The following is a 121,896-nucleotide window of genomic DNA, read 5'->3' on the forward strand; positions in this document are numbered from 1 at the left end:
CAAGGATGCGGTTTCTTTCTCCTTCCTCTTGCTCATTCATCTTGTCCGCGAAGGGCAAACTCAAATATTTTTAGGATATGTGTCGAATTCGATGCCGGCATGAAACTGATAACAAATAAACAGCACAAATAAGAAATGAGTCTAATCAGAGTAAAAAAGAGTCGTTTCAGGCGTGATGTGGTGAAATAAAATAATTAAATAATACTGGCAATTTGCCACAAATAAATCTTTCCTGATGACGAAGTATCACTTCGAAATCGGTCGTGGTAATGATTTCTTTGTGGAAATTGCCAATATTATTTAATCTTATCAAGAGTACCATAAATGAACAAGCGCTTCATATACATACCCTGGATAGAAGAAGAAAAATCAGCGGGTTCCCGAGTTACTCCGAGGAAGCTTCAACTACAGTCACAGTTTTCTTGTTCACTCAAGAAGTGTTTCCCCTGCAAAGCACCGTTCTCTTCACGGTAAAAGAGGAAGTAGTTATGGGTACGAGCATAAACTACCTTACTAAATCAGAGGAGGAGGGGGTCATCTAAAAGCCTACGGTTGGTTAGGAGGGAATGATGGGGTGAGGGGATTCTTTCAAAGTAAAGCACCTATTTTCTACAATGTGTCGGTTTGATTTTATCCCTCCTCGCTTTTGAATCTTCCATGAATAAATTGTAATACACGAGAAAGAGCGCGCGGTGTTCCTCTGACTCCGCAAGATTCTACTTGATCTGGATATAACTTAACCATTCCATCTTCAATGTTGCAGGCCTTCGTAGCGTCACATTGCTTACATTTTAATTAAATTTGAACCCACTATTAGGTTAAGTAAGGATCTCATGACCAGCACTTAAGTTAGAAATGAGAGGAGGGTAGCGTACAAGGAAGACGAACGCACCACCTGGCGTCCCTGGTACACTACATTTGTAACGTTGGTAGGCGCGTGGGGTCTAAAAAGACCCGAATGCTTAAAAATATTATTTTGCGTGAAATTGATCCATTAAAAAATAGAGGTTTTTTATTTATCAGCTGTATGTAGGTGTCCTAGGAAGGTACTGAAAAGGTCAACTTCGAAAGCAATTTTTGTTTTAAAATATTGCGTTTGCTACACCCATGGGGTCTTTAAAGACCCCACGCGCCTACTTAAGGGTTAATCAAATAATCTTTGAATTAGGAGGGGCATTTGCTAAACCTAATCTAAACCTGACCTAGATGAATATAATTCATGAGATCAAACAATTTATGTAGTAAAAAAGAAATAAGTTCATTTGTCAATATTTTCTGGTGCAATTTCCATTGCAGATACCCCACCAGACCAGTACGAGGAAAGACTGGTAAAAGCAGCGGAAGAGAGGGCTGCCACTGCAATATCCATGGCTGAAACCTTGAGGGAAACAGCACAATTTTTTTGTGAAACTTTGAGGGAAGTGAAGACAGAGTAAGTTAGTGGCAAAAACAAGCACATTATTTTGAAACACATACCCATAATTTATCTTTGCAAACGGAGAATAATGGACTCCCTCACATATGGCAATATGCTTCTCGTCAATAGCACCAACGCAATTGGGGAGGTTCCATTTTGAATTAAAGCCGTCTGCAATGCGTCGCCAGTCTTCCTCCTGAGGTCTCTTCAAATACTTTGGAGAGAGAGCTCTCCTCTAATCTCCACTGGAGCAGGCGTTAAGGCGTATAGTTAGCTGTGCCCACAGCTGCTGCTTCTGGGCAGCAGCTTGTGGGCCAACTATTCTATTAGTGGCTAACCCCGGGTGGTCCACCATGAAATTCAGGAGCTCCTCCTTCTGCTCCTGTGACACCCTGGGTGTCACCCGCACAGCACTACGGCTTACGCTAGTATCTATTGTGAATTTTGATAACTTCAGTTATTGAAAAAATATGATATTACAAATATACAGAATTTTAATTAGCTTAGATCACCAGAAAATATCCATCTTACAAAATATGATATTACAAATATGCAGCATTTAAATTAGCTTAGATTACCAGGAAATATCCATCGAAATATTAACCTCTTCCCTACGCAGGGCTCGATTTCACGGCCTGAATTTTCTGATGCTAAAGAAGGAAGGCCGGCTTTTCACGGCTTGAATTTTTCGAAGCAAAAGTCCAAAAGGCCGTGTTTTCGCGGTTTCGCGGTCAAGAATGCCAAGTGGGTCCCAACCGCGATTAGGGTCCCTCGGCGCGAGAGGCCCGACCCTTTCCTATTGTCCGTGTGGGGATTACCTCGGCCCATTCCGGCTCTCAGTGTCCCACTCAAGGAAGGTGCTCATTAGGGTGGTGCGAAAAAAGTCAAATTCCAAATTCAGTGTCATAATAGCGCGGAAAAGTTGCGATACGTTAGTACAAGAAAAACAAAAAAAGAATTATTAAAATCGGACGTCATCTTCCGATCCCGCAAAGCACCTGAAAAACTTACAAAAATGAAAACAATTGTTTTTTTTTGGTTGCACAAAAAATTAAATAAACTTTATATTTTTTAACGCTATTGCTAAAAATGATTACAAATAGTATAGGTTTTTAGTAATATATACATATTCATGCTTTTAAACAAATATATCCGGTCGCAAAAAATCATTAAAAATGTATAAAAATTACAAATTAGGCGATTTTTCAGGATTGTGTAATATTTACTTGAGGTAATATTTTATGCTCAAACTTTTAGTCTAATATACATTTTGATTATGCAGCTCTTCCTTTATTAAGATATGATTTAATAATATTTTAATATCCCAGAACTCTCCGGGGGAGGTGGCCTTACTTCGGGTTCAACCCTTTCCCTTCCCTCAATCCAACCAATGAGGGTTAGTGCTACTTACAATATTTACGTTTTTGTCCTACTTTTAGCTTTTAGTTTTTGAACGCTACTTTATACTACGATTTGGTGGTGAAGTCTGACATAATGGACCTTGATTTGAATATAGCCCTAATAAATCCATCTCTGGATAGATAACCACAAAGCTTAAGGGATGCCTCTGTTACCAGCGGGTTACTCACGGCTCCACTGCTTGCGTGTGACATGGGAATAATTAATATCCCAATCTGTTTTATCGCCTGATTCAATGAAGGAAGCTATTTCTTCATTGGTCATTCTCCGAAGAAGAGGTGGAGTAGGTAGTTTTACTATACTCCGGTCAATCAATTCTATATATTCAGTTGCTTTGAAGTCCATGGTAGGAGTAATTAAGTTTCCGATGGGTTTCCCTCTTGGTTAAGCCTGTGGCTTTTAATACTCTTTTTAGCCGTTGCTCTCTAATGTGCCTCCTATAATGAAAAAACATCGCCATCAATACGTTCTCTGGGTGAGCAAAGTAAGAGTTCCGTTCAATAACCGGGAAAACTACTTTATTTTAATCTTAAGTCAAGAATCAAGAGGTTTCTATTGCTCTGTACACACTAACAGGCATGTAAAATTTAAAATAGAAGTAACTACGTCTTCAAAAGCATCTGAGGGATTTTCGGTACTTACTTCGTAAAGTCGGAGAACTCAATTTGGATAGGTAAGCCATCTAGCATGTGAAAATGATCCTGGATCACGGTTTGCTAAGTCATTTGGAAAGTCACCACAAATAATTGCTTGACTTATGTTAATAAGGTACCTTTGGCCCTTGCTCAAAATTTATCCATCCACTTGTAGAATTTCATATTCAATTGTTTGGAAATGCAGTGTTGGAAGCTTTCCACAATCATTAAGTTTTAGAATTCCCACTTAAAGATTTTTGGCCAGTTAATTCACAATCCAAATACTGAAAAAGATGGCGGAAAAGTAATTCAATGAAATGAAGCAAACAAACTGCCCACTGCAGCGGAGGTCCAATGTGTTCTTCGATCTCTCTCATAGTGCCACCTTTATATCCAATGTTGGTGTTGTGCCATCACGGCAAACTAAATCTAAGTACTTCAACGATACTCCTTGATCAGAGAAATGGGATAATATGAAGGCCAAAAGTCTTTAGCAGACCTGGAGCTTGGATAAACATGACTTACATACACAGAGGACGGTTCTTTTATTAGGGAATGGTGTTCCTCTTTAACTGTCCAGCGGTACTCCTTCGAATCAATAATTTCTATTACTAGGGTATCGTCTATCCTTCCCTCCAAGTATTACCCGTGTAGTTCACCTAAATCAATTTGCAATCACAATGCAAAGCTATAGTTTGTCATTTTACCCTTCTGGATTTACTGTAAATCGCTTTTAGTATTTCTCCTTTCCCTTCTAATATCACATCATTCAATGAACTTGAAGTATCTCCTTCAGTTATAACACCATTGTCTTCAAGTGCACTTGATTCTATCACAAATGCTGCACGGTCACAATCACAATGCAAAGCTGTAGTTTGTAATTTTACCCTCATTTGCCGTGGTGATAAATTTTTCTTGGATGTACTACACATTTAATCTTCAAAGTCATCAAATTGCTCCTTGATTGTTAAATTTTGCGTGGCATCATTTAAAACCTTAACATTCACTCTCGATTTCAACAGGGTTAACATGCTGCCTTTTTAAAGCACAATTTTGCCTCTCAAGTCTAGTGGTCGGCTATATTGTCTCTTTATGATCTACTGGATTAACTAAAACTTCTCTAAAATTTGTCATAAGTAATTATTACATAACTCTGAATAATCGTCTAATTTGCAATTTTTATACATTTTTAATGATCTTGCGCGATCGGATATAACTGTTTAAAGCCATATATATGTATGTATTACTAATAATCTACACTATTTGTAATCATTTTTAGCTATAGCGTTAAAAAATATAAAGTTTATTTAATTTTTTTACAACAAAAAAAATTTTTTTTCATTTTTGTATTTTTTCAGGTGCTTTGCGGGATCGGAAGATGACGTCCGATATTAATAATTCTTTTTTTGTTTTTCTTGTACTAACGTATCGCAACTTTTCCGCGCTATTACGATACTGAATTTGTAACTTGATTTTTTTCGCACCACCCTAGTCAATATTCCAAAAATATAATATTTTATGGTCATTCCCTATAGATGTGGCCAAGTTACTGCCCTGTGAGACAAAAATTTCGTGCATTTTGACGTATCTGCCATCGTTTAGCCACAAAATGCCTAATTTGAGTCCGCGTCCGCGAAGAAAATATTCCAACGCCCACGCAGCGTCACGGATACAAGAGCAGCAAGCCGATTCCGTCCCCTCCCCGCTCGCTTCTCCCCCTCCCACGCCTTGAATGCAGCAAAATTCATCCCGCGTGTGCTGTTAGGAGGGCGCTCATCTTTGATAATATTAATCGGAAGATGGTAGAAGGTAAAAAAGGATGCATAGTGAGACGACTTGTCCCTTATTTGGCGCCTCGTCGGCGTTAAACAAATCGAGGGTTAGTAACTCGGCCAAATCTATGGGAAATGACCACTAAATATTATATTTTTCGAATTTTGACCCTCCCCCTCTAAATTGCATTTGAGCGAGGGTCAGGGGTTCACGTAGAGGTCTCAAATTTTTCAGGCCTTATTTTTTATCGGTCCCACAACTTTTTTCATTGGGCCAGATGGATTTGAAAAAAAATCGATTTTTACGATCCGCCGTAATGTGCAGTTACAACAAACCTCCATCGTAAGAATTATTAGCTAATCCCATAGAGAACTCCCCTGCTGCTCCCACTACTGCACTATCATCCAAATGGTTCCACACATAATTTTTATGCTCAAATAGGGCAGGGTTTGAAAACAATAACAGTTGAATAGCCAATGCTATTGGACAAGACAAGATTAGGGGTCAACAGTGGAAAAAAATCATCTTTTCTGAGGGCCCATCACCTTTATTTTCAAGGAAACAACATTTCATCAGCATCTATCAGTTGTAGATTTATTTGTCGAACTAATTAATTTTTCTGTATTAAAATATGGTATTTATAAAAATTGACCTTCTTTATATGGCAACATAACACTTGGAAAATGTCTGGATGGATTGCACATTACACCCAGGGACTATGTTTTTCACTAAAAATATACCAGTACTCTAAATATTCCCAGGAATTTCTCCATACACTGTCTCAAAATGATAAATCCAAGTTTTCAATATAGGCACTATCACAAACAGGCGGGGATGGGCAAAGCAACAGACTTATTTTCAAATTTGATTAGAGAAGTTGCAATCGCTCGAGAACAGCCATTTTTGGCTCATGCTTGCTTTTGCACTTCATTCAAGTTTTCCCCCTTTTCTGTAGAAGTAGAGGTCTCATTTGTGTTGGAATGAATGCGGTCCTCTTGCATAAATCGATTCGAATTATGTATCTTCATCAGCCTCCTCGTTACCGTTTCCGGGGATAGCATGCTCCATTTGCACGTCCTCGGGCTACATTCTTCATTCTCCTTCAGGAGCTCCAGAATTTTCCTCTTCCTAATCACGCGGCGATTTGGAGATAATGTGATCTCCTGATCCGTGGATTCTATTACCATTATTCTCAAAGGGTCGTGCTTCATTTTCCAGCTCATGTACTGTCTGTAAAAAAGCAAGATACCCGAGTTTGAGGAGCTCTAGCGTCTAAACGAATCAATCAATTTCAATGCAACAAAGATCATACACAAGAGAATTCATTTCTGTGTCGTCGTGTTACAAAAAATCTTCGGCGTCATAGTATTTCCAGTTCTTAATATTTTTTCCCCAAAAGTACCCGTTTTATGCGCGTAAAATCAAGTTTCCCTAATTTGAGCGCTTGGTATTACCGTAGTTTTCGTTCCTATAACTACAATCTTGATATGAAGAAGCCACATCTATCACTAGTAGTTAGCCGAAAACAAGCCGTTTTTACCACTAAAATTAACGGATGTGTTGTATACAACGCAAACCTCTGCTAACTTTCAAACCAGGGGGTAAATTAAAAATTGATATGTACTGTTGTATTCCGTAGAATGTTAGCAATACATATACGTAGATCATACACGTTCAATGTCAGCAGTAAAACAAAAGTAATGAACAGGCAGCGAACCGAGAGCGCAGTCCCCCACCTGTCTACTGGCTGTGGTCCAACAAGTAAGGAGCAGAAAAAGCCGCTTCCGTAACAGGGAGAGAACCGTCCAAGTAATATTAGCCTCTTGGTGCAGCTTGGCTTCCTAGTTACCCTCAGCGCCGATTCCCCGTTCAACGACAGTTTCGCCAGCGTTGCTGCAGGCGTCTTTAGGTTTGAAATGTCGGATGCAGATGTTTTGCAGTCTTATATAAGGCTTGATTATGGTAAGGTGCGGAAAGGTATGGCAATTCGCTGGTTTGGGAAAGAGTTTCTTCGAGGCGTTGGAGAGCGAGTGGCTGTCCTCCCTGTTGAAGCTTGGTGTTTTGGCTATTTCGATAGCCTCTTTAATCAGCCGGGGAAATTATTGCTTCTGTATGGTGATGAGTTTCCGAAGTACACCTTGTGCATTGGCCTTCCTCATACATGCTCGGCGATGGCGGATAAAGAAAATTATCTATTCTTGGTAGCTCTTTGGTGTTCTTTTATTCTGCATTTCAAGTCTCGTGATGTTTGGCACATGCACGAGTCTCCGCAAGAGCACTCGACTCGGTATATTCGTCTTTATATCTGAATGGCACTAGGCCTTTCATGTGGGGTCGTCTGTCTCCTTGCCACAGGATTCTTGTAGAACACGACATAGTCACAAAAGTGTCACTATGCCGTGTTTTGCCAGAACCCTCGCACCTTTTTTTCGATGTCTCGGAAAATATATGCTTGAAATGCACAATGGAAACGAACTAAAGGCCCACCAAAATAGACAATTTCGTATATTCGCCATCGCGAAGCAGGCCCAAGATTGACTTTGGAAACGCTAGGAAATTTTGGAAGACAAATGGTTCCCGAACTGGCCGCTTTCAGACGTTGATGAGCTGTGCGTTAATTTTTACGCCACTATACCTATCTTCAAAACTTCATTGCAGGTGGCCATTAAAATCTCTCGGGCAGTCTCCTCCCGGACATCGCAATGGGGACTACTTTAACCTCCGGAATGTTTTACCCAAGGGAATTCCATCGTGAGTGATAATTTGACGTTGGAGAGACGGCGACTCCTCGGGATAATAACGTGGTTGTTTCCCCTTGCCTTCCTCATCGCAGTATTACAGCCGTTCACGTGAATGTTCTCACGCCTGCAGTGAAATGAGTGTCGCTGTACTGACCGCCGTGGCCTCTATCTTTACTCATTTGAAGATGACCCGCTGCCTTCTCCTCCAGATGATGCGAGGCATATTTAGAAGCCTCCCATCGCCAAATCGCGGCATTTCCAAAGGCTTTGTGTGTTATTTAGTTGGCCTATCTTTCCCAGGGATAGGCTCATATCTGCTCGAATTACTGCTGCCTTTTCTCCATGACTGCTTATTCGACATATAAACTTGCTTATGTCGCAGCTTAACTTAATGATTAAATGTTGACACAACATCTTCATCTTCGGCGGACGCAGCCGGTAGCTTTAAACCTGAAACTGCGGGAGCGTCAAAATTTTTCTGCCACTGTGTGCGGGACCTGAGCGGGAAAGATATTTATTCGTTGACCCCGGGTGTGTCTGGCAGGTGATAAACCCTCTTAATTCGGGACTGCCCACCCTACCCCCTGACGACAGATCGTAAATGTAGTATGTCCTTGGTTATTACGCGGGGACGAAAGACCCACCGCCGATAGTACAAGAAGGAGAGACCAATGCATTCAAATAAGTTTCCCTGGCTAATGTACAACAGCAACATAAATATATTCCTAGGAAATGCTAGGATTCGTTGGAATTGTTTTCATCGTGAATGCGCCGCGGAAAGTAGGGAGCTCTTTCCCTCTCGGAGAAGGGGAAATCCGGGCAGCGCTCCCCGTGATGAGGGTATCCAGTCCCCGAAAGACACCTATGTGCTCTCTGCCACTATACCCTTTTTCCGAACTGATGGCGGCTGGGTGGAAAATAGACCATCAGAAGCGCTGCCCCTTCCACTTCTCCTTTCTCCTCCATCCCCTTCCCTTTTACCCTCCATCCGGTCGACCGGCGTTGCCAGCCTTGGGAATAGCGGTACTTTCGGGAGCGGCGGAAGGTTCTAGGACGAACGCTGTGCGGTTCCAACGGATTAGATTTGGCAACACTGCGAGCTGGAGAGGGATCAGCACTGCACGGAGCTCGGAGAGAGACTGCGGGCTCCTCCACACTTTCTTCTGTCATTGGCTAGAAGAGTGGGTGGGTTTCGAGCAAGCTCACGGTCAGCCGCCGTCAGTTCAGAAAAAAGGGTATAGGTTTGGCCGAGTTCAAGCGACCGCGGGAAGCACGGCGTTGATATCTTAAGATATGGCTGCCAGTGGCGAGAAAATTGGTCAAATGTTGACACACGTTCTCCCCGCTATCACAATGCAGACCATTTAAAAACGTTTCCGCAGCCTAAGGTATAACCCATTAGTGCATAGCGTCCGATTCGTCGAACCTCCGTATATAATTTCTTTCTGGGCTCCAATTGACATGCACTACATAGTGATACTATATTAAGTTGACATGTCTTTACTGCGCTGCTAATATTTCAGCTGACTACTTGTATGTATCGACTTAAGAAGGATTTATGTAAGATATGGCATTCAAAGAACTTTCAGTCGCCCCACAGGGTAATTATTTTTTATTAATTTTTTCTCAATATGTTAATAACTTTTACCTTATCCGATATATCAGACGCCATGCACGGGGGTCAGTTCTCGTTGCTTATCTAAAGATCGCTGATCTAATATTTTGGCCAAAAACTTTTATGTTAGTATAGTACATTTAATTTTAAAATTACGTTAATTTTATTTTACAGTGGAATGTAAGCATAATGTAAGTAACTATCCATAAAAAGATTGTTGGCCTTGGCAATAAATAAATACAAACACCCAATAGCATCTGTGGAGGTGACAAATTATGCAAGGTCACCCTCTAATGTAACATCATGTAATCTTTGTGAGTGGAGAAAGGGGAAACCTCTAGTTAACCTAAAATGCATATCTTCATTCTGAAAAGGTATTGAAATTTGAAAATAGACTGGACGTTTTCTTTATTTTCCTCAGATAAATTGTTAAACCACAATTGTATTCAAAGGAGCATAAATTCTAACTATAAAAATGTCAACCTAACTTTTGAGGAGGAGGAACGTGTGGTATTCCTCGGCGATAAGATAATGTAAGGATACGCTTAATCTTTTTTATAAGTAATCTTTAATACATGTTTATCTGTCCGCTATGTGTTTCCAGACGGCTGAACGGATTGCGGCCAAAGTTTGTACATATATGAATCCCTTGCTCACTCACTCCGTAGTACTACTTCAGGCTGCGTCCGACGTGTCCTCTGAATCATTTTCTCATTACCAAACCCTGCAAGTGCGCTCAGCGCCACCTAGCATCCACTCCCCACCCTCCGATAACATCCCCATGCATTCTGCCAATGTTTGTACATCTTCCACCTCCATTGCTGCCTTAACTCGCCACTTCACCGTTCTAAGGTTAATGGCCCGCGATTATCCTTGCTGTCCTATTGACAGTGCATTCCGACAAAACGTGTCGAATCGCTCAGCCGCGAGTGAAAACAGAGAAATAGGAATAAAATTGCATATATTTTAACAATGAAAATAAATAACATGCTGAATTCATTAAATTAACAAACTCGGCCATAAGCCTTTTATTGTGCACTGATATCACATTATTCACAAAATGTGGACAAGAATAATTATTTATACAAAGAATATTCAAAGAACAAATGATTAATTCTAAGAAAATTAGGAACCAATTAGAAGATGACAAGTAAGACTGGACTTAAGGCCAGAAACATTGGAGTGAATACTGTGGACGTGTTTAAACAAAAATGTGTAGTGTAGGCTGCTTCATCCTAATCTGATAGCCTGGGTGTGCCCTTTTCTGCAACTACTCTCTTTCAATATTCATTACGAAAATCCAGAAAAACATTACTGGGCACGCATTTCATAGAAACATGTAGATGGCCCATTGACACAATATCATCATTCATTTCTCGTTGTGCAGGCGAAAATTAACGATTACACTCCGTGCAGCTTTGCATGTGGTTTATTTGGAACATTTGTAACATTTATTTAAATTATCCTGTCCGCAAGAAAATGTTGCATGCGTAAACGTGACTTATCAGAGTGAAACCACGCAACATATACAACATGAATAGTCTCTCAATTTAGAGCGCCTGTGGAGGTTGGGATTGGAACTAACAGTGGAAGACTTGGTGCAAAATACGCAATAATAATAATACATCACAATTGTACGTTTACACATGTGGTAGTCAGGGCCACTGTTTGCAGTGATGGACGTGATGGGGACTATGCATAAACAAGGCTGCGCTCACACGAGTGAGCATGCATGTATATCTGTCAAGGTAACCACTCACTGCAAAACACTTCCAACAAATGTTACACTGACAAGGTTTATCTACTGTGTGTACGAATGGGTTACTAGGTGGCATCTTGCTGCAGACGTCGCAGAAATAAAGCAACTCTCGGGTTTTTAGTAAAAATGTCTGTATCAAAGAGGCTCTTTGTCGAGAGGGACACTCAAATTCGCCGAACGAGAAGGGTTTCTCCTACGCGTTGTTTCGCATGTGACTCTTAAGTGAACGACTCTGGGTGAAAAATTATTTTTGTGGATTCTGCGTGAAAAAGGCGTGCGTTTGCATGTTTCCCACCACATTGCTTCTTCTGTGAAAAGAATTTTCGCACATTCTGCACGACTAAGGCTTCTCTCTCGAGTGCATACGAAAATGTGTCACTAAATGGTTCTTATTCGAGAAAGAATTTTCACACTCGTGTCATGATTTAATGCCTCTCTCTGTCGTATGCAAACGCATGTGAGTGTCGAGAGAACATCTATTTGTGCAATGCTTGCAGCAAATGCTACAAGAGTAAGGTTTCTCTCCCGTGTGTGTTCGAATGTGTGAGGTGAGATGACTTTGCTGAATGAAGGACTTGCCGCATACCTTACATGTAAATGGCTTCTCTCCCGTGTGCGTTCGCAAGTGATTATCGAGAGTACTCTTCTGAGTGAAACACTTGCCGCAAATGCTACAAGAATACGGTTTATCCCCCGTGTGCGTACGAATATGTCTAACTAAGGTACCCTTATCCGAGAAAGACTTTTCACACTCGCTGCATGAAAAAGGCTTCTCTCCCGTGTGTGTTCGCACGTGACTTTTGAGAGTACTCTTCTGAGTGAAAGATGTTTTGCAGATACTGCATGGAAAATTTTTCTCTCCCGTGTGCGTATGTACATGTCTAACTAAGTCGCTCTTCAACAAGAAAGACTTTTCACACCCGTAACAAGAAAACGGTTTCACTCCCGTATGCGTGTGTACATGTCTAACTAAGTCGCTCTTCAACAAGAAAGACTTTTCACACCCGTTGCAAGAAAACGGTTTCTCTCCCGCGTGCCTACGTACGTGTGTATTTAAGTTGCTCTTAATCGAAAAAGACTTTTCACACACGTTGCATGAATAAAGCCTTTCTCCTGTGTGAGTACGTGCGTGAACGTCGAGATTGTTTTTCCTAGAGAAGGACTTGCTGCAGACCTTACATATAAAAGGCTTCTCTCCCGTGTGTGTTCGCGAGTGAATGTCGAGATGACCTCTCTGAGTGAAAGACTTGCTGCAAGTGCTACAAGAATACCTTTTCCCTCCTGTGTGTGTAAGTTTGTGTGCGGTGAGGTCCCTTTTCTGAGTGAAGGACTCAGTGCACTCGCTGCATGAATGGGGTCTCTCTTCCTCTCTCGGACCCACGTGATTGCGCAGATTGCTAGGTGACTCTGAAGATAAACTTTGTGAAGTTGATTTCTCTACTAGAGTGAAACTTCTCGTCAATAGTCTTGTATTTGTCTCATCCCCTTTTCCTCCGCTGGTTTCCTTGTTGAGCACATTTTCTTTTTGCATGGGCTCTAGCATTTTCCTATCCAGCTCTTCTAAACCCTTTGAGGTGGTAGGCTCGCATAAACTGCTGTGTCCGCTTGATGGATGTGCTTTCAGAGACACATCTACGATTGATGATTCTGCTGCAGCATCAAAATTACGAGCAACAAAATGAATTTTCATGTGTTTGATTAGCTCCTTTTTGTTGTTGAACACATCTCTGCAGTTGAAGCAATTATATGAATCTTCGTTTGAACTGCAACTGTTCTCTGGATTTTTGTTGAAGCGATTTAGTATCTCCTCATTGCCTCCGATGATGGTCTCACAGCCACTTCTGTCATTCCCACTTATTCTGATAAATCTAAGGCTATGCGGGGTATTTGGTGCATCACAACCACTTTTCTCCGCTACAACAGCCATTGCAGCTCCACCTCTGCTGTTTTTAAGTGATTCAATATTTTTGCAATTAAATTGCCTATCATCTGAAATCGAAGAACTTGATATCTCATCAGTTTCAGAAGCACCACATTTTTCCAAGTCTTTACCCATAAGATTTCTTCCTATCCCTACATGGGATGCTCCAGCCTTGTTTGCTTGTGTCACCAAATATGTCGGACCAATGCATTCATCGATTGAATGATTAAATACATTTCCTTTCGCAAGCAGATATGGAGTTGACGTTTTAATGGGCATTTCTTTAGGAGCAGGGAGCCCTGGAAACATAATTAAAACTATCTCAGTCAAATAAGAAGTTTTCCACTCCTAAACCTACCATTTAAAATCAATTGAATGGATTCAAGAAGCCAGAAATCAGGTGGCTTAAATGCTAAAAGACATGAACTTGAACCCAGAAACTCTCGGTATAAGTTAATAGAAGGAAAAAAGAGGGAAAGGATCACATAACATAAAATCTATGAGGATAACAGGGTTGTGGTGGAATGAAAAAAACAGTAAACACAAGGCATTATGATGTATATATAACTACGTAAACACACATACATACTCTTCTCAGATCTGGCTTACAATTGAGGCAGAAAGAAATCAGGCCCCTTTTAGAATTGGTCCTTTGCATGACAGTTTGTGATTTAATCAATTGTGTTTTATATTTGTTCGTCCCAAAGAAGATATTTAAAAATTGGCAAATAATTTTTTTGCCATTGAATACCTTATGTATTGTCCAATATTTTATTAATTAAAAATGTTCCTTACAATGACAATTGTAAATTTTGTGGCACTACGTATGAGTACATACAAAAATATCTTGATATTTTCCTGAATTATTTTTATTTTAACCCTTGAAAGCACTCACCCACAATTTCCATTGTGGATTCATTGGCTACTGTAAAATTCTCAATCAGTGATCTAGTGAAAGTAAAAGTTGCTACAAATAAAGCATCAACAAATACATCATCCACAATTAGTAACATCAATTCCTCCACTTGTACAGTAATTTGCAAGCCTTTTAGAGTACTCACAAAATGACTCTGTTGTAGTCTTCTGGGGCAAAGTCAAACTCTCAATTGGCTCCCCATCCACACGTCCGGTAGGCTAAAAGTAAGCATCCAAGTAAGAATAATGTATTAACAGCAGATTTAGAACTTTTATGGATAGGATTTACTAAAGCTTATTTTACACATTCATTTCCTATGGATATGTTCTTCAGGCTATCCTGTAAGCTGCCTCAAGGAAATTAACAATAGAGAAATAACTTAAGCATATTTTAGATTACTATTCAGTTTAATAACACCAAACATTTTGACAAGTATATATAAATTAAGCAGACAATACATAATGGAATGCCATTCTGATTTAGGTAATGAAAATCAGAAATATGTAGATGACGACCTCATGGGACAAAAGGTGCATAACTCCAAAGAGGAAATGTGATGGTTCAATTTACTCTGCAATGACATTTGATATTTGGTGCTTACTTTAGCTGCTCTTACATCTACGGACTGCATACAAATTTTATTATGTATATATTAAGTACAACGTCATTAGTATGGTGCTTACTTTAGGTGATGTTACATCTATGGACTGAATACAATTTCTATTATGTATATTTCAGTACAACGTCATTAGTATGGTGCTTACTTTAGGTGCTGTTATATCTATGGACTGAATACAAATTTTATTATGTTTATTTTAGTAGAACGTCATTAGTTTTTCTGGAAATAGATCAACCATTCACAATTTATTTGCAAAAATGGTATAAGACAGTGCTTTCCTGCATATAACATTGTTTCATAAGTAATTGCAATATATCTGTGATAAAATATGAACAACAAATGAATATTTCCACACTTGAATATGTAACTCCATCACTGACCAAGGTTATAAAAAACTACATCATTTTCAATGTCTCATATCCTCACAGTCAGTTGGATATGTTAAGCAATGGGAAGCCAAGTTACAACTGATGGATCAAACAAGCAAAAATAAAGTGAGTTGACTAGTGCAGGTACAGAGTGCATTCCACAAAAAAAGAATCTGATCACAGGTGAGAATACTGATTATAAAATGAGGAAACAATACATCTGGCATTACATTTGAAGCATATTTAAAAATGGTAGCAGAGTTTCCAAATGGAAACATGCAGAAAAGTCAAAGCTTTGAATGGATTGCTCCCAAAGAATGTTAAGGATAAAAAGGATTGAACAAGGAAGTACAGAGAGGAGCGGAAAATAAGAAGAGTATTGGGTAAATCTTAACTTAAAAGGTCAGGTGGAATGTGAGAGGGGAACGTTATGCTTTTGAGTGTGATTCAGAGGTCAGATTATTAAGGGTTAAAAAGAGATAAATACCATAAATATTAATAGGTACGCAGATAGAAGAGAGGAATGGGAGGACTGAATGAAACCTATTCTAGGGTTGACGACTTATAATGGCAATACTGTTCATAAGCTAATTAAGGTCAACGTTCAATAAATAATTCATAAATAGTATTACCTGATTAGAAGAGTCTCGATGCATCAGGTTGCTTGTGGTGACATCAGTGCAATCGTTAAGCACACATCCTTCGTCATAATCGCTACTCCTATCTTCTTTCACACAAGAGCACTTGTATGTTACTGGATCACTCTATTGGAAAGAGGAAAACCCATTGATACACTTCCTAATGAATTGATACAAGAAGCAAAAGTAATCGTGAACAAAGCTTGAATTACAGGGTGCCCATACAAAATATATGGTCCCTGATGAAAGACTTGCCTCTTGACCAATGGGCATAAAAACAATTGATAAGGAAAGTCACGTGAAAAAGTATGATTGAAAACCTCTGGTGGAAAAAGTTCTGGAATTTCCAATATTCACACAGAGCTTACAAAAATTGCAAAGGAAAAGATAGTAGCTCCACTCTTGTCTTGCAGCTCTTGTCAAGTTGATGCAATGCAGAGCTAAGATGGCACTCTTTCTCTCATTTTTTCTTCAGGTTGTCAACAAAAATTGTTAGTAAGTATAAGTCTATTTCATTTAACCTAATGTAAAAAGTTAGTAACAGGAATAAATTTGGAGTTCATTTTTTCATCGTGCATCAAAATACTACACCACAAGCTGCCTTTGCCTTTTCCGGCCTATGAGATGAAACGTTTTCTGTGCTAAGAGTGGCATAAAAATATTTGGAACCTCTTTGCGCAGAGCTCTTTTTTGGGTATTCTCCTTTGATGAGGGTCCCTCCTTTAACGAGGCACCCGGCCCTCACCACCACAACTGGACCTGATCCTCTAACCCTATCTCAGCACGAATCTATGGTCAACTTATTGCAATACTAGCGTTTTTCAAACAAATATTGCATTTGATATTCAATAATCACCGTATTTAGTTCTGTAAGCCAAGCCCTCGTGTCTCCCACGCTTTCACATTTTTAGGCTGGCTCGTGAGGAAAAACTTATCAGTAGTTTTGGGGTACGGTTTTATATTGTAACCGTTGCGTTTGGCTCGGTTCATGGGTGATTAAATCGGCGCTTACGAGGTAGGGAAGGCTTGTGCAAATTTTGTAAAGGCTTGAGTTAATTTTGTAAATGCTTATGTAATTTTCTGTGAGTGTGTGCGTGTGAATGAGAAGTGAAGCGTAAATGACTAGGTCTTGTATTTTTCCATTCCCCTCCCCCGATTCTTATGCCTACGAAGAGTGGAAAGTTCCGATGTGATTCGTAGCAAGTTTCCCACCACCCCACTGCGAAGCCGGAACACCTGCACATGGCAAGTTGAAGGTGATGTAACCCTCCAACCCCACCTTCCACAGACTCTTCGAAACACTCCCCCTTCCCTACTGAAGAATAGCCGAAAACCCGTTCTGGGTTTTCCCCTCCTGCTACCCCCACACCCCCAAAAAGTGACCCATGGGGCTATAAAAGCGGAGTCCGGACGAAAACTACGGTTCTATTTTGCCTGTGAAGTCAGCCGGAGGCTCTTAATCTCGACCGATCCAGTCCTGTGGGGAGAGAGAGAGAGGAGCAGCAAGGCGTGGAAGTCGGCGTAATATTTAAATACGGCAGTAACTAAGAAAGAGGAGACGACAGGGAAGTTTTCTAGTACGCACGGTAAAAATCGTCACTCCACGGCGCCCAATGAAGAAGTTCTCTCATCCCACAGCAAGAGGAAACGCAAATGCAATTATTCGGAGCCAGCCAAGGAATCCTTCTACATCCACAATTTAGAGAGAGCGATAAGTACTCTAGCCACCTATTAACCCCCCAAAAAATTTCAGCAGAATCAGAAGAGGCCCATTTCCCCCCCCCCCCCTCCACCATTCAAGATAAGAAGAATTGTGATATATTTCCGTGCATTTTTTAAATATTTTTTTATGCCCTCCCTTTTTCCCGTGTGTGTGAATGGTTAATTGTAGTTATTAGGACAGTAAGTGATAATATGGAATTGGCGTTTGTCATTATTCAATCATTTTGTAATATTTTATGCCACAAATTGTTAAATCGAGTTTATTTTCTTTTGTGATTCATTAATTTTTGTAACAGGGTATTTAACCTCCCAGTAGCAATAGTTTAATCTTTGTTATACAGAGAATTATTCATTTATGTATTTTGTAGATCATTTCCAAAACGAAATGCATATTTAAAGTGTTGTTGTAATTTTAAACTGTTACGTAATCCTTCATTATTCGGTATGTGCCAGCCTCTATTCAGCAAGTGAACCTACCCCAACTCACTTTTCCATTTCCATTTTCCCCCCTCCTCCCCTTGTCCCCGAACAACGACCCGCTCACCTTGGGCGAACCCTCTCAATTATCCTCCCCCACCCCCCGAATCCGAAGCCCGGACGGATGGACGGAATGGGTTACAATGTAGAAACTTCGAATTCATTGGTCAATCAATAAATATGAGTTATGAAACCATGACTATTAAAGTTAAAAAATGTCAGAATTCTAATTGTAATTCTGACATTATTTACCAATGCTAAACTCTGGAGAAAAACGATGGGATTTGATCTAAGAGTTTAAAGAAAAGGATAGTGAGGATTTTGATTTTGAGCTCTCTATGGTGAGGAAACGTGGACACTGTGGAAAGGGGGATCGGGTTGGTGTGGTGGCTAGAGTGTTGGCTTCCCACCCGGCGGGCTCGGGTTCAAATCCCGGCAGTGGCAGAGAATTTTCAGAGACAGCCCGATCCCTGCTTGGATGTTGTGTGGAGGACATTTCAAGCGCAACACTCCGTCTGTCGGATGGGACGTTAAGCCGTGGTCCCCTTGGCACCTTTCGTTAAGAGCAGGCTAACGCCGACGCCGGGTTTCTCTCCACCCTTCCTTCCACACCCTTCCCTCATGGCGCAAATGACCTCAGCTGTCGGTCGCCTCCTCCAAATACCATACCACTGTGGAAAGATGACGAGAGAAGATTGGAGGCATTTGGAATGTGGGTATGGAGAAGAATGGAGAAGGTGAAATGGACAGAGGAAAAGGAACAACTAAGGGCTGGATATGGTTGGCGAGGAGAGGCAGCTTTTAAATGAGATACCGAGGAGACAGAAGGTGTGGATGGGAGGAGCACTTGGCGGTGAGGGGATGTTGAGAATGGAGTTAGAGGGTAGAAAGTTAGGGAAACGAGGGTGGGGAAGGAAAAGAATAGGATTTTTAGATAGATTGAAAGGGAGTAGGGCTTACAATGAATTGGAGAAGGCAGTGCTAGAACTAAAAGGAGGCTCCCAATGTGGAAAAATGGTGCGCAGCTTACATTAAAATTTGGAGGATTCCTGTAATCTGCACACACCCTTTTTTCAATAGCATTTATGGAAAAAAAGGTGTGCGGTTTCACTGAGTAAATATGGTAACTCTTCTAAAAGAATAACATATTTTGAACACTGGAATTTTACGCTGATTTCTAGCGTTGATAACAACAAAGATAGTTAACACAAGGCACTAAGACTATAAGCCCTGCAGTCTGTTATTTTTAACACTAAAATTTTGTTTCAAAGTTGCTTATGCACACAACAAAGTGAAGAATTCATTTATTGTATGGAGTAAATTGCAGTATGCAACAAAATATATCACTGCAAAAACTAATGGCAATATAACCACTTCACAATGGATTATTGCAGTGAGGATGATCATTAATGATAGGGAGGATCAGACTTAACTGCCGAAGAGTGGCCCTAAGGTCTCGCTTAGCTGGGTCTCAGGCCGTAACTGAATACAAACGACAATTGCTTCCCCAGCGGTTCCCTCGCATTGGCTATAGCCGACATCTGCTCGTTTTCCATTGGAAAATCCATGACAACTATACCTAACAACAGGTATTCTGCATATGAAAATGCCCGTCAGCTCCACCCACCATTTGGTGCAAAAGGATTAAGGAAAGTAGTGCAAGGAATTTTATTTTCCTGCAATTCGGTTTGCAAGTTTGACACTAGGGCATCTTGGCTACATACTTAATACACGACTTAAGTGATACAAAATCTCTCAGATGATCCCCAGAGAAAAAGACCCTGGTGTTTTCAACCTCCAGATACCATGTTCTTTGTCATGACAAAATGTGTATGGGTATTTGCTTTGCTTACATCAGTGCTGCCCTCATACTGGAATTTTGTCATTTAACAACTGACGAAATGGTGAGTGAATGCATGTGAAATCCAGGAAATTAGACAAGGAAGGGATATTTAAGATTTCAAGCATTAAAACTGCTTTTTTGTATTACTTCCGCTATTATTTCCAAAACGATATGCCTGTGTTGAATACTAATAAATGAGTTTCACATAAACATACTTAAGTTCTACCTCCAAAGAAAACTTCCCAACTAGAAAACATTTTAACTTAATAAACAAACAATATTCCACCATTAAAGGCCTTATTTGTTCTCATATAATCTAATGAAATCCTTCGTAACAATCCTTAGTCACCACACAAACAACAGCACACACATGAAATACTATGGGCCACCGAGGTGCCCCTCGTGCCCACTGAAGGACTAATATGACATAATTTAATGGTCCCATGATTTATTAACTTAAATATAAGGGAAGTTAACTTTAACACAAATGTAGAACATAAAAAGGAAAAAAGCTTATTTTGAGATATTAAAAACATGTTTGAGTTATTAGTAACTTAGAATCCAATGAGTTACCTTTAAACTTGGGAAGAAGGTACAACGTCCTACAATGATAATAATTTATTTTACAACCTATTATTAGATTCGTTCATGAATTTAAGTCCATAACAAGGATTCTGTACATACCTGGGCATTCTCCTCGGGAGATGTTTCCTCCTTTGTCCCAACCAGCGTCAAGTCCATGTCTGCAAAATTTGCTCCTGCGCCCAGAGCTTCCAACTTTTCGCCTTGGGAAGCAGTTAAGGTATTGGGCTGCAACTTAATCCACAATCATCATCATTCATGATTGAAATAAAGTAATATAGAAAAACTTTTGAGAATTCCTCACACGAATAAAATTAAAGTTCGTTTCACATGGATATTTTTTTCATACTTTCCTACAAGCTCCCTTACCGTAATTAATGTCAGGAGTTCATAATTTCTGTAATTATGTTTTTAAATTTACCACTTTATACCTCTTTTTTTCACTGCAAAATCCCTGCAAAAGCCACGTGATGGCTCTCAGGGCAATGGTTTCTGGAGATATAAAACTCCAGTTATAATCTTATTCCTAACAGACACTTATTTTATGGGAGAACTCTGTATGAGAATCCAGGGCCCATAGTAATAACACACACTCATGGAAAATAAATAGGGTCAATAACGCAGGATAAATTTAGTGTATATTGGTTTATTATGCAGTTTAGAGACTAATATATAACTGTTTCAAAATAGTTTAAAAATCTTCTTATAGGTCAAATGTTGCATTACTTCAACTGGAAAATATGACTAACAAGTGATGTCTTTTGGCAATCGACTTGCACTGCCAATGACCAACACCCCATTCAATAATGGTGAAAAGGACAAATCCCTAGACCCCATCATAAATGCCTGCTCACTTTCATCACAAAATCCCAATATGCACAACCTGATTTCTGTGAATATCAAATCTCTCATAAGGGACTCATTTTATCATCAGATCTGAATAGCAGCTGCATCATGATGTCATGGTCATTCTGTCAGAGTACCAAATTCAACAGAACTCAGTAATACTCTCAATTCCCTAGCCCCCTTCTGCTTCGTGGTGAACGGAAAAGAAAATTGTGTTCGTATGTTCACAAAAAATATAACTGCTCAGTGCCCTGATGATACAGAGCTGATACAAGAACCTTAATTTAATCGCCAGAAGATAAATGATGCTACTTGCACATGAGCAAAGTTAACTGTCAGTTTGGTAAAATAAACCAAATCCATTCCTTACAATGAATCACTTATTTTAAACAATTATTCATTAAGTCTCCTCTGTATTTGTAAATGACTGTTCAGGTGAGGAACATGCTGTAGGTTTCTGCTAAGAGGTTTTGTGAATATTCCACTACGAATGATATTTTGCCCTAAAAAAAAGGAACTATACAAGGCAAAAGTTAACTCACCAAGTCAGATGCCAATGGTTCTGAGTCATAATTTGTTATTCCAGCTGGATCTGATGTGTACGGCTGAGGATTATTCCCTTCACTGAGAGGGTCTTGGTTCTCCTCTTTCACATGAAACTAGGAGAGAAAAATGGGCGTCACTTCAAAGCAAATCCACAATAACCTCCTTTGATAACAAAAGCTTCTCTTTTACTTGCAGCCATCCAAGCTGGCCAATATCATTATAATTAATTCCAAAATGATTTGACATATAACAGTATAATGGCTAATCTTCTAAAAGAATTACTGACTTATTTTTAAGCATTGTGGAATTTTAAATGGGATTCTGGTGTTAATAACAACCAAGTTAGTAAATATAAGGTAATAAGACTATAAGTCCGTTATTTTGAACACTAAAATTCCATTTAAAAATTGCTTGGGCACAAAACCCAACAAAGACTTTATTTCAGAGTATAAAAACATAGTAATATGCAATAAAACATATCACTAAAAAACTATTGAAAACGTAACTACTATGCAACGGATTCCTGCAGTGACGACGGTGATTAATGAGTGGGAGGGTCAGGCTATATTCCGTAGGAGTGGCCCTAAGGACTCGCTCATCTGGGTCTCAGGCCAGGCCTGAATGTATGAGACAATTGCTGCCTCAGTGGTCACTACCCTCCCATTGCGTCGGCCAAAGCAGACGTCCTGTCATCTGCATTGAAAAATCTGCAATAGCTATACCCGACGTCAGGTATTCTGCATATGAAAATGCCCGTTGGCTCCACTCGAAATCCGGCATGAAAGGGTTAAAAAAAACTTGAAATCTTCTAGAAAAATATTTCCTAAAATCTAAGAATAATATTATCTCACAATAAAAAATTGCTGAAATGTTTCAAAACTTTGAATAACAGCAGCAGAAAATTGAGTGAAATTAATCAAAATCACTTCATGCCACCAACAATTGAAATATTTTGCAATCGACCTTAATTGCGCAGCCCTGGTTATAAATTCCTGCTCACTTTCATCACAAAATCCAAATCTGTGGCAATCCAATTCCTGTGAATATCAATCTCTCATAAGGAACGAGTTCAGTTGTCAGATATGGCTAGCAGCTACATAATAAAGTCATTGTCAATCTATAAGAGAGTACCAAATTCAACAGTACTAAGTATAATTCTCAATTCATTTCCTCCCTTCTGCTCCAAGATGATAGGAAGTGAAAACTGTGTTTGTATGATAACAAAATTAAAGACTGCTGATGACAGAGAGCACACTTGCTCAATAAACTAAGTTGAGCTGTCAGTTTGGCAAAATACACCAAATCTGTTCATTACAATGAATCAATCATTTTCAATAATACATTCATGAAAGCCCTTCCACGGTTCCCCATGACCTGGCAAGAAAAAAATGCTGTTGGTTTCTGCTGAGGTGTTGCGAATATTCCACTTCAAAAAGACATTGCCATGGCAAAACAGTACTATATCAGGCAATGGTGCACACATACAAAGCCATCAGTGGCCAGCGGGTCTGAGGCATCACTCGTTATTCCAGCTGGATCTGATGGGTCATGATGATCACATGAAACTAGAAGAGAATAATGGGCGTCACTCAATAAAAGCAAAACAATAATAATCTTTTTGATTATGAAAACTCCTCTTTTACTTGAGACCTCTCCAGCTGGCCAAAATAATTGTGGGATTCTTGCAACTCACAGATCTAATTCTAGAATATTTATGTCCTAATAAGGAGGGGGAGCTGCATCACCAAGAGCAGTTTAATGACAGTTTCGGAGGTTTGAATGAGAGTTTTGGCCACTTACACCAGTGGCAAAACAACAGAAACGATAGATCAAAGTTTCACTGTGCATTGATTTTCCTTCATCTTTTCTTCACCTAGACTTATAAAAAGGTGCCACAACAATCTATGCTAATTCCTTAGTAGAATTTAAGCAGGAAGATGGGTTGAACAGAGATTTGACAAGGGTATCCAAAAGTCTACTCCATGGGAAAAGAGACATTTTTGTTGACAGATTAGAAGTGTTGTACAACTGATATTGACTTGCATGAAAAAAGATTTGTGTGGCATGGCTTTTTGCCTCATAGATTACTACTGGACCAGTCCAACAACTGAAGGTTGCATAATGGTGAGTGACTTCCCATAAAAATACTTATATTCATGACAGACACACCCTCTTTCTTGAAAAAACCAAGAAATTTGTACAACTGAAGGTGGTTCACTGAGTATAAGAATAAAACTCACCAACTTGTCATCCCTGGGCAGTAGGCAGTCTGGAACTGGAATATATATTTCAGTTGTTTGGGCTGAGCATGTGGGCTGTGAATTGATTTCAATCGCATCTTGAATGCAGTCCTCAGTCTCCAAAGACTCCTCATCAGCTGCCCCTCCTCCTTCAAAACTCTGCAGACAAAGTAACACTGACAAAACTCTTATCTCCCTAAAAACACATACATGGGATGCACTTAATCATTACAAAAAAAAGGATGGTGAAAAAATTGTATCTGCTTTCATTTAAAAATGGAGAAGTGCCTGCATGCCGCATTAATCAATTACTGAAAAGCTACAGCACCGACTGAAACGAAATTTAACAAGGCGGTCCATGGTATTGTGAGTCCATGCAGCGTCTTTTTAACATTCATGAGGGGCCATGTTAGCTGGCCCTTCACTGCAAACTTTACGGTAGACACTGTAGATCATACAGATGTAACATTTTTCAAATTATAAGAAATCAAACTAAAGATTAAGGATTCAAATGTTGGCAGTAAAAACGAAATAATCGACTTTCCTACTGCTACACACAATTTGCTTCTGCAATTATATTTTTTGGAGCAGTGGCTTTTGTTAGGCCAAAATCACTGTATAGAACAACAGTATATCACAATATATCTCAACAGTAGAATTGAGGAAAAACCATGTGGAAGATGTTATCAATGTATTTATTATGTTCTATGCCTTCTGCTAATATTTAAATATAAACTCTGGAGGAGAATACTGGGTGTAATATTTATGCAAAAAGAAAAGAAACCTCAAAGTCATCTTGTTTTCCAAATCCTTTTTATGAAACTGTTTTTTAAATAACACAGATACTATTATCCTTAAAACTTGCAAAACCAATCATACAACAATTATGCATTATGCACTATGCAAAGTTCTTGCTGTCTGTCAATAGATAGCTATAGAACTGATTGCTCGTCGTTTTTGAAATACCAGAAACATCATGACTCAAGCTAAGACATTTGGTAGACAAACAGCTCGATGACCATGATGAATACACCTTGGTAATATATAATTAGTGTTGTGAGAAAATGCCTAATATTGAGCCAATTAACCATCAATTGAGACAGGAAATGATTTCCTTCTTTCACTCAAAGAAAACAGGGGATGGAGTTCATCAAGAGTCCCATTAAGTTAACTGAGATGCTGCTGCACAAGAAGCAACGTAAAAGAATTAGTAACATTGCTTCAAACACAGTAATTCTAATGATGATGACGGTCCATTTAAAGGAAGACCAAAAGCCTTCAACGAAAATTAATTGGAGGTATTGCTTGAAGAAGAGGAATGGGAAACTCAAAAAGAGTTTGCTTTGTATTTGGAGTTACTTAACAAGCCATTTCCAAACCATTGCATGCGTTGGTAATTTAGTTTAAGCAAGGAACTTGAGTTCCCAACGATTCAACAGTAATTCTAAAGCATATAAATGATCCACCTCACATTAAAAAATCCATTAAAACCTATCTGTAAATAATCAAATGTAAAGGCCAAACATTACCTGCAGATTCTCCAGGCATTGCACTGTCTGATTATTACTTGTCCCATTCGATGGTACATGGTCTGACAGGTCCACACTTGCACCCACATGAATACATTGAAAAATGCCTTCATGCATGCATAACCTCAAAAGATGAACACTTTAACCATTACGGAATTCAAGCTCTGCCACAATGATGCAGAAAAATTGCATCTGACAATGGAAAACTTCCTTCCTTTTATATGTAACCCATTAGAAATTCGGATATATAGCTCCGTTTTTCTCATAGGGTGGACAGAACCTCATTAATCACCCAGATTTTTAAATTATTAATCAAATTGTAATGTATGTAAATGGATGCCGGTTACTTAGTAGCGGGAAGTTTGTTTTTCTTTTAAAAATGTGATTGTCACCAATTTTGATGCAGTTGTAATGATGAATTAACTGTGCCTGTGAGAGATATTGTACATTGGCGATGAGGAAAATTAATTAAATCATATACGGAGTAAAACTTTGGTTAAGAAAATGACTTCACCAGCTGGAGATGATGGAGGCCTTACTAATCCACAAACAGGAACTATGAGTATTGTCCATTTTTCTGCTAGCAGCATCGGTTCCCTGAATGAATACGGAAATGGAGATGATTGAGAGACATACCAAGAGAGATTAGAACAGTACTTTGTAGCAAACTATATAGATACTGAAAGAAGAGTGGCAGTTTTACTGACTCTGGTTGGTAAAGAGGCATAAAAGACACTGAAAGACCTGTACAACCCGGTACTTCCTAGGGAGATATCTTATGACCAGCTGCGTCTCATTTTAAAGCAGCATTGCTCAAAGAGGATATCAGTATTCAGACAAACAATTGAATTTTATGAGGAGCGGCAATCAGTGCAGGAGACTGTTCGGGAATGGTATGCACGGATGATGAAGAAGGCCGGTGACTGCAAATTTGGAACTATGCTTGACGAGATGCTAAAGGATAAATATATTTGTGGACTATCAAGAGGACCGAATCTGGATAAGCTGTGTGAAGAAGACCACACTACACCACGGCAGAACATCTTGGAAATGGCCATTAAGAGGGAAGCAGCAATTTCTATCATGACAGCAGCATGTGGGGAAATGGATTATAATTATGGCAAGAGGAAGCAGTGTCACAACCCAGACCGGGCATTTCAAGTGGCCATGAATATACGAAGCAGGGCCTAAAGAGAACTGACCTTCAGACCCACCCTTCATAAGTTATGGGAGAAATGAACAGGTGCAGAAGTTGTGGTGAATGTAACCACAATTTTTCGAGTTGTAAGTTTAAGAAATATAGGTACCGAAATTGTCAGCAGATAGGACATTTAGCCAAGGCATGTAAAATTTTGGGTAACCATTCTGTTGATATTAGCGACAAGTTGGAGTCTCGTTTGAATTTTGTTCAGATGAATTATTGTGAAAACAGTAAGGTAATAAGGCCTTCGACTGCCAGTGTAGTCATTAATAATAAGCCTTTGTGTATGAAGCTAGACTCGGTTGCAGGGATTTCGGTAATTCCAAATTCGGTATATGATGAGCATTTCTCCATGTATGGGCTTAAAGAAACTGATATTCGATTAAGAATGTATGACAATCATGTTGCAGTTCCTGCTGGTGAGATCAATGTTCAAATATGCTATAATGGCATACGCAAAGTTTGTAGGCTTATTGTGGTTGATGGTGGTACCCGCTCCATGTTTGGGAGGGATTTGATGGATGTGTTTGAAATATTTAAAGGTAATTTATTAAACTATTCTGTGAATGCCATGAATTGCAATAGAGATTTAGTGATACTAATTAAGAAACATGGGGATTCGTTTAAATCCGAGCTGGGTAGGTTTAAATTTGAAAAGGCTTCTCTAAACACTAATGGGTCAGTCATGCCAATATTTTTTAAACCTCCTCATGTACCATTTGATTTTAAAGCAAAAATGGATGAGGAACTGGACAGATTGGAGAAGGAAGGTGTTATTTCCTTGGTCACTAATTCAGAATGGGGAACACCCTTGGTCCCTGTGATGCAGCCAGATGGCCGATTGAGACTGTGTGTTGATTACAAGGTAACAATAAATAGGCACTTGGATGATATTAAACATCCTTTGCCTCGCATCAAGGAACTCTTTGCTGCTCTGCAGGGTGGGGAGTACTCCACCAAGTTGGATTTTTACCAGGCCTATAATCAATTAGAATTAACAGACGAAACTAAAAAGTTGTTGACTTGGAGCACTCATAGGGGAATATTTGTTCCTAATAGGCTCCCATTTGGTACAAAACCAGCATGTGCACTCTTCCAGAAAAGTGTGAAAATTTTTTACAAGGGTTGACAGGTGTTATAATTTTTTTGGATGATATAGTGGTTATTGGAAAAACTACAGAAGAACATTTTAACAATCTGGATATGGGTCATTCCATGTCAACTCAACCTGGAATTAATCTCACGCTGGAAAATTCACATTTTTTTTTAATTAAGAGTAAATCCTGCCTTAGTTAGCCTCTCGCAAACTACCTGGGTCATTCCATGTCAACTCAACCAATTTTTGGGGGGTCCCACCCCCACCATCTTGATTTGATCATTTTTCCCTGTTGTTAGTTTCAACCTTAGTTAAGAAAAATCCAAAATATCAAAGACCCATTGCAAGTATTTTCCAATATATGAGTGTTTGAAGTCAATAAGGCACACAAAAAAATTGTGTGCACCGATCAAATCATTCATAACTATCATATTTGTGCCCCTGTAAAACCTAAACCAAACTAGTGAAGCTAGTAAAAATTTTAGAGGCTATAAAAACGCTGCTATAGTTTTCAAAAATGTGATCAAAACGATTTTCACTTCACAACTTTTTTTTCTATAAATGTTCAAAACTTGCACTTTTGACAAATTTCGACAAAAAAGTGACATTTTCAAATACCTGTAAGAATCACATATATCAAATGAAAGCCATTAAAATCTCTGTGAGCATGGTAAATACCACCAACTTTAATGTAGGGTGAGGTTTTGGGCAATTTTGGATTTATTTTTTAATAAATCTTATGAAAATCATCATTCTGCTAATGTTTTTTGTTGAAAAATGCCACTTTTTCAACTTCTAATAACAAAAAAGGGACACCAATTAGGTGACTGAGTTTTTTAATATAACTTGCTATATACTTCCTCTTTCAGGAAAATTAAACCTAAGTTGCTCGCATGATGGATAGTACTTATATGATTTATGTTATTGATGGTTGTAAAATGGTGGGCTACAGCACTTATGTTTCAGGACTTCTCTCAAAAGGGGAGTTGTATTTGAGTGTCAAAGTTCCTGTAAACCCCTATCATTCTTTAACTTTAGCAGGCAATCTATTGTTAATTACCAAATAGTAGAAAATGGAAACATTTTCGTAAATATATGGATTTACTAAACATTTTTAATTGGGCAAAAACTGGTTGAATGTGTACATACTACCTAGTACCTATTTGAAGGATAAGTACATACCTCTGACCTCTAAGCCTGATGGTAAGCATCCCAGGCCTTCTCAATTGCAGTGAATGTGGAATCTGGCAAGGTACACTGCCTTCCTGTGATGGTCTTACGCTCTGGTGCATGCATTAACACATCTGTCAACATTATCCGGCACTAATCCAAATGTTTTGGCAAAATGTTTGACCTAGCCTTACCATCTGGTGTCATGAAATTCACAAGAATTTCACCATCCTCAACTGTTTGAACAACACAGCCAATGTACCATCTGTTTTCATGCACAGCAGCAACATAATATCCAGGTGTACGATGAAAATATGAATTTAAATAAAAAATGGGATCCCTGAGGCAACCTGTTATCACCATGAAGTATCTCTTACAGTATCATGGAGACTTTGTGCAAGAGATGTCAAGAAAGAAGATGACACCTTTTTTACTTGAAAGTAGACAATTAGATAGGAATACTGTTGAAGGGTTTTGCCCAATCACACCCGGGTTTGAGGGAAAAAAGCATTTAAAATTTAAAAATACGATCACATTCAATTTAATTAAACAATTTGGCTCATTGTTTCAATGCCAGGTTGGCCTAGTGGTAACGCACTTCACTTTCATTTTGAAAGACCAGGGTTTGAGACTCCGAGAGAGTAAATTTTTTCCAGTCAGCCACCTCCATTTTTGTTATGTTCAATCTTCTTCAGATTAGTTGATTTCAGACGTTTTACATTATTTTACTTGACTGCTTCTTGAGAATAAGCCTTATATTGACACTGATATTGCTAAGATTCATCCAAGCATGAGTGGTAAAACTGTGTTACTGGCATCAAATTGAAGGGAACTTATTTTCAGAGCAAAAGATTTTCAACATGCGATCTTTGAAGAGTTGCCCAGGTCCCGTGTGGGAGAAAGATATAAAACCAGGGAGAATGAAAATTGACAAGCTTGAAATGATCGACAGATGGGTATACGATCGCTTTGTGGAAGGCAGGAACAGGAATGAACAGGTGATGATGCGGACTTTACAAGAATAGGCTATTTCAGGGTGATTTCAGCACACATCTCCAGGATTTGAATTCTAAGCCAGTGCTTCATGGGTTGCATCTTACAAGAAGAGACACCGAACCGTGCAATGCAAAAATACATGTCAACGAGCGAGCGTCTGCTGAAGAAATATTGCACAAAGCATAGTAACACACTCATATACAACAGAGTATGAGTAGTATTATGGCCTCAGGAAAGCTGCTTCCTAAAGTTTTTTGTGCATGCCATAATCTGGTGGTGATTTTGGAAAGACAGCCATTATAATTAAGATGCTAGATATCCCAAAAATATACAAGAAAAGAATATCTTCCCATTCATGTAGTTCATTCTAATCTCTACTCCAACAATGTTTCCATGCACTTCAAATTCATTAAACAAAATAGATCTATAAAATTAAATACATCATATTCCCTATGCCATGAAGCTATTTGCAAAAACCTTATCTGTACAAATAATAAGCATTTTCAAAAAAGTTGACCGAAAAAATATATCATGAGAATCAAAATCATCACCTCATATTTTTAAGGCTTGTTTACACCACAAAATAACACATGCAAGTTAATGTGTGAATGCATGAACAATGAATGCAAGAACCAAATCAGACAGGTTCTATTTTCTATTCATGCATTCACACAAGTTGAGTGTGTTACACAATGCATTCTTTTCTACATTTCTGGATTAATTTATGTAGACAATAATTAGCACAGGTGAATTCATGGAGTAAACAGACCTTTAACCATGAACCATAGTGCATCAAACCCTACCGATTTAAAAAGCAATACAGTGTTTAATATCCCAAGCCACAATTATGGTGATTCTTACGTGCAACAAACATCTCAATACATAAAAAATAGTATTTCACAACAAAAAACATCTCTTAATATTAGGATACCTATAGAAATGTACCCATTTTTACAGAGTAATTACTAAAAACCAAACTCTCAATAAATAAAAACCACACTCTCAATAAATAAAGAACACACTTTTGTGTGCATGATTTTCACAGCACCGAAATCATGTACACAAAATATTATTATCGAAGAAATGTTTGAAATAACGATTTATATAAACAAAGTAATAAAACATTTGATAAACCACTACCAAAGATAATTTTAGCAAATAATATTGTTATCAAATCAATCGGATATGTGACAAATATAAAAAATGCAAACACTTAGTATTGTAACATTGCAACGAACAAGCACATGAAATAGCCAGGCATGTACAATAAATTCTCTTAACCTGTTCTAAACATTTTAGATCGATTTGTTGAAATATTTCATTGGATATGTCTTCGTGCATTTCAACTTCAAAATGGTAAATAAACTTCTTTAAGTCCGCAACTACGGTTCTATAAATTATCAAAACTGTAAGTGCTGGAATTTAAAACCGAACAGGAGGTAAAAAGCAAAAGAAATACATCGAAAACATATTCCACAAAAATGTTCACGTTAATTGATATCTTTTTTGAGTTGGTCATTCATGAATTCGAAGGATTCACTTTTTCGGCTATGATTGAATTGTAAACACTTAATTATACCAAAATAAAAAAGCGACTTCGCTCGTCACCATTGAGTAAACTAATTACTAGCGAGTTAACTAATGCCTCGTCAGGATCGACTAATTCGGAAGCATTAGGTGGGACATTGGAGTCGTTTCACTGCCCTGTCGATCATTGCACAAGGGCCTTTAGTACCATCTAATGTTGTTCATTAACAAATTTAATACCCCATTAACTTTTGATGCCTAATCAAAGCGATTTTTAGCAAACGTTACATGCACCAGTTTGGTACAGTCATGAAGCATTATCATTTGCCCGTCATGGCAAGTGATTCATGAAATACACAATTAAGTTACTTTTTTAAAGTTACTGTTATAACCAGTTCAACCAACAAATGCAAATATCTAGCTAAATTTTCCATTCTCGTTGATATAAACTGAAAACTACTAATACCGGACTACACGGCACATAATCACGAACAAGTTAATATCTGTTTGTCATGTGGAAGTTACATGAGGCTTCTAATGAAAAAAAATAAGAGGCACTCACCCTGAAGTAATTTCTGGACGAAAATCTTCTCAGTTCTGCGTCCGATTCATGACAAATATTTCTGAAATCGTAGAATTCGATGAGCTTTTTTAAGCACAGTGAACATAAAGTGGCAGGCAGGCCATCTCCCACAGCAATCTAAGAAAGGAATAAAAATATTTTCAAGAGATATCAGACGTACCGTGGAAAACATGTACTCATAGAATGGAATAAAACAAGAGGCAAGGAAATCGATAACATGTAACCCGCCACTTACTTTTAAGTCGACTAAATCATATAAGGCATTCTCTACAGTTATCTGGCTTGCCAAAATTGAAGTGAATATGTTGTAATAATAATCATTTTTCTTCATGCAAAGTCTGCACGGGGTGCCCTCGGAATTCCTGTATAGAGACTCTGAGTAATTCCCGGTGGTAGCACTCATGGGTTCACAGCAATAACTAATTCAGTCTCTAAACCAGTTGTCTCCTCAACCAAAGCATCCACACAGCACTCAGTGATTACTAAATTCGTAATAAATTACGATCATTTCCATGACGTACACCAATGTAAAAACATTTGTATTACTAAGATAAAGGGCGTATTAAGCTCACATTTAAATATGACCTCAAAAAGAAATCACATCGCAGCAGAGCAATCAGTAAATATTTCAACGAATTCCATGTTTACTGACGCACTAAATTATAATAGATCAGATAAGAAAGGTTTAGCTCAGAAGCCGAACTTTAGTTGCTATTTTTAGCACTAGAGGATAACGTACGCAGTAGGCCTACAATCGATAAATGAGGTATTTGCAACGTCGAGTGATAAATTATTGAGCTCTATTGCATTATTTTAAACAAGACTATTTTATTAATGTTTATAATTAAACGTTCAAGATATTCTGTACCCTTTTTCCTATTTAAAGACCGTAAATTAACTATGACCGTGTGGAAGCTGAAGTCGGGCTAAAATTCAGCTTCTGGCCTAAGCATGGAATATTAATGAAACATAAATTATAATTCTACCATAAATTGAAAGAAAATTGATGAATATGTATTGATTGTCCCCTTATTTTTTCAAATGGAAAGAAAATTATCTTGAAACGCGGATGTTTGGCCTGTTCTATAGGTGTGCTGTTTGCGGATAAAATGGCAACTAGATATCATCGATTCTGAGGCTTGATTGCATGTTCTTGTACTAACAAATAAACGTTGCTAATGGATCTTTGTCGTGCATGTTGTGTTCGTAAGATTTACAATCATGTCATAAATTGTTAAAAATATTCTCAGCCCATGCTATTGAGCGGTGAAATGTCTCTCAGGCGATTGTTGTTTGTTGTTGGCGTCGTTGGTTCTTTCGTTGAGCATAATAATCATAAGCATTTTCATTTTCAAACATCATCGAAGTGAATGTAGTTTCCTTGTGAGATTTTGAGATCTTTGTCGGTGAGTAGATGATGTCTTTGGCGATATACCTGATTTAAACAGTGAATGAGATTTTGAATTGAAGACATGAGTCGCACCAGCGGGATTTTGACGGAATGTTCAGGAAGGAATTGCAGACTTTGTAGGAAGAATCATGATTATTATTATAACATATTCACTTCGAATGTGGCATGCAATATAGCTGTAAAGGATACCATACATGAGTTAGTCGGCTTACATGTGAGTGGCATATCAAATGCAATCGATCTTCTTTGGTGCTTACTTCATTTTGTTTTTTTCCAAGATAATTACGACTTCTGTTGACGTATAATTTGTTTATTAATATCTCAGATTGCTGTGGGAGATGGCCTGCCCACTACCATGTGTCCACTGTGTTTCAAGAAACTTACTGAATTCAGCGTCTTCAAAAAGATTTGTTTAGAATCAGACGCCGTTCTTAGAAAAAGTTTGCAGAGTAATTGTTGCAGGGTGAGTACTTTTCCTTTTTTCTTATTTGATGACTGGCGTAGTATAGGCATGGTAGAGTTAGAGGTGACACTCTTCGGTATTTGTCGACTACAGTAGGAATGTAGAAAGATAAATTTGGCGGACTGAAATAGTTATGGTATGAAGTTTTGAGGAGTTTCTTGGTGGCACAATTGGAGAAATATAATGTTGTAGAACTACCGGTGGCCATTTAATCGAACACTAACTAAAAAGGTACTTCGATTAACGGTCGAAAGATAATTTAGCATACATTTTGTTAATCTACAATAAAAGGTTACATGAAAGGCCCTCGTCCATGGTACACGGAAAAGTGTAATAAGTCCAACATCCCATAAACGGTTTCTCCCTACATGTGAGCCCTTGGCAAGATGCTATTTATGTTGCAGTTGGTTTTTCAGTGTCAATGACTGAAGAAAATATCGTCTTCTGGCAAAACTTTGTGTTTACCATATATACAATAATATTCGGGAAGAATGGGATTTAAATTTACCATTTATCAACGTAGAAAGGCAATCCACACACTTGGCTCTGGGTGATTCCATTTCAAATCTACCAGGCCATGACACCCACCGATTCGGATTTTCTTGAAACTTGCCATGGCCATACATTCTGGTTGATATAATTAGAAATTGTGTACAATTTTATCCTCCAGTTGTCTATTGTTGATGAAATATTCACTGCATGTATGACTTCATGTTTTGAATATATAACGATTATCGTGGGATCAATATGGAACACTTAGCTTTAGAAAAAATAATCATGGCTTTTCATCTCACAGGAATGGAGTTATGGATGAAAATAAAAATCACCATGTGTTGCACGTTGCGGCACTCAAGGGGTCACTCCCAAATTGGGATTGCTCATATTTCATTAATATTTGAAAATTGGAGGCAAATATTGTACACAATTTCTAATTATACCAGGATGTATGACCATGGAAAGTATCTGGAAAATCTGAGTCATTGGGTGTCATTTGGTCAAAATATTGGTTGATTTGACATGGAATGTCTCCTCTACCATACTCCTTGTTTTAAGAACAAAGAATTCCCTGACCTATGCTGCTAAATAATAAAATGTGAGAGAACTTGAAAATAGTTTGTTGATCGGTTGCTAAACACAGTCCCGAGTGAATGCAAACATTTAATATTTCTTTTTGCTGACCTCTCCTTTAGGTTTAACTATGATCTTATGAGGCTAAGGTTATGTTCAACTAAAAACATATTAGCAAAATTTGATAAATTGGTTGTTTATTTTCAAGTCATCTTGCATGAATAGATGGTAGGTACAATGAAGGGGTAGCGATTTACTACACTGAATAATACTTTCATACGGTAAGTGACGAACTTGTGTCGTTTCTATTATGAAGCGATTATTCTCACTTCATAGTACACACTCAAATGACTGAATCATTGTTGGTTGAGATTGCATGATTATATATTGCGGCAAATGCGGAACGCTGCTTTGGGAGTTCCTGGAATATTCCCAATTTTCTCTATTGCCTGTTGTGGCAGATATTGCGCCACAAAGGCAAGATTTGGCAAAGTATTAGAAATTTATTTTAGTGCACAAAAATTATCCATGAAAATATTTTCATCAAAAATGTAAAATTAGAAAGAAATCAGGAATTTTGATGTGATGTATCTTTTCTATAGCTGATTAGTTAATTTGTAAATACTATTTTCCAATATTTGAATATAATTTTAATATTCACATCAATTTTGATTGATTACATCACAAAATATATGGCTAAATATATAGATAAGATTCATTCCTGCTCATGCCTTTTATGAAATTATTTGTTTCTTTAAATAATTTAATAGATGAACACTATTCTGTTTTAAAAGTGCATCATAATTTGTGAAAGTATTCTATTAATATTATTGTTAACAAGTTTATTTTATATATTATGTTAAATTATATTGTGGTTTAAGTTTAAATATGACCTTAGTATTAATAAGTTACCTGTACCTTAGTTGTTACCATTGTGGGGAAATACATTTTTTTAGGTACTGAGATGCTTATCCTACATAACAGCCTTAAAAATCTTGACTAAGGATATGGTGTGCAGAGGGTTACCCAGGAATTATCCAATAATTTTTCTTTGAAGGTATTTGGTCTTCCTTCACATGGACAGTTGTCATCATTGAAATGACCGTCGTTGAAGCAGTGATACCAATCATGTCATATTGTCTCTTTTAGATCAGCATCTTGGTTAAAGTAATAGGGCTCTTGATGCACTATATCCCGTTTTATGTTAATGAGAGAAAAAAATCAACTGCTCATGCTAATGATGGTTAATTAGCTCAAACCCAGAAATTTTCGCACAACACTAGTAATGATGCTACTAATATTTCAAAATCGACATCTGTCAGTACTATATCCATCTATTGACTAACAGCAAGAACTTTGTTTAGAGGGTAATACATAATTGTTGCATGATTGTTTTTGCAAAATTTTAAGGATAATAATATCAGGGTTATTTAATAACAGTTTTATGAACTGGTTTTGTAAGAGAAGATGATTATGAGGTATCTTTTCTTTCTACATAACCCAGTATTGCAATGAGTATTCTCTTCCAGAGTTAATATTTAAATGTTAGCAGAAGGCCTAGAACGTAATAAATACATTGACATTATGTTCACCATGTTTATTCCTCTACTTATCTTTCAAGAAAAGAATAAATGGACATTTCAGCCTATTAGAAGCCACTTATACAAAAATGATGACTTCAGAAGAAAGAATCAGAAGTATAAGAATCAGAAACTGTCATTTTATTATCTGAACGGCAAAAATTTTAAATCCTCATTCTCTACTTTGATTTCGTGTAATTTGAAAAAAAAAACTGAAAATGATACCGCTGGATGATCCCCATTCTCTATCGTATATTTTGCTGTGAAGGACCAGCTACTATGGTCCCAAATAAATTTTAAAAAGGCACTGCAGTAACTCAGAATATTAGGGATCTACCTGCGAGAATTTGTTTCATTCAGAAAGATAGATTTTCAGTGATTGATTAACAGGTATGCAGACACCACTCTATTTTTATATGAAAGCATGGACAGTATGTTGAACATCCTTCTTCATATTGCTTAAGAGCATCCCATATATGTATTTTTAAGGAGATAATTGTTTTTTCTATTACTTTTTCTGCAGAGTTTTAAAGAACGAGGGGCAGGTGATGAAAATTTGGGGCCTTCTGTGGAGACTAAGGGCTGCATTCAAGATGTGATTGAAAACAATTCACAGCTCACTTGCTCATCCCAAACCACTGAAATATACCTTCCTGTGCCAGACTTGGTACTGCCCAGGGACAATGAGTTGGTATGTTATGTTCTCGTACACAGTGAAACCTGATTTGAACCACATTCATTTGTACAAATTTCTTGGTTCTATAAGGAAGAGAGGATGCCTGTTATAAAAATGAGGAAATTTATGGGAAGTTACAGTAATGCCATTGTCAGTTGAGGTATTTTCCGGTTGTAATGTATGAGGCAGAAAGCTGAACCACACTAATATTTTCCTGTCAATATCACTTGTACAACACCGGAAATCCTCTGATAGAAATTTCTTGTATCTGATGGAGTAGTTTTGTTGATAACAGTGTGAAATGTCTGTTCAAGCCATTTGTCTTTGCTATAACTGGGCTGTGTCTCATTATTGCCCTCTCTTTGTTTTAAGCCACCTTCCTCCTTAATTTCAATGAAGGATCCAGCGATAACTGTTGTGGCACCTCTTTATAAGCCTGTGTAAGAAAAAATAAAGACAATTCAATGTACAGTGGAACCTCGATCTATCATTCCAGCTGTTTTACCTCTGCTCTAAGTGACCAAAACTCTCATTCGAACCGCATGCCCTTTGTGAAATAACTCCCCCTCCCTAGATGAACGTTGATATTCTGGAGTTTGATCTGTGAGTGGCAAGAATCTCATGATTACATTGGCCAGCTGGAGTGGTCTCAAGCAAAAGAGGATTTTTTATTATCAAATTAGGCTCTTAATGTTTTCCTTGTATTGAGTGAAGCCCATTATTCTCTCCTAGTTTCATGTGAAAGACAATGACGAAGGTAACCTTAGTGAAGGGAATTATCCTGTGCTGTACACATCAGATCCAGCAGGAATTTCAACTGATGTGTCAGATCCATTAGCCACTGATGAATTGGTGAGTTTACTTGTGCCTTGTACTTTTCTATTTTTCTACTGCACAATATCATTCCTTTGTGGAATATTCCCAGCACCTCTCAGCAGAAACGTAAAGCATTCTCCCTCACCTGATCAATGATGACCAACTACAGAATAGATTTCATGAGTGAGTCATTAAAAATTAATTATTCGTAATAATGAACGGTGTTTTTTGCTAAAGTGACACTTTAAATTAGTTTACTAAGCAAGTGAGCACACTGTCTTCACATTGGTGAGCAGTTGTTGTTCTTCTGATAATATAACACAGTTTTCACTTCTGTTCATGACAGAGTAGATGCGTGATTAGGAATTGAGAGTTAAGCGGAGTACTGTTGAGTTTGGAACAGTTTAATAGCAAGACCATGACATCATGATGCAGCTGCTAGCCCGGTCTGACAACATAGCTCGTTCCTTATGAGAGATTGATATTCACAGGAATCAGATCAGATTTGGATATTTTGATGAAAGTCAACAGGATTTTATGACAAGGACTAGGGATTTGTCCTTCTTTACCACTTTTGTATGGGGTGTTGTACGTTTTGCAATTCAAATGGATTACCAAAAGACATCAAAAGTTAGTTACATGAACTAATTTTTGTATACCTTCACTCAATTTTCTGCTGCTGTTGTTCATAGTCTTGAGAACCTTCCACTATGAATTTAATATTTTGCTTATTGTTAGATATTTATTAGGCATTTTTGGACACACTCATCTTATCTTTCATTCCTGGCATAAGGCAGGAATACCCATCATTTTGATAAAATGACTGAACTGAGTCCACAGTAGTTTGTTCTATGTTTTTGCCCCTCCTTGGATATGGTATAGCATTCCATATTCACTAACATTAATTATGGTGGCTACTTTTTTCATGCTCCATGACTCCGCCCAATCTAACAGAGATCTATATGAGTGGGCTTACGGTATACCCGGCGGTCCAGTCATCAGCCATCTTGATGTATTAGAATTTCAGGGAACGGCAGACATCCATTTTTCTTTTTCTCCATTGTGAACTCGATTTTGTGGTTTTTTCTATTCATGTAATGGAGGTTTACTGTTGGGCCTTCGGCCCATCTGGCCAAACAATGAATGTGTCATTCATGTAGCGGTTTCAGTACGTAGGCTGTTGCTGGTCACTGGGTTGTCTTCTCCTCAAAATCCTCCATTAAAAATGTGCTATGGATGCAGTGATGTTTAGACTATATCCAATGTGGATGCCTTCCAGCTGCTCAAAGAATTTTCCATCTTTTGTGAAGTATGTTGTTATCAATACCGGAAGAAATAGTTCTACAATATTGATTTAGAAGGGCATGCTCAGGAGCTGAAGCATGTGTCCAAAGGAAATCCTTTGTTGGGATAGGTACAGAGGGTCAAAGCTCATCATGATGTCACTCTTTTGTTGACCATGCAGATGAATTGTTGGTCCATCACTCAATGCCCTGAGGACGATGGCAGAGCTAGCCATTGAAACGTTGACTCTGGCTGAACAGCTCACCTGATGACAAGGCCGTAGCCAGAAAATATTTTTGGGGAGGTTTATGGAATAATATACAAACATAAAATATACATATTTGTTGTAAACCCTTAAAGGAAAATATAAAAATATTATTATAAAATTGAATTTAGCCTTTCAGCTTTTTTTTGCAGCGACCAAATGAATTAACTCCTTGGTGTCGATGTCAATTCTGCGGTCCCTCAGGAGGCCCATAAGTCACCTACCTATCTTCTAATTCACAGCACTATTATTTCACACACTGCACTACAACCACGCACACTGCACCTACAAATTCGCTTAGACAATTATTAACTTAAGTCGCATTGGACTTCTAGATGTCCCTGCGCAGCTATGTAATATCGTCATGTGAGCACCAAGCGAGCATAAAGTATCTATTTAATTTTTTTCATTTTGGGGGGGATAAATTCCCCTTGATCCCCGCCCTGGCTACGGCCTTGCCTGATGAGAATGAATTATTTGTTAATTTTGATGTAGATGCCTTGTTTACCACTTTTACTTTCTGCACAGATCATCAAAGAAGAGGAGGCAGCCAATGACAATGCGGGATCTTCCGCTAGCGCAAAAGAATGTATTCGAGATACGATTGAAGAAACTTCACAGTTTGCATGCTCCGTTCAAATGACTGAAATATACATTCCCATGCAAGACGGCCAATTACCCAGAGCCAATATTGTGGTAAGTTTTATTCTCATCAAGGAGTAGCATGGCCTTTATTTGAGTAAAATTCCTAGTTGTATGACAAAATTAGGATTGCGTTGAGTATATGTATGCATTTGTATGGGAAGTCACCCTCAAATGTGAGAGATTCTGTTGTGCAACTTTTCCAGTTGTAAAATATATTGCGAAACCATTGAGTTCTTTATCTATTTTCATGTAAGTCAATCTTTTTTGTACAACATCACTATTCTTCCGACAGAAAAGTGTTTCATTCCATTGAGTACTCGAGTGGTGAACTTTATTTTGTCTACTTTCAAGGTAAAAGTCTTGGTATGTCAGGAAGCCTAAACACGAATCTTTTTCACCCGATTAGATCCTTGTAGTACAATCCTGCTAATCTTCTCATAGAAAGGTGGTGCTTCCCATTCCTTAAATAATATTTTGCTCTGGTTGAAACCTTGCATCTCTATTAATTCTATTGTTTGAGAGTCCTATTCCAATCACCTCTTTGTTAAGCAGATTCCAATACCCATCTGCATAGATGAAAAATATGGCTTCGTTAATCAGAATGGCATAATTGTGTGCGATACAGTGGCTGGCTACTGTAGATCCCTCAAGGTATCGAAGTCTTGTGCAACGTTTGTGCTCTGATATATTGGTTTCAATAGTTCTCTCAGTTTCACCAATCTGTATGTCTCCACACTCATGAGGCATGTGAAAGTAGTCGCCAGAGGTCTTTAACCTTCATATGGATTCGCTGCACCTTAGCGGTGCTTGTGGTTTTAAAAGTGGTGTAAAAATTTTCCATTCCGATGGATCATTTTGAAATTTTCAGTAGTCTATTTTTTATTCTTCATCTAGATATATAATTTTGTTTGCAAAGTGTTGACAGTTTACATTTTATTTGCTTCTAATGAAAAAGATGCGTCATTGGATTTAAGGCACCGAGGCAGCACCGAGAATTTCATGGTTGCTACATTGGGAATTGCACTCATAATGTTAATGCCAAAGCAAATATGTTCCATAGGAAATGCTATAATATATTTATAATCATATTATTTAATTTTTTAAACCTTATAGACAAAATGAGATTGTTTAACAAAAGGAAAATATTACAATACAAATTTTGCTTTCTCTTTTATCTAAGAATCATAATGTTCGCCTCATTATAATGTTCATTGAAAGAACTTTATCTTTTCATAAGAATTATTCATAGAAACTCTTGGCTTGCCAAAGTTGTTTTTTCCATGGCATCCGACTTAGTTTTGCTTGGGCACCTTTTCCGCTCCGCATCTACTTACCTGCCATGGTGATAGTCACCTTTTGGCAAATCCTGTGGTTACTATGTTTAGAATTATGCCAAGCAGCAATTCAGCAAGCAGAGAGTAGGCACCTATTCCTTCTCCCCTTCCACCTGTAACCCATATTTCAAAGAAGTTATTTTGTTGGATTTCCTACCAATCCAGGAGTAAAACCTCATCTGGTGCACTCCCACGCATCAAATTTACCCGTCCATCACTAAAGAAACGTCCTCAGTGAGGGAATGTGGCTCCGCATTATAAAATAAAACACCGGCTCTTCTAGTTCCACCTCCAAAGCAGCATTGGGTTCTTTCACACGTCTCGTATTATCCCATATTCTTTATATTTCAAAACCCATAAGACGATACTTTTTTGAAATGCAGGATGTTAGCTCCCAGAATATTCATAATATTTGACTTGATTGCCGTAATCCTGTAAAAATCACGAAAGTAACACTCGTCTCTTCTCACTTCACCTACACCAGTCCAATTATTAATGTTTAATAACTTAGCCTTCAGTATATGCTGCAAAGATATTATATATGGGTGGACGCAGTGAAGCAAAATAATATCACATGGGCATAAACGAATTCTATGAGATCCTAATATTTAGTATTTAGATACATAAAAATATAAACATTAAAAAGCGGATTTTTCCTGCATTGCATATCATAAAAAATATATAATATACCATTGCACAAAAATTTTAAACTTTCATTTGAAAATAACAGACACAGGGAACAGAAATAGATAGCATTACGGTAAAAAATGGAAAAGAATGCAGCGTTCAAGTTTTTTGCTATAACTTCCACAATAATGGGTTAAATCTGGCAAAACACTGTGAGAAATAAAGATAATAGATGTACAGTAGACTCTCGTTAATACGAACAACGTTATTACGAAGTACTCGTTTTTACAAAGAAAATCGTTGGTCTCAACGACAAAGGCCTATCCTGGCTATAGGAAAAGAAACGTTATTGCGAAATTTTCGTTTTTACGATATTACGAACCTCAGTCCCGGTCCTGGCGGTTACAAAATGAACTTTATTACGAAGTTCCACGCATAAGCTACGGCATTTAGATCGATATTCACTACGATAAGTTTTAATAATCATGCAACGTTTAAGTTGTCCTCGTGTACTGTGACCAAGAGCGTCATTTATGGTTATTTCTTCACCATTCGCGAAACGTTATACAATAAGCTTCATTCCTGGGGAATCATGGTGACAGACTCATTACAGCTCGTCAGTTCGATCTACAGTTAGTTCTCTTCCTACGCACATTCGATTTACGAACTTTCAGGTATGACAACATTCAAAAATTTCAAATTTGGAATTTGGCGCCTTTTGATTTGGCCGTTGATACGCCATGCGGCGTAGAGGAAATCGTACTCTGGGCATAATCTGAACAAAGTATCATTCATTCCGGTATGAAGTTAGGAACTGGTTTTTCCGACGATTCCTGAAAGAATCGTTCATGCAAACTTCGTTATTACGAACCTCTGGATTTTTGGTCCTGTAAACTTCGTAATAACGATAGTCTACTGTATTTACCATTATCAATAGAAAACTTGTAAATAAACGCTAACATTGAAAGAGATTTACAAAAAATGAAACTCCATCTCTGCAGCACCGTAAATCCAGTGACGTAGCTAAATTCGTAAATCCATATGAGGGTTAAACTCTGCACTTTGGCCCCATAGATTTTCAGGATGCATGTGGATTGTCTCAATGTTTCCATTTTTACGAAATGCATGACAATTTTCCTGAAATAGTGGAAAGAAATGAAAGAGCGAAAAGAGAATTGGTGTCAAGACCACCAGCATCTTTCGCCAACATTGAGAATGTTGAAACATCTAGGTTGGTGAAGCTGGAAGAACAAAATATGCAACCCCTGGGTTGCCAGGCGACGATGTTTGCTTGCTGTTGCTGAGTCAGCAAGTGTATTAACCCTTTCTCTGCCATGGGGCCAATATATCTGCCCTCGCTGGTTGAGCGAAAAATGTCAGGGGCCAATTTATCGGCCCTAATGGGGAGCATGCACAATTTTTTTTAAGTACTAGAATAAGAAGGCCTCTACCTCAAATGTACTTGCCGAAATTTCGCCTATGAATAATGCTTCTCAGCTGAGTTATGAGTCTTTAAAAATTGATCTTCATTGGCTGCTTGAAAACACAACGTCATCGGAGTGTGACGTCATGGCACGGTATCCACTTATGACACACTGAGGAAGTGGATAGAAAATCGATCTACGAGGGTTCAAATGCAAATTTGGCGAAAATAATTGCTGTTGTAATGACAAAATGCAGACTGTGAATATTTTGGGTTGCCAAGGCGTTGTTGAAATAAATAAAGGGGATTGTTTGGGGAGATTTGGAATGAAAAAAAATTAGCCACCATAAAGAAATCGAGCGAAAGTAAACTGAGGTATTTTGCTTTCTTAAATCCCTATTGAGTCAATTTGTCCTTTTAGGAACTACTACACAGCTCGATGAAGATATTTACTTCGATATCTTGCATTCAAGGCTCTACCACTCTACTCTTTTAGCGAAGTGAAATGTGTACCGTGCGATGATGTAAGTAGGCGTTTCAGGCCACGTGACTTCAAGCGATGTTCGAGCATTTTTAATTAGCAATTATTGACGTTAGCAGAGTACTAGGAGAGTTTTGACTCATATATTTGGACTCGTGAGAAAATTTTCTATTCAATGAGACTAACTAGCATGATGAACAAATTTCATGCATGTTCCCTATTATTTCACTTTTTTCCTGATTGTGGCCTTTTCAATGGCTGTAATTTATGTAAACCCCCATAATCTATCTATGGCTATAAGATGTAAATATATCTTAAGAATTGGGAAAAAAATCTATAGGCATTAAATAAAATTGAGTAGCTGTAATTTTTTTTTAAATCTGAAATGATGCTAATTTCAGAAAATAGCCTTGGCAGTCTTCGTACATCCCACTTGAAATTGGCTGGCAGTGAAAGGGTTAAGTTTGGTCATAAGAATCTCATGCATCCACAGTTTCGACCAGCATGAGTGGTCTCTGGAATTTGACATGGTTCTATTATTATGGATTAGAGATGTTATAATTATTATATAGCTTTTATTGAGTGACACTCAACATTCCCTTTTAGTTTAATGAGAAAGAGGAGAAGGAAGAGCTCCTCAATGAGGAGAATTATCCTGCATTTATCTCACCGAATGCGGTTGGCACCTCAAGTGATGCTGTAGACCCCCTGGAAGTTGATGACGAGGTAAGTGCACTTTTACCATGTTAAGTTTTTCTGTCTCAAAAATTCATTCCTCTCTGGAACTTTCCTGACATCATTTAGTAGAAGCACTCATTTTTTGTCTCACATGGTAATGTAATCTGTCCCTTTTGTTCATTACCTACATGTTTGAATTTTGCTCCTTAAAAAAGCAATGAAATGCATTTATTTGCTGATGATAATGTCATAAATATATCAAACTAGTGTTTGCTCTGACTTTTAAATTCTGCGTTTGGAGTTGAATAATGTTTATCTGGGGAGAAAAGAGTGGGGCATGGGAGTGTTAAAGTGACCTTGGGTTACTCTGGAAACGATCCTCGCTCCCTTTTACTTCTATGACACTTTATTCTTCGCACTTATGCAAACGGGACTCTCCAGCCCGAACACTCTCCATGTCTCTCGGCTCACTCGACTCAACCGTCCTTACGGCTTCTCGACGCGTCCCCTCGAGCCACCTCAGTTGGTTCACGGTCACCTCTTCAGGTGGCAGCATCTCCCGGGGGGGGCACGCTGCCTGGCGGCGTAACAGGATTTAATCTGAGTAAATCCCACTTAACTCATGGGGCTGGGTCTGTGAAAACTTTGCATGGTTGGCACTTGAAGGAACATGCATCCTTTGGAAAAATGGGGATTGAGCTTCTACGGTCTCAATGGATTAAGGAAGAAAAGGAATTTCTCAAATGGCCGTATAATTCTCCCTGCTCGTCCACCTTGCAAGTCGCAAAATTTTGCTGCGTTGGTGTGCGGGAAGGGGGAGAAATTCCCTGCAGGGACCAAACACCAGCCTCTCAACCGGAAATCCCAAACTACACACACACTCAAACAACACGTGTGTTTTCCTCGTCCCCTTGCCGAAATCCCCCCGACGACGCTCTTTTGGAGCAAACCTTTTCTCCCGGAACATTGAAGCCATCCACAGGTGAGTGACTGCTTATTGAGTGAATGTGTTTCCACAGATCACTGGCTGTCTTTAACAGGCCCATCCTGTGAAGATTCCCGGTTTTCTGTGGAGCAAGAATCCTTAGCGGAGGTCCCTACAGCCCCCACAAAGGATCTTGTTGTGTATGTTTGAGTGAGTGATTGTGTGAGAGTGTGTTGTTTGGGCTTTCCGGTTGAGAGGCTGGTGTTTGGTCCCTGCGGGGAATTTCTCCCCCTTCCCGCACACCAACGCAGCAAAATTTTTCGACTTGCAAGGTGGACGAGCAGGGAGAATTATACGGCCATTTGAGAAATTCCTTTTCTTCCTTAATGCATCCTTTGCATTCACAGTACCAAGAGCTGACTAGGACAGGTGTGAACAGAATAGAGTTTTGAAGCAGTAGTTCCACTCCAGTGGCCATTCAATCCCAAGGAAAAACTTCATTACTCTACCAATAACTTAACTTTTCCTCCTTCAAAATCTCCTCCTTTCTGCTGAAGCTTCGTTGGTGTGCATTATCACTCTTATTGTTTCAAAATGATAATTTCATTTTTCTCTTCATACCTTCAGCTATTAATGGCCACACCAACATTGCCTACCATAATCTGGTAGTAGCATAAAAAATACTGTTATATGTATAGGTAACCAATCGGGTAGTTTCCTTCATCGTAGAAAAGGAAAGGCATTGGTGAAATTCATTACCCACCATTAGTGAATTCATAATATACTAATTATTTTGTTATAGAAATTCCAATTTAGACGTATGGAAATGGTCCATTTTAACCTGATTTGAAAAAGGCTAGATTGGCACCCATGCGATGCCAATCCATGTGAAATCACTGGGACCTAGTTTTTATATGAGTAGGTAGGAGTTTTACAATGTCTGAGATTACCAATGCATGCACGAGGCACAGAGCTCAGGAAAACATGTCTTAATGATCACCAATAAAACTGCCTATGGTTGTAAAGTTTCCTTCGTTTGATAAGGTACTAATAATCCTTATTCAAGCCAAGCACTATCTGCTAGCAGGGTACTCTGCTACCTGCGAGCAGCCTGCATCACCACAGCTCACATATCATCGCCGCAAGGCCACCTCACACGATGGCAGTGGGAACCAGAATGAATTCATGTGGGTTTTTCCCATCATTCATACTTAGCTGTCACATTTTTGCGCACTTGAAAATTTTCACTTCATTTAATCCCGAAAAATAGATATTGTCATATAAAAATATAAAGTGTTAAATGCGTACTCTAGAGGTAATAATCTTTCGATTCAGGCAATAAAAAAATAATAGGAAACCACCCTATTCCTGGTCAGATGATGGTGTAGGTCTAAGGTGGTACTGACCATGGTTAAGACCGCGGTTGGGTGAACAATTAAGTGAATGATTTTCTTAAATAAATATAGCGTCTCCTAGTTGTATCAAGGACCAAAACAAGAATTGTTGCTTCGTTTACACAGATATTTACTTTGCAAAAGGATTGCCCTGTGCCAAAATATAGCCTTTATTCTTTGCAGCACAGGAATTTTTACTGTTGAATAAAAATTTTTGGGCTATGTCACGCATCAATTACTGGGATGGCCCAACATAACCGACCGATTCTGGTCGCTTTCTCAAGGGTGACGTGTACCCACAGAAGTAATGAAGAATCAGGAATTATAACCTTTGTAGGGTTGGTAATGTTATTAATGTGTATCGCTTCCATGGAGAGTGGCTAGTTTTCCATTGGGTAATGGAATTACTATGTGCTATAAAAGTAGCTCTACATTCGGTATGTATCATCAGAAAATGAAGTCAACGATAAAAATTTTATAAATGATTGCATGAATGGCATTGTATTTAAGGCACAGTTATTTAATTTAGAATGAACATTATTCAAAAACTGTCTCATTGTTGAAAGGAATTTCAAATTGTTCATTGCTGTATATGTATGGATGATAGTTCTATATTGTAAAAAAATCGTTTATTAAAATAATACTGATTCTTATGTGCATTCATGATTAATGATTTGATTCCTACTTTCAGCCTATGTTTACAGAGGACGAAAAAGTGATTGGTAATTCTGAAATGACCAATGACTCTATGACTGAGGCTATAGGTGAGTAAACTCTAGGTCTTGCAAATATATGTGCGTGGAGAGGGTGTTGTAACTTTTTTGAAGCATGAAGAACCTAAGTTAGTCATCCATGTGTAACTTTTGTTTTATTTAGTTTACAGGTCACTTAAATATGAGATAATGTTTATCTTTACATTTGTGTGGTCTGGATTTCTAATAATATGAAATGTAATGTATTATATTTGTAAATGTAATGCATTAAATGTAATGAATTATCACAATTTTCTTTAACATTTGTGTATAGTAGAAGTCCTTTTAATGTAAAATATTTTGTTCTGCTGAAGTCTATCAATATTTAACTTGTGCGACCATTGACTAGTAAAATTTCATATTTTAGTGACATATTGCATTAATGGCAGTGAAAGATTCGTATAAGATCTGATCACTAGTCCAGTCAATGAAATTTAACAAATGAGTTCTTTATGACTGGTGTTATAGACAAAAATTTCTAATTATAAATGATCCATTACGAGTGCTTAGCATGAGAAACCAGTGCCTGTGCAACTAATGGTGGTATTTGCATAAAACATGTTGGTGGAATTCAGTGAAATGACTGAATGAAATTGTTTCCGACTTCTTTTGGCAGAAATGCGATACATCCATGTTGAAATACATAACACCGGTAGTACTTTCCACCCATTTAAGCACTACTCCACCGCCTACTGTTTGCCTAGTTTTGACACGCAAATGTCATTCTGAATTCTTTCTGGCCTGTGTCTATGAAAGGAAAACGTTTTCTATGCTATGGGTAGCATGATAATATTTGAAACCTCTTCGCATGGAGTTCTTTGTTTTTGGGGTTGAGTTACCCTGGTATCCTTTTCCTTGTTATTTGGGACCCAGCCGGTTCCTTACTCCAACCACTGTAGTGGACCGTAGAACCCTTTCTTAGCACGAATCCACATTCAACTCATTGCATTGCTAGTGCATTTTTTACCAAATATTGCAAATGATTTTCAAAAATTTACTCTTCTGTAAGAAATACTAAAATTATTTAGGCATTGTTGAATTATAAATGGATGTCTAGCATTAATTACAGCCAAATTAGTGAACACAAGGTACTGAGAGTGTAAGCCCAGAAGTGGTATTAGCATGTTGAATTTATAAAATTAGCTTGAAGTTTGTAATGCACAGTCTTATTGAATTATTTTTGTAGGCATGGCAACTGCTTGGTTAGGTGTAACAGTGAATCATGTCAGAAAATACTTTGTAACAGAAAGTAAGTAGATATATTATGGATTTCAGAAATAAATACAAGAAGACAAATCAATACTGCTAAGTTGTAGCACAACTCAATTTTAATAAATAGTGTGTTACAGTTTGCTGCTATTGATTAAAAAATGATAATCCCTAATATTTCAATATACTTATGTGGATCTCATCAGGAGGTTGATCAGGAAATGATTTAGATGGATACCATATTCAACCTGGAAAAATGTAATTGCTCCCCTTATGACTTATTAACTGTTATCCTCAAGCGGACAAAAGGAGGAAATTATTTAATTTTTAAGAAATTTTATTTTTTTAATCAAATTTACCTCTGATTGTTAATTACGCTTGATTCATGGTTGATGCATTCCTTTTTCGACAAAAATGTGGTGTGAATTTTTAAATAGAAATGCATGAATTGTGGCCTCTTCCATAGCACACATGATTTCAATTGCTAAGTACTTTATGAAAAATGTTTACTTATTGGTGTGAAAAGTAATATATGTAGCTGCTAAAAGTAAACTCATATTTAAAATCTGGAGCATTTTAACATTAAAGGAATTATATTTCTTAAATATTTTGATAATTGTTGTTCTCTCACGTAGAAGGATTAGGACAGCATTATATTCTCCTCAAGTATTCTCAAAAGAAAAATCTATACCATTTTAAATATTAACTTAAGGAACATTACGATGTGTATAATCCATAACCACTGAACACATGTTTTTGTATTTTAAATGGATATTGTTTAAAAGGGCATGATTTCATTTTTCTTCAGCAATCTCAAGCTTGATCTGAGATAATTCTTGATGCCTGACTTTTCTTTTTGGACAAAATTGTAGTTTATTGAAATTGCCAAAAAAGACTGACTTCTGATCTACTTGCAAAGGAATGAAAGGAAAACATTATTCTCTCCTTAAGTATTCCTAAATGAAAAATTATTTGTCATTTAAAATATCAGCTTCAAGAAAATTACAATTTACATAATACAAAATTACTGAGCACACATTTGTCTTTTGAATGAACAAATTTTTATAGGGGATGATTTCATTTTTCATCAACAATTTCAATATAGTGATTATTATGATGCCTTCCTTCCCTTTTCAGACATAATCGAACCAATATTGAAATTGCCAAAAGAGAATGACACCTTATTTGTGTTTAGCAACCAGCGAAAATATTTACTAAAGGGAATAGGTTTCAATCTATCAAATGGTTTTTAAAAATTAGATCTGTGAGTCCTAGATTGTAATATGATTTTCTTTTCTAGGGCTGTCAACTCCTGACCAAGTGCTGGTTGAAACAACACCAACTTTACACCTGCTGGCAGAAAGAAATATATGGATTGACCTTAACGATGATTGTATTGGTTCATCAGCCTCAGTGACACACATTCAATCCAAGACTGTGGCATCCCCCTGTTGGGATGGAACAAATTCGAAGGATAAAGATTTGAAAGAAGGCATTGCTCATCATGCTGACAAGGTAGTGTCTAACTCAATTCCTGATGATGGACACAGTTATATGAAACTTATTCCAGCATCTAGAAACAGTGGAAAGGGAGCCACAATGACTGTTGTAGGGGAAAGAAGGGATGCACCAAATATCACAGGTAGCCTTAGGTTGATCAGAGTCAGTGAAAACAGAAGAAGTGGCATTGAGGCAGAAATGGAAAACAAAAAAGAGATGAGTTATTGCTTCATCAAAAGTCCTAGAAATGGTAAAAATTCAAACGAAAAGTTATATTATTGCTCCCACTGCAGATATGGATTCAACACCAATGATGATCTGATCAAACACATGGAAATTCATTCTGCTACCAGCAATTTGGATCTTAGTGATGAATCATCAATAGAAAAAGATGAGTCTTTCACAGTCCCCGCATCAAGAGAAGAAAGTAATAATTCTTTTGAGTCATCCACCTCTGAGACATTGATGGGATTGAAAAGGAAAAGACGAGGGGCGATGCAAAAAGTACAGGCGCCTGTGTTAGAACTCTGTGGTGGAATTGGAGAGAGGAAAACTGCGGAACGAGTGGGAAGTTCTGATGGGGATGGGAAACCATACACGCAGAAAATGTCCTCAGAGTCCACGACCTCTTGCGCGAGAAACCTCAGAAATGACGCGGTAGGAGGCGCAAAAGGAGGGCCTTTCAATTGCAGCGTCTGCAACAAGTCGTTCACTCGGAGAGGCATTCTTGGCAATCACATGCGTTCGCACAAAGAAAGAAAACGTTATCCGTGTACGATCTGCAGAAAGTCTTTCGCTTGGAAGTCTCACATAACTCAACACATGCGCACACACACGGAAGAGAAACCATTTTCATGCAGTGATTGCGCAAAGTCTTTCTCTGTTAAAGGCAACCTTATGACGCATATGCGCACCCACACGGGGGAGAAGCCCTTTTCGTGCAATTATTGCACAAAGGCTTTCGCTAGTAAGACGAAACTCATACAACATTTGCACACCCACACAGGGGAGAAGCCTTTTTCTTGCAATTATTGCGCAAAGGCTTTCAGCGCAAAGGAGAAACTCATCCTACACTTGCGTGTACACACAGGGGAGAAGCCGTTTTCCTGCAATTACTGCTCAAAGGCTTACACTGCAAAAAATGCACTCGTCCAACACATGCGTACGCACACAGGGGAGAAGCCTTTTTCGTGCAATTATTGTGCAAAGGCTTTCAGTATAAAGGAGCAACTCATCCTACACTTGCGTCTACACACAGGGGAGAAGCCCTTTTCGTGCAATTATTGCTCAAAGGCTTACACTAGAAAAAATACACTCGTCCAACACATGTATACGCACACAGGGGAGAAGCCTTTTTCGTGCAATTATTGCGCAAAGACTTTTGGTAGAAAGAACAAACTTGTTGAACACTCGCGTGTACACACAGGAGAGAAGCCTTTTTCGTGCAATCATTGCGCAAAGACTTTTGCTAGAAAGGACAAACTCGTCCAACACTCGCGTGTACACACAGGAGAGAAGTCTTTTTCGTGCAATTATTGCGCAAAGACTTTCAGCATAAAGGAGAAACTCATCCTACACACGCATACGCACACAGGATAGAAATTTTTTTCATGTTGTCACTGCACTAAATCTTTCAATAGAAAATAAAGTCTCATCGGACACTTGCGTACATACACTGGCAAGAGATCGTTTACACGCAAGATTTGCAGCAAGTCTTTCACTTCCAGTTCTTCCCTCACCAATCACATGCAAAAACACTCAGGAGAGAAACCTTTTTTTGCAGAAATGCGTTAATAGTATTCGCGAATGCTTAAATACTAGAAAGTATTTGAGATCTCGAATAATTATGCTACAGGTAAAATCTTTAATGCTTTGAATTTTGTGCCATACACTGTCGCACGCACATCGTTGGTAGTTTACTCGGAAAATTGTAGAGAACTCTAGTCGTTTAGTGCATGCAGTGCCATTTACAGGCAAGTTGACGAAATACATCAAATTCGCGGATTAGAGTGGTGTAAAGAGTTCGACATGGGAACCGAAAATGATCGGGTGAAAAAATCGGAAAATCTCCACCAGGAGAACCTCAATGCGATAGTGAGATAGTAACTACATAGCACAATTCCCAAAATCCGCTACCTCCTCCATCCATCAGCCATCGGCCCCTTCTCCGATGCTTTCCTCCTCTCCAAAATCGAACAAAAGGCCCCAGCTCGCGCAGGGTTCATATTACAAAGACCATAAATGAAAAGCTTCAAAAGAAAATATCAAGTTGAAGGAGAATAATAAAATCATGCTTCACCCTTCCCTCTTTCTCCCCACTGACCTTTTTCTGCTCACCTGCTTCAAAGTTCCCCATTTCTGGAGGTCAGCTGCTGCGTGAGTTATCTTCTAACCCAAAAGGTGCCTAACAATGACTTTCGGTAATTGATATTACACCTTTATTGGATTGAAATATTAGTAATGTATGCATAATGTAAAAACAGAATAAGACCAAACACGACATATTTCTGACTTTATTTAAGCATTTACGTAAGGAAATAAATGCCAAATACGACGGAGACTTTGCATTCTCGCAAAACTCGATATCCTCGCAGCCGAGCTTCTGGGAAGTTGATGGGGTATTTTTTTGCAAATATATATCAAGTTACAATTTATGAGTTATGCTATAAATGTATTGTAACAGCTACAGATGAAGGGATATTTTTCTCAGGATATTTGGTTTCTCTCTGCTAGCAATTCGAATTCATCTGCTAATCTTGTGAGAACTTCCAAAGATTGACTGAAAATAACTGATGAAGAAAGTCTGGTGGAGAAGTACGTGTGTGATTTCAAATTGCCTCTGCTTGTCCGCTAGCACTTGACAGTAGGAGTCAGGGCAAAGTGATCTACCTGTTGAAAATAAGAAGTTGGATGAGGCCCAGTGTCAGATGGGCGAGCCACTGAAATGGCGATTGGTAGATAAGAATACATCAGACAGAAATCCATGGTAGCATTTTAATGCCGAGATGGCATGCAATCATTTTTTGCGAGGTGGTGTCCCCTTTGCATATTTGAAAGAGATGTTAGTCAAATCAACTATATGCCCAAATTGTTTCCATCGTATTAAAATATGCCATTATTCAACTAAATTCCTGTTTGAATCCTGTAACGGAAATCACAATTAATTGCCAAAATCTTGCGTTTCCTGCTGCATAGGCCACCTAGTCAAACATTCACGCATTCATCGTTTTTTCATCCATCCCCTTGAAAAACAATTGATCGAGGTTCCCTTGTATACCTTTATATTTATACATTCATCAAGGGAAATAAGAAGTACGTTCAATATGCCTTATGCAATTCTAGTATTTGTGGTATTCGAATATTCGAGCAATGATTTGCTATTTGAATTCAATATTCCAGATTGAGAAATCTGATATTCGACCAATCTCTACTTTTATGTGTAATAATTGCCAAAAATCTTTCACTAGTAGAAAATACAAACTAATGCTTCACTTGCGTACACATGCAGAAGAGAAATCTTTTTCATTAATTATTGTGCAAAGTCGTTCTCTCGTGAGAGAAACCTCACTGTACTCATGCGAACACAAAGACCTTATCACTGCAAAATTCGATCCGAACACTAAATGCACACATGCAGAAGTAAAACCTTTTTCGTGAAATGATTTTGCAAAGTCTTTCTCTAGTACGATCAACCAACTGATGCACTTGCATACAAAGACACAGGAGAAACCACTCTCATGCAAGATATTTTGTGAATATTTCATTCAAGGTTCTCTCCCTCAGCAATCACATGGTATACTATTGGGATAGCAAGCCTATTCCTGATATTATTGTGCAGTCTTTTGCGTGCAGCTTTGTCTCGCATTTGCTTACACACAATGGAGAGAAATTTCATTCATGATTAATTTGCTCAGATCCTTCTCTACAAGGAGTCATACACTGGCTTGCACACACAGGTATGAAACCTTTATCCTACAGATTCAGGCTCCAGGTGCTTCACTATTTTTACCAGCTGGGTGACTTATCCATAAGGATGGTACATATAATTTTTGACACATCTGACACCTTTGGGGTATAGTGCTGATGTGAAGTTAAAATAAACATATCAGTAGTATTGATCTTTCGCATTGTGTATTTTAGCCTCACTAATGCTACTCCAACATAAGAAACTATGTTAATGAATGTAGTCTTATGACAAACTTACTCAGTGTATTTAAGAAAATTATCATTGTGCATGTTTGCTTTACCTAAGTTAATTGGCATTCAGGGAGTTAATAATATGAGTAATCTTGGTAACTCTTACTTCTATGTGCATGGTCATTTATTTATAAAATAACTGAAAACAGAAGTAAAATAATTTAAATTAAAATATGACATATTGGAAATTAATTCACTTGAAGTTTGCAATTCCATGGACATGTGACATGCACATGCATCAAATATCAGTGACAACAGTTCGTTGCAAAGAGATATAGATAGTTGGTGGAATGCAATCATCACAGAAAATTTCAAAAATAACTGTTGTGACTCAAATGAACAACCTCCACATGATAGGAGACCAATGCGATCACTAAGAAAACATGCCACAGGACAGACAGGGTTACAGGATATAAGGTGATATATGTCTCACTACAGCTATGGGACAGGAAATTGAAGCAATGTTGGAGCAATAAACCATTTAGTAGAAATGAGCATGAAGTTTGGGCATTAAATCATAGAAGGAAAAAATCTGGAAGATATCAAATAATATGGAGAAGGACTACATGTATGAGGAAGTACTTCATGATGAGCCGCATGAAATGCACATACTAGGTAAACTGACTTTAACTGAATGGTACTTAGTAGTTACTATCTCTACCTCATAAGTAAGATAGTATGTGAGCGAAAACACAATACAGAGAGAAAACTAATGAATTTTGATGCAACTGTAGTTGAATTTAAATCCTAACTTCCCAATAGGAGAGGTTCCTTGAGACGACCAAAATAATCTTGTGATCCAATATCTGACAAGAGGCGACACAGGCTACAGCAGTGCCACTTTGTGGGGTTTGCCATCAGGACATTTGAGAGCTTAACAAAAGTTTTTCTAAAACATTTCACATACGATATATCACAGTAAATAATAATTAGGTAACAGCAACATAATTAGAAATAGGTGAAATGAGTTTTGGCTATTTATTTAGTTGATTTAAGGAAGGAATATTGCAGAAACAAATGCATAGTTATTTAGCTATCTTGAGATTCAGTCCATTTGAAGCCATAATCATGTTTAGGGAATGTGGAATGTGTCAAGCATGGGATATCTCAATGGTGAACTTTAAATTAGAAAGATTTATCTGCTGAAGTGTAGGATATTTTTTACCATCATCATGGAACCAAATCGTCCTTTCATGTCAACCAAAAGCAATATAAGACTTTATTCTGTGTTGGAACTGTCAGTAACATTAGGTTTTGGCAAGAGACTAATATGTATGTAGGAAAAAGTGATTAAGTTTGTGAAAGAGTGCAAGTGTTTCATTATGCAGTGGTGAGGTGAGTGTCACGTGTTCCTCTTGTGTGGACTGCAAAGGGTAAAGACAACTTGGGAATGCTTAACATTATTTGCTTGACAGAATATGGAGAAACACATTTCATATTCCATGAGTAAGCAGATGATTTTATTGCAGAGAATTTCTGATGCTGCAGGGAAATTCTCCCTTTAGTGAATATACCCAAAAGTATTTGTACCCTAATGAGATAAAGTATTATTCAAATTTCACTGTTTCATTCCGAGATCGTTCTTTTTTTTCTTTTCTAATGATTTAGTGCATTCCTTCAAGGAGGATACGTTGGAATCTGAGAAAGCTGAAATACCTTTACATGGTGAACTGGTAATTGAAAAGGAAGGGAATGAGGTGAGTTTTCCTCTTGCATTCACAATCTGTTGTAAAGATTAATGCAATGGTTTTGGTGGTTGAGTACTTGAAACCATACTATTGATTTCTCTCACACCCTTGTGTGACCCATCCTCGCTTGTCAAAGATACACTTTCATCAGAATAACTTGCAAATAATTAATTCTTCAATATTTTGTTGACACCTAAAAATTCTAATCTTTTTGTACCTGTTGAAGTCTTCGTAGCGATCCCCAAGCATAAAAATAACCCCAAAGAGAGAGTACACCCAAGGAGAATTACATCACAACCTGAAAGAACACTACTCAGCATGAATGATTATGGTGTACTGAAATGCATTTCTTCGAATCCCCATCAACGGAGACCTGGGTAAATGGTGATGTTTCCAATTAGCAGAAGACTGCAAAGTTATTTTTAGTGAAGCAATCATTAACTTACATCCATTCTGAAGGGAGTTACAAGGTTTTGATCTTAAGGAAAAATGGTTTGGCTCCGCTGGGATGAGAAGAAAATTTCAATAGTTAAAATTGTTGCATCTTTGAATCCAGTGAATCGAGATGTGTTGTAGAGTTGTTTCAAAAAGGAAAAAAAAATTAATGAGATTTATGGGATCGAAAGAACTACTTAATAATGCCATAGGACAATCTAAAAGATATTTATAGATTATATTTTATGTATGTTATTTATATAGCTTCCTTTGTAAACATTGTGAATAATTTATAGTGTGTGTATGATTGCCTACATAATAAGTTAATAAGTGCAGATTCCCTGTGTTCTTACCCCCTGCTACCTTATTTGCAAGGTTCTTAGAGTAAAGGTTGCCTCATTCGCGACTCGGGCTCCCATTGGCTTGACGTCACTGTAGACCCAACTTCCAGCGCCATTTCAAATTCTAGCCTTTCCGCGGGCGTAACTGCTTACCATAGCTAGTTTTTGAAGTTACCCTCTATCGATCGCTATAAGCCGAATTTTAAATTGAATGCCGATTAATGAAAATAATGATGTTAAGATTTAAAAAAAGATAAATTCGTGTATTCAGACGCTATGATGTCCTGATTAAGTGATGAAATGGGAAGGTGTGCGAGTTAGTTCCGTGTCCCCACTTCATTCCTATTGCTCTCAAAACACTGTTTTCCTTTCTACTTCCGCAATATAATTTAAACTTACATTAATATGGCTGGGAGGAATATACGCAAAAAAAGAATTAGGTAGTTGCTTCAAAAAATTACAGTTCCGCCACTTTTTAAATAGAAATTATGCTCGTTTTCATTCCTCGTCGGGCTTTGAAAATAAACATAAGATAAAGAAAATTATGCAAGAGGACATTGAAATCCTTTACTTCAATGGGAAGAAAAAAATAAGCATATAGAGTGAAAAGAGTTGTAAATTTACCGTTATTACCATTTTCAAATCATTCGTATTAGGAATTCAAAGTAATCATACGTTAAGCGAAAAATCATACAGATGAAACGGAACTAACTTCAATATTATGCTGAGAGAAATAAGAATTCCCCCGTAAAATAATTTCTAGAAATGGAAAGTGAACCACCAACAATTGCCGTTATCAAAACAGCACCATAGTGGCCCGCTTGAGTGGAGAACAGCCTTCGAATCAGAAGACTCTTCTCTATCTTAAATCCCACAGAAAGTTTCCACTGTAGCCTTTGGTCAAAAAAACAAAAAGAAAAATGTTTCATGGCACCAAAAAGCACTGCAGGAAACAAATCCGATAATTTTCAGTGACAATTGCTGAAACAAAAACTTAAGACAAATGTATATCAGCTATTTGGTCGATCATAAGTCTTTAGTAGAAATTTAGCTCCACCGTAAAGGTTCATTTTGAAGAGGGTATAAATAATGAGACTCAAGAATTTATGTAAAAGAATTTACGGAACAATTTTTTAAATCTTTGTAGTGGCACTACCAAAGTTGCTCTTCGTTGTTCCATTTTTTTGTTCAAACATTTTATTCTTGTGAGGACCCTCTGCTTGGCGTAACATTTAACAATTGCTTTGTCCAAGTTGGAGACACAGCACAGAACCTAGGTAATTTGTCGAATTAGTCCTAATTAGAGGGTAGAGTCTACTTCATTACATTTTGCAGGTAAATATAAACGCGAAAGAGTACATAAAAATATTAAATGGTTTGACTCAAGTCAACATTTATAAGTTTATAAAGGGTATTCTTAACCAATTTACTAGTTCGAGATAAAATATTATGATTAAAATAACGTAAGTTTCTTTTATGTGAACTACGATTTAACACTTGATTCCTGATAAATATTTTTATACACGCTAAAACTTTTCTGTCCCTAAAATAATAAACAAATTTGCGCAACCGTGGCCTCGAAAATTTCTCAATAGCTCTCAAAGGCATACGAAAGGACTCAAATTTACAGACTTGGTACTAGAAATTTGTTTACCTGATATCTTACCATTGGCACACGATGTTACTCAATGCATACGAGGTAAACGATGAATATGCAAAACAGTCCTTGCATGAATGAGTGCGCAAAATATTGAGTTCAATTTGCCTTAATAGGGAAGAATTCCTGATTTTCCAATGCAATAGGGGCATCTAAGGTCTTGATTACGAAATTTTTAGCATATCCACTTAGTTTGTCTGACTGATTCACTTTCACCACTTTTTTCACAGGTGTGGGGGCGAGACACGGTCAATGATTCGATTAGTTAATATATACAATAAAAGATTTTTCAATTTAAGCATCCGCCTGTGATATGAAGGCCTGTTTACACGGTACATTAACACGAACGGGTTAATGTCTAAGTGTATGAACGCGAGAATGAACGCCAAAATGCACCGTGTAACCACCCAACTTGTGCGAATGCATGCACAGAAAATAGAACCTGTTCTAATTTGGTTCATGCATTCGTACATGTTCCGTTCCGGTCCACAAAAATCATTCACGCAAATGTACATTAACTCGTACGTGTTAATGTATCGTGTAAACAGGCCTTAAGACATTCCGTCCAGCTTTCTTCGTTTTCGACAAGCTGTTGGAGCTCGTTGCCACAGTACAATGGGAGACTGGCATATCCGACGATTAAAGGCGCTCTTCACCCACAAAAAGTTCGTCTTATCAGTAGTGGATTACAAAGACGATTTCCAGAGAAATTGCAGGAAATGTGTTCAGATTCGCGTTAAACACAAGGCGGCGCAAGGTCTCAGGAACTTATTCTCTCTCAATTTCTAGCGTGCAAACAATGAAATGGCTAGGATCAGCGGGCATACAGGGTCTACAGTGACGTAACAGGACTTCTGCTGGCGCATGCGCAGTTACGAATGAGGCAACCTTACAGTCTAAGAACCTTGCCTTATTTGTACCTCTGTAAATTAGAGGTGTCTCATCAAAACCTTTTTATAAACCTCCAGAAGTGATAATTTAAGGCCGATCCTTTGAACTCCTATTTATCAACGACTGTTTGTTTTCGACTGTACTCACCTGTTTTCGACTGTACTCACATTTTTCTCTTTATGACTGTAAAAAATAAACCACTGATTTTCTGCACACTACAAAAACCCATGACAAAATACCTAACATATCCTGAATGCTATGCAGTCCAGTCTGGCCTACGAATTTAACAGTGTTGCATGTTATAAGGATGACCACTCGTGGCTGGAAATTGCAGGCCCGATTGTAGATGTATTTTTTTCAACTAAATGTTACACATACGGCATATTTAACCCCTCAACACTGTGATGTGTACCCAGTACGCTTACTAATCTTCTCCATGCAAAAATTTTTCTCATTGAGATATTTTACTTTGAATTTAAACAAAATCCTGTTTTTTGAAGGTATTTAAATAGTAATTCGTACTTTGTTTTTCTGACTCCCAAGACAAAATTATTCGTTATTTTCCATTTAAAATACATTTGGAGCGGTATCTTGTATTTTAGTAGCATTTTTCTTTTTATGCCTGTAAAAAATAAACCACTGATGTGCTACACATTACAAAAGCCCTTGATGAAACGTCAAGCATACCCTGAATCTTATGAACTCGAGCCTTTCCTACGAATATAGGAGTGTTGCATATTATAAGGATGACAACTAGTGGCTGGAAAATGCAGACCTGTTTCTTCATTTATTTTTCTTCAATTAGAATGTTACACTTAAGGCATATTTGACCCCTCAAAACTGTGATGTGTACCCAGTACCCTTTCTGATCTTCTTCATGCAAAAATTTTTCTCATTGAGATATTTTATTTTGAATTTTAACAAATTACTGTTTTTTAGGAACGTTTTTTTCTTTCCAATAAATTTTCATTGTGATTTTATTTATAAAAATTTTATTTTGTAATTTTCCATGATTTACGGTTTCACACTGGTGAGTTGGCAAATTTGGTCTAAAAAGTAAACGCCTTCCTTCAACTGTAGTATTTTGAAAACTGCTGCCTACTCTGCCATAGAGACATAAAAAGGTGTCAACTCTTTAAGCATGAGATAAGACATCTTTCTTATTAGCTCACTGCCCTGTCTTTGTATTTCCCTTGTGTCATTACCTTGAGACCCAATATATACATGCAGCTAATAAACAACATGCACCAATACCACTATTTCTAAGACCGCGGCCAACACAGAAGAATATAAAACAAGTGAACACATTCAATTGAAAAGCAAATTGTTGCATGGTGATAGTTAGACATATTAAACTACAACACAATGATAGAATTATTAGAAACATATGAGTGAAGCAAGATTGAAGCAGATCAGTAATTGGTGGCTGAAGTGAAGGCCCGTCTATGTAAACCATTCACAATAGTTCAATTAATAAATACGAGAAAAGAACGTCTATGACACAATGCTTGAATTTGAAAGAAAGTCATAGAAATCGTTGTTTTTATTACAACTTATGTAATGATCTTTGAACAAAAACTTTTGAAAATAGAGAAGTGGGAATAAAATTTCAAATACTTAGAATTAAAAAAAAACACTAAATTTATTTATTGACAAACTAAGTATATTTTTATTATGCAAAATAATACATATCACCAACAAACACAAATATTTTGTTTATTTCAACCAAGTATGCTGCAAGCAAACATTATTAATTTTAGAAAAATTCAGAACCATTACGGACATTACAATTTAGAATGGACTCCGAGGAAGAGAACTTTGACAGAAAATTATGGTCATGCCTGCAACCAAAAATTGGTATGCACACTTTACGATCCCGATCTGCTAGCCAGGGCGTGTCCTTTTATGCTACCGCACTCCTTCAATATTCATTATGAAAATCGAAAAAAATATGACTTGATATGTACCTCATGAAAATATAAAGATGGCCCATCATCCCTATTGGCACTAAACTATCATTCATTCCTCGTTGTGAAGGCGAGAATCAACAATATACCTCCTCAGTACAGACATGCATGAGGCTGAATTAGAAATTTTGTAACATATATATAAATTATCCTGTCTGTGAGCAAACATGTTGCATGCGCAAAGGTGATTTATCTGAGCGAAATATTACAACTTACTTTACATGAATAGTGCCTCTAACTGTGTGTGTGGAAGTGGCAGTTGAGGTTAGAACTAACAGAGATCGGCATAAAATCAGCATAGAAAATATTTCTTAACTGCACGTGCACACATGTAGAAGTCAGAGCTGTTCCTTGGAGTGACGGACTTGCTGCAGACTATGCATGAATAGTTTTTGCTCACATGTAAATGTTAAATTGATATGATTCATCTCCTATGTGTGTAGGAATGTTTCTAGGTCGCAATAATAAGTTAGAGACTTGCTGCAGACGTACCAGAAATAAGGCTCCTCCAGCGTTAGTGTACTTATGTCTATACTAAGAGGCTCTTTGTCGAGAAAGAATTTCAAATTTGCCACACTAATGAAGTTTTTTTCCACTGTGCGTATGCATATGTGTCACTAAGATGCCCTTTGTCCAGAAAGACTTCCCACACTTGTAGCACGTATAACGTTTTCCTCGACTGTGCGTACGCAAATGTGTCACTAAGATGCCCTTTGTGGAGAACGACCTTTTGCATTTCTTGCACGAATAACGTTTTTCTCGACTGTGCGTACGCAAATGTGTCACTAAGATGCCCTTTGTCGAGAAAGACTTTCCACACTCGAAGCATGAAAAAGGCTTTTCTCCCGTGTGTGTTCGTAGATGACTAGCTAAGTGGCTCTTATACGAGAAAGACTTTTCACATTCGTTGCATGAATGACGTTTTTCTCCTGTGTGCGTATGCATATGTGTCACTAAGATGCCCTTTGTCGAGAAAGACCTTCCACACTCGAAGCATGAAAAAGGCTTTTCTCCCGTGTGCTTACGTAGATGACTAACTAAGTGGCTCTTATACGAGAAATTCTTTTGGCACTCATTACATGAATATGGTTTTTCTTTCGCATGCGTACGCAAATGTGTCACTAAGATGCCCTTTGTCAAGAACGACCTTCCACACTCATTGCATGAATAAAGTTTTTCTCCCGCCTCTGTTCGCATGTGTCTGTCGAGATTACCTCTCTGAGTGAAAGACTTGCTACCACATGAATAAGTTTTAATTCCTGCGTGTGTAAGACTGTGTAAGGTGAGGTAACTTTTCTGAGTGAAGCACTTGGTACACTCACTGCGTGAAAATGGTCTCTCTTTCTCCCTCGCACCCATATGATCGCATACGTTTCTATTACATGATGACTTTGAGGATGAACTTTGAGAAGTCGATTTCTCTTCAACATCGACGCTTCTCGTCACTTGTCTTATATTTTTCTCATCGCCTTTCCCCCCACTGGTTTTCCTGGGAAGCCCACTTTCCTTTTGCCTCGGCTCTAGTCTTTTTCTCACCACTCCACTTATGGTCTTGGAGGAGATAGGCTCGCAAGAACTGCCATTTACGCTTGAAAATACATCTTGGTTTGATGATTCTGCTACAGCAATAAAATTACGAGCATCAAAATGAGTTTTCGTGTGATCGATTAGATCATTTTTTTTCTTGAATCCATCTCTCCATTGAAAGCAATGATATGAATTTTCATTTGATCTGTGTTTGTTCCCAGGATTTTTGTTTGGGCAATCAAGTACCTCTTCTTTGTCTCCCATGACTGCCTCACAGCCACTCCTGTCATTTCCACAGATTCCGATACACCTAAGGCTATCCGTAGTATTTGGTGCAACAAAACCAGCTTCGTCCACTGCAACAGTCATTGTGGCTCTGCCTACGCTGCTTTTAAGTGATTCAATTTCTTTTGTATTACATAGTATATCATCAGGAATTGAGCAACATGATATCTCATCAGTATCAAGAGCGCCAAAATTTTCCAACTCTTTATCCCTAACGTTTCTTCCTATCCTTACTCGGGCTGCTCCAGTCTTGGAATCAATTTGTGCCACCAAAGATTTGGGACCAATACATTCATCATGGAGATACGAAGCTGATGATATTTGCGTGGGCATTTCTTCAGGAGCTGGGAGCCCTGTAAAAGAATTTCAAAATATAACTATAACATTCAAACACGAAAAACACTCATAGGAAAAAAATCGGAGCTTTCGAAGTGGTTACCTTTCTTCTCAACCAAAGAAACATTCTTCTGTTAAGAAAGCTTCTCATTTTTTGGTTGAGAAAGAAGGTTACCACTTTGAAATCTCCAAGTTTTATTTTTCTTGTGACAGTTCCTTTTTGTGTCTATGTTGTATATTTGTGGCATGAACATTGAATATATATGTCACATAAAAATATCCCAGGTTGGGCACATACAAAAGAAACAATAAAGATAAAAGCGTTCACAGAATTAAATTTTTGGTAGGACACATCCACCTTCCTCAGAGGTAGGTAGAAGACTAGGTTAAGGATGGGAGAGCTGAGGGAGAGGGAAGGGGAAATGGAGGGTAGGTAGGGTCCAAGGGGGGAAAGAGTGTGCTGAGGCAATTAAAGGGATTATCTGTCAACATTTAAGCCGGGAGGAAGTAATGCTTACAAAAAGCTATATGTAGGTTAAATCGGTGGAATGAAATTTAAGTGGGTGGTCTATGGGGGAAGGGAGGCCAAAACTGAAACATTGTAACAATCATTGAATTGACATTTATGGGTGGCTGTATGTTTTGCCACAGGGATGGATACAAAGTAGGAGGGAGTGTATGATGCCCTGAGTTTGTTGATCCTTAGGTTAGATTAAGGATTTACCTATGTAAAAGGAGGGAGAGTGATGACATTGAATAAGATAAATTACGCGAAAAATACGCAGAGGAAGAAGCATTCGCCTTGACCGGGATTCGAACCCGGATTTCACCTTCAGTGGATTTTTCGCACAATTTTTGCATTGCGGGTGACTCCGTAAAAGTTATCACCGTGGCTAGTCCCGGTATAATTAAATAAGTCTAGAGCAAACACCTCTCGTGTTCAAAGTTCGGGCTTTGCTCTCCGGCTGTGGCGCCATGCGCAAGACCAGTGCACCATGCGCATGTCACATAATCCAGTCCATACCACCTTGTCCGGAATAGTCCACAAATTTCCACAAGGGAGAATGATGCCTCGGTAGCTTAACTGGCTAAAGCACTCGGCCGGAAATCCAGGGATCTGGGCTGGAATCCCAGTCAAGGCGAATGATTTTTCCTCTGGTGATTTTTTGCTCAATTTGTGCAATGCGGGTGACTCCATAAAAGATATCACCGTGGCTGTTCCCGGTATAATTAAATAAGATAAATTACATATTTGGAAGTATAATAGGCCGCAGGAGGGTCGTAGACAAGGGGCGAGAAGACTGGGGACAGAGAGAGGGGTAAAAACTGGACAGGTTCTACTTTTAGGATGACCACAAGGCGAAGGTATACTATTGGGAGTAGTGGGTGACTTCTGTAAGGGTTTTGTCAAGCGAAATAAATCAGAAAGGTTTTCTGGTCACCTACAGGTGATAGTAGGGGGCTTGACGAAAAGATTGGCTGTAGACTTATTACTTTTTAAGATTGGGAAAAGGTCCTTAAGATGACTGCAAGGATTGTATTCCAGGGGAGTAAGTACAGTAAGAGATTAAGTACAGTAGTAATTCCACTCTTTTTCATTATTTCAGTTTAACCATTTCCCAAGCTATATTCAACAAAAAAATCATTTCTTATAGCTAGAGAAGTTATTCAATGAACCATGAAAACACATATAATAGCAAATACTTTAAATAAATTATAAAAAATTACCATTGGCCACCATCTTGTATTTCATACCACATTATAATTTGCACAGAGTTGGTCTGGTAGATAGTCGACCATTTTAGTTATGTTGTAGAATGTAACTATATTTTAGCATCAATGGCAGAATCGTGATGCATTGGGGAAAGAACAATAACTGATTTCTTTTTTTGGGGCAGTATAAAATGAACATACATTTCCTCTGGAAACCAAAAAGGAATGCATTCACTGCTCTGCTCTTGCAGGATAAAAATTCTTTCTCAATTTACCTACTACTTGTTATCAAACCAACGATTGTAAGCCTATTTCCACCAGCAAAGTTTTTGGTCAGGTCACAATGAACCAGTTTCACCAATAATATTCCTGTTAGCACCCACAACTGCTTCAACTAATCAAAAACCAGCTGAATTACTACTTCAGTACGGTCCTTTGGGCCATAAAAATAGATAAAATAAGTTCTATTAAAATATTAACTACCATGAAAAATGTCACACAAACAGGACCGCTTATTCCCATACTTATCATAGAAAATGATCACGGAACGCTTCCAATTCCAATGACTATTTTGCAATTCTTCTAATAGGACGATTCGCACACATCAAAACTCTACAGGCGAGCAACACACACTGTAAACACTCATGCATCGGCGAAGTTAAGAGAAAATGAATCCAGAAGAAGGATAATTTCAATATACTGTACTCATGGGAATCACCGCTCCTGAATTTTATGAGTGCGGCTCTTTGGCACTCACTGTGGGGAATAGGGTTGAGCTTTATCACTGGTAAAGCTAGAGCTTTAGGTTGCTTGCAGCCCCACTTAATCCCCTACGGAGGATGAAAGAAAGTAGGGCACTTATCGACGTACCCATAATAGTAAGATAAATGTGTCAAACATTGTTTCCCCATCAAAGTAGAAAAATATCATACAAATGCCCAACACACCCACTCATTTATATCCTCACCCAAGTCTCTGTCGTGAAGTGGTTATATTATCAATGAATTTGGTATTATGGGTACCTGGATAAGTGCCCTGCTTTCTGGCCTCCTCTGTAGAAGATGGTGTGGGGCTGCAAGGTGGGTGGGACCCTTTCGTGCCGGACATTGGGTGGAGGCGACGGACATTTTCATACGTAGAAGACCTGACAAAGAGGTATATTAGTGACAGATTTCGCAAGGCACACGACTGGACATCAGCTCTTACCGGCACGAGGGAAGAGGAGTGACAGCTGAGGCAGCAATACTCTGATGCATTCAGGCCCAGCCACAGACCCAGCTTAGCCAGTCCTTAGGGCTACCTTTCGGCAATTAAGCCTGACCCTCCCACTCATTTATGACCATCTTCACCGAAGGCATTATTTTAAAAGAGTGAACTATTCAAAATAAAATGCAATGTTTGGTTGAAAGAACAATGGTAATGCTATGAGTTGACTGTGGATGAATTCTATGACAGGGTCAGTGGCCTGGGTAAGGGACAGATGCTAGTTTAGCTAGGTCCCAAATCTGAGGGACGAAAATACCTTTGCAACTTGCCCCCAATGAAAAGCTCCATTAAAAGGTTAAAAACATTCTCATGGCTCTCATAGCACGAAAGCGTTTTCCAATTGTAGATGTCGGCAGGAAAGAATGAACTGCCTGAGAGTGGCCCTAAGGGTGAGAGCCAACGTCCCGTTATTTGGCTTGAAAAATCCACAACAGCTATAGTCGATGTTATGTGTTCTGCACATGAAAATGCCCGTCGGCTCCACCTGATGATGGCACTAAAGGGTTTAAAGGGAAAATGTGACTGCCCCAGAATTCAATATGGCGGCAATACGGATAAAACAAATAGTTAGAAACATTATCTAACTCAGAAAAATTACCATGAGACCCCTCTATCATTACTATGCGGAACTAGCATACCAAACTCCTAAAATTATGGGATGGAAATCAAGTTCGCCTGTTTCTCAGCCATACTGATTTCATTTCCGGGGCATTTATCCCAATTCTATATCGTGTCAATGATATTTTCTACCCCAAGGAGGCTTCAAACTTGATTCTCTGTTAAACCTAACAAAGGACCAACGCCAACCTCAGGAAAAAAGGGTGAATAGAAATGCACTCATTTAAAATATATTCACTAATTAAACTTAGCAATAAAAGCTTAGCTTAAACTAAGCAATAAAATTGACGTTGCAACATTTTATTAATTTTTGATTTATTGCGGTCTCCCAGACCGCACGTCACTGGTAGTGTAACAAGAATTGCACGTCACTGGTAAAGGGACAAAGGAAATTTTCCTAGCCATTGGTTCAAGTAGTTAAATATTCAAAATTTTCAGTACAACAAAAATTTTTGTTATGGAACACCATTAAAATACATACAGATGACTAAAACAGGTCCTTCATCCTTCACAATTGGTTACAATAGGGCCACCTTCAGACAAGACGAATTTTTGCCATCCTATGTTCTCGGTATGGTGCCCTTAAATCCATAGATTCATGTCGTCAGAAAGCCTCAATATAGAATTGCACATATTTCACTCTGTTTATGGTACTGTGCCGGGCCAGATTAAAATGGGTGCCGTGGAGACCATGGCAAGATTTGACTCCTTTGAAGCCATCCATACACAAATATGGTAATTTGAAAGCATGGTGCGGTGCCGTGAACATTGTCGTCCCATCTGAAAGCAGCCTAAGCTCTAACTATATACAGCTATTTTTATTTCTTGAGAGCAGTTACCCACTGCTTCCATTGTGGTCTCATGGCCCACTGCCTAACAAAATAACTAAAAAAATAGAAAATGTGGATAGATGACTAATCCAAGTTCTTCATCCTTTGCAATCAGTTACAGTTATGCCACTTTCAGAAGAGAAGTCATTTCGCTTTCCGTCCCCCATGGCATGGCACTGTGGAATCCAGCGTTGTCTCCTCTGAAAGCGGCCAGAATTTCATGGCCCGTCGAGGGCACAGCACCCAGCCAGATTGAAATGGGTGCTGTGGAGACCGTGGCATGCTCTTACTCATTTGAAGCCATCCGTAGAGACATATGATCATAGAAAGTGCGGTGCTGTGCCGTCTGATGGTAGTCTAACAAGGGGAGACCACGAAACTTGCTCTGCCTTTTTCAATGCCGTATTTTTTATGGCCTTTGGAATGGTGAACACATCCCTGAGCTAGTAGTGGTTCCGTTGAATGGGCCTTAATTTGGCCGTAATTAATTAATTTTCATGCGCTACTTTTCTTAAGCCGCGTATAGTTTCATAATCACCCAGGGGACCAGGGTTCGGAGCTTTGTGCTGGCTATATATTTTGTTGACTTCATTGTGATCATACGGTGTCAACTTTTTCGTTTATTTTAATTGCGACAAGCATAGACGTGAGACTATTTTTTATCATCATAATGGCGTTTAGGTATTTAAGCAGTGTCATTTCCAGCGCAGAGAAGTGAAGGCTCCACTTTCTACTCTCCTCAAAAACATACTGAAAGATTAGCGGGGGGCTAAAACAGTGGCTTTTTTTCTCGAAGAAATGACATTTGTTGGTGGGCATCTTGTTATTAATTGGAAGGGCTACGGAAGATTTTGGGAAGCGGCGAGCACAAGACACATTTGGTGTAATTGTTGCTTTTAACCCTCTAACAGGCACGACTTTTATTTCTACATAACCGGGCGAATGGCATACTTTGCCCATGTCATGTGCATATATGATAACACTCGATTTTTGTTAAAATTAATCTTTATTTGTAGAAATTAGTAAAATCTTGTACATTTATAGGTGAAACAGATATAAAAGTACACAGGTGGTAGAAGGCCGGTCGCGCGGCGTAATTTATACGCCACGTGTGACGGGTTCCTCTTGCTGATCTAAAAACATTAGCTACAATACCTCGAACTTTGAAAATTTGCAATATAGACAATCAAAGTACATTGTAGGAATACACGAGGCCATTATAGCCCAGAATATACGTATGATGTTGCAATCCTTGGTTTTTGAAGATTGACATATTTTATACGCCAGCACGCCCGGTCCAGGGTCATCAACTTTTATTTCATCCTATTTATTAATGGAAATTATATGGTGGGATAGGATGGTTGTTTTAGCACGTAGGTACTGTGTTAGTAAACTCCGTTTGGAGTAAAGTGAATTACAAGTGTTCCAGAAATATGGCATTTTGTAATCGTTTTGTGTTCTTATTAATTATGTCCGTACGTACGTTGCTGATCGCCGCCAGCCTTTAATGGCATGTGCTCTCGCAAGAGTGGTTTTCATTTTTAATGTAGAAGTTGATCAGTATAAGAAATGAAAAAATTAACATTTTGGCGAACACCAACCCTTGCTATTGTAGTCGTCGTATCTCCGTACTTGAAATGACACTGCTTAAATACCTATACGCCATTATGATGATAAAAAATAGTCTAACGTCTACACATGTCACAAATAACCTTTTCCCTACCGTACACGTATATACGTGTGGACGTTTCCTGACCCGGGAGACCACGGGCGTATATGTACGTGTGAGATTTTCCCGGTCAAGAAAATGAAACCCGTATACATATGTTTTCTAGCTCTCCCCCTTTCAGGATGGTCGTGGGTTTAGGTCGCCTTTGTCTTCGGACCCAACGCTTTGGGGTTTAGGATTAACCCTCCGAATCCGGGAGCAGGTACCCGGACCCTTCGTCTTTTAAAACCCCTCTCAGCGGTAAGGGACAGCAGTCATACAATTGTTTATAGAGTCAATTTTCGAAATAAATATTTGTTCATTTCTCAAGAAATATAAACTAAGAATTGAATTGTTTGTCTTTTGAGCAGTGTTTACAATTTTTAAACGAAATTCTACGACAAATATTAACTTATATCTCGAGTTATGTATAAACATCAACATGGAAATTGTTGCTGCGTCAAATGCTTTGATAATGGTCTTAGAACTTCGTTTAAAATTTGACAATGCTCAGATAAAAATGAGCAATTATATTCAATGTCTGTAACTTACGTGCAAGCAACAATTATCCATTTGCTAAATACATATAAGCAACACATAAGTTGACAGCGAATCAATGCCGCAGGTATGGTCGTAAACCCGGAAAGGAGGGAGCACAACTACTCTCGGAGTCCGAGATAATGTGGAGTCCCACCATGGAGGGGTCGAAAAAGGTTCAACGAGACCGTTCTTAACGAATGCCCTCCAAAACTGCTCCATACCACGAGAAAGAAAAGTCTCTTGGGGCTAGGTACAGCAGTCAAGCTAAGACGAAAACTCTGCGGTCTCGAAAAGGTTAAAATAAACGAAAAAGTTGATGCTGTATGATCACAAGGAAGTAAACAAAATATACGGAGCCCCGAACCCTAGTCCCCTGGGTGGTAGCCGTAAATGCTAACCACTACCCCACCTGACCCCCCTGCAGAATCACGCGACATTATGAAACTATACGCGGCTTAAGAAAAGTACCGCATGAAAATTAATTAATTACGGCCAAACTAAGGCCCATTCAACGGAACCACTACTAGTTCAGGGATGTGTTCACCATTCCAAAGGCCATAAAAAATACGGCACTGAAAAAGGAGGAGCAAGTTTCGTGGCCTCCCCTTGTAAGCCTTATCTGTATACAGCTATTTGCAGCCATTGAGATCACTTCGTGTCCACTGTGAATTCATGGGCCACTGTCAAATTCTCAATTCTTTCTAAGTCATAGTTAAAGTTGGCTAATTAAAGGATTAACAAGTACATTTTCCATTATTCTTGACATCAATTCCTCCATGCATGAAGTTATTTGTTTGCAACCCATAATAGTACTCACCGAATGCCTCTGTAGTAGAGTGCTGGGCCATAGTCAAGCTCTCAATTGGGTCCCCATCCTCGCCTGAATTAGGCTGGAAGCAATCATCAAGATACAAATCATGCATTAACAGTGGATTCAGGATATTTTTATAAATGATTGACTAAAAATAATTTATAAGACATGTAACATAAAAATTTGGTATTCCTAAGGAATATTTTCTGCACAATATAAATGTTTTTTCAACACTCAGAAAATTAAATATTTCACGCATTTCTTTCATCATGAAAGCAGTCTATGATTTATGTTACGGCTACTTTGCAATATTATCTTCATTAGATACCTCTGCAATTTATGTCTTTCTATTCAAACGATATCGTAAAAGAATTAAGTTTTCTTTGATAATGAAAGAACCGAAATAACATAATTGGAACTAAGTATCTGTGTGAAAAAAATATGATGTTGCCACATTTCAGAAAAAGATGTCCAAAACCAAATTTTTCGGTAAAATTGTCGAGATAATGATGAACAGCTCACATTCGTTAAGTGAAAAGTAGAAACGAATTATGATTTAAGTGCTCAATGTGAAAAAATATGACCTGTGAATGTTGAACTGCACTTTTAGTATAAAGCATTGGTCATATATGCCCATATAGTGGGTCATTTGTAGACAGCCCCTGATGGACTACATCACTAAAAAGTTTGATTGCAATCTGAGACCTTGTGTTTCTTAATGAGCTATGATTTATCAGCCTAGGATTTTATATCGTAAAATAAGCATCTTCATGAGATACGATTTATTGGTTCCAGGATTTTTCATAATAAAATAGTTATCATATTGAGATGTGATTTATCAATAGCAGAATTTAACTAGCTAAAATTAAAAGCAAGTACACTGCAACACTTGCAGACAACATAAAAAGGAAAAAAATGGCTTCTTTTTAGATAAGAATGCCTGTTTTCAGTTCTTAGAAACTTGGAGCAAAATGGGTTACACTGTCTGTAAATACTCCAGCATCATCGTAATTATTAGAAAAGGAATCTTGAAGAACGCTCACTGTACTTCCAACGAACAGTACCTATCACTGGGGATCCACACTCCTTTATTGCAGGAGCACAGCCTTTTGTTACCCACTGCAAGGAAAGAGGTGAGATTCTTCAATTGTATAGAGCTTTAATTCGCTTGCACCCTCAACCCCTTCCCTTGCAGTGGAGGCAAGAAGGCCACTTGCCAAAGTGTCAATAAAAGTACGTTGGAATAATAACATTTATGACAGACACACCCTCTTTCTTCATACAACCTTTGTACAGCTGAAGGTGGTCCAACTCACGGTTCACTGCATATGATAATAAAACTTACCAGCTTATCGTTCCTGGGCAGTAGGCAGTCTTGCACAGGAATGCATATTTCAGTGGTTTGGTCTTCTGTCTCCACAGAAGGCCCAGACTTGTTATCAGCTAATCCATCTCCTTCAATACTCTACAAAGAAGGTAAGAGTTATAACCAAACATCTTTTTAAAATCAAAATTTCCTTTTTTAACCCGGTAACGTATGAATTAAAAAGTTCATGCCATACTTAAGGCAATCATTTATGTAAATGTCAATGAAACTCTGAGTCATTAGGTGACAAATTTATTCTTTTACCACTAAGGGTTACGCCTGGCGGTACCATATGGTACCACCAACATACTTGGCACCATAATATCCGAATATATTAGGCTCACCTCAAATTATAATTATACTTTATACGAGATGTACAGGCTAAAAAAATCGTAATTACATAAAAAACCTTTGTACATATTAGCAATACATGGGGCGTAAGTAAAGAAAATGAAATGCTTGCTCTAAAATATTCCGTTTATTTTTTGGGCTAGTCGATAATTCCCAAATTTCAAACGGTTCTAAATGCCTTAAAAACAGCTTTAAAACACCTAAAGTTTTGGAAAATGTAATTAAGATGTTCTCCGCAATTTATATTTCTCATAAGTCCTGATAAATTACGATAAATAATTAAAAAAAGTTACGTTTAACATGGCACTACCAGCTGGTACCATTTGGTACCGCTAGGCGTTAACGGGTTAAATTAGGGCTCCTTATAATAAGGAATGAGGATTGGGATTGTCAGTTAAGGGAATGGGAAAAATAGATTCTCATTCCAACTCTTAATTTGCTTCTGCAAATATAATTTTCAGAGTTGTTCCTTATGAAAGGCCAAAATAACTATTTATTCTTATCTTAACTGTGGAGCCTTAGAATAGGAACCATTGATGTAGAACATATTTTCAATATATTTATTCTGTTCTGGATCTCTTTTAATATTCAAATATGAACTCCAAAAGAGAATATGTGGTGTTATATTTATGCAGAAAGAAAAGACACCTGAAAGTAACCTTCAATACTAAAATTATTTCATTCAACTGTTTTTTTAACTATCCCTAATATTATTATCCTTAAACCTATCATGTAGAAAATTATGTATCAGGTATGAAACCAAGTTCCTGCTGTCTATCAATAGGTGGCTGTGGGATCGATCACTGCTGGATTTCGACATACTTGAAACACCATGACTGAAGCTTAGACACATGGTGCACAAACTACTCAACAACTATGATGAGTTTGTCTCCGCAATATATACTTATTCTTGGGTGATAATTTCTAAGTTTGCGCCAATTAACCAGTGATCGCGGGAAGAGTTGAATATCTTCTTTCAATCAATGAAAATAGTAGCTGAAATGCATGGCAGCTCCAAAAATTTTATGGTGATGCTGCTCTAAGGGAAACAATATGCCATGATTGGCTGCATTGCTTCAAAGACAGGTGTTTCAATGTTGACAACTGTCCATGAGAATAAAGAACAAAAGCCATCAAAGAAGCTGAATTGGAGCCATTGCTCAAAGAAGATCAATGCCAAACTCAAAAGAGCTTGCTTTGTATTAGTTATTACCATAAAGCCATTTCCAAGCACTTACATGCGTTGGAAGTAATGCAAAACCAAGAACCTAGGGTCCCTAATTATTCGACAGCGATTCTACAGCATAACAATGCTTGAATTGGCATTGCAAAACCTGCTAAAATCTAACAGGAAAATCTCAAATGGCAAGACCGAACTCACACGCAGAATTTCCCCAACATTGCACCATCTGATAATTACTCGTTCCGTTCGATGGTACACGTTCTGGCAGATCAGCAGTTTCGCTCATTTGAAGGCATAAAAATAAATGGCTTGATTCATGGGGAGCCTCAAAAGATGAACACTTTAACCATTATTGTCTTATAGCTCTGCTACAGTGACCGGGAAAAATTGCAGCTAGCGATGGACAACTTCCTCCCTCTGACATGTCACCTATAAGAAATCCAGATAGTCCATTTCTATAGTAGGGTGAATCAAACCCATAGAATACATTGCCCACAGTTTTTTAATTATTAATCGCATCAGCCATTATAATACAAAATAAATAAATCTAGGGAATGAACATTTTAAAGTCAACATGTAGGTGAAAAAATTATTTCACCACAGAAATCTGCATAGAGTCGAATATATCCTGAAAAAAATCACTCAACAACAATAAACATTCCATTGTGACTTTAAAAAATGATATCTGCCCACATGCTTCAATCTAACTGAATAAAATTGATCAACAAAATAAAACATTATCCCATTTCAAATATCACGCAATTACTACACAAAATGATATCGAAACAAATAAAAAAAGGTTTTAAGGAAACAGACCTCAAAATAGATCATAAGAATCAAAAATCTATGCATGAACTTAAATGCATCTCGTTTAAGCCGATATATTTGCATATGTTTACATCCACATGAGGCTATGCTTGACAACTGATAAACTAACTTTTAGGTCTCTCACATTTCATTATTTAGTAGTAAATGGCTATGGATTTGTTTGTTCCTTTTCATATACTCCGGTTACCCTTTGGAATACTTAAAGAGGGAGTGTGGTACAGCCTAATGGATTTATTACCTTTATGAATTGATCAATGTTCAATATGAATGCCATACTTTCCTAGATATCATTGTTTAGTACACACCAAGTTTTGCCAGAAGACTAATGTCTTCAGTCGTTGCCACTGAACAAGCAACTGCAACATAAATAGCATCTTGCCAAGGATTCACAGAAAGGGAAAAACCGTTTGTGGGAAATTGGTCTTCTAACACTTTTACATAGACCACGTACAAGGGCCATTCATTCCCCCGATTATTTTAGCTTGACAAAAAGCAGCCTCAATTTACAATTGATCGTTAATCGAAGTGCTTATAAAGTTAATATGAGATTCAGCGGCATCAAGCAATAACACAATATTTTTCCTCCTCTTGAGCCACCAAGTGATTAATCTATCACCATATTCAGTTAATCGTTACAAATTTATACAATAACTATTTCATTCCGCAAACACTCGTTTCCCTTCAGTTCTTTCTGCTGTCGACACAACGCAGGGGTGTCACTTTACACTCACCGAAACTTATGATGTACCAGGCTTCTAATAAGATTAGAAAAAAACGGAAAGTACTCACCGTGCAGTAATTTCTCGGTAAAAGTTTTCTCAGAACGGCGTTTGATTCCAAACAAGTGTTTTTGAAAACACTGAATTCCGTGAGTTTCTTCAAACACAGTGGACACATGGTAGTGGGCAGGCCATCTCCCACAGCAACCTGAGATAGCAAAAAACAAGTAATTCGTCAACATAATTCGAAATTATCTGGGCAAACGCGACATGAAGTAACACCATTGTAAAAACATTGATAAGAAATAATATGTCCTTACTTGTAGACCGATTAAATCATGCAGGGCATCCTTAACAGTTGTTTTGCATTCTACTTCCGAATTGAATATGTTGTAATAATAACCATGATTCTTCCTACAAAGTCTGCAACGTTCATTCCCTGAATTCCTTCCCGACGAATCCGTGATAATTACAGTGGTACGACTCATTTTTTCACTTCAAAATCTCATGCAATCTTTAAATCATACCAATCTTCAAAGAAATCATCCACACAGCACTGACAACGATCACAAAATCCCAGAAGGAAACTACTTTCACTTGGATGATATGTGAAAACAATGAGGAGTGCTCAAGGAAAGGTCCATATAAGTCTGCTATTAATAAATCACCTCAAATACATATCACGATGCAACAGCATGGATAGAGGATATTATCAACAATTTTCATGATCATTTGACACGGTCACATCTGCGAAATAACCATATTATCGTAAGACCATGTATACAAGATTGGTTTAGAATCGCGGTTTTATAGTTGCTTTTTCTTCCGCTAAGGGCATACCTATAAAATAGGCCAAATATCCGTGTTTGAAGACCACTTGCTTTCCATTTGATACATCAAATGGTCATTTCATTTGAAATTCATCAATATTCCTTTTATTTACGGAAGATTATCAACTTTTTGTTAAAATTATATACATATATAAGACCAGAAAGGAATTTAAGCCCAATTTCAGCTCCCTTACAGTTACAATGCTTAACCCCCTTTTGTAAGCAAAAGGGTTTCAGAATTTCTTTATTTTGAAGTTCACTAATGTTTTTTCCAAAATAAACATGTCAGGACTCATGCAATAAAGCTCAATAATATATCAGTTTAAATTAATGCAAATGGAAGGATTCTTCATTTGTCGGTAGTAGGCCCACTGTATACTTAGTCTTCTCGTGGTAAGATACGCAGTTAAAGCCCTGAGTCTAAAATAATCTTTGCTTGACTGGGCTGTTGTAAACCAGGGTGTCAAAAGAGTATTTAAGTATTTTATGTCTATTTGTTGCAATGTGATTTTTAGGTGATATTTAATGTGAGCTTCTTATAGTCCCTTTTATTGTATATGTTTCCCTATTTTATATCGGACAAGATAAGCAAAGAGTGTTTTAGAGTCCAGTTTTGTAGCTGCAATTCCTCCCGCTAGCGAACCTTGTATACCATCGAAAAAGATGAATTCTTGCATTCTGGACGTAAACTGATATAATATTGAGTTTATTTGCATGAACTCCGAAATGCCTACTTAGAAAACCTTTTCTGAATTGCACATTAAAGAAATTTGGGAATTATGTTTGTCACCGAGGCCACCGATATGGCGCTTAAATTCCACTTCTGACCCAAAAATTAATATCAATAGTTATTCTGTTACTTTAAAACCATTTAACGGATAGGTCATATCACTTCAGTGAAATTTTCATGCATTTTGTCTAAGGGAAAGAGGCTAATATTTAAAGCATAAATACAAACTCTTATGATTTAAAGGGGGAAATTCGGCTTCTTGCAGATGTGTCTCTAGTGGTAAAAACCGCAACTAAGAATCCTTCTAACTAAGTACACTAGCTACACCATAGACCTTGAATATAGCTAGATGGAGCATGACGTCACGAACATGAGGGAGGGATGAGGCGGAGGTTGGTCACGTGCTATGTGGCAGATCTTCCTTAACTCCGCACGTTGAAACATGGTTCACTCGTGTTGTGCCTACGCTTGCAAAGAAAGATTTGTAAAAGGAAATGGAATATCTTTTCACAGGTGAGATAATATCGTTTCAAGGTCCATATTGTATATACTTTTCTGTGCGTAAATGATTGTGGTGGATTATATTGAGAGTTTTATGTATATTTTGTCACGGTGCGAGGATAGCATGAAAGGACTCACTTGCTCATCTCTCTGAATATTATCGCTAGCCAAATTTTTTATTTACTTCTTTTGGAATCAACTCATAGCAGTGTATTATCTTTTCTACGTACAATAGTTTTCCTAGTGACCTAGAACTGAAAAGGAAATGGATTATTGCGCTGAAAAGGGAGGGATTCGTGCCAACGCCATATTCCAAGCTTTGTTCAAAGCATTTTGCCAGGCAATGTTTTGTGCAAGAAAGATTCGGTGGCCGCTGGCTTAAGCCGGATGCTATTCCTTCACTATTCGAGTTTCCTCATCATTTGATGAAGAAAAATACAGAAAGGAAACCGCCGAAATCGAGATCGTTATTAAGCGATTCTACACCATGTGAAGCGTTACATCCGGACAGTTTTGGTAAGTTTTTATACTTATTACTCATCTTTTGGATTTATTCATTCCTTGCAGATCATAAAAAAGTTTTTCTCTTCTCAGAATCTGCACAATCCGATGAGATCAGACCACGTGGCGATGGAAATCCTCAAGTGGAATCACCTATACCAGGTAATAGTGTGGTAATTGATGAGCATGTTTTATTTATGTTTAATTATTGGTGTTAGCCATTGCTACGAGCATATTAAAAGGAAAATAAAAGAATAAAAAAATAATACGTTTACGTTGGTCCACAGTATATGTTTTATGTAAGTATTCACTAGTGTATTGCATAAATTGGAATTATTGTTTATTATTATCAAGTAAGGTCAACTTTGGCGTCGTGTGTATTGAATTTTCATAATTATCAAACGGGCTTACAGGAGTTATTTGCATATCATTGAGGAATGCTCATTCGGAACCCAGTAAGAGTTTGAAAGTATACGTACCGTGGAAAAGTACTAGGATTTATGATATGATATACATGGGTAACGTTAGTAAGCAGCTACAATATCATTGGGACGACTTGGGATGCTTCAAAATATGATTAATCTCCATCTATTAGTGTCATTCGGTGATGTCAGCCAAGCATATTTAACATCAGAATTATTGCAGTGAATTACGAAAACAACATTGCTGCTTATCTTCCAATTGGCATTTATTATTTGTTATTCTTGAGTTTACTGTTGTAGGTAAAATTTATTCAACAACAATGATTAGAGAGTGAAAGAGATTAATTTAACTCGAAATACCAACTCGGAATGCAATTCAATGCACAATAACAACATTGAATGGGTTAAATTTGATATATTGCAAGACGGTTGTAGCCAGGATTTGATTTGTATTATGTATTAATAATAATTGTGAAGTTAAGATAGTAATTGTTTGGTCAACAATGTATTGGTGGCAGTTGTTGATTAAATTTATGAAACAAAATTTTGTTGGTGCTTCAAATTGGTAGGATTGTTATGAGAAATCTTCAATAATGTCTAAGTTGGCTTGTTAGGTGATTAATTTGTTTCTATTCTGTCACTAAATACCTCATTGCTGATGATCCATTTGTTCAGTTATGGACTTACTTTATTCTCATTTAGTGGGATTGTTATGAGAACTCTTCAATAATGTCTAAGTTGGCTTGTTAGGTGATTAATTTGTTCCTATTCTGTCACTAAATACCTCATTGCTGATGATCCATTCGTTCAGTTGTGGGCTTACTTTATTCTCATTTAGTGGGATTGTTATGAGAACTCTTCAATAATGTCTAAGTTGGTTTGTTAGGTGATTAATTTGTTTCTATTCTGTCGCTAAATACCTCATTGCTGATGATCCATTCGTTCAGTTGTGGACTTACTTTATTCTCATTTAGTGGGATTGTTATGAGAACTCTTCAATAATGTCTAAGTTGGCTTGTTAGGTGATTAATTTGTTTCTATTCTGTCACTAAATACCTCATTGCTGGTGATCCATTCGTTCAGTTGTGGACTTACTTTATTCTCATTTAGTGGGATTGTTATGAGAACTCTTCAATAATGTCTTAGTTGGCTTGTTAGGTGATTAATTTGTTTCTATTCCGTCACTAAATACCTCATTGCTGATGATCCATTTGTTCAGTTGTGGGCTTACTTTATTCTCATTTAGTGGGATTGTTATGAGAACTCTTCAATAATGTCTTAGTTGGCTTGTTAGGTGATTAATTTGTTTCTATTCTGTCACTAAATACCTCATTGCTGATGATCCATTCGTTCAGTTGTGGACTTACTTTATTCTCATTTAGTGGGATTGTTATGAAAACTCTTCAATAATGTCTTAGTTGGCTTGTTAGATGAATAATTTGTTTCTATTCTGTCACTAAATACCTCATTGCTGAATATCCATTCGTTCAGTTGTGGGCTTACTTTATTCTCATTTAGTGGGATTGTTATGAGAACTCTTCAATAATGTCTTAGTTGGCTTGTTAGATGAATAATTTGTTTCTATTCTGTCACTAAATACCTCATTGCTGATGATCCATTCGTTAAGTTGTGGGCTTACTTTATTCTCATTTAGTGGGATTGTTATGAGAACTCTTCAATAATGTCTTAGTTGGCTTGTTAGATGAATAATTTGTTTCTATTCTGTCACTAAATACCTCATTGCTGATGATCCATTCGTTCAGTTGTGGACTTACTTTATTCTCATTTAGTGGGATTGTTATGAGAACTCTTCAATAATGTCTAAGTTGGCTTGTTAGGTGATTAATTTGTTTCTATTCTGTCACTAAATACCTCATTGCTGATGATCCATTCGTTCAGTTGTGGGCTTACTTTATTCTCATTTAGTGGGATTGTTATGAGAACTCTTCAATAATGTCTTAGTTGGCTTGTTAGATGAATAATTTGTTTCTATTCTGTCACTAAATACCTCATTGCTGATGATCCATTCGTTAAGTTGTGGGCTTACTTTATTCTCATTTAGTGGGATTGTTATGAGAACTCTTCAATAATGTCTTAGTTGGCTTGTTAGATGAATAATTTGTTTCTATTCTGTCACTAAATACCTCATTGCTGATGATCCATTCGTTAAGTTGTGGGCTTACTATATTCTCATTTAGTGGGATTGTTACTGAATTGAAAACTGGCTGAATTGAAAACCTGCAGACACATCACACACATTTTATGTTAGTAGTGCTAATTCTTACATTAGAGTGATATATGACATTATGCCTAGAGTTATCATGATTCTCTTTTCATTGCTAGGACCCTCCAGAGAGAGGAAACGACCTCTTCGGTACCTGGGCGACTTCTCAGAGGTTGAGATGACGTCGCCTACAAAGGCGAGAAAATTTTTGACTCTTGCAAAGGATCAGATTGAATTGCAAAAGAAGAGGATTAAATATTTGCAGACAAAGGAATCAAGGCTGAAGAAACAAATTGATTCTCTTAAGTCCCTTTTAAATGATGTGAAGGGGAAGTTTAATATGAGTGATGGTGCTTGCTCCACTCTAGAGGTAAGATTGACTTAGCCAAAAGGCTCTGCTTGGCCATTGATGAGTAGACTTCTACTTCGTAAATGATTTTTGCATATTTTGATTTTTGATGTGGAGGTTTTTATTCAGTGGGTAACTAACTCCTCTTTGCATTACAGACGTCAGTCCCAGCATGTGTGAAGGAGATGGTTTGCAGAATGGAGCAAGGTGCTTCTCATGCAAAGTATCCGGAGGAGCTGAGGAGCTTTGCATTGACCCTGAACTTCTATAGCGCCAAGGCATACAATTATGTTAGGAGTACTTTCAGCCTTGGTCTCCCTCATCCAGCTACTCTGAGAAAATGGTACAGTGTGGTAGATGGTGCACCTGGCATGACCTCAGAGGCATTAAGTATGCTGAAAATGAAAGCAGATGAGGCAAGGCATGAAGGTAAGAAGATATACTGTGGGCTGATGTTTGACGAAATGGCAATACGGAAGCACGTGGAGTGGGATGGCTCGAATTTCAGTGGCTACATTGATTATGGAACCAATTTAGATGATGACGAATTACCTGTGGCAAAGGAAGCTCTGGTCTTCATGGCCACATGCCTGAATGGAAGCTGGAAGGTACCAGTTTCGTACTACTTGATTGATGGACTCTCTGCCTCAGAAAGAGGTAATTTGGTGCATAGAGTTATTGACGAGTTAAGTGAAACAGGTGTTGAAGTTGTCTCACTTACATTTGATGGGACCAGTACTAATCTGGCCATGGCGAAGTTCCTTGGGGCATCAATTGACCCTGAAAACCTGTCCTCGGAATTTCAGCATGAAGGTACAGGTAAAAATTTATATGTACTGCTAGATGCATGTCACATGCTGAAACTTGTCCGCAATACTTTGGCAAGTAAAGGATGCATTGTTGATGCTGAGGGAGGATTAATTAAGTGGGAATATATTGCTGCCCTACAAAGGTTTCAAGCAAATGAAGGGCTACATGCTGCTAATAAATTGAAACCTGAACACATAAATTGGTTTAGGCAAAAGATGAAAGTTAAAATTGCTGCTCAGACGCTAAGCAATAGTGTTGCGACAGCCTTAGAGTACCTAAACAAAGATCTAAAGGTGGAGGAGTTTAAGGGATCGGAAGCCACTGTCAAATTTATTAGGTACTTCAATAACTTGTTTGATGTTTTAAATAGCAGAAATCTGCTTAGTAAGGGATTCAAGTCGCCTATTAAAATGGCAAATGTAAGTAAGGTGATGCAGTTTTTTGATGATGTATCAGTTTACATCAAAGGGCTGAAGCAGACAGCCAATGGGCCACCACTGTTATTGTCAAACAGGAAGACAGGGTTTTTGGGTTTTTTAATGTGTATTGACAGTGTCAGAAAATTGTCAGTGAAGTTGCTTAGCGATCCCTTTGTTTCATTTATTTTGACTTACAAAATGAGTCAGGATCATTTGGAAACTTTTTTCTCTGCCATAAGAAGCCGGGGAGGGCACAACAACAACCCAACTGCTAGGCAGTTTAAAGCAGCGTACAAACGGATCTTGGTCCATAATAATGTCAAATGTTCCCTGTATGCAAATTGCTTGGCCATTGACAAGACAAATATTCTATTTGTCTCCTCTGGCATTGCAAGTGGTAACCCACATATGGAGATGATCAATAAATTTCATGGGGAAAATGGAGTGAATACAAATATTCTTGCTATTGATGATGATCATCCTTATGCTAGAAATTGTTCGCTGTCATCTCTGAGCCAATATGTATCAGATGTGGTTGAATACATCTCTGGCTTTGTTCAGAAGAAAATTTTGAGCATTTTAAAATGTGAAGAGTGTCTTCAAGAAATTGAGGTCAATCGTGTGCCTGCAAGTGACAGTTTCTTAGCTAGAAAGGATAAAGGTGGCTTATTTGTGCCTTCTAAAGACATTGTTAAAATATGTAAGGTTGGTGAAAGAGTATTTAGAGTGTATGACGGCATGGGAAAAATCACTAAACGGTGTATTCTACCTATTTTAATGACTGAATCCTTGTCACAGGTCACTGATGTGTTTTCCAATCTGAGAATTCACATAACGGATCACTCTCTTGAGGAAAACCATGTGAACAATTTAATTAGAGCTGTGCTTCTGGAATATTTTAAAATACGGCTGCATCACAAGGGACAGCAGCATGCCTCAGAAATGAGACACAATTATGTCCGTAATTTGAACACGAAACTGACCCTGTTCAAAGGTCATTAAATTTTGGGTGTTTTGTGTGTGTACATATATAATGCATTTGACATGGCTTTCCAATGTACATATTCTTGTATCTGCTAGCCTCTTTTGTGCCTTTCTTTTGAGTGCTTATTTTTGATATGCTTCTATTAGTGCTGAGTATTGTGGGATGCTCAAGTCATTCGCTATGAAGCTGCATTATTATATTGTTCATGTGCCTTTCTTTTGAGTGCTTATTTTTGATATGCTTCTATTAGTGCTGAGTATTGTGGGATGCTCAAGACATTCGCTATGAAGCTGCATTATTATATTGTTCATGTGCCTTTCTTTTGAGTGCTTATTTTTGATATGCTTCTATTAGTGCTGAGTATTGTGGGATGCTCAAGTCATTCGCTATGAAGCTGCATTATTATATTGTTCATGTGCCTTTCTTTTGAGTGCTTATTTTTGATATGCTTCTATTAGTGCTGAGTATTGTGGGATGCTCAAGACATTCGCTATGAAGCTGCATTATTATATTGTTCATGTGCCTTTCTTTTGAGTGCTTATTTTTGATATGCTTCTATTAGTGCTGAGTATTGTGGGATGCTCAAGTCATTCGCTATGAAGCTGCATTATTATATTGTTCATGTGCCTTTCTTTTGAGTGCTTATTTTTGATATGCTTCTATTAGTGCTGAGTATTGTGGGATGCTCAAGACATTCGCTATGAAGCTGCATTATTATATTGTTCATGTGCCTTTCTTTTGAGTGCTTATTTTTGATATGCTTCTATTAGTGCTGAGTATTGTGGGATGCTCAAGACATTCGCTATGAAGCTGCATTATTATATTGTTCATGTGCCTTTCTTTTGAGTGCTTATTTTTGATATGCTTCTATTAGTGCTGAGTATTGTGGGATGCTCAAGACATTCGCTATGAAGCTGCATTATTATATTGTTCCTGTGCCTTTCCTTTGAGTGCTTATTTTTGATATGCTTCTATTAGTGCTGAGTATTGTGGGATGCTCAAGTCATTCGCTATGAAGCTGCATTATTATATTGTTCATGTGCCTTTCTTTTGAGTGCTTATTTTTGATATGCTTCTATTAGTGCTGAGTATTGTGGGATGCTCAAGACATTCACTATGAAGCTGCATTATTATATTGTTCATGTGCCTTTCTTTTGAGTGCTTATTTTTGATATGCTTCTATTAGTGCTGAGTATTGTGGGATGCTCAAGACATTCGCTATGAAGCTGCATTATTATATTGTTCATGTGCCTTTCTTTTGAGTGCTTATTTTTGATATGCTTCTATTAGTGCTGAGTATTGTGGGATGCTCAAGACATTCGCTATGAAGCTGCATTATTATATTGTTCATGTGCCTTTCCTTTGAGTGCTTATTTTTGATATGCTTCTATTAGTGCTGAGTATTGTTGGATGCTCAAGACATTCGCTATGAAGCTGCATTATTATATTGTTCATGTGCCTTTCTTTTGAGTGCTTATTTTTGATATGCTTCTATTAGTGCTGAGTATTGTGGGATCCTCAATACATTTGCTATGAAGCTGCATTATTATATTGTTCATGTGCCTTTCTTTTGAGTGCTTATTTTTGATATGCTTCTATTAGTGCTGAGTATTGTGGGATGCTCAAGACATTCGCTATGAAGCTGCATTATTATATTGTTCATGTGCCTTTCTTTTGAGTGCTTATTTTTGATATGCTTCTATTAGTGCTGAGTATTGTGGGATGCTCAGGAAATTTGCTATGAAGTGCATTATTATATTGACCTAGTGACTTTCTTTTGAGTGCTTAAAATAAATTGATGATTGTATTTTACTGTTATTCATAACAAGCTTCTGTGGAAATTAAATCTCATATTAATGCAATATATTGCCTATCTGATTTCTCTAAGGACTACATCCACCTACCTCTCAAATGCTCGGAATATCTTAGAATGTACTTTTCATCTTAATTTAATGTAAAAAGGAGCCATTCCAGGATTCAGGAAAGGAAAATACAATTATGCATTGGATGTTTAACCTTATATCATAGGCATTAAGTTTAGATAGAGCAAGCCTGTTAAGTCTAATATATGTGCCTATATGTACTGAGAACCGGATATTATTTTAATCTTTTCCATAAAGCATTATATTCTTAGTTACATGCATCATACTATGCAACCTTGGACAGAAGAGGCTACTTACATGGTTTCAAGTAGGATTGGGGAAGCTGCTCAAGTGATAGATTTATTTATTAAATGGACTTAAAGGAAAGGAATGCATGGAACAGGTGAAGAAGGTGTGAAAAGATGGATGGGGTTGTATCCCCCCCGCATTGCGCCATTGCTTCCGATAATACGTGAAGGTAAATTTCTTCAGTGCCTCTGATTGAGGAACCATTATGAGAAACAGCTGGTAGGTGGTCATAATATGTACAAGTGGTGCTTTTCTTTACGTATGAGTCATTTCCATATCTAACATTTCATTAAATTTAGGACTGCTTAGTCCCTATTATCGTAATATTACCAGCCTTAAATACCCTTTTCTCAGGCGTAACTTGATGGTACTCGCATAGCATTATGAATGAGAAGGAGTAAGTTCATAATTTCACCTGCAGATACTGCCCAGGTCATAATCATCGTCGCCATATTATCCATTTTTCTCCTCTCTACGCTCAAAAATATAGTAAAATATGCTTGGAAAAGAATAAATTTCACCATTAATGGGAATCCGTTATCCTTTTTGTATGTGAGACTACGTTATGACATGAGGTAATCGGCAAGGAGTTTCTTTTTAAACCCCGCGAAAAAATCGGTATTTTAAGGTAATTAGAAACTTTTTTGATCCGCATTAACCGAAATGCTTCATTTTATTATTGTATAATTAGCAATTCTTCATATTAAAGGTAAATATTGATATCGCTGAGCACAATATTCTTGGTTTTTATGCCGATGCGATTAAAAAGATTTGAACGCCGCCACTTTTTTTGCCACATAGCACGTGACCTCATGTTTCCTTCACCGCCCGCCTATGCTTCAGTAGTGGAAAGCGCCATCTAGCTATATTCAAGGTCTATGAGCTACACTAGTTTTTTCATCTATGTCTCATATTATCAAGTGGTGTTTACGTGTCAATGAGCGTGAGAATTGTTGTGTATATTGTGTTCAAGCTGTTGCGATGTAACTTATCTTTAAGTTGAGTAATTAATTGTTTGCTTTATTAATCATTTCGTTGAGCATTTCAAAGTATTTTCATGCATCATCGCAGTGAATGTAGTTTACCTATGGGAATTTGAGATCTGTGTCAATGCTGAGCTGTTTGTTTCGTTGACGATTGACCTGAATTGAAGGTTGAAGGAGGTATTACGGGGAAAACATGAGTGTTACTGCTGGAAGGAATTCCGAGGGTACTCCGTGCAGGCTTTGCATGAAGAAAAATGATAATTATTATTACAATATATTCACCTCAAATTTGGCGTCCACAATGACTGTAGAAGATGCTATTCATGAATTAGTCGGTTTAAGGGTAAGTTGACAAGTACATTATATCGATATGGTGGTTTTGAGTAATTTGACCGGTGCGGAGAATTTTTGTGTGCTCCTCTTTGACTTCAAACGCTCATATTTTGGAAAATACTTGCAATGGGTCTGTAATATTTTGGATTTTTCTTAACTAAGGTTGACATTAGAACAGGGAAAAAATAATCAAAATCTAAGATGGTGGGCATGGGACCCTGGTTGAGTTGACATGGAATGACCCTATTCGTTGTCGTACTTCTACTTTAATTTCGTAGTACGAACATATTTTCCCATATAATACACAATACACACTTAACGTATAGCGTGTTGGTTGCTACCTCAGGTTGCTGTGGATGATGGCCTGCCCTCCGCTCTATGTCCTCTATGTATGGAAAAGCTAATTGAATTCAGTGATTTCAAAAAGATTTGTTTGGAATCGGACGCAGAACTGAGGAAGTTTTCGTCGAGAAATTATTCCAGGGTGAGTGATTTTCCTGTTTTTCTCATTTCAGTACAGTTGCTTGGCTAGTTTAGGAGAATCTGAAGTGTTTATTATGGATGTTCGTCGACAGTCGTTAGAAATCTAGGAAGATTTATTTATTCACGGATTCGACTTTTTGCAACTGTAATTTGAATAAAGTAACTGAAATATGGAAATTAATCATCGTGGACATTTTGTAATTTTTCATCTTAAAGACTTAAAACATGACAAATAAGAGGCACTAGAACAAAACTTCGAAAAATACCAGAAAGCTCTTGTCATTTTAATATTTGTTGTATATAGGTGAGTGAAAATATGTTTACATTTGTCTGATGTAAAGACAGGGTAGGATTTTACATTTCTTGAATTGCAAATAGTTATGCCTAAAATTTTGCGATCAAATGAAATTCGATGTGTTGGTCACAGATCTCTTTTTAGTTTAGAAAAATATCTACATTTCACTGTTCAATGGCGTTGATTTTCTTGCCTTCAGTGGCTAAAAAAATCTTTCATATCTATAATCAAGTACCTTACTTGTTGCTTTGTAGAAGTACCATAAATTGATTCGAAAATAACAAATGGACTAAGGAAGGTTACTCTGTAACTCATTGCCATGCATATTCAGAGGTAATTGTATTTTTTGTACGCGTCATGGCATATCCCCATACAGCACAAGCAGTGCGAAACCCGTGTAAAATCGTGATAAAACACGGGTAAAAACTCGTGTATATCTCGTTTCTACTCGTGTAGGACTGGTGTAATTGCGGTGTATTTCCGGTACTATGTCCGCTATTTCTGGTGTATACACGAGTATTATCCGTATATTATTCCCTAGGTCCCACGTAGTACCACGGTTCCCGGGGGCGACGCCACCGTCGCAACATTGAGTTACTTTCAAATATGGCCGCTAGATGGCAGTACTATCGCTGCAGCCAAATCGATTGGTCGATTATATCGAGCTATCCATAGGTCGCTCTTGGCGATGTATATCGACTCATCGATAGGTCGCTCTTGACAATTACTCGAACCTGAACGATTAGGATGAAAAAATAAACATTGCTATTCCACAGATCAAAAAATTAAACTTTGCAATTACACTGATTTCTGTGGAATTACAAAGTTTAATTTTTTATCTGTGGAATAACAAAGTTCAATTTTTTATCTGTGGAATAACAAAGTTCAATTTTTTATCTGTGGAATAACAAAGTTCAATTTTTTCATCCAAAATGTAAATTCCATGAAGTATCTTTAGGGTGAACTTTATAACCTAATAATATATTCTGTTGAAAGAAAAAGTTTAATTTTTTACCCAAAAAGATTGTTAAATTCAATGAACTATCACCAGAAACCACCTATGACCCCGAATGCATAAAAAGCGGAAGCTTGTAGTTTACCAGTGAGTACATTTAAAGTGGTGCATTTCGAAGGCTGTACCACAATGTTTTTTCATTGAAAGAAGTTCCTTCAGCATTCCTGTAAACAAACGTGACAAGGTGATCCTCTCAAAATGCACCATTTAATGTGATCTGGTGTTTAATACACAAAAGCAAGTAGTAGAATTCACAATCAATGCAACCCCCTAAACTTACAATTAGAAGTCAACTAAAATTATCCTGGATCTATAAGTTTCTATAGATCTAGACCCTATAGACACTTACTTCCCCCGAACTATTAAATTAAAATCCCAAGTGGTTGATTTTGCTCCCCAGGGGGCAAACAATGCATACTTACCCAACTCCCCTTGGTTGCCACTGGCGTCTGACATCTCATGGATGAGGAATGCTTACCAATCCTAAGCATGAGGACTTACACAGAAAAACTCACCCATTAATGATGGTGATCACTGAAGAAGCCCACCTAATGCTAGGTGACTTATTTCAACAAAGTAAATGGGAAAACCTTTCAAATGCAGATTAAAAATTTAATGACACTTCAATTTAAGAAAACATTTATTTGGGCACTATTAGGTGAATGGCGGAATACAAAACAAAGCATACAAAAAACAGAATAAACAAAGCATACATGAGACTTCATTCGTATCCCCAGCAATCAAGAGACTTAAAATCCCTAGTGAATTACAGTCGGTCTGTGAAACTTCATTGTGGAATGAACCACTCACTATCAAATACTCAGTAGCATCTACAATCACAAAAAGGGCTTCATTAATAGGAAAAACCATACTCGTGATCCCATACCATCAAATACAGAAAGAACAATCAAAAGAATTTAACTTTTATGTAAACACGAGAACCATACTATCACCTGCAGAGACAAAGGAAACAGTTTGGTTATATAAGAGTGAAAAGAGTGCCATGACAATGTCAGCGATTCAATGAAGATAATGATTGTGAATCTTTAATATATGTACTAGAGAGAAATGAAACAAGAGCTCAACAATTGTTACTTCCCACTGACAGGTAGAAAAAAACATGATTTTATCAAATAGTGCAAACATTCCACATAGTTTTATCAATATTAACCCTTCATCATTACGGTTATTTGGCCTCCTTAAGATATAAAGGATTACTAACCCAGAGAGACTAAATCTACTAATGCTCTGATAACAGATAGGCAAATGAAGAACTCTCCGCAGATTGGCTCAAAAATTTCATGGATAAAAAAAATCAACTATGAAAGTTCATGTGTAATTGATTATGGACAACCATAGAAGTCAAATCTCTCTTGATAGCTATGAATTCCATAGACGTAATCATGTTCATGTTGTCTTTATACCCCCGCATAATCACTGCCTTTGGATTTTTTAATGATTCTCTCAAGAAAGTGTTTAATTTACAGTGGGACAGGCCCTTATGGATTAATGACCTCCAGAAGATTTCAGGAAACGACATAACTTTGACCCAGAAAAAACTTTCATCCTTATTGCGACATTCATGAAGCGTATATTAAGATCCCAACAATGCAAAATGGTGTTTCAGGATTCAGTGTAGCAGAAATCTTTCCCTTTATACCGGAAGAGTTCAATGACGTGGACTTCATCTTTGAAAAAGCTATTCAAACACAAATCATCATTGACCCAGAGAATGTTGACGAATCAATGAATGACGAAACTGATCACAAACACTATGATGCTGTCAATGAGCAGCCATCAAAACCTTAATAAGACATGTGTTGAAACTTCGAATCTTTATGGGTATAACCCAAAGGATATTGCTTAAAAAAATTGAATCCAAGAAAACAGCCAGCTTAAATTTATCAGAGCTGTACGAAAATCCTGTTGGTGGTACTTCACGACCTAATTCGACACCCAAGTCAGTCCCGGAACCTACTCAAGCCCATCTCATTTCAAAGAAACCGTTGAATTGACATATCCTCCGCAAAAACCACACAGTGACTGAAAATAAAATCTAAGAATGGACAGAAAGCAACACTCAATAATTAGGACTTCTACTCCTATGAAATTGGTATCAAAGTGAGTATAGAGAAATAAATGCACGTAAACAAAATTGTAATTAATTTTCAAGTACTTCAATGAAAAATGTAACTAAATATGTAAAAAATCATAAATTTAAATATGTCTTAAGGAGTCAAAATTGTTCTGGTCTACCATACCATGCTAACATGATTTTATCTTCGTACTAGCACTCATCAATGCCGAATCATTCCTGAAAAAAATTAAAATCATTATTATTGTTGAAGTAGCAAAGCTATCAATCACTTCATCTATGTGCTAATACCTCTTAATGCAGAAGCAATACTTATAGCATATGAACTATCTTTTTCACATACAATGACGAATGACATTGCAAAGCCTACAACTAGTAAGCGTTCCAACAAAGATGCCATGATGAACGCAACAAAAATTTAGAAAATATGGAACCTGGTGCAAACTGGTCTAACAAACAATTTTATACTACCATATTTAGGCATCATGTGAAACTAAGTGCCAACATTTTTCCCTCCATGAGATATAACTTTTGAATAAGTATTTGGTACCTGTATTCCACATCACGCCACAGAGTATGGTCTATACCCTTTTCACCAGACTCCTTCCTACGGCCAGCTTTGAATGTTTATCCTCCTCCATCAAACGACCATAACCAATGTTTCCAATGGAGCTTCCTAGATTTATAAATGCAAAGGACACATTAAAACATTTTTATGATTGTATGGTCTCAAAATTATTTCTTTACACCATGCACCATGTCATGCCATCACTTAGATAAATATTCACAAGAGAAAACGAGACACAGTGATATATATAAGAAATGGTATTTTAGTATCTCAGTATAGTTTTTATTAAAAATATGAGGAGCACGTCTAGTACCACACCAATTAAAAAAGTACAGTCATTTGCAGCATGGCTGATGTCTCTCCCTACATATAATATTGAAATCTAACCAACTCTTAAATATATATGAACTGAAATATGTCCTAATCATCAGGAAACAATCCTCTTGTCGTGAACTTTCTATCTTTAACAGAGCAGAAGACTCTATAGAGTATGCCGTGACCTTTGCTGGCTCTTGAGTGAGCATGCCTCAGAAAATACTTTTTCATTATACCAGCCTCAGTCTTGCCTCCAATCCTATTCATAGTATTCTCATGCGGATGAGACTAAGTTACAAGTAGTGAGTCCATCTCCACCCACCCTTCTCTAAAATGAGTACACTTGAGTGTTGAATTAATTTGATGATATTTTTACTAAATCTAAACTCAAGAAAAAGATAAATGGAAAAAAGTGTATATTGACAGAGGGCAACATTTTGATATACCACACAGTTACATTATTTTATTTATATTTCTTAGAACTTGAGGAAGAAGAATGAGAAAGATCAAATTTATTACAACATAAATTGCACTGTTTTGGTGTAGTTGGATGGCAGGTAATAATGGACACAAAAATGGGGCGAAATATTTGTATTGATGTTTGGAACTCTAAAAGTTATAAAATAAAACAAATCAGTGAATTTGATCTCATCCAACAATATGCCATTTAAGTTGAACATTCCAATTTGTCTTCTACGATTTGAGGGAGCTTGCAAATTCAATTAATGCACATATATATAGCATCCTGGGTCTTTATGCAGTATTTTCTCAATATTGTAATCAAGTAATTTACGATACTTATTTTGGATCCATTCAATGTGTGTATGAAAATGTGGATTAAAAATCATAAAACCATACTCCAAGACAACTTACCAATATAACAGAGCAGTGAAATGCAAATGAAGACCATGAAGTAGACTGATTAAGATTATTAATGAGCCATTTACATCCCTCCAATACACAGGCATCATATTACTCTGGTGAAATTCAATAAACGCGAAAATTATTCTAGACTATGAAGGCAAGGAAAGAGCAAATTTGAGATTTTAAAATTTTCCGAATTTAAAACATTTAGAGCGTAAGGGATGGTAAAAAAAATGCTGGCACGAGATTGTAAATAAAAAAATAATTAACACCTTTCTATCAGGATTATTTTCCGAGTGTTACTGCGAAATTAACGAAATATAATTAGCTTATATTATAACATATATCACCGTAACAAATTATAATTACAGCAACGAAAAAAGCTTTCATTTTTTAACCATTCACGAGCATACTAACCGCGACGTTAAAGCATCGTGGCAATATGCTACACACTAGCACTCATATACTTGATTCTCCGAAATATCAATTGAAAAATCCGGACCAAACAGCCCAATAAAATCACCAATTGACGCCCAAAAATATAACACAAATAAATCTCCCGGCAAACATATGAATTGCGTCGAATAACGGCTCTATATGTTTAAACCACACGGATGAGCAATGATGAATTAAGAGCCAACAAAAACTCAGTGGATGAAACAGTAGAATAATATATATTTTCGCAATGGCTAAGAAAAGGGAAGGCTGACAATGAACCTTCGGCCATTTTCATGACGCCACGACCTCAGGGAAAGCAACACATTTGTAAAGTTAACTACGAATGACAAATAAATGTGAATCGAAATCAAAGCAAATTGAAACCATAGAATCAGCCAAGAACCTTAACATAGTTACTTAAAGGGTACTTGGAATTTTGACGCTCAAAGATTTATGAAAAATATACCTATCACCGGACGAAGATAGCGTCGAAGTAGAACCGAAGACGAATACCGCCGAATCCCAGCTGTATTTGAAGTATTTATATCACACAGATGAGAAATGATAAATTAAGATCCAATAAAAATCCCAAGGATAACAGAATAGAATATGAATAATAGAACTACATATGCGCTATTACCTAATGGCGTCCTTCGGCCATTTTCATGACATCACGAACCTCATGGTAAAGGTCACATTTATAAGATTACGTATGGCAAACAAATGTAAGTCGCATAAAAATTGATAACTCACCTCTTTATGAAAGCAGCAAGGAGCAGTAGACGGCAGAGGTTGCAATATTAGCGCGTTGAGTTACCTGAGGTTTTATCGTTGCATCTTGCGTCCTTGGTCCTTGTCCTTGTGTTTATCCAGCGACACGGAGCGCCACACACGGTGCTAACAAGAACTCATAGTCCAACATGTCTGCTACCATCAGCATCACGAAATATCAGAAATATCACGAAAAACATTATCTTCTTTTATTGTAAAAAGAATTATTCGCCAATATTAAATACGCTCATCAATTTACATCTGAAACAATATTTATCAAGGTGGCAATTTTTGAAAGGACGATCCAGTCATTTGATCAAGTCACGGACGTATATAAATAAATATATTTTTAAAATTATACATTTGCCTATCTGGAAGTACGCAAGCAATTTAAAAAACATAAAAATTATGGCAGGAATAGATTTCATACCGAAAGTATAGCAAAATGTGCGTTTAAATGCAGAATACTTCTGTACACGGGTTTTATTATGAAAATATCCGAGTTTTATTTTTACACCGCATTTACACCAAAAAAACACGTGTAAATAATTTCTCGGTGCTGTCTGGGTCCTTATAGTGAGCATTGAACATGCATTGTTTCATGTAAGTAGGGCCATTTTTACTTGTTTTCTAAGTAAGTCGAAATTATTAATGGTCGGTCGTTGCATAGTGAAAAACAATACACAGAATTTAATACAGAAATTCTGGTACAATTCAGTTTTGAGAGGGGGAAGCGACTGCATTTCAGTTTACCCATTATTTCTATAATAATTCCTATTTTGCACTTTTGAGGCCATCATATAGTATATGCTCTCAGCGAACTTAAGTCATATCTTAAATTATTTGATCGCATTGTGAAAAGAGACTTGTGAAAAACTGTGGTGTACACATTTAATAAATGAAATTAAAATTATTATTAATATAATATTATAAAGTATTATTTTTTATCATTCATTATTATAATATATATGTGGTTGGGTAATACAGGCAGGTTTTTGTTGCAAAAATAAATGAGAAATAAAAAACAATTAATATTAATAAAATTACAACACTTCTTTGCAGATTTCTCATTTTAATGGCTGTATAAACATAGCGAGTCTGGCTTGCAAGGAAACTACCATTTTTGGAGTACCATATGAAATTTTAAAGCAATGGCAATAATATACCTGCAAGCCCAAATCTTGCCCATTGTGATACTTGCCCATTCAATCAGAAGTTGACGAATAAGTAATTATTCATTCATTCATATTTTTCCTTAATAGGAAAAAGTAATGTATTCATACCTTGAGATTAACTCATAATACCTACCAATTTTGAACTTTTATCATTAGGCATTTGGCTGCAATTCTCATAAAATTACGTTCCAAGTTATATGTAATTAGAATATTTTTATTTATAATTGATGCTTCAAAGTGGCCATGGAATTAACATTCCTGCTGGAAAAAATCGAAATTGTGCAGTCAAATCTTCATGGATACTGTTAATTATCTTATCTAGGAGAGACGCTTGTGTTTTTCCACCTCTGTATAGAATGTGATTGGATTCAAGGAAGAAGAGAATGGAACAACCAACTCGTTAGGTGAAGTGGAGATCGGAGAGTAACCGGCTGTAGATAAATAAATATTACCCAAAAAAACCACAGTAAATGTGACATATATTACTATAAATGGCCCAAAGAAGGAGAGGAAATTTTGATCCCTCATTTCATCAGTTGCGGCATGTGGGAGGGTATCACTTATGCTAGTAGTCTTTTATCTCATCACTCCATACTTCTTTTTTATAACATAATGTCACAACAATATTGCAGATTTCTACAACTCTTACGCGGCAAAGTAAATAGGAAGGGAGAGAGTAAATTTATGCTACAGGGGTTCTATGAAACTAGATACGCCATTGCATCAGTAGCATTCAAAATGAAAGGCGATGTACATAAAAATTTTGTTAAGAACTAATGAAGGAGAGCCCAGGAGAATTTACAAAAAAATCGTTTCCCCCAAAAGGAATTAGGATTATATGAGGAAAAGGCATCTGGAATTCTCTGCAACGTCCAAAAATGAACGTCTGGGAATAGAGGGATGACAAGATTATTTTCGCTTGTAATATTATCAACGCTCATTACTTTAGTAGTTGCCTCATTGATAAAACATAAAATGGCAGCGCTGTCGAAGTACCTCCATACAAGTACCGATATTTCTAGTATCGATAAGGTAGTACCGCTTTTAAATACTGCCAAGTACTACCGGACTCTCGGTACTACCTATCGGTATTTTTTCCTCAACCTCTGAGAGAGACCCTTTTGTTTTCCACCTTGCTGTCGAATGTGATTTGATTCTAGGAAAGTAGAAAATGGAACAACCGACTAGTTACGTGAAGTGGAGATATCGGAGAGTAACTGGCTAAAGAAAAGGAAATATAACCCTCGAAAACCATAGTAAATGTGATATATATTATTGCAAAGGGCCCAAAGAAGGAGAGAAAAACTTGATCCCTCATTTCCTAAGTTGCGGTTTATGGGAGGATATCGTTTATGCTAACAGTCTCTTATCTAGTCAGTCCCTTATTTTTTTATTACATATAATGTCACTAACAATCTTGCGGAGTTCTACAACTCTTACGTGGCAAAGTACATAAGAGGGAAGAGAGTAAATTTATGTCTAAGGGGTCCTACGAAACTAGGTGCGCCATTGTATCAGTAACTTCCAATATGAAAGGCAATGTGCATTTTTCACAAAGAACTAATGGGCAAGAGCCGAGGAGAATTTACAAAAAAATTGTTTCCTCAGAAAGAGATAAGGGATATATGAAGAAAAGGCGTATGTACATATATGCAACATCCAAAAATAAACGTCTTCGAAAAGAGGGATCAGACAATCATTATGGATTCATTTGTGATGTTCAAAGTGACACAGCATTGGCCAGCAATGATTCAATGAGTGATTTCCTTTCATCAGTAAAAATTAAAACAAAGGTTACGTGAAAATTGGAGAGGGAAACTAGAGATCAAGTGCTCAATGGGACTTGGCAGTCTGAAAGGCAGAAGAGGTTGAAGCCTCTTTCTTTGGTCGTATATATAATCTAAGGAAATCAAACATCAAAATTGTGAGACGATTGTTTGTTTCCTTCCTTTAGAGGAAACCAGGCTACCGATTGGGGAAATGCCAATGAAAAATTTGCCATCAGGGAATATGAAAGATCAAGCAAAAATTAAGTCTTTCCCACAGGTCTCTCTGTTGATTAAAATGTACTATTTTGTTTGCTATTCCTCATAGGATAATATCTGATAATGAAGGCTCGGTGGAAATCAAGTGCCCCTATTATTATATATATGAGCGTGATGCATCCGCTCCCAGCGGGCTTCCCCCGCTCTTTTCAATACAGGTCCACAGAGGGATAGGCGCGTTTCTAATTTTAAAATGTAGTAAAAAAAGGCAGGGTTATATGTTCAAATTTAATTGGAATATTCATGTACAAAATTAGGTCAGAGGACCTCTTTAAACACAACATTGGAAGTAATTACACTATCCTCTGTTAAACGCACATGATGACTCATACTTACGTATCAACAGGAGACTTGAATGTGGAATCAGCAGCATTTTGATAAAAGTTATTTAAAGAAAACGAGATATTGTTGCAAATGAACAAATGTATCAGTTTGTGCGCCGCTAACGTAAGGAATATTTACAGTTTTTTTAATTATTTAGAAACCAATTTATAGGAAAAAAAGCAATATTTTGGAAGTAAGATATGTCGTCGCATGTTCTCTGATAAATTCTGTGCATTTTGGTACCTCATTTGTAGAGTTTGGTTGCGTATAAGCTGAGAAAAAGGTATCTATACAGTAGAAATAATATAGAAGATATTCCTAGGGAAGGAGTTTAAAATATAAGTTACCTTTATGAAAGTTAAAGAAGGAAATAAGCTACGCAGAAGAAGCAGATATATCTACCAAGTGTAGGGACAACTAGAAATATCAAATAAAAAATACATATTGTGATTTTATTTTGTGGTATCCTCAAGGTTTTTTAATTAATAGAAAGCCGAGGGAAAATAATTTTTTGTGCAATATAAATGGTGATAAAATTAAAGGAACTTTACATGAACTTTATATTGCCCAAAATATGCCAGAATGCATCAGGTTAAAATAAATAATTGTACCAGAGTGGATGTTTTTTAATTTGCACCTACACTTTCCTCTTAAATATTTATCCTTGTATATCGTAGAGCAGCCACAGCAGCCTCCTGCCCCTGCCACTGTTTTTTCCCAGATAATCACAAATATGGCATAGCTGTGTACTGATGGTGTAAAAATGTGTCTTACACTGTCTAGGAGACATTTCTTTCGTCACCAATTTTATAAATTATTTAAAATTGTAACATAATTAAATATGGCTTTCTCTCCATGAGCGCTTACAATATGCTATACATTGAAATAATTATTAGATAACAGTGGTGTGAACCACATTGTTTTGCAAGTCACATGCGGGTCAAATGTTTCTAGACATGGCCATAGAAATAGGTCTCCAACAGTTTAATGGGATCGCAATATACAAAATTGCTAATGCCTCCTCTAAACGCCTCTACCAATTATGAACCGAGTCGAAATTTTTCTCCTAGAAAAGATAAAATTCTGAGGCACGACTTTCATTTTCTCCGAGTATCTTCAAGTGAGTGAGATAAAGAAATTAGGATACCATAACTCTTCTGCTGACTGAGATTTTAGTGCTGATGACTTCACTTCAAACTTAATAGTTGAAAAAAGTGAAATTGGTAAAATCCCAGGGGAGTTCAGCTTTAATAGCTATGTCAATGGCTAATTTCTAACAACACATATCTGCAAAATAGCAACTTTTCAGGAGGGCCAAAACATAAACCATTTCATTGAATTAATCTCATTGAAATAAATGACATCTATGTGTAAAATTTCAATGTTTTCAAGAATGAAAATGTGGCTATAAGCTGCAGGCTTAAGAAGTGCACAGGGCTGTATGTTATAATTGAAACTTGAATTGTGTAATCAAATCATGTTTTTTAGGTGAAGGAATTTTTGTCATACGTTACATTCTTCACAATCATTGCAATTGATGTACTATACAATACTTATATTGCTTATTAAATTTTCAGTGATTATTGATTCAAGTGTCGCATATAACAATGTGTGCTGTGAATTTTGATTCTTATGAGCTATGTTGTAGTGATTTTTGGACCTAAACTTTAGTTATTCATTCATATATGTTTTATGAGAAGAATTGTACAGTCAGGGATGGGATATTTTTGTGTCAGATGGATGTTTTGCTCGATGAGGTGGTAAATGAGGGCAGAAATAGTTTTTAGAGTACAGAGAGGAATGAATTATGAACTTGTTTGGGGGAAATTATTTTTTCTAGATTTTGTGGGTTTATTTGGTGAAAGAACGCTGTCAATGAAATTTAGAGCCCTAAATGTTAGCCGTTTAGATGTGTTTTTTTTGTATTTGAATTCGCAATTGGATTGAAAATTTATAAAACTTGATAATGGTGAGCTTTATTCTTCCTCCGTTCTACTAAAATGTGGAATAAATTTGTAGATGTGAGGAATTTAGAAAATTTATCATGAAATCACTGATTGTGAGTCACTAGATAGGAATCACTGATGTTAACTAGGATGGTTGCCACTAGGATCCCAAGTGTCGGGTCTACAGTAGTACCTTAAGTGACCGCTTGAGTTGGTCACTTAAGGTACTACAATTGATGATGGTAGTTTAGGTGGCACCAGATTCTGTTAAGTACACCTCCACTTAAGTTACTTAGAACCCGTGCTTAAGTTGCTTAGGCAAATGTTTTCACATGGTTGATGCTCTTCAAATGTTGTAAATGCCACATGATAATACCCATCCCACCACCCCTGGCTCATCCCATTGGTTACGTTTTAAGTTGTACTGTATTCAATGACGTGGTTTTTGAGCATTCTATTTCATTAGCTAACTTTCTAGTGTTGGGGTTATTAAATCGACAAATTTATTTAGTGGAGTTTCTCATCTAATTGTTGGTTTTATTTCTGTGAAAATTAATTGCCATGCCTGTTGCTCTCGGTATCACCCGTTTTATAAAACTTGGAAACATTTTAAGGAATTTTAAGACTGAGACGACGGTAGAGGATCCGTTGAAACATTTAAGCTTCCATGGAGTCATAATCGAAAATAACGTAAACAAATGCACTTAGTAAAATCCCACACACTGCCATTGAAACCATTGCATAGGATGCCGAGGGGGATATGACATGGCAATTTCATTAGATGTGGGAGGAATGGCAAGTTAAAATTTAACACCAATGGTTTTAATAAAGGAGTGGAATTGACTAAGTGTTTTCGATTATGAGTACGTTATGAATATGTCATTCCATGAAGTCAAGCTTAGTAATTCTAAATTCCTCTGGCTCCATCACCTCTCACCAAATAGCGTTTGCTCAGGGACTGAAATGAGTCTTTTCTTTTGACCTTCTAAGTCCAAAATGGTTAATTTGCAGAGCTTGGAAGTTTACTTCAAGTATCCATGGCTTTGGATCACAGAATCACTTAATTGCTCTCGTAGATCTTCATCTGTCAACATAACTATTTCCAGATGTAGACAATCATGGTGCTGAAGTTGACTTAAAGCTCAAGCTTAGCTACTGCACCACAATAAAGATTAGACTTAAGTGAAGTCACTTAAGTCTGTAGGTTAGAAAAGGCAATGGGAACTAAATTTTTATTTGATATTTGGTTGCCTCGGTGGCAGTAGGGTAAAGTCCTCACCTGCCAAACAAGAGCTCCTGGGTTTGAGTCCCACCAGTGTAGGTTTCCTCTATCCAGGGAATGGTAGTTCATGCACACATGATTGTTAAATATGTTGAATAACCCAATATAAAATGGCCAATATGAGCTGTATTCTGTGGTTTGAGAATAGAGTAAAAAATAAAAATAAATTAATGTGGATTGTCTTTATGTAACGAGTAGCCTTGGTTGATAGCAATATGAAATAATTCAAAAAGAAGTCTTCTTTGCTAAAAAGCTTTGTTATTAAATATTATCTCTCAATTATGGGTAATGATCTTATTTTTTAACTGGAGCTATATAATTTATAAAAAAAATAATAATGCATGCATCCACAAACTTGGTGATTAAAAAGAGTTCACTGATTTTGTTTTATTCAGAACACTGAAAGGAAACTCTTTCAGTACTTATCAGAGGATGAATAAATAAGGATATTTGCAATGAATTTAGTGAAATCGTATAATTACAGCTGTACATTGAACTTACCACTGGTGTTAGAAGAAAATCAGCTCTGTGTCCTTCAAGCAAATCATAAACTTGCTTCAAGTGTTATTGTGAGTTTTTAATTTTTAGGAATTACAGCAAGGAGATCTTTTTATTGTAACTCTTGGTATGGTGTTTGGAGGAGGCAACCGACAGCTGAGGTCATTTGCGCCATGAGGGAAGGGTGGAGAGAAACCCAGCGTCGGCATTAGCCTGCTCTTAACGAAAGGCGCCAAGGGGACCACGGCTCAACGTCCCATCCGATGGATGGAGTGTTGCACTTGAAATATCCTCCACGTAACATTCAAGCAGGGATCGGGCAGTCTCTGAAAATTCTCTGCCGCTGCCGGGATTTGAACCCGGGTCCACCGGGTGGGAAGCCAACACTCTAGCCACCACACCAACCCGATCCCTATATTGTAACTCATTAATTTTTCTATCATATTTGTGTTAGTACATTATACCATGTTGTTAATCTTTTCGGTATTAAGGACAAAAATATCATGTTTATTAAAAAAAATAGTTGTATGAAAATGTTTTACCGTAGAGTATCATTTTGAGTTTTGTTTATCTTCTTATCTATTTATTATGCCATATTATATACCAGGACTAAGGTTTGGAACGTTACTATTTTTCATTTTGAAGAAGAGTTTTGTCAACATTATTTTCTCCACAGATTATCCAAGGAGAGGGCGATGGTGAGTCGGGATCATCTGCTGTGACAAAGGATTGCATTCCAGATGCGATAATGGGCCCTTCACGGTTGGCATGCTCTGTCCAAACTGAAATATACATTCCTCTGCCAGAATGCCAAACATCTAGAGCCAATATGTTGGTAAGCTCTATTCTCAGTGAGTTGAGCAGTCTTTTTGGTGGTGCAAATTTCTCGGTTGTGAGGCCAAAGTGGATTGGTGCGCACATCTTTCAATTGCACGACTTTCATTTGTACAATAGGAATCATTAAGCCTGAGCATGCATCTCCGTTTATACTTACGTCAATCTCAGTGGTGGAATATTGTTAATCTTCCTTCAGAAATGCAGTGCATCCCATGTATTAGGCTTATTTTGAACTGCCTTGAGTCTCTGTTCAAGCCAATAGTCTTGGCAATAACACAGCTTGGTCTCAAGATATCTGTCTATTTGTTAAAGTTGTCAGTTTTCTCTACTTCTACTAAGGAACTTTCCAAAACTGTCATTTCACCTCTTGTGTAAACATGGGTAAAGCAGCTAAAGGGCTCCATAAAATTCAGTAATCTCGTGAATTTTCCATCACTTCTCCGTACCAATTGTGTAAATGCATTCAATTGATGTATGCATTTAGTATGAATTTTTTCATTTGGATATACTTTGTCTATCCGTCCAAATTTTTTCGAGCAACAGGATGTACAGTGGTGGAATTCAAAGCTCATTGGTATCTGAAAGTGGCCAGTCCAGGCATTATTTGTCTTCTAAAATTTGCCCTCATAAAACAACTGGGAATTTTAAAAGCAATATGCGCCTTATACCAGGGAAATAATCGTATCTGCCACATAATGATGCAGAAAAGGAAGTCAAAATTCACTCCACATTCAACTGCCCAAATGGCTATGCAATATACGGGTTGAATTTAAACTAATAAATATGCACGTAAGAATTCAATGGCCATGCAACATCCCTGGACCATGAGGTAGGGTCTGCGAAGTTTAAAGATCAGAAAAAATGTCCACAGCGTGTGTGCAGCATCATATCATCCTTCACTGGGACTTGATCTGTTGAACCTCTGATTCGTAGCATGATACTTTACCCACTACACCACCGGAAGGATTTTTCCCGGAGGCTCAATGCTCAACATGTCGCATTCATCCACAGATGTCCCGACAAAAGTAAACTCCAATTTTGGTGAGCCGTGGGCAAAGCATACCTTGGAGAATATGGGAAAGAATTCGTTGCTAAATCTCTTGCATGTTGTCATTATGTGGCAGACATGATTAATTCCTCAGTATAAGGGACATATTGCTTTTGAAATTCCCGGTTGTATGAGAGTATTACGATGGCAAACTTTTGGAAGACAAGTAGTTCTTGAACTGGCCGATTTCAGACGTCAATGAGCTATGCATTAATTTTTGGCGCCACTATACTTTATCCTAATGGGTGTCAATAAGTTAAGGTGTACTATAAGTTCATTCAATTGCAAACATTGTTAGAAATATGATACAAAAAGAGGGCATCCTGTTGCTTAAAACATGTCAATGACAAGCCTTAGGTTTTATACAACAAAATGGTTGTTGCTGTGTGTAATCTTGATTGATGTAAATTAGGACTATGAAGGAGAAACCCCACTGCTACCAATGCTAGCTAATGGATCTAGGCATTCTACACCAAGCTGCACATATAAAACTGGTCATATCAGCAGTTTCATTTGAGTCATTCACAGGAATCTCATGCATGCACTCTTCAGGCCCAGTTTGAATGGTCGTTGGCATAAGAGGTTTTAATTTTCTAATAATCATTGCTTGAAAAAGTCATTATCATTTTGTCTTTATTGAATGTTGTCCAGCATTCCCTTCTTGTTTCATGTGAATCAGAAGAATGGAGACCAACTCAGTGGAGGGAATCATCCCACACGCTACACACACGATCCAGCTCAGATTTCAAGTGACGTTTCAGACCCCCTGGCAATCGATGATTTGGTGAGCACATTCTTATCTTGATGCCAATGCCGTGATGCGGTAGGGTTTAAATACCATACCATCAATATTACCTCCCAAAATTGACCTGAATATGCTGAGCACTGATCAGCAAAATCTTTTGGAAAATTTCAAGGCAGGGTCATTCCATGTGAATTCAATGCACCACTCAGCCTGACCGCGTCAGATTTCTTTCAAATTTGGTGCATGATATGATGCTGGTGAGTGATGGAAAATACCAATTAGTAGAAGTGGATGATGATTTTGACGAAAGTTACAGGTCTGCAAATGTTGGGAATTAGTCGAAAATTCAGGTAAATTGAATGTCAAAAATTCAGGAAAGGTAAATGACTATAATTTCAGTTGTTTTTAAGGTGAAACTTATGTTTTTGGAAATGTAATATATACGGCTTTACCTTGATACTCAACTTGTCCAACTATAAGAGTTTCAATAGCCGAGGTCATTTACCTTGACTTTGAACATCTCAAAACACCCCTTCAATTTTTTTGTAAAAATATATGTTATTGCTCACAAATTTTACTACATTAATGCTAAATATGAAGATGGCACACTTAAGACATCATGCCCAAAATATTGCTTGTCTACAGAATTACTCAACCAAAATGCAAAAAGTACCACTTAAATATGAAATGCCCATTGTTGAATGGTATAGGTCATGGCTATATCATTGCAGTGTTACAGAAAACAATGTGATCGATAGCTTTAATGAAAGTGCAGTAAAACTTGGTTACAACTTACCTTATAAGCCTCCAATTAAATTGTTGTTCCAAAGCCGATGTTCACCAGGTCTGATCCAGGGAGACTGTATGTCCTTCGAGTTTGTGTCAAAGGATTGAGCCGTGTGAGAATGAATGTCTTTTGATGATATGATTGTCTGGTTTGGTAGGGAATGCAAATGATGGAGATGGTCCATGTGGGTGCAAGAATCTGGTCTGTACTTGATCTGTGTCTTAGCGAGTGTTTAAGTGTGTTTGACATATGCAACTCATCAGTTATTTTTGTATATAGAGGCAAAAAATCCATGTATGTCCGTAAACAGCATTTCTCTCACTATAGCGGTCATTGGCTCTTCTCTACTCTCTGATGAATTGGAATATGCCTTTGTCTTCACTATACATTTTTTAATTAGTATTACAGAATGAAATTTATTGGTACTTGTAATCGTCTTAGTATTCTCCAAACGTTGCTTCAGCTCGGCCATGTCTTCATTGCGATGGGAAGTTGGTTTATAGTGGAAGATACGTGAAGGGATATTTACTTTGCTCCACTAAAACAACTCTCGTGGTGTCAATATATGCTCATCAAAAGGCCTCTTGAGGTATGCAAGTGTGGCCAGTCTTTTTACAGTCCCTGCAACCCCATCACAAGGTCATTTGCCATCAGCTGTTGTAAAAAGATGCCATTCTGCTTTGACATCAAAGTCATCCTGATGGTAGCTCAGACTGATGAAATTCTTGTATTGGGCATCACACCCATCTGAAAAATAATAAATGTGCTGGAATTGAAAAGTGGCATTTCAGGAAATAGGGTGGTTTCCTATTATTTTTTTATTGCCTTAATCGAATGATTATTACTCCTGGAGTACGTATTTCACGCTTTTAGAGTTTTAAATGACGATACCTTTTTTTTGTGATAAAATGAAAAGTGAAAAATTTCAAGCGCACGAAAATGTGACACGTAAGTAGGAATGATGGGAAAAAGTCCGTGCGACGCATTTCTGGTTCCCCCTCCCACCTTGTGAGGTGACCTTGATAGAGGCTCTGAGTGCTGATAGGACGCAGGATGCTAGCAGGTAGCTGAGTACCTTGCTGGCTGGTAGCGCTTCGCTTAAAAAAGGTTTATCAATACCTTATCAAACGAAGAAAACTTTCTGACCTTAGTCAGTTTTAATAGGTAATTATTAAGACATGTTTCCCTGAGCTCTGTGCCTCATGCATGCATTGGTAACCTCAGACGATGTATAACTCTTATCCTCTTATGTAGAAACTAGGTCCCTGTGACGTCACGTGGAGTGAAATCGCATGGGCGCCAATCTGGCCTTTTTCAAATGAGGATAAAATTTGACCCTTGCCATTCGTCTTAACCGGTATTTCAAAAACAAAATAATTTGTGTATTATGAACACACTAATGGTGGGTAACGAATCACAATCAATGCCTTTCGTTTTCTTTGACGAAGGAAACTACCCTATTGATGAAATTGTGCTGGAAATAATACATACATATGGTATCATGTTGAAGGCAAGCAGATAATTATACGTATGACTCATGTTGTATTTTATGAGATGTAAGTATAGAAAGCCTCGAATAGATGAATTGTGGCTTGTGAGTTATTCCAGGGGAATCCTTGAACTTCATCTTGAATGATGGAGTAATTCTCTGCCAAATCTTAAACCACAAGATATTTATTCACTTACAGTTCTTCTTTTGTAGCTATAAGGAATTGTGACTGCTGTTGTGTTTAGAATGAGTGTGGTATTAGCTGCCTCATACTGGATGAAAATTCTTCTAGGAAATCATCCATAGATTTTGTTTGTTTGATTTTGTTAAAAAAACTGCCCTGCCAGTAGTTAACCTACACTTATATGAAACTTCACCTATGCCGTTTCTACTAAACAGTTCAAGGAGATATTCATTTAGTTTGCTGCATTGGGACAACATGGGGATGCATCTAAGAAGTCTGCTGGAAGAGCAGGATTGCATGTAACAAATGCTAAGCAAAGCTTGTATTATAGAAACGTATGTTCTTCGTCCTTGGTTAGCTCCTTTAATTTACATCCTTCAAACATAAACTTAAAATTTTGGCGGGAGACACAAAAACTATCACCATGGTTTCCACTACACCGGCAAGAACACAGTGTTTTGGCTGCAATTCACAAAATTTGGAGATTCCATTGTTTAAATCTGGACATGTTTCCTTGAAATGTGTGTACATTTCCTTAAGATTGTGCCGCACTAGCTGCTTCTGATGATGTAGTCTAACTCCATTTTCTTTCACGGACACTGTCCATTTTCCTGGTATCATACCGCTCATGTTATAGTCACTGTAAAAGTCACATAAACATTTAATTGTTTTCTTACATAGTGTCTTACCTGGCGTTGGAGTCACTAAAATGCCATGCTCAGCCACAAATTGTTTGGCTCTCCGTACCATGTAATTTGAAGCAAAAAATTCTCTCATGGTTTTTCTAACACTCCAGCCTTTTGGAAGCACGGTCAGAATCTGTACATTGTCACATACACTGCCTGAACATTAAACTTATCTTTGAGTTTGGTATGATTTCACTTTCTGCATGTTTTACACGCTCTTCTTTTTCTGGTTGCACCACGTGAGTATGCTCCAAAACTGAGGCTACCTTTTTCAATTTTTCTTTTGGGTAATTTTTTCTCATTTTGAAGTCCCTTCTTTCACAGGATATTTGCATAAACACTGAAGGCCACGATTTAAATAATCCAGAGCAGCAGCAGGTGCTATTTTATCTTCACTTAAAACTTCTTTGGAAGTCCCTGGCATAGTGGAGGCTACTTCAGCATGCTCTGATAACTTCTGTGATAATTTTTACGGCATTAACTGTAAATTTAGAGATAGATACAATAGCAGATTCATTTGCCATCCACTCCTGAACATCTCTAAAAATTTTCTTTACTCTTGCATGGCCTTCTTATTTAAATGGATCGCAACAGTATATTTTTGACTTTAAAGCCAAAGAAAATTAGCTTAAACATGACTGTCTGATTCTCACTTTAAATTACACTCTCAATCTAATCAGATTAGTCTCTCACAGCTTGATTCAATGATGAAAATATATAATTAGAAAAAAAATGCAAATTAGTATTAATTAGGTTAACCCCTCAAGCATGACTTAAAATGCCCGTGGTCCTTCTCTCAGCATGTGCACTGTACTGTCTGCATCCTCTGAATGCCATGCCTAAAGTGTGTGTTATTCACTGAAGACATCCGAATCTTTCATTAACATTTCCTTTCTCTTAACCTTCCATTTACATAAGTACTTTTAGTGACAACTTATGAGACATATCTACCTGCTTTAGCTCTGTGCCTCATTATTGCCTTTGTTTGTGTGCTCATATCTTTTAATATTATTTTGTCCAGCTGATGCTAGGATGCTTCCTCAAGGAGCAGCATGTGGTGGACCCTCACAGAAGATATACTTCCACTTACGCTCCGATTTATGCACTTTCCTAGCAATTGTGTGTTTAGTGTGGGGAGGCTGAATGCTTTCCTTTTTGGTTCATTACCATCTGCTTCTCTACCTTGTCTTTTCCTTTCTCTTTCATCGTGGCAATAATAGTTAAGGCATGGACCTGAATCTCGCAGCAGGAGAAGGGATCAAAAAAATAACCATTTTATCTAGTGTAAATTGGATACCCCAGTGGGATTAGCCCTCCTAGCCTTTCTGTGGAACCACCGCTGGTTTTGACCAATTTTAACTGTATTTTCATTGAAGATACACATCACATTGTTTTCTGTAACACTGACTTGATATAGCCATGACATAGTGGGGTTGAAAACGTCACTTTTCTGTGCTAAATTGACGTGGAATTATCCGGCTGTGTTAATGGGATGTCACTCCAAAGTTGTAGTAAAGAAAACTCCAGGAAAGGTGGCCCATCCCCAACATTTTTGAAGTGTTCCCAAAAATCAGAGTTCCAATTTAATGGATTTATTAGCTTTCATTCAAAATCTTTATATGCCCATCTATTTTTTGTAAATCAGGTTCATTTCATGCATAATGGTGCTTTAAATGATGTGGAGGTTCATTAACTGGTTGAGAACCCTACCAGAAGAGCTAAAAGCAGTCATTTATGCTGTTAATCAAAGGAAGGGACTTTTTGGTCCTGACTATGTACTGCTTGCTATAATAGCCTAGATCATGAGGAAGTGAAAGAAGATGGGCGTAAAAATATCAGAGGCCAACAAGAACATGCTTGTGGTGACCAACTGGAGGTTTTTTTATTGCCAGATTTTGATTTTGAAGCAGAGGACTAAACGCTGATGATGAATTCGGGAGAGACTGTGGTATCTCCAGTTGTATCTGATGTTATAGGTGTAGAAATCAGAAAATCACATGATCGTGGTTCAAATTTTAAGTTCAACATTCCATGCCTTTCCCATGCCATCTAACAATTAATACAGACCTTTGAAGTTACAGCTCATGCTACAATGCTGTATCATTATCATTTATCACATTTTTCATATGTAGATAATCATAGCTTAGGTATTTAACAATTACGATTTTGTATGTGCTTGAAAAATATGCTAAAACGACCATATACATCATGTTCTTTAGGAATTGTAATCACGAAATATAATTTCATTCAGAAATGCTTTGTATTAACCTTGTATCCTATGTTTGAGTGAAACAAGAAAAGGCATGGACTTCTTTATCTGTAGGAAATGATAAATAATGAGAAGGATAGTTAAATACTGCAAAGGTTGAACTTCAAGCTAGAAGTTGCTATAAACATATGAGTACACGCTTTTGTCCAGCTAAAGTGATCTCTGTTGAAAGTTGAGGTTTTATTATCATTTTTAAGTGGTTATTTGTTGTTTTTGCTTATATTTAGTGATACCCATTATTTCCATCTAGTTGTTTCATGAGGAAGAGGGGAACGAAGACCACTTTGGTGAAGACAGTGGTTCCGTGCTGCACGCTGCCCATACTGCTGGAATTTTGAGTGATGTCTTAGACCCACTGGCAACTAATGATTTGGTGAGCACACTGTGGCCTTGTTGAATGCAGTTTTGCAATGATTCCAAGTCGTTCCATTGTGGAATATTCATAACAAAATAGTAGGAAAACACAACCTGTGCCCTCACTTGATCTGGCATGAAAACAAATGCAGTAGAACTATGTTTGGCATTAAAGAATCCTTCAAAATGGAGTGCATTCCGGGAGCGCTGTGTACTCACCTTAGCTTACTGAGCAAGAGAATGCACTGACATGATGGCACCGAGCAGTTGCTATTTTATTGTGTGCCTATGTGTATCTTCATGTGGTCACTTCAGGTATAGATATGGAGACTCGCACGCTCCGCGCGCTCGTTAAGGGGCTCCGCCCCTTAAAAACCCCGGTTCCGGCTTCGCCGTCTACATTTGTGGTCGCTCGAAGACTTTTAAAGTTAGAATAATCTCAACTCAGCTAGGGGCTTCGCCGGCCAGGGGGTAGGGAGGCGCCCCACTCATTCCTCGAAACGACTTCGCCGTTCCTCGCTGGAGGGCGGCTTCGCCGCCCAGGGGTTGTGTGTGAGTTGAGATGGGTGGAGTCTACAGCGGCTGCGCCGCTTGAACGTCGGGGCGGCTTCGCCGCCCGAGGGTTACTGAAACTCCCCCTCGCCTACGCCAGTCACTCCTCGGAACGGCTTCGCCGTTTCTCGTTGTGGGGCGGCTTCGCCGCCTTGGGGTCGAGGAGCCCCCCCGCGGCTGCTCCGCTTAGTCCTCATTAATGCTCTTCTCCACCGAGAGGGGTGCCCAGGGGGATTTGGGGGTTTTAATGTGTTATGCATGCGGTCACTAATAGTCCACAGTGATCACGTAGCGATGATTGTAAAGGGTAGTGCCATGCGGAGTAATAGTGGCGACAAGTACCCATAAAAGAAGACTTAATGGCAAGTTTTTCATTTTTTGCGGGGGTTCCAACGGAATACCGGGGGTTTATACTTGTGTTAAACCAGTGGTCACAAATCGTTCTCATAAATTCCGTACCGATAAGTCCTAGGGGTCCGGAACAGTGGTCTGACGATTCTTTTACCTGGAGAGGCGATTTATTAGAAATGTTTTGGGAGGTTTCACGGGGTGTTCGGGGGGTTTAATAAGTGGTAGGGGCACCGGTTAAATTGTGACGAAAACGACTCGGAAAGGCGACTTTAAAATTCATTTATTTTTTTTCAGCGATGTTCCAGGAGGTGATCGGGGGTTTCTGGTATTTTTTCCCGTATGGTTTACGGTTGCTCGTCCTCACCAAATATTCCGGATCTAGAGCTGAGAGGGGACGGGTAGTGTGGCGTAATGTTTGCGAGAAGTAGCCAAATAGGAGACTAAATGACACATTTTACATTTGGGAGGGATTTCAGGGGGATACCGGGGGTTTAAATGTGTGTACTCCTGGCGGTCACCATCCATTTACATAAATTCCGTGGGGATGAGTCGTTGGGGGCGGTGGAATAGTCACGAAAAGTACCCAAAAAGTAGACTTATATGCAACATTTTATTTTTTGGGGGGGTTTATGAGGGTTTACCGGGGGTTTATAGGTTTTTACTGCCAGCGGTCATCAATCGTCCACATCAATTCCGTAGCGATGAGTGGTAAGGATTGGTAAAGCGGCGGAATTGTGACGAAAAGTACCCGGAAAGGCTACTTTTGTAAAAATTTTAATTTTTTAGGGGGTTTCGGGGGGTTTAAAGATGACGATACTATATGGTCACATTCATTTACAGTCATATCGAACAGAAGTGTGCCCTACGACATCCATATTTCGAGAGTAATACAATAAAAACCAAACAGGTCCCCGAAAAAAGTGAGTAGTGCCCGCCATTTTTATTTTTTCACGGTTAAATACATTGAATCATTTATTAAACGTTCATGTTTTCTGAAAGATAATAAATAAGTGTATGTAACTACAAAGTTTGAAAGAAATCGGTCAGGTTAAAATCGACATAATCTTATGTTAATCTTTTGGAAATCGTAATTTTCGGTGATTTTCGGAATATTTTAATTTTTTTCTGAGTAACCACGGACGACGAAAGAAAATTGTTACCTACATTTCGTAGACGATGTTATAGGCATATATAATAATCGTTTTCGTTATCCTATACCTTAAATTAAGTCGAAGGGAGCGGAAGTTATAAAATTTTAATAGAAAAACGAATATTTGGACGCCATTTTGGCTGCAATTTTCTTAAAAACAAATTAACAACATTACGTAATTATGTGCCCACGTTTATCAGCTTTCAGTAAATGCATTAATGATCCGTGTGGCACGCACAGTTCGCGCGCAGGAAAATAAAAACCGAAAGACGGTCCCCGGAAAAAGCGCGATTTCGGCCATTTTGTCGTCCTAGCGACGACACGTGGCGGAAACTTCCGGTTTTCGGATTTTTCCTCCGGATCATTTCGAGTTCCCCGCACGCGTGCCAAATTTCAGCTCTCCAGCATGTCTGGAAGTGGTCGGGAATTTGTATCCATGAGTGAGTCAGTTACCCCAAGGGCTGTATATAATAGAGATGAAGAGGTGAAAGCAAGTGAGAGTCATGCTGTAGCATTTGGTATGCTCCCATGGAGTGACATCTTGATTTACTGATCACTGGAAAAAGTGCAGCTGAATGCACCCAATCATTTGTAACATGATTCTCTGGTGAAATTGTACATAATAAGCAAAATTATTCATGGTGAACAAGTATGAGGTATTGGATTAGGATGCTTCTTAATCTTACCAAGGTTGTCATAAACCTGAATGGGAAGGCAATGCTCCTTAGACTCTCCAGAGCTGGCTTTGCAGCCTAACTTTGTGGGTGTTCAAACAATTTTATAATATTAATTGGAAAACTTATACTTTTGCCATTTCAAAATACCAGATAAATCATGGGATAAGTCTAATGTGCTGAAAGAAAATCAATAACATGTGCTGGAACAAAAGATAAATTTAATTAGAAAATGTTTGCATAAAATATCTTGTAATTTGCAAGTGTCGAGGGGTGCAACATAAAAGTCTGCCTGAGCAGCATTGGCACTTACTCTGTTCACAACTATAATGCGAATGAGACAGCAAATTTGAGGGGTCAATGGAAATAAACTCAGCAGGGATTGAACATCTTCTCATTACTGATTGGCTATGTAATCAGCTGCTAGGAGGGAGCTCCACTACCCACTGCCACTTCAGCGAGAGTGACGGGATGTCAAATAACCTTTTTAACAGATTGTGTAACCCAAGAAGTTGGTTTGTTGTATAATAATGTATAGAATAGTGATGACAACAATACCTTGAAGCTATTCAAATTACACCTAAGTCTCAGTCATACATTCTAGCATAAGACAAATACATATATATTCATTCACACATTGTGAGCGATTTCTTACTTCTTACTAATCCAACATTTTCTTGATGAGATGAGTGATTTTTTTCATTATTCAAGCACTATGGGAGATTATTTACGGTGGTGTGTAGGTGTTTATCAATGATATAAACGTGTGTAGGTGTTTATCAATGACATAAGTAGGAATCATTAATTTTTTACAAACTCACAAAGTTATTTTTATATTTCTGTCATTTATGATGCTGATTGTGGACTCATATGCAGCCACAGGCTTCAACTTCATCCCAAGGTGAAGAGGTGGATGCTGAAGGCACAGGAGCATTTGTGATAGACCTCGACTGTTTGCTAGTTACGGCCAAGAAAGAGCCATCTCCCGAGGAGAATGATGCAACTGAGGTATGCATGAAGTTTACATAATTTAATTAAAGGATGAAAGTGGTGCGGGCCATACCTCAGCGGCGCTGCGGTGTGGGATAGTGCCCTGGGGGGTGGATTGCATTATGACGGATGATATATCTTAAACGCTTAGAGATAGGTCAAAGCAAACAGAAAATCGGGCTTTACTTTTACGTTTTACATCGGGATAGCAATTTTTCTGCTCTAAAAAACTCAATTGAGGGTCCTCAGTACTTAGGGCCCTTGGGGTACGGGTTGCTGTTATTTTAAAGTAACCAAATTTTAACATGTGAATATACACTTCATTTGGATCATTTTGAGACTAGGAAAACATAACTTTTCGCAATTCTGAAAAATAAGGGCCGGCCTAATGCACAGGAAGTAACTCTCTCTTTACATCAATCTTTATCTATTAGTTGACTGCCTCGTTTCTTCCTTCTTGAGTATCTTCTGGTGAGCCCTGGGAGCCATTTCCTTTGTAATTCACATGCACAATTGCATCACATACTTATAATATTTTATGCATTAAGGGCACTTTGCAACAAAACATCTGGAACAGTGCACGACCGTATGGTAAGTACTACTACTAAATAAGGTAAAAGGAATTGGTACACAGCATGTACGATGGTGTTGAAGGGTTAAAAGTGACAGTGTAGGCTTTACCAATATTAATAATGGCACAAGAGGAACACCATGTTTGATTCTTTGCCACTTGAATGTAAATCTTGCTAGCAGAAGCAAAGACTTTGCCGAAGGGTGGGGGGGATGTCTCTAGAAAGTGGTGCCGGCCATATCTCAGTGGTGCAGGTTGGTGCCCTAGGGTTGTATGGCACTACCACAAACGATATATTTTAAACACTTAAAAAATGGTCGAAACATGCAAAAATTCGTTCAAGAAGGACTCTACTCTCCCACTTTTTGTAAGTACAGTGCTTTTTCTGCCCCAAAAAATCAAATGAAGGCCCTCAGCACTATGGGCCTCTGGGGCATGGGTTCCCATAATTTTAAAGTAACTAAATTTTAGCATGTGAATGTAAACCTCACTTGGATAATTTTGAGTATATCGAGTATATATACTCACCGTGGTTACTAAGATGGTCTTAAGTATTGTTGACAGTGAATGAGCGTATTGCCCGCATATTTCACTCATTTAAACGATATTTGGGGTGTTTCTTTCGCTTTTTGAACCACTTATGGGATCATGACTCGGAAACATGTGACACAACTATGTTCCCCCCCCCCTATTTACCCGCTTGATGAATTCAAGCGCCCAATCGACTCGTTGAGTATAAAATGCAGAAATGAGTTGTTAAATGCATGCTGAAGTGCCGTTTGTAGACGAGGCAGTTGTAGCAAAGCAGGGGAAGTCGGTCGGTAGCGAGCGCGCCGTGTGCAAAATGTTGAGCAAAAGGTATTTAAACTGAAGCATTTGCTCCGGAGTATAAGGTAGAGCTTATTCATACCAAATGGAGCAAATTCTTATGCTCTTACCTTTTGCTCAAAGCAAATGCTCATGCTCCAAGCTTATGCTCATGAGCATTTGCTCAACTTTTATTCATCCGGCCCATTGTTTCATGATCACCAATCATTTTTGAGCATATATGTCAAAGTTATATTCAAGTTTCTACCTCAAAAAACGCTATTTTGGAATTTTGTCCGGCTTTTCCCGATTTCGGACCACTGTGCGTCGTCGGGCTCCTATCGCGGCGGCGCCTTCTTCCTTGTTCCTTCCCGTCCTTCCCCTTCTGGTGGGTACAGAGGAGAAAAGCTCGCGCTTACATTCCCTACCCCAGGAGTGTAACCTTGCGAGCCCACCCTGGAGTCTCGTTTCCACTGTCCTCCATGCGATGGATAAATTCAAGAGCTGGAGAATTAACAGTAACTTAGACGGTACGATAACAGTAAATAGGACGGTGAAGCTACGCTAAGACCTGAAATATAGTGTTTCATTCATAAGGTTAGTTAACTTCTCTGGTAGTGAAGGATGCTCGGGTACTCCACAGTAAGGTGCCACGCAGCATGCAATGGTCTGACTGGAAGCAAACACCTATTACCGCACACTGAACTAGCATAAGTCCATCCAGGCGTGTTGGGAATAACCTCGACCGATATATTGCAATTGGAAAAAAGTACAAATGTGAGGAAATTGCATTTTTATGGGGGAAAGTAACAAATGTAAGTTCAATTTACTGACCAATGCCCCCGGAATGTATGCTTTAAGTAAAGTCTGCAAGTTCATGTTGTGAAATTAACAGTTCGGCATGATTGTAAAAATACATATCCCTCCATTTCACACCGATTCTCAACTCATCTCGACTTCTTCAATCCGATATTTATTGCTAATTTCTGTAACTATCTTGAAAAAATCTTTAAGTACAACTATTTCTATCTTCCTACACCAAACACTAACCATAAAAATATACAAATTCTAGGGAAATCTGTGGCAAACGTTTGTTTGTGGGACGTCGGGTCATTTATAGTGTGTCACAAAACCACTGAGGAAATTCCCAGCATCAGAGTTTAAACGATCCGTTTGATTAAACTGCAATTAGGGCCCGGTAAACATTGGCACGAAAATAGCATTTGGAGTTACATCTTGAGTCCGTAATAAATAAGTAATGCCTATAAAAATATACGAGTTTACAAAAGGCTCGAATGAAGCGCGCATCTTGATTTTACAAGTTAATCTATAAAAAATATGTGATTCTTACTATGACAACTTGGATAGTATATAAATTCTACGTATTGAGGCTAAGGCTCACTTACAGCCGTTCCAAAATCTTTGCAGTAGCCGCTTAATGCATTTCTGTCCACAAAAGAAGTGAAATGGAGCACGTTAGCATAATTGCTTCTGCAGTTTAAAATTAAAATCATGATATTCATCCTCGCATCATATTAATCCAAATAAGATGTATCCTTTACGCAAATTCAATTATCCTCTTATTCCCTGCGGGGTATGTCTCAGACAGAATACGAAGAGTATTTTTTTTGTTTTCATTTGACCTAAATTCCTTTGAGGATACTTGGCTCAGATACATAATTTGCATAAGCTCCTGAACTTAAACTCAAACGTTATTCATCCTAAATACACTTGGATACAGTACAATGACAAATTTTTTGTTTCTTTTTTCTGTCGTCTCCAGAGCTTTTACGGTGATAGCATCATCTTTCTTCTCCACAAACGAGTACCGTTCCTCCTTATAATTCAGCTCCCAAGTTTCCTCCGGATAAATATCTAATTTCAAATTAAATTTAAATTACTTGATATCCATCAAAAAATTGAGCAGCCAAAGCCTTTCCTTAGTGAGAGAGTTAATGAAGTAGTAAAAAAAATGGATCAGTCCAAACAGCGGTATCTAGGCTAAAGGTAAAATTCTGAGATAATTGGTTTCTTCTTTAACGTAAGCGACCGGTAGCATCACATTATCGGGACCCATGGTGGAAACATATCAATGCAGACCTGGGCGTTATTGAAAATTCAATAGCATATGAAGTTTTTAATATCGATAATTGGCGATATTGATAACTAAAATCAAGCCCGATAAACATCAGATCCGATAAATGTATTGAACCCGATACATGTACCGTGCTTGATACAAAATCAGGGTCCGATAAATACATATTAAACATCTTTGCACCAAAATATTATTACAAATTATCACTCGATAAAAATTCGTAAAGTGACCGGAAAAATTATTACCTCGTACCACCTGAAAATGGTGCTAGAAAAGTACAGATGTTAAGTTAGCATTTTGTTAAGTTACACGTTTGTATTTATCTGTTTGCTACAGTTAAATACAAATTTTGAAAGGAGACGAAAATAAGTTTTTTTTGGAAAATCGGTGTTTATATCTCCCGGCGATCCAGATTAATCAAAACACGCTTAGGAAACGACTATTTGGATTGTTACGATAACATGACGTCGTTACAGCCACAAATGTTACAAATATGAAGGTAGCAGCAAATTCCATGAATCATATAGGTGTACATAGTTCCACAGTCAGATATAAAAAGTAATCCTTTCCAATATACTTTCGAATACTAACCAATTGCACGACAATCGTTACTTCACCCAAAAGGCTTCACACCATAATGAAAAATATTAATTATTTCTAAATAATCGCATGGTTATCTCAAACTTGTCATCGGTAACTTGCGAGCATTCGAGATAAACTCCTCCGCCATCTTAAGTCGGCAACCAGATGGGTAGGCGCAATCAAGTTAATGCACAGACTTGGCACACGATTGGTGGAGAAAGTATGCCGAAGGGGTCACGTCTCTAGAGATGGAAGTCTGGAGATAATGAAGCATTAGCAGAAGGGAAAAGGCGAAGACTTATTGCTCGATTGATCTCTGTGGGAAGGTAAGGTTAAAGTCGGCAATGAGTCCTTCACAGACTGCAGATCCAAGTCAAAGGAGTAGAAGTACGTGAAAACTACGGTTACAATCGATAATGAGGCATTACATAAACATGAAAATTGTGGAGATTCCACCAAAATAATAAGAAGGATTTAATAACGCGGGACGTATGACCTGGTCAAATAAATTTTTAAAATGGGTAAATGACTCTTAGTGTAGGGGTAAAAATGAAGTAATACACGGAAAAAAGTGGTAATGAAAAACTCTTAAAATTTACGAGAACATTGTCGTACCAAGTTTCACAAAAACCTTTAAATACATTTACTACGATATGGCAACTTCTTCAGATCCTCGCATGAAGCAGCAATAGCAGAGAAGCCGAAAATTCATCAAAGCGATCCTCTTCCTCTTCCTCTTCCTCTTTACGATTGAAACGATCAAGTTAGCTCAAAGCGACTACAAATACAATAATTTATGAACACGCTTTGGACGCCTGATATTTGAATTAAGGATATTTTTTTTCTTAAGTGCTACTCTTAATCTCTATCTTAAATCTTTCAGGATAAATTTGAACTTCGTCACCATTCATGAATTTGAAGAGTTGCCCATGAGTCAATTACAGCTAAAGCGTTAATAAGGGTGACTAAAAATGGATTAAATCTGTGGCATAAATTTAGGAATCCATAATTGATGTACTCGTTATATTTTTCCATGGATATCGCGATAAAAAAAGCGACCGGAATTTCGAAATATATACCTCCCTACCGTGAGTCCGTTAGAGCTATTTCAAATAACATTTATAAAAGTGGATAATGATGGAGTAAATCTGAGGCATTAATACATCCATAAATTGAATATCGACGATTCACTTATTATTTTTTTAATGGAGCTGGCGATCAAAAAATAGCGACCGAAATTTCGAAATATCTACCTGCATGAATGATGTACTAAAGACGAGACAGTATGTGTGACAAACTCCAGCGCCATTATTTTCACCCATTCAGAACGTTCTCGGGCTGGCCGGGGACCTTAATCCCTCGTAGCCATAAAGATGAGCTCATGTGGCCCGCGCTGGCCATAATGAATGAAGTTCCGTGCGCATTCATTAAACGTCGCGTCGGTGGGATTCTTGGACAGTTTTTTCCTGGGCGAAAAAGGTGAGGCGTTGTTTTGTGTGCTCAGAGGTTTACTTTGTTGACTGTGTTGTGTCACTTTTCGAAAAGATTGCCTCGTTTAAAAATTATGCCATTAGTTTTTCCAGTCAGGGAATTACGACTTGGGTGGTAGATAGATAGTACTTAGGTAGTAGGTTGGTAAAAATATAAGTTCCTTGAGCTTCTGTGGGTATTGCTGAACTTCGTTCTAAAAATTTAATTGATATATGCTGTATTCTCGTATGTAAACTCCTCATGCATTTTAAAAATATTGATTCAATGATATGTAATGATTCTTAATTTTTCTTGGGTTTTCTTAATTTGGTAAGAAACACTACAAGAATGCGGAGTTGAAACCACTGCCAAGGAAACCTTAAATCTTACATGCTATCGTAGGAAAGAAAATGCATCAATGGCAAAGCTATTTAATAAATATCATAATGCAATGCAGGCATAACACAATTCAAGGACTGCTTCCAAGTTGAAATAAAAAGGAAATTGTTAAACCCTCTGGTAGTGTTGAAAACATTTTTATTTCGCAAAGGAAACATTTCAGAGGAATTCCAATTTTTATTCCAATGTGATTTATAAATTAGTTATAGTTAATCTTTTCAAAAAATCCTGAAATCCCTGTTCACATTATTATTATTTTGATTATTACTTCCAGCCTACTTTAGAAATCTCTTTCTGCTATATAGCAGCATCAGATTTAATCCCATTTTTTCGCATGATTGCCTAGTTTCAATTACGTTACTTCGGTTCTTTCATTGCCAAAGAAACCTTAATTATTATACGGTATCACATGAACTAAATTACATCCATTGCTGAGCTATCTAATAAAGATAATATTACAATGCAGGCAGAACATAAATCAAAGACCGCTTGCATGCTGAAAGAAATTGAATAATATTTAATTCTCTGATATGTTGAAAATGTTTTTATTTTGCAAGGAAAATATTCATGAGGAATTCCAAATTTTGATGCAATGTAGTTTATAAATAAGTTTAAGTCAATCCTTACAATAATGTCCAGAGTTCACACATTATTCTTATTTTGATTATTATTTCCAGCCTACTTTAGGCGAGGATGGGGACCCAATTGAGAGCTTGACTATGGTCCAGCAGTCTACTACAGAGACATCTGGTGAGTACTATTAATGGTTGCAAACAAATAACTCCATGCATGGAGGAATTGAAGTTAATTATTATTGAGTATGTTCATGTTAATGCTTTTATTTGGCCAATTTTAACTGTTACAAGAGAGCTGATTGAGAATTTGACAGTGGCCCATGAATCCACAGTGGATGTTGTGGATGATTGCTCTCACGGGCTACAAATAGCTGTATGTAGATGAGGCTTTGCACGCTTTCAAATGGGGCAACTTTTCACCAGGTACTGTCCACGGCATAGCGAGGTGATTTCAAATAATCATGTTTCTATGGACGCCTTCAAATAAGTCAAATCACGATGTGGTCTTGACAGTGCCCATTTCAATCTGGCTGGTGCTGTGCTATAAACAGTGTGAAATACACGTTTTTGCTTCTGTTCAGCAGAGGTTAAAAGGTTTATGCACTTATTTAGCCAACTTTTACTGTCACTAGAGAACTGATTGAGAATTTGACAGTGCCCCCTGAATTCACTGCGGATGTAGTGGGTGATTGCTCTCACGGGCTACAAATAGCTGTAAATAGATGAGGCTTATGCCACTTTCAGATTGGACGACTTTTTGCCAACTACCGTCCGCAGCATGGTGCCGTGGTTTCAAATAATCATATGTCTCCATGGATGCCTTCAAATGAGTCGTATTATGAGGTGGTGCCTGTTTCAATCTGGGCAGGCGCTGCGACATTTACGTCATGAAATGCATGCGTATGTGTGCTTATATTTCACACAGTAGTGGCCTCAATATAGCATTGGTGCACATGGCGTGTACATTAGGGCGGATCGCAAAAATCGATTTTTTTCAAATCCATCTGGCCCAATGAAAAAAAGTTGTGGGACCGATCAAAAATAAGGCCTGAAAAATTTGAGACCTCTACGTGAACCCCTGACCCTCGCTCAAATGCGATTTAGGGGGGAAGGTCAAAATTCGAAAAATATAAAATTTTATGGTCATTTCCTATAGATTTTGCCGAGTTACTTCCCTTCTAGTCCAAAATTTCGTGCATTTTGACGTATCTGCCACCGTTTAGCCACAAAATGCCTAATTTGAGTCCGCGCCCGCGAAGAAAATATTACAACGCCCGCGCAGCGTCGCGGATACAAGAGCTTCTAGCCGATCCCGTCCCCTCCCCGCTCGCTTCTCCCCCTCCCATGCCTCGAATGCAGCAAAATTCATCTCGCGCGTGCTGCTAGGAGGGCGTTTATCTTTGATAATATAAATCGGAAGATGGTAGAAGGTAAAAAACGGTGCGTAGTGAGACGACTTGTCCCTTATTTGGAGCCTCGTTGGCGTTAAACAAATCGATGTTACCAACCTATAGAGAAGTGATGAAATATTTTCAGATCTGCGAACGCAGGAAAGGAGCTGCGAACTTATTTTTGATCGGTCCCACAACTTTTTTTCATTGGGCCAGATTGATCTGAAAAAAATCGATTTTTGCGATCCGCCCTAGTGTACATGCAATGCTATATTGAGGCCACTTTCAGTGGCGATCACGTATAGTGGCGAGTAGGTATCACGGTGCCTTGCGGTGAATGGCAGATGGTGGCAAGTAGTCGTCTCGTCTTAAGGTGGCCTTATTGTAACAGTTTGTGAGGGATGAAGCACCTGAATCAGTCACCCATCCATATTTTCTTTTTTGTTTACTCAAAGTTCCAATTGGATTGGGGAGTAATTTTTACTTACTTTTTTTAGGTACATGTTTATTTTTTAATGATCTTCTCTCGCAAAAATTTTTGTTGTGCT

At 37.7% G+C, this 121,896-nt stretch overlaps 4 protein-coding genes and 2 long non-coding RNA genes across 7 annotated transcripts; 4 read left to right on the forward strand and 2 right to left on the reverse strand.

Moving 5' to 3' along the window:
- The first annotated feature begins 33,364 nt into the window (after window positions 1–33,364).
- On the forward strand, window positions 33,365–37,810 carry LOC124172346. Its single transcript, XM_046551794.1, has 3 exons — window positions 33,365–33,804; window positions 33,916–34,053; window positions 37,225–37,810. The coding sequence occupies exons 1-3, from the start codon at window positions 33,652–33,654 to the stop codon at window positions 37,423–37,425; spliced, it is 492 nt and encodes a 163-aa protein (XP_046407750.1). The 5' UTR covers window positions 33,365–33,651; the 3' UTR covers window positions 37,426–37,810.
- A 393-nt stretch (window positions 37,811–38,203) lies between these two features.
- On the forward strand, window positions 38,204–52,896 carry LOC124172567 (zinc finger protein 260-like). The gene is made up of 5 exons (XM_046552009.1): window positions 38,204–38,229; window positions 40,271–40,438; window positions 44,859–44,978; window positions 47,941–48,013; window positions 50,511–52,896. Exons 2-5 carry the CDS (start codon window positions 40,382–40,384, stop codon window positions 52,307–52,309), a joined length of 2,049 nt encoding a protein of 682 aa, XP_046407965.1. The 5' UTR covers window positions 38,204–38,229; window positions 40,271–40,381; the 3' UTR covers window positions 52,310–52,896.
- Window positions 52,897–63,928: 11,032 nt separating this feature from the next.
- Window positions 63,929–76,707, reverse strand: LOC124172101. Its single transcript, XM_046551507.1, has 6 exons — window positions 76,288–76,707; window positions 76,038–76,175; window positions 72,866–72,985; window positions 71,527–71,599; window positions 66,770–66,891; window positions 63,929–64,051 (listed from the first exon to the last, which is right to left on the reverse strand). The coding sequence occupies exons 1-6, from the start codon at window positions 76,453–76,455 to the stop codon at window positions 63,929–63,931; spliced, it is 744 nt and encodes a 247-aa protein (XP_046407463.1). The 5' UTR covers window positions 76,456–76,707.
- A 10,122-nt stretch (window positions 76,708–86,829) lies between these two features.
- Window positions 86,830–107,544, forward strand: LOC124172102. Its single transcript, XM_046551508.1, has 5 exons — window positions 86,830–87,238; window positions 87,575–87,712; window positions 102,019–102,177; window positions 103,907–104,011; window positions 107,443–107,544. The coding sequence occupies exons 1-5, from the start codon at window positions 87,089–87,091 to the stop codon at window positions 107,542–107,544; spliced, it is 654 nt and encodes a 217-aa protein (XP_046407464.1). The 5' UTR covers window positions 86,830–87,088.
- LOC124172159 lies at window positions 89,644–94,563 on the reverse strand. Of its 2 annotated transcripts, none has more exons than XR_006868064.1 (3): window positions 94,055–94,563; window positions 91,667–91,792; window positions 89,644–91,335 (listed from the first exon to the last, which is right to left on the reverse strand). It is a non-coding gene; the product is annotated as an uncharacterized LOC124172159 (long non-coding RNA). The 2 variants fall into 2 exon arrangements; XR_006868065.1 differs by lacking the exon at window positions 94,055–94,563 and adding an exon at window positions 93,768–94,040.
- A 2,099-nt stretch (window positions 107,545–109,643) lies between the features above and the next one.
- On the forward strand, window positions 109,644–120,132 carry LOC124172001. Its single transcript, XR_006868042.1, has 3 exons — window positions 109,644–109,760; window positions 113,345–113,476; window positions 120,060–120,132. It is a non-coding gene; the product is annotated as an uncharacterized LOC124172001 (long non-coding RNA).
- The last annotated feature ends 1,764 nt before the right edge of the window (window positions 120,133–121,896 follow it).

The sequence above is a fragment of the Ischnura elegans genome (genome assembly GCF_921293095.1).
Source record: "Ischnura elegans chromosome 13 unlocalized genomic scaffold, ioIscEleg1.1 SUPER_13_unloc_1, whole genome shotgun sequence".
NCBI lineage: Eukaryota > Metazoa > Arthropoda > Insecta > Odonata > Coenagrionidae > Ischnura > Ischnura elegans.

What these genes read in the sequence shown, in the direction of transcription:
- LOC124172346 (XM_046551794.1), top strand. Translation starts at nt 33,652, where the DNA reads ATGAGTCGCACCAGCGGGATTTTGACGGAATGTTCAGGAAGGAATTGC. An exon ending in ATGAGTTAGTCGGCTTACAT is followed by an intron (nt 33,805 to 33,915) that starts GTGAGTGGCATA and finishes TTAATATCTCAG; the next exon opens with ATTGCTGTGGGAGATGGCCT. An exon ending in TGCAGAGTAATTGTTGCAGG is followed by an intron (nt 34,054 to 37,224) that starts GTGAGTACTTTT and finishes CTTTTTCTGCAG; the next exon opens with AGTTTTAAAGAACGAGGGGC.
- LOC124172567 (XM_046552009.1), top strand. Translation starts at nt 40,382, where the DNA reads ATGACTGAAATATACATTCCCATGCAAGACGGCCAATTACCCAGAGCC. An exon ending in TACCCAGAGCCAATATTGTG is followed by an intron (nt 40,439 to 44,858) that starts GTAAGTTTTATT and finishes ATTCCCTTTTAG; the next exon opens with TTTAATGAGAAAGAGGAGAA. An exon ending in CCCTGGAAGTTGATGACGAG is followed by an intron (nt 44,979 to 47,940) that starts GTAAGTGCACTT and finishes TCCTACTTTCAG; the next exon opens with CCTATGTTTACAGAGGACGA.
- LOC124172101 (XM_046551507.1), bottom strand. Translation starts at nt 76,455, where the DNA reads ATGAGTCGTACCACTGTAATTATCACGGATTCGTCGGGAAGGAATTCA. An exon ending in ATGATTTAATCGGTCTACAA is followed by an intron (nt 76,176 to 76,287) that starts GTAAGGACATAT and finishes TTGCTATCTCAG; the next exon opens with GTTGCTGTGGGAGATGGCCT. An exon ending in TACCGAGAAATTACTGCACG is followed by an intron (nt 72,986 to 76,037) that starts GTGAGTACTTTC and finishes CCTTCTTTGTAG; the next exon opens with AGTATTGAAGGAGATGGATT.
- LOC124172102 (XM_046551508.1), top strand. Translation starts at nt 87,089, where the DNA reads ATGAGTGTTACTGCTGGAAGGAATTCCGAGGGTACTCCGTGCAGGCTT. An exon ending in CATCTAGAGCCAATATGTTG is followed by an intron (nt 102,178 to 103,906) that starts GTAAGCTCTATT and finishes CATGTGAATCAG; the next exon opens with AAGAATGGAGACCAACTCAG. An exon ending in CCCTGGCAATCGATGATTTG is followed by an intron (nt 104,012 to 107,442) that starts GTGAGCACATTC and finishes CTTCTTTCACAG; the next exon opens with GATATTTGCATAAACACTGA.